Below are 144,179 nucleotides of genomic sequence, written 5' to 3'. Positions count from 1 at the left end.
CACTCTGGTCCTGGGGATAGACTGGGGAGAACTGTCAGAGAGAGTCTCCCATTGACTCAGATACACACTGGTACTGGGGATAGACTGGGGAGAAAGGTCAGAGAGAGTCCCATTGAATCAGATAAACACTGGTTCTGGGGATAGACTGGGGAGAAAGGTCAGAGAGAGTCCCATTGACTCAGATACACACTGGTCCTGGGGGACTGGGGAGAAATGTCAGAGAGAGTCCCATTGACTCAGATACACACTGGTCCTGGGGATAGACTGGGGAGAACTGTCAGAGAGAGTCCCATTGACTCAGATACACTCTGGTCCTGGGGATAGACTGGGGAGAAAGGTCAGAGAGAGTCCCATTGACTCAGATACACACTGGTACTGGGGATAGACTGGGGAGAAAGTGCAGAGAGTGTCCCATTGACTCAGATACACACTGGTCCTGGGGATAGACTGGGGAGAAAGGTCAGAGAGAGTCCCATTGACTCAGATACACACTGGTCCTGGGGGACTGGGGAGAAAGGTCAGAGAGAGTCCCATTGTCTCAGATACACACTGGTCCTGGATATAATCTGGGGAGAAAGGTCAGAGAGAGTCCCATTTACTCAGATACACACTGGTCCTGGGGATAGACTGGGGAGATATGTCAGAGAGTCCTGTTGACTCAGATACACACTGGTCCTGGGGATAGACTGAGGAAAAAGATCAGAGAGAGTCCCATTGACTCAGATACACAATGGTCCTGGGGATAGACTGGGGAGAAAGGTCAGAGAGAGTCCCATTGACTCAGATACACACTGGTCCTGGGGATGGACTGCGAAGAAAGGTCAGAGAGAGTCCCATTGACTCAGATACACACTGGTCCTGGGGATAGACTAGGGAGAAAGGTCAGAGAGAGTCCTGTTGACTCAGATACACACTGGTCCTGGGGATAGACTGCGAAGAAAGTTCAGAGAGAGTCCCATTGACTCAGGTACCCACTGGTCCTGGGGGATTGGGGGAAAAGATCAGAGAGTCCTGTTGACTCAGATAAACACTGGTCCTGGGGATAGACTGGGGGGAAAGGTCAGAGAGAGTCCCATTGACTCAGATACACACTGGTCATGGGGATAGACTGGGGGGAATGGTCAGAGAGAGTCCCATTGTCTCAGATACACACTGGTCCTGGTAATGGACTGGGGAAAAAGGTCATCGGGAGTCCCAATCCAAGTCACTTTATCAATATTTATGTAATTTTCTGCCTCGCATAATTAGATCTCGGGTAAATGATGGAGTGATAGAAAAAGGTCTGCAGCTCGAAGTGAACAAGGGTTGCAGACAGAGGAACAACAGCAGGTGAACCATCCATTGCTGAAAAGCTTATCTCTGCCTTTGCTACCTCTAGACTTGAATATCCCATCATTCTCCTGGCCGGCCTCCCTTCTTACACCCTCCGTAAACTTGCACTCATCCAAAACCCTGTTGCTCATTTCCTAACTCCTCACAAATTAATGCCAGAGAATAACTTCAACAACTGTTTGGAGAAATTCCTGATCCGAGACTGAATCGCTTGCATTTCCACAGTGGGGAAAGGAAAGGATGCTGAGAGTTAACGTGCATGAGCGTGTGTCTGCACACGCACAAGTGGAGAATTGTGATTGTAAAACATCAGCCAACTCTACCAATGATATATTTATGGTGTTTTGAGATTATAAAACACCTAAAGATAATGAGACAAATCAATGTTATATATCCCCTGACTGTGAAGGTACACAATTCATTCTACATTATGTTATCAGTGGGACAGTGGGAAATGTCCTCACCTCCTAAAGTGCTCATTCTTCATCATCGCAGGCAGTCCGTCAGAATCGAGGAAAACTTGCTTCCACTCTAAAAGTGAGTCCAATACGAGAAACACAATCTCTGTCACAGGTGGGACAGACAGTGGTTGATGGAAGGGGTGGGTGAGACTGGTTTGCCGCAGGCTCATTCCGCTACCTGAGCTGGATTTCTGCATGCTCTTAGCAACGAGACTCGAGGTGCTCAACGCCCTCCCAGATGCACTTCCTCCACTTAGGGAGGTCTTTGGCCAGGGACCTCCCAGGTGTCGGTGGTGATGTTGCATTTCATCAAGGACACTTTGAGGGTGTCCTTGAAACGTTTCCTCCGTCCACCTTGGGCTCGTTTGCCGTGAAGGAGTTACGAGCAGAGCGCTTGCTTTGGGAGTCTTGTGTCAGGCATGTGAACAATGTGGCCTGCCCAGTGGAGTTCATTAGTCAGGTGCTGACACCATGAGATATGGTCAATATATTCAAATAGAAGCAGCAACCAGTTCACATCTCCCTGAACACACGGACAATATCACTGCCCATAGAGACCAGAGGAATTACACCCAGCTATATGTTGAGTATGTGGATAGATATAATAGTCATAAAATGCCATAAATTAATATCCCAACTCAAAAATATTAAACACACATCTGTGAATAAAAATAATACAATACCGCCATTAAATGGCGGAGCAGGCTTGAGGGGCCAGATGGCCTACTCCTCCCATTTCTTATGTTCTTATGCCAGACTATGTAAAACTGAGTGAAGGATCATTTAATTCATCAATGATCACCCGCTCCACATTTCCCTGCTGAATATTCCCTACCTCGGCAATAATGGTTTGGGCCTGCACCGTGAGTAAATCTCACCAATGGTCGCTCCCAGTGCGGAGTCTCGGCCAACGGGAGCCCGTCTGGAACTGGGTTGTGGAGATCAGTGGGACTCGCTGGATTTACTGGGCAGCTGTCTGTGTCACACCTGATGTGGAGAGATCATCGTAACACTTGGGAAATGCTCGATCCCAGAGCAAACCGCTGTTGTACTGGTGGGGGAGGAGGGACTGAGTATCATGTTTAACAAGGCAATGTCCTCCTTCCCATTTTAATATTTCCCTCTAACCCTCCTATTAATATTATATTTATTACAGAGCATCACAACCTGGGAACGCCTGTCATCGCCATGGCTGAAGGTCCAAACAGGGGAGAAGGTCCAACATCTTCAACAAGAATGAGAATGGACACAGCTCGGTTCACATCACCACTCCCAGAGCAGGTACATCACAGGTTATATATGGAGTAAAGCTCCCTCTGCACTGTCTCATCAAACACTCCCAGAGCAGGTACAGCACGGGTTATATACGGAGTAAAGCTCACTCTACGCTGTCCCATCAAACATTCCCAGAGCAGGTACAGCACGGGTTAGCTACGGAGACTAGCTCCCTCTGCACTGTCCCATCAAACACTACCAGAGCAGGTACAGCACGGGTTAGATACAGAGAAAAGCTCCCTCTACACTGTCCCATCAAACACTACCAGAGCAGGTACAGCACGCGTAAGATACAGAGTAAAGCTCCCTCTACACTGTCCCATCAAACACTCCCAGGGCAGGTACAGCACGGTTTACATACAGATTAAAGCTCCCTCTACACTGTCCCATCAAACACTCCCAGGGCAGATACGGCACGAGTCATATACAGATAGCTCTGTCGACAGTAGGCCATTAGATACGCTCAGCACAGGAACAGCACGGGTTAGATATAGAGTAAAGCACCTTCTACGCTGTCCCATCAAACATTCCGAGGACAGGTGCAACATTGGTTAAATGCGGAGTAAAGCTCCCTCTGCACTGTTGCATCAAACAACCCCAGGGCAGGTACAGCACGGGTTAGATATAGGGTAAAGCTCACTCAATGCTGTCAAACCAACCAACCACAGGGTAGTTGCAGCCTGGGTTAGATACAGAGTAAAGCTCCTTCTGCACAGTTTCATCAATCACTCCCAGGGGCAAATATAGCACGGGGTTAGATACAGAGTGAAGCTCCCTCTACACAGTCCAATTCCAGGTACAGGTACAGTCAGGGGTAGATACAGAGTAAAGTTCCCTCTACACTGTCTCATCAAACACCCCCAGGCATGTACAGCACAGGTTACATACATGGTAAAGCTCGCTCTATACTGTCCCATCAAACACTCCCAGGGCAGGTACAGCAGGGGTTAGATATAGAGTAAAGCTCCCTCTGCACTGTCCCATCAAACACTCACATGGCAGGAAGTGCTCGGGTTTGGTACAGAGCTCTGTCTACACTTTACGATGAATCACTCCCAGACCAGGTATAGCACTGGTTAAATACAGAGTAAAGCTCCCTCGTCGCTGGCCCATCAAACAATCCTAGGGCACCTACCGCAAGGGTTCCGTGCATAGTTAGGCTCCCTTGACACTGTCCCAGCGAATACTCCCAGTACAGGTACAACATGGGTTAGATACAGAGTATAGTTCCCTCTACATTATCGCAACAATCACCCCCAGGGCAGATACAGCACGGGTTAGATGCAGAGCAAAGCTTCCACTGCACTGCCCATCAATCACTCCCAGGGTAGGTACAGCACGTTTCACATACAGAGTAAAGCTCGCTCTAAACTGTCCTGTCAAACATTCCCAGGACAGGAACACACGGATTAGATACACAGTTAAGCTCCCTCTGAACTGTACCATCCAACAGTCCCACGGCCGGTACAGCACGGGTTAGATACAGAGTAAAGCTCCTCTACACTGTCCCATCAAACACTCCCAGGGCAGGTACAGCATGGGTTAGATACAGAGTAAAGTTCCCTCTAAACTTTCCCATCAAACATTCCCAGGACAGCTACAGCACGGGTTAGGTAGAGAATAAAGCTCCCTCTACACTGTCCCATCAAACAGTCTCAGGGCAGGTGCAGCACCTGTTGGATACGGAGTAAAGTTCCCTCTACAGTGTCCCATTAAACACACCCAGGGCAAGTACAGCACGTGTTCGATACAGAGTAAAGCTCTCTCTACAGTGTCCCATCAAACACTCCCAGGCAGGTACAGCACGGGTTAGATATAGGGTAAAGCTCATTCAATGCTGTCAAACCAAACAACCCCAGGATAGTTGCAGCCTGGGTTAGATACAGAGTAAAGCTCCCTCTATACCGCCCCATCAAACACTCAGGCAGGTACATCACACGTTGGATATAGAGCAAAGCTACTTCTGCACTGTCCCACTAAACACACTCAGGGGCAAATACAGCTCGGGTTGGATACAGAGTCAAGCTCCCTCTACACTGTCCCATCAAACACTCCCAGGGCAGGTACAGCACGGGTTAGGTGCAGAGTAAAGCTCCCGTTATACTGTCCCATCAAACATTCCCAAACACATACAGCAGAGGTTACATGCTGAGTGAAGCTCCCTCTACAATGCCCCATTAAACAATCTCGGGACACCTACCACATGGGTTACATAAATAGTAAGGCTCCCTCTTCAATAACCCATCAAACACTCCCAGTACAGGTACAACATGGGTTAGATACAGAATAAAGCTCCCTCTACACTGTCCCATCAAACACTCCCAGTACAGGGACAACATGGGTTAAATACAGAATAATGCTCCCTGAAAAGTAGTAATCTCAGGTTTGCTACCAGTGCCACTTGCTAGTCAGAGTAGGAATCTCAGGATAGCTCAGATGAATACGTGGCTTGAGGAGTGGTACAAAAGGGAGGGAATCAAATTCCTGGGACATTGGAACCGGTTCTGGAGGAGGTGGGACCAGTACAAACTGGACGGTTTGCACCTGGGCAGGGCTGAAACCAATGTTATAGGAGAAGTGTTTGCTCGTGCTGTTGGGAAGGAGTTCAACTAATATGGCAGGGGGATGGGAACCTATGCAGGGAGACAGAGAGAAGTAGAATGGGGGCAGAAGCAAAAGATAGATAGAAAGAAGAAAAGTAAAAGTGGAGGGCAGAGAAACTGAAGGCAAAAAGGGTCACATTACAGCAAAATTCTAAAGGGGCAAAGTGTGTTAGAAAGACAAGCCTGAAAGCTCTGTGCCTCAATGCGCGGAGTATTCGGAATAAGTTGGACGAATTAACTGCGCAGATAGCAATTAACTGGTATGATGTAATTGGCATCACGGAGACATGGCTCCAGGGTGACCAAGGCTGGGAACTCAACACCCAGGGGCGTTCAACATTTAGGAAGGGTAGACAGAAAGGAAAAGGAGGCAGGGCGGCATTGTTAGATAAAGAGGAAATTAAAGCAACAGTAAGAAAGGACATTTGCTTCGATGATGTGGAATCGGTATGGTTGGAGCTACGGAATACCAAAAGGCAGAAAACACTAGAGGTAGTTGTGTACAGACCGCCAAACAATAGTAGTGAGGTTGGGGACAGCATCAAACAAGAAATTAGGGATGCATGCAATAAAGGTACAGCAGTTATCATGGGCGACATTAATCTAAATATAGACTGGGCTAACCAAACTGGTAGCAATGCGATGGAGGAGGATTTCCTGGAGTATATTAGGAATGGTTTTCGAGACCAATATGTTGAAGAACCAACTAGGGAGCTGGCCATCCTAGACTGGGTGATATGTAATGAGAAGGGACTAATTAACAATCTTGTTGTGCGAGGCCCCTTGGGGAAGAGTGACCATAATATGGTAGAATTCTTTATTATGATGGAGAGTGACACACTTAATTCAGAAACTAAGGTCCCGAACTTAAGGAAAGGTAACTTCGATGGTTTGATCCGTGAATTGGTTCAAATAGACTACTGAAAGGGTTGACGGTGGATAAGCAATGGTAAACATTTAAAGATCACATGGATGAACTCCAGCAATTGTACATCCCTGTCTGGAGTAAAAATAAAACGGGGAAGGTGGCTCAACCGTGGCTAACAAAGGAAATTAACGATAGTGTTAAATCCAAGGAAGCGGCATATAAATTGGCCAGAAAAAGCAGCAAACCTGAGGACTGGGAGAACATTAGAATTCAGCAGAGGAGGAAAAAGGGTATAATTAAGGGGGGGGGAAATTGAGCTTGCCGGGAACATTAAAAACTGACTGCAAAAGCTTAGAGAGATATGTGAAGATAAAAAGATTAGTGAAGACAAACGTAGGTCCCTTGCAGTCGGATTCAGGTGAATTTATGATGGGGAACAAAGAAATGGCAAACCAATTGAACAAATACTTCAGTTCTGTCTTCACGAAGGAAGACACAAATACCCTTCTGGAAGTACTAGTGGACAGAGTGCCTCGTGAGAAGGAGGAACTGAAGGATATCCATATTGGGTTGGACATTGTGTTAGGGAAATTGATGGGATTGAAGTCCGATAAATCCCTAGGGCCTGATAGTCTATATCACAGAGTATTTAAGGAAGTGTCCCTAGAAATAGTAGATGCATTGGTGATCATTTTCCAACAGTCTATCGACTCTGGATCAGTTCCTATGGACTGGAGGGCAGCTAATGTAACACCACTTTTTAAAAAGGGAGGGAGAGGGAAAGTGGGTAATTATAGACGGGTTAGCCTGACATCAGTAGTGGGGAAATTGTTGGAATCAATTATTAAAGATTAAATAGCAGCGCATTTGGAACGCAGTGACAGGATCAGTCCAAGTCAGCATGGATTTATGAAAGGGAAATCATGCTTGACAAATCTTCTGCAATTTTTTGAGGATGTAACTAGTAGAGTGGACAAGGAGAACCAGTGGAAGTCATGTATTTGGATTTTAAAAAGGCTTTTGACAAGGCCCCAGACAAGAGATTGGTGTGCAAAATCAAAGCACATGGTATTGGGGGTAATATACTGACGTGGATAGAGAACTGGTTGGCAGACCGGAAGCAGAGAGTCGGGATAAACGGGTCCTTTTCTAAATGGCAGGCAGTGACCAGTGGAGTGCCGCAGGGCTCAGTGCTGGGACACCAGCTCTTTACAATATACATTAATGATTTAGATTCAGGAATTGAGTGTAATATCTCCAAGTTTGCAGATGACATAAAGTGGGTGGCAGCGTGAGCGGTAAGAGGGACGCTAAAAGACTGCAGGTTGACTTGGACAGGTTAGGTGAGTGGGCAAATGCATGGCAGATGCAGTATAATGGTATATGAGGTTATCCATTTTGGGGGCAAAATCGCGAAGACAGAATATTATCTGAATGATGGCAGATTAGGAAAAGTGGAGGTGCAACGAGACCTGGGTGTCATGATTCATCAGTCATTGAAAGTTGGCATGCAGGTTCAGCAGGCGATGAAGAAGGCAAATGATATGTTGGCCTCCATAGCTAGGGGATTTGAGTATAGGAGCAGGGATGTCTTACTGCAGTTATACAGGCCCTTGGTGAGGTCTCACCTGGAATATTGTGTTCAGATTTGGTCTCCTAATCTGAGGAAGGGTGTTCTTGCTATTGCGGGAGTGCAGCGAAGATTCACCAGACTGATTGCCGGGATGGCAGGACTGACATATGAGGAGACATTGGATCACCTGGGCCTTTATACATTGGAATTTAGAAAGATGAGAGGGGATCTCATAGAAACATATAATATTCTGACGTGACAGGATAGATGCGGATAGAATGTTCACAATGTTGGGGAAGTCCAGAACCAGGGGACACAGTCTTAGGATAAGGGGTAGGCCATTTAGGACTGAGATGAGGAGAAACTTTTTCACTCAGTGAGTTGTTAACCTGTGGAATTCCCTGCCGCAGAGAGTTGTTGATGCCAGTTCATTGGATATATTCAAGAGGGAGTTAAATATGGCCCTTACGACTAAAGAGACCAAGGCGTATGGAGAGAAAGCAGGAAAGGGGTACTGAGGGAGTGATCAGCCATGATCTGATTGAAGGGTGGTGCAGGCTCGAAGGGCCGAATGGCCTACTCGTGCACCGATTTTCTATGTTTCTATGAATGAGAGGTGATCTTACAGAAACATATAAGATTATGACAGGGCTTGACAAGGTGGTTGCAGAGAGGATGTTTCCACTGATGGGGGAGACTATAACTAGATGGCTTGATCTTAGAATAAGGGGCCGCCAATTTAGAACTGAGAAGACGAGAAATTTCTGCTCTCAAAGGGTTGTGAATCTGTGGAATTCATTGCCTCAGAGAGCTGTGGAAGTTGGGACATTAAGAAACTGTCTATTTCTGTCTTAAATGTATTTAAACGTTAAGGGGATAAGCGGTTATGGGGAGCGGGCAGGGAAGTGGAGCTGAGCCCATGATCGGATCAGCCATGATCTTATTGATCGGCGGAGCAGGATCAAGGGGCCTTATGGCCTACTCCTGCTCCTATTTTTTATGTTCTTATTTATTGAAAATATACAGGAATGTTTCCTGACTCAACATGTTAATGAAGGAACTTGGAAAATTATATATTGGATGTGCTGTTTAGCAGTGAGCCTGACCTCCTATCAGGCCTCCATTTGGGGGAACATCTGGGCAACAGTGATCACATTGTCGGGTCCCAATTGGCCAGAAGAACCAAAGTGACTGAGAACCTGCAACTCGCACTGCATTTCAGAAGGGCAAACGTCTCCAAAATGGCAGAGGACTTGCAACAGGTAAATTGGCCAACCCGACTTGGTGGTGATGTGACCGATGTTGAATATAAATGGAACGTATTCCAGAATTGAAATGTGGAAAACTAACGTAGCCAAAATCTAAAGATGGAAATGTGGTAAGAAAAAGCCAAGGTGGCTGACTGGCTCTGTACAAAGACAAATAACAAGTAAACAGAAATGTCTCTATAAATTAAAGAAATGTAACACTGAAATAAATAGTGTTGAATACAAAGAACTAAAGAAAACGGAAGCTGCTATTCGATCAGCAAAAAGGTTGTTTTGAAAAAAAAATTGTCGGCAACTGTGGCAGTCATGGGAAGAGACTTTTTTATTTATGTAAAGTGTCAGAGAACTATTAAAGACTGTATTGGGCCACTGAAGTGTGTTCAAGGACAGGTTACAAAGTACTCACTGAGTATGGCGGGAATATTAGTGAGTATCTTGCATCAATCTTCACCCTTGAAGATCATGGTCAAATATTAGATTTAATAATACTAGTTTTTCTCAGTAACATTAACATAGATATGAATATTGTTTAAGAAAAAATTAAAAACTTCAAAATATATAGAGCAGCCACCCGAGGATCCTCCGGGAGATGGGACATGTGCTGTGTGAGCCCCTCCGGGAGATGGGACATGTGCTTTGTGAGCCCCTCCGGGTAATGGGACATGTGCTGTGTGAGGGTCCTTCAGGAGATGGGACATGTGCAGTGTGAGCCCCTCTGGGAGATGGGACATGTGCTGTGTGAGGGTCCTTCAGGAGATGGGACATGTGCTGTGTGAGGATCCTCCGGGAGATGGGACATGTGCTGTGTGAGGGTCCTCCGGGAAATGGGACATGTGCTGTGTGAGGGTCCTCCGGGAAATGGGACATGTGCTGTGTGAGGGTCCTCCGGGAAATGGGACATGTGCTGTGTGAGCCCCTCCGGGAGATGGGGCATGTGCTGTGTGAGGGTCCTCCGGGAGATGGGACATGTGCTGTGTGAGCCCCTCCGGGAGATGGGACATGTGCTGTGTGAGCCCCTCTGGGAGATGGGACATGTGCTGTGTGAGCCCCTCCGGGAGATGGGACATGTGCTGTGTGAGCCCCTCCGGGAGATGGGACATGTGCTGTGTGAGGGTCCTCCGGGAGATGGGACATGTGCAGTGTGAGCCCCTCCGGGAGATGGGACATGTGCTGTGTGAGGGTCCTTCAGGAGATGGGACATGTGAAGTGTGAGCCCCTCCGGGAGATGGGACATGTGCTGTGTGAGGGTCCTTCAGGAGATGGGACATGTGCTGTGTGAGGATCCTCCGGGAGATGGGACATGTGCTGTCTGAGGGTCCTCCGGGAAATGGGACATGTGCTGTGTGAGGGTCCTCCGGGAAATGGGACATGTGCTGTGTGAGGGTCCTCCGGGAAATGGGACATGTGCTGTGTGAGCCCCTCCGGGAGATGGGGCATGTGCTGTGTGAGGGTCCTCCGGGAAATGGGACATGTGCTGTGTGAGGGTCCTCCGGGAAATGGGACATGTGCTGTGTGAGGGTCCTCCGGGAAATGGGACATGTGCTGTGTGAGCCCCTCCGGGAGATGGGGCATGTGCTGTGTGAGCCCCTCCGGGAGATGGGGCATGTGCTGTGTGAGGGTCCTCCGGGAGATGGGACATGTGCTGTGTGAGCCCCTCCGGGAGATGGGACATGTGCTGTATGAGCCCCTCTGGGAGATGGGACATGTGCTGTGTGAGCCCCTCCGGGAGATGGGACATGTGCTGTGTGAGCCCCTCCGGGAGATGGGACATCTGCTATGTGAGCCCCTCTGGGAGATGGGACATGTGCTGTGTGAGGGTCCTCCGGGAGATGGGACATGTGCTGTGTGAGGGTCCTCCGGGAGTTCGGACATGTGCTGTGTGAGGGTCCTCCGGGAGATGGGACATGTGCTGTGTGAGGGTCCTCCGGGAGATGTGACATGTGCTGTGCGAGCCCCTGTCCTGTATGTTTAATAGCTCACTGCACTCTGGCATGGTTCCTACAGATGGGAAGGAGGCTAAAGTAGTCCCCATTTTAAAACAATGTGAAAAGGCAGACCTGGGTAACTATAGGCCCATCAGTTTAATATTAGTAATAGGTAAGATGCTGGAAAGAATCATAAGGGATGCAATATATGAATACTTGGAAGGGGAAGGACCTATTAGGGAAATCCAACATGGCTTCATAAAAAAGAGTTCTTGTCTCACAACTCGAATTGTATTTTTTGAAGAAGTTACAAAGTTGGTGGATGAGGGAAGCCCAGTAGACATTGTCTACTTAGATTTCTAAAAACATTTTGATAAGTTACCGCACAAGAGCCTTCTCTATGAGATCGGAGCCTCCAGTATTAGTGAAATATATTGAGCTGGATACAGAACTGTCTGGCAGGATGTAGGTAAAGAGCAGTTATAGATGGATTTGGATCTGTTTGGAGACCGGTCACCAGTGGTGTCCCGCAGCGATCAGTGTTGGGACTGTTGCTTTTTACTATTTTTATTAATGATCTGGATTTTGGTGTTAGGGGCACAAATTTGAAATGATACCAAGATCTGTGTGAGTGCTCGAACTGTAGAAGTGGCTCGTCTGATTCAGGCAGATCTTGAAGTATTGGGAGACTGGCCTCATGACTGGAAAATGATGTATAACTTCGATAAGTTCAGTGTTATGTATGTGGGCAGGGCAAATGCTCAACATTCATACACACACCAGGGAAAGGCATTAAAGATAGTGGAGATAGAAAGAGATTTAGACATTCTAGTGAATACATCCTTGAAGGTACACGAGCAACGCAGTGAAGCGACAGTTAGAGCAAGTAGGGTGTTGGGGTGTATCCATAGGACAATTGAGAATAAGACGAGGAGTAGTGTTTTGTCCTTCTGCAAGACCTTAGTCAGGCCACACTTGGAATGTTGTGTCCAGTTTGGGTCTCCTCACATGGTGGGTGATATTGAGGTTCTGGAAAGGGCCACTCGATTAATTCCAAGTCTAAAGCATCTTAATTATCAAGATAGGTTTAAAGAGTTGGGACTCTTTATCTGAGAGCAGCGTAGACTTAGGGCGATATGATTGAGGTTTATAAGATAATGAAAGTGAAAGAGTGTGTTCCAGCTGACCGTTTATTTCAATTAAGTAGGTTAGACAGGACCAGGGACAAAATTACAGTTGTATAAGGATAGATCTAGGTTAGACATCAGGAGGTGGTTCTTTTCCCAGAGAACAGTAGACCTCTGGAACAAGCTGCCCTCTCATGTGGTGGATGCAGACTCACTGAATTCCTTCAAGTAAAAGCTTGATTTGTTTCTGCCTGCGGCGGAGATTAACACTTAGAGAAGATAGGTACTGCAGGGAGTAGAATGGCCAGAGTGATCTCCTGGACTAGTTTCCATCGCTTAGATGGGTTGGTGAGGAATTTCCCAGATTTTATTTCCCCAAATTGTCTAGGTTTTTTAAAAATCTGTATTTTTGCCTCTCCCAGTTGATCACATGGACTCGGGTGGAGTGGAATGTATATGCTGTGATATATCGCAATTGTGTGGGACAGGCTTGATGGACCAGATGGTCTTTACCTGTCCGTCATTTTTCGTATGTATTAAAACGCTTCATCTACACTGTCCTGTCGAACACTACCAGAGAAGGTACAGCAATAATTAGATTCAGAGTAAAGCTCCCTCTAAACTATCTCATCAAACAATCCCAGGGCATGTACAGCATGGCTTCGATGTAGAATAAATCTCAGGCCCCGAATTAGATCCCACAGGCCCCGTGGTGACAGGCCTGGGGGAGCAGGGTCACGGGCCGCCATCTTGCACATGGCGTGATCAGGGCACATGCGCGGCCATCTTGGTTCAGGAATAGAGAGTGGGCGGGGCTTCAAAATTTCAGTTCCCAACTGGGTCCCAGTGCCCGGGAGATGGAGCATCCTGGGCAACACATTTTTCATCATCACAGAATCAGAGACTGGTTACAATATGGAAGGAGGCCATTTGGCCCGTCGAGCCCATGCCGGCTATCTGCAAGAGATTCAGCTAATCTCTCTATATCTACTCTGACCTGACCCCCTCATGATTTTGAACACCTCTGTCAAATCTCCTCTCAATCTTCTCTGTTCTGAGAACAACCCCAACTTCTCCAGACTATCCACGTAACTGAATTCCCTCATCCCCGGAATCATTCTCGTAAATCTTTTCTGCACGCTCTCAGAAGGCCATCGCATACTTACTGAAATGCGGAAGCTAGAATTGCTCCAGTTCAGTCAACAAGCTTCCCGCTGGAATGGAACTAAACTACAGAACCAGTGGGAACCTATTCATCCTTCGTCGTCTGCAGGCCAGGTCAAAAAACTCCCCAATCTCTGTCGTTGAGCTACCATACACGGACAATACTTGCGTCTGCGAACATATGAGGCTGACCTCCAAGTCATAGTCGATGTATTTACTGAGGCGTACGAAAGCATGGACTTTACACTAAACATCTGTAAGACCGAGGTCCTCCACCAGCCTGTCCTCGCCAAATAGCACTCCCCACTCCACCCACACCCTGCCTCGCAGTCATCAAGATCCATGGCGCGGCCCTGGACAACGTGGACCATTTTCCATACCTGGGGAACCTCTTATCAACAAGAGCAGACATTGATGACAAGATTCAACACCGGCTCCATTGCTGCCTTCGGCCTCGTGAGGAAAAGAGTGTTTGAAGACCACGCCGCCAAATCTACCAGAAAGCTCATGGTCTACAGGGCTGCAGTAATACCCACCCTCAGAGACATGGACTATGTAAAGTAGACACCTCAAGTTGCTGGAGAAAGACCACCAACGATGTCTCTGCAAGATCCTACAAATTCCCTGGAAGGACAGACACACCAACGTCGTCGGCCACGCCAACATCCCCAGCATTGAAGCACGGAACACATTTGATCAGCTCTGCTGTGCAGGCCACATTTTTCACATGCTAGGCATGAGACTCCCAAAGCAAACACTCTACTCAGAACTCCTTCACAGCAAACGAGCCAAAGGTGTGGCAGAGGAGACGTTACAAGGACACCCGCAAAGCCTCCCTGATAAAGTGCAACATCTTCCCACTGACACCTGGGAGTCACTGGCTAAAGACCGCCCTAAGTGGAGGAAGAGCATCCACCTCGATGCAGAAATCAACCGCAGGCATCAGAAAGAACGTGCGGCAAACCTGTCCCATCCACCCCTTCCCTAAACGACTATCTGTCCCACCTGTGATGGGGACTGTGGCTTCTGTATTGGACTGTTCAGCCACCTAAGGACTCATTTTTAGAGTGGAAACATGTCTTCCTCGATCCGAGGGACTGCCTATGATGACGATGACTCAGAATTGGACACAATACTCCAGTTGAGGCCGAACCAGAGTTTTATGCAGGTTCATCATAATATCCACACTTCTGTACTCTATACCTCTATTCATGAAGCCGAGGATCCCATAAGTCTTTGTAACCACTTTCTCAACCTGTGCTGCCACCTTCAGTGATTGGTGTACATATACTCCTGGGTCTCTCTGTTCATGCACCCCTTTTGCAATTTTACCCTTTAGTTTATATTTCCTCTCCTCTTTCTTCCTCCCAAAATGTATCACTTTTAAACTTTTCTACGTTAGGTTTCATCTGCCACATGTCTGCCCATTCCACCAGCCTGTCTATGTCTTTCTGAAGTCTATCACTATCGTCCTCACTGTTCACTGTACTTCCAAGTTTTGTGTGAGCTGTCGATTTGGAAATTGTGCCCTGTACACCCAAGTCTAGGTCATTAATATAGATTAAAAAAAAGCAGTGGCCCCAATACCGACCCCTGGGGAACACCACTTCCTCCAGTCTGAAAAACAACCGTTCACCACTACTGTGTGTGTGTCACTTAGCCACTTTCATATCCATGCTGCTACTGTCCCTGTTATTCCATGGGCTTCGATTTTGCTGGTATTGGTAACACGCCTGGGATCAGTAAACACAAAACCCAGTCTGTTAATCACTTTCAGCTACTGGACTTAGCATGGACCCCACAGCATCTCTTCTACCTTCAATATGTGAATAGAGCATCACGCCTGTAAACCTGGTTTAAGTTTATATCCACTCAGCAAATCTATTGAGGAAAAGCCTGTAGGGCAATGAGACACTGTTAAGGTGTCAGTGTACTGCTGGTTTGCTCGGCATTTTGCCTGTAATGGACTCCGTATTTTGGTCTCCGTATTTAAGAAAGGATATACCTGCATTGGAGGCAGTTCAGAGAAGGTTAACTCGGTTGATTCGGAGATGAGGGGATTTACTTAAGAACACAGCTTGAGTAAGTTGGGCCTAAACACATTGGAGTTCAGAAGAATGAGAGATGATTTTATCGAAACATAAGATAATGAGGTGGCTTGACAAGGTGGATGCAGAGAGGATATTTCCACTTATACGGGAAACTTAAACTAGGGGACATAGTCTTAGAATAAGGGGCCACCCAATTAAAACTGAGATGAGGAATTTCTTCTCTGAGGGTTGTAAATCCATGGAATTCTCTGCCCAGGAGAGCTGTGGAGGCTGGGTCTTTGAATATATTTAAGGCGGAAATAGACAGATTTTTGAGCGATAAGGGAGTAAAGGGTTATGCGAGTGGGCAGGGATGTGGAACTGAGTACATGATCACATCAGCCATGATCTTATTGTAAGGTGGAGCAAGCACGAGGGGCCAAATGGCCTACTCCAGCTCCTATTTAGTATATTCTCATGTTCTAACTGAACATTTCACTCAGTGTAACCTTGTCTGTAATGAAATATGTGTATTTTAATAAGCCTCATGTCCTTGTTCATATCTGCTGCAGATTCCAGAGTTGATTCCGGAGATGAGGGGGTTAACTTATGACGATAGGTTGAGTAGGTTGGGCCTATACACATTGGAGTTCAGAATAATGAGGTAATCTCAGTGTGGCCCTGAAGGACTGAGTCCAGGCTAAATTTCCCCGTGTAAGATCCTCCCCACAGATTGTCCTTTCTCAGCTCCAGTCAGGTGATGCTAAATTCTCAGGTCGGAAAGACAAAAATCCACAGCAATGTGTTGGAAGCAACACTAATTTATGTGTCTGTATTCCAAATATTAAACTTCAGTCCAGTTACAGGAGTTATTAACATCAGCATTACAGGAGTTATAAACCCCAACTATCAAAATGAAGACAATGCAGTCCAGGATGCGATTAACAACAGAATCCAACCCTTGCAGTCACTTGTGAACTCGCTGGTGTCTCAGCAGGTTGCCTGACAGAGAGAATCCCTTCGCACACTCAGAGCAGGTAAATGGCCTCTCCCCAGTGTGAACTCCCTGGTGTCTCAGCAGATTGGATGATGCAGTGAATCCCTTCCCACAGTCGGAGCAGGTGAACGGCCTCTCCCCAGTGTGAACTCGCTGGTGTGTCAGCAGGTCGGATGATGCAGTGAATCCCTTCCCACACTCAGAGCAGGTGAACGGTCTCTCCCCAGTGTGAACTCGCTGGTGTCTCAGCAGGTCGGATGATGCAGTGAATCCCTTCCCACACTCAGAGCAGGTGAACGGTCTCTCCCCAGTGTGAACTCGCTGGTGTCTCAGCAGGTCGGATGATGCAGTGAATCCCTTCCCACACTCCGAGCAGGTGAACGGTCTCTCCCCAGTGTGAACTCGCCGATGTGTTTCCAGCTGGGACGGGTAGTTGAAACGTTTCCCACAATCCCCACATTTACACAGTTTCTCCCCAGTGTGACTGTACTTGTATCTCTCCAGTTTGGACGATTGACTGAAGCCTTGTCCACATACAGAGCACGTGTACCGTTTCTCCCCACTGTGAACGGTGCCTTCTGCTTCCATGGTCAAAAGCTGATGATATTCCAGTCCCGATATATCGAGTGACTGTCAGATCTTGAGGTGATGTTTGGTTTGAGCTTCCAGTCTACAAATCCTCCCCTTTTAACAGCCTGTAAAGTGAATTTCAAACAGGAAATAGGGAGTGTGGGAGAGAACCCACAAAAACACAAAGGCAGGTTGTGAAATTGAGTTCAATGAATCTGGTCATTTGTTGGGCCAGCACTAGAAAAATGTGACCATGAAAGCTGCGGGATTGTTGTAAAAACACATCTGGGTCAGTACAGTCCTTCAGGGAAGTGAACCCACCTCTCACGACAGGCCCACATGGGAAATTGTTGGTCCCACTGGGCCCAGAAGTACTGGGGGTGAAACCCAGCAGCTTCTCCCCTCTCTCCATCCAGCTCAAACTGATGCAAGAAACAGATCCACACAGGAGGCCAGGGAGTAACTTACACATCCAGCGCCCACATTGAGACAGAGCGGCTGGGAATTGCTGGGCCTGCAAGTTGTTGTTTTCCTGGTGTGGGGGAGGTGCTAACCCCGGGGGTTGCTGGTGCTGGGCCCAGTGGCTCTGACTCATGGCCCGAGAGCCGCACTTGGTGTTGCCCAGGGACTGAGAGCCACACTCGGTGTTGCCCGGGGACTGAGAGCCACACTCGGTGTTGCCCGGGGACTGAGAGCCACACTCGGTGTTGCCCGGGGACTGAGAGCCACACTCGGTGTTGCCCGGGGACTGAGAGCCACACTCGGTGTTGCCCGGGGACTGAGAGCCACACTTGGTGTTGCCCGGGGACTGAGAGCCACACTCGGTGTTGCCCGGGGAATGAGAGCCACACTCGGTTAAAAAGGAGGCAGACAAAAAGCAGGAAACTATAGACCAGTTAACCTAACATCTGTGGTTATGAAAATGTTGAAGAGCTCATTCTCAAAGAAGCATTAGCACGACATTTGGAAAAGCATAATTCGGTCAGGCAGAGTCAGCATGGATTTATGAAGGGGAAGTCATGTTTGACAAATTTGCTGGAATTCTTTGAGCATGTAATGAACAGGGTGGATAAAGTGGGTGTGGTGTATTTGGACACCCAGAAGGCATTTGACAAAGTGCCACATAAAAGGTTACTGCACAAGATAAAATTTCACGGGGCTGGGGGTAATATATTAGAATGGATAGAGGATTGGCTAACTAACAGAAAACAGAGAGTTGGGGTAAATGGTTCATTCTCGGGTTGGCAATCAGTAACTAGTGGGTTGCCGCAGGGATCAGTGCTGGGACCCCAACTATTTACAATCAATATTAACGACTTGGAAGAAGGGACAGACTGTAACGTAGTCAAGTTTGCTGGCAATACAAAGATGGGAGGAAAAGCAATGTGTGAGGAGGACACACATAATCTGCAAGAGGAAACAGATGGGCTAAGTGAGTGGGCAAAAATTTGGCAGATGCAGTATAATGTTGGAAAGTGAGAGATCATGCACTCTGGTAGAAAAAAAATCAAAGAGCAAGTTATTATTTAAATGGAGAAAGATTGAAAAGTGCTGCAGTGGAGCGGGACCTGGGGGTACTTGTGCATGAAACACAAGGGGTTAGTATGCAGGTGTAGCAAGTGATCAGGAAGGCCAATGCAATCTTGGCCTTTATTGCAAAGGGGTTGGAGTATAAAAGCAGGGAGGTCTTGCTACAGTTACAGCCGTTATTGGTGAGGCCACACCTGGAATACTGCGTGCAGTTTTGGTTTCCATATTTATGAAAGGATATACTTGCTTTGGAGGAAGATGAGAGAAGGTTCGGTCAGTTGATTCCAGATATGAGGGGTTGACTTATGAGAAAAGGTTGAGGGGGTTGGGCCTCTACTCATTGAATTCAGAAGAATGAATGAGACATGATTTTTGAAATGTATAAGATTATGGGGGGCTTGACAAGGTGGTAGCAGAGAGGATGTTTTCACTGATAGTGGAGACTAGAAATGGGGGCATAATCTTAGAATAAGGGCCCCCCATTTAAAATTAAGATGAGGAGGAATTTCTTCTCTGAGGGTTGTAAATCTGTGGAATTCGCTGCCTCAGAGAGCTGTGGAAGCTGGGACATTGAATATATTTAAGACAGAGATAGGCAGTGTCTTAACCGATAAGGGAATCAGGGGTTATGGGGAGCGGGCAGGGAAGTGGAATTGAGTCCATGATCACATCAGCCATGATCGTATTAAATGGTGGAACAGGCTCGAGGGGCCGTATGGCCTACTCCTGCTCCTATTTCTTAAGTTTTTATTTTCTTATATAGTGGGTGTCTGGTATGGGAGTGTGGATTTTACTCTAATCTGTCCATCTCGGAGATGTGGCTGAGCGTTTTACTCTGTGTTAGTTTCTGACACGAAAGCATAGATTTTATCCTGTACCTGTCAATTTCTGGTAATTGCCTGTGGGTTTCATTCTGCATCAAAAAGGGCCACATTACAACATAATTCTAAAAGGACAGAGTGTTAAAAAAACAAGTCTGAAAGCTCTGAGTCTCAAAGCGAGAAGCATTCGTAATAAAGTGGACGAATTAACTGCACATATAGCTGTTAACGGATATGATGTAATTAGGATTACTGAGACATGGCTCCAGAGTAACCAAAGCTGGGAACATAACATCCAGGGGTATTCAATATTCGGGAAGGATAGCCAGAAAGGAAAAAGAGGTGGCGTAGTGTTAATGGTTAAAGAGAAGGTTAATGCAATAGTAAGGAAGGACATTAGCTGGGATGATGTGGAATCTATATGTGTAGAGCTGCGAAACACCAAAGGGCAGAAAACGTTAGTTGGGGTTGTGTACAGACCACCAAACAGTAGTAGAGAGGTTGGGGATGGCACCAAACAGGAAATTAGGGATGCATGCAATAAGGGTACAGCAGTTAACATGGGTAACTTTTACCTCGATATTGATTGGGCTAACCAAACTGGAAGCAATATTGTGGAGGAGGATTTCCTGGAGTGTATAAGCGATGGTTTTCGAGACCAATATGTCGAGGAACCAACTAGAGAGCAGGCCATCCGACTGGGTCTTGTGTAACGAGAGAGGATTAATTAGCAATCTGGTCGTGCGTGGCCCCTTGGGGAAGAGTGACCAAAATATGGTAGAATTCTTCATTAAGCTGGAGAGCGACACAGTTAACTCAGAGACTAGGGTCCTGAACTTAAAGTAAATTTCGATGGTATGAGACGTGGTTTGGCTGGGATAAACTGGCGAATGTTACTTAAAGGGTTGACGGTGGATAGGCAATGGCAGACATTTAAAGATCTCATGGAGGAATTACAACTATTGTACATCCCAGTCTGACGGAAAAATAAAACAGGAAAGGTGGCTCAACCGTAGCTAACAAGGGAAGTTAGGGACAGTGTTAAATCCAAGGAAGAGGCATATAAATTGGCCAGAAAAAGCAGCAAACTTGAGGACTGGGAGAAATTTAAAATTCAGCAGAGGAGGACTAAGGGTGTAATTAGGAGGAGGAAAATAGAATATGAGAGTAAGCTTGCAGGGAACATAAAAATCTGACTGCAAAAGCTTCTATCGATATGTGAAGAGAAAAAGATATCTGAAGTCTAATGTAGGCCCCTTGCAGTCAGAATCAGGTGAACTCGTCATGGAGAACAAAGAAATGGCAGACCAATTGAACAAATACTTTGGTTCTGTCTTCACTAAGGAATATACAAATAACCTCCCGAAAATACTAGGGGACTGAGGGTCTAGCGGGAAGGAGGAACTGAGGGAAATACTTATTAGTCAGGAAATGGTGTTTGGGAAATTGAAGGGACTGTAGTCCAATAAATCCCCAGGGCCTGATAATTTGCATCCCAGAGTAGTTAAAGAAGTGGCCCGAGAAATAGTGGACGCATTGGTGGTCATTTCAGATTTGTGAAGTTTGACGAAGGTTTTGTTTAAAAGTGGAGCAAAATTTGTTTCAAAATAATCTTTCTAAACCTCCCTCACCCCCACCCCAAATTTTAGAAGACTCTGCAATACTGACTGGGAAGGTGCCAATTTCCGTCCTTGATCAGGGCTGTGAGTTGATCTCAGCCAAGGCAGCAGTTCAGGGGTTATAATTGTCCTCAGTACCACTGGGCTAAATATGAGTAAAAATTAGCCACTGCAATTGCTCTTGATACTGATCCACTGACATCAATTGTGAAGTGTATGGATGTCTTTGAGGGTAGGATTGGACTCTTCTCTGATGCCGACCACGGTTAAAATCCTGCTGACACTCACTGAGTCGACTGATGATGAGGCACCAGAGGTTAACAAGTTTCTGTGGAATTGCACCCAGCCATATTTAGCACTTCCTGGAGAAAGTAACTCGCAGTTGATTTTAGAGAGTAAGCATGGATGGAGAGTGTCTAGAAAAAGGAATTTACAGCTTTGGAGGGACAGGAGGGGAAATAATCTCCGATAGAATCAAGACTTGTCTGTTCTGAATTTCTATCCTGTACTTAAAGTAACAACGTTTGTAACTTACATTTGCAGGGTATTAGAATGGGACGATCTGCAGCTTGGAAACTCAAACCAAACATCACGTCAAGATTTGAAAGATTGTGTGCCCAGCTGACTGAACACTGTAAATGTTGGGACAGTGGGAATCGATGCAGATGTGCGTTTGGTGGATACACATCAGGGAGAGACCGTTTACCAGCTGAGTGTGGAAAGAGATTCAGTCTCTTATCTCACCAACTGACATTCGAGGAATTAGATAACAGACTTTCTCCTGTGAATATGGAGTTGCGTTATTGGGCCATGATGTTTTTACTTGTTCATCTAGTTGACTGTAAACCTTTGCCAATTAGCTGATGTGATCGGTTTACTTGTAGATATATTTTTTAAATACTTTTACTGAAATGATTCAAATTTAAATTGAAACCAGCTTTGCAGGTGTGATACTCTATTCACACATTGAAGGTGAGAGAGATGCTGTGGACACACGAAAATTCCAGTATGTGTAAGTGATTAACAGACTGGATTTTGTGTTTAGTGATCCCGGGCGTGTTAGCTATCCCTACCCTGGACATCAAGGCACTCTGGACGGTATGGGGAACTGGGACTTGTCCTGAGAGTAACCAAAGGTCTGAGAACTGAAACAATCTAGAGTTAGAAAGAAGTAAAGGCGCAAAATGAAGCAGTCAGTAACAGGACATCAATTTGTCGCCTCTTATCATGGAGACATCAAGTATAGACACACTGTGTTATTTGAAATATCAAAATATTAAACTCCAGCCCAGTTTTATGGGTGATTAACATCAGCAGAAACAATTCCCAACTCACAGAATGAACACGATTCAGTCAGGATGTGATTAACAGCAGTACTAACAGTAGAACCCAAACTCTGCAGTAACTTGCGAACTCGCAATTCAAATGACTGTGTAAATCCCTTCCCACACTTCCCCAGTGTGAACTCGCTGGAGTTTCAGCAGATCAGATGACTGAGTGAAACCTTGGCCACACAAAGAGCAGGTGAATGGTCTCTCCCCAGTGTGACTGTGATGATGGATTTCTAGATCTGACTGGGAACTGAATCCCTTCCCACAGTCTCCACATTTCCATGATTTCTCCATGGAGCAGGTGTCCTTGTGTCTCTCCAGGTTGGACGATCAGTTGAAGTTTGGTCCACACACAGAACACGTGTAGTTTCACCCACTGTGAATGGTGCGATGTTTTTCAGGCTGTGTAACTGGTTGAAGCTCTTTCCACAGTCAGTACACTGGAACATTCTCACTCGGATAGGGTATGTGTGTGTCGCTGCTTTTCCAGTCACACTGATGTTTGAAATATTTTCCCACAGACAGAACTGAAAAATGTTTCTCCTTCCACATTCAAAGGCAGATGGTATTCATCATTTCCAGTTTACATGGTTGGGTAAGTACGCAAAGTGAGAATAAAATAAATGAACTGCTGATTTTCTCTGCTGATCACTGGGCCTTTTGTGCTGGCCCTATCGGGTAAACCCGGGCTGGCCCTATAGGATGTGCCTGGGTGACTCAATAGGGTGAGCCCGGTCTTCACTATAGTGTGAGCCCGGGCTGACCCAAGGAGGTGAGACTGTGTTGGCCCATTAGGGTGAGCCTGGACTGGCCCAATAGGGTTAGCTTGGACTGGTCTGACCCAATAGGGTGAGGCGTGCTGCCCAGGGTCACCAGACAACTATCAGAACAACAAGGCTCCCTTTCAGGGACCACTGAGCTGGACATAAACATGTGACCAATCTGAAGCCCCGCCCACCTTTTCTCCCTGCACAAAGGACCGTGCATGCGCCGTGAGACCGCCCTGACCAATATGTCGGCCGCTGAGCACGCTCCCACCACCGGGGGAAACAGCTTTACTCGTTGGAGTTCAGAAGGATGAGAGGTGATCTTATATAAACATTTAAAATAATGAAAGGGATAGAAAAGTTAGTAGCAGGGAGGTTGTTTCCACTGGTCGGGGAGACAAGAACTAGGGCGCACAGCCTCAAAATACGGGGGAGCCAATTTAAAACCGAGTTGAGAAGGAATTTCTTCTCCCAGAGGGTTGTGAATCTATGGAATTCTCTGCCCAAGGAAGCAGTTGAGGCTAGCTCATTGAATGTATTCAAGTCACAGGTAGAAAGATTTTTAACCAATTAGGAAATTAAGGGTTACGAGGAGCGGGGGGTAAGTGGAGCTGAGTCCACGGCCAGATCAGCCATGATATTGTTCAATGGTGGAGCAGGCTCGAGTGGATAGATGGCCTATTCTTGTTCCTAAATCTTATGTTCTTATGTTCATGTTAGTTACTGCCAAGAAAGGCGCCAAGAAAACAGTCACTAAAACAGCACCAAAGAGCGGCAAGACGCGCAGAAAGTCGAGCACAGAGAGTTACCACATTTACAGCTACAAAGTGATGAATCAGGTTCACCCTGACACTGGCATCTCCTCCAAGGCCATGGGCATCATGAACTCGGTTGTGAACGATATTTTGGAGCGCATCACTGGTGAGGCTTCCCGCCTGGCCCATTACAACAAGCGCCGCACCAATAGCTCCCGGGAGATCCAGACCGCCGTGCGCCTGCTGCTGCCCGGGGAACTGGCCAAGCACGCCGTGTCGGAAGGGACAAAGGCGGTGCCCAAGTACACCAGCTCCAAGTAAAACTGCACACTGTCCTGAGAGATCAAACCCAAACACAATGGCTCTTTTAAGAGCCACCCACAACCTCTCTGAAAGAGCTGCACAAACCCATCTCCCTTTAAACTTAAATCAGTAATTAATTCCTGAACAAATGTGTGAACCTTTGGAGTTCCAGCTGTAAATTTAGTTTTGAATTCTCAGATAAGCAGCTTCACTCTCAGACCTGTTCATTTACACCGCCTGCCGAATTAAAAGCATGTTTAGAGGCTGAGACTCAGATTTCAGTCACACATTCTCTCCCGCAAGTAATTATCAAATTTATTTTTCAATTCCTGTTGCGATAGTCCGTTTATTAACCCGACACTCCCCGCAGTATAACAATCCAGAATGGGAGTTCTTGCAGAGACCAGAACCGGGGCAGTTTGATCACTCTGTCTAATATGTCCTTACTACAGATTATAAATGCACACGAGGCCCATACTTGAGAGAAGGTCACTCTATGACCAGTAACAATTATTAGCCAGCACTGAAGTGATGAAGGTGGGTGGAGCTTCCCATTTTATACCTCAAAGTCCAGGTTAGGAGTGTCTCCCACAAGTTCACCCCCTTGTGGTCAATGTTCTCACGGTGTACAACTTAGGTCAGTTTTACATGGGTTACAATGACAGTTGAATACATGACATCACCTCTCCCCAAAGTCTTATTTGGATCACAGGTTGAGTCTCTCTGGTGGTTTACGCTCCCTTGTAGAGCGCCTGAGTTGGGGCTCCAGTTGTTGGGCGCTGGTCTGAGTGTCTGCTGTTTACGGTGCTTCAGGCCTGTCCGGACTGCCCACAGTGACTGGGCTCTCCTCCGCTTGATTCCGAAGTTCGGTCACATATGGAGGAGTGAATTCTATATCGTGTTCTTCCTCTGCTTCTTCAATGTGGTTGCTGAACCCCCTTTTTGTTTAATCCAAGTGTTTGCGGCAGATTTGTCCATTGGTAAGTTTAACTATCAGAATCCTATTCCCCACTTTGGGCAATCACAGTGCCTGTGAGTTATTTAAACCCTGCAGCGTAGTTGAGGACAAAGGCAGAGTCATTGACATCAATACATCGCGCCCTCGCATTCCCGTCATGGTAGTTACATTGTGACTGGCGCCTGCTCTCAACAATTTATTTCATGGTGGGGTGTATAATGGATAACCTGGTTTTGAGTGTCCTTTTCATTAGCAACTCTGCGGGTGGAACCCCTGTGAGCGAGTGTGGTCGGGATCTATTGGCCAACAGGAGGCATGATCAGCGGCTTTGTAGGGAACCCCCTTCGATTCTGAGCATTCCCTGTTTGATTATCTGCACTGCTCGTTCCACCTCACCATTTGAGACCGGCTTGAATGGTGCCGTTCTGAGATGGTTGATACTATTTCCTGCCATGAAGTCCTGGAATTCAATGCTTGTAAAGCACGTGCCATGGTCGCTGACCAAGCCGTCCGGTCGACCATGGGTAGCGAACATTGCACGTTGACTTTCTACCTTGGCGGAGGATGTGCTTGAATTGAGAATGTCACACTCGATCCATTTGAAGTAGGCGTCTACTACAACCAAAAACATTTTTCTCATGAAAGGACCTGCGTCGTCCACATGGATACATGACCATGGTTTGGCGGGCCAGGATCAGGGGCTAAGGGGGGACTTCCCTGGGCGCATTGCCCAGCTGGGCACACGTGTTGCATCTGTGAACACAAAATTCCAGGTCTGCATCTATCTCTGGGCAACATACGTGTGACCTGGCAATTGCCTTCATCGTGACAATGCCCGGGTGCTCATTGTGGAGTTCTCTGTTGAACATCTCTCTGCCCATCTGGGGCATGACTGCACGGTTTCCCCATAGTAGGCAATCTGCCTGAATCGAGAGTTCATCCTTGCGTCTGTGAAATGGTTTGAATTCCTCAGGGAATGCCCCGTACGTGGCTGCCCAGTCCCCATTTAGGACACATTTCTTGACTAAAGACAGTAGTGGGTCTCTATGTGTCCAGATTTTGATCTGACGGGCTGTCACAGGTGAGCCTTCGCTTTCGAAAACTTCAACAGCCATGACCATCTCAGCAGCATGCTCGGTTGGCCTCTTGGTGGTGGCTAGTGGGAGCCTGCTGAGTGCATCGGTGCAGTTTTCAGAGTCCGGTCTGTGCTGAATTCTATAGTCATAGGCGGCCAACGTGAGTGCCCCCTCTGTATGGGGGTCAATGCATTTGCATTTATGGCCTTGTTGTCGACAAAAGGGACGTTCGGGGTTTGTGATTTGTCTCCAGCTCAAACTTGCTGCCAAACAGGTACTGGTGCATTTGTTTTACATCATATATCCATGCAAGCACTTACTTTTCTACCATCCCGTAGCCCCGTTCTGCCTGGGACAGACATCTGGAGGCATAAGCTACCGGCTGTAACTGACCATTGGCATTCACATGCTGCAACACACACCTGACCCCATAGGACGACGCATCGCATGTTCAAGCAAGTTTCTTACATGGGTCTTATAGCGTTAACATATTGTTGGATCATAACAAATTTTGTGCTCAATCAGAAGCCCTTTCCTGGCTGTCCACCCCAGAACCATTCACGACCTTTGTGCAGGAGCACGTGTAGCGGCTCTAACAGCGTGCTCAACTTGGGAAGAAAGTGACCAAAATAATTCAGGAGCCCCAGGAATAAATGCAACTCCGTCGTGTTACGGGGTCTGGATGCTCTCTGGATCGCTTCCGTTTTGGACACAGTCGGTTGATCCCGTCTGCTGCTACCCTCAGCCCCAGGAATTCTACCTCAGGAGCTTGGAAGATGCACTGCACCTTTTTCAGTCGCAGACCTACCCGGCCATCGCAATCGGGGTAAGTTTACCGCCTCGCAGGCCAGAAATGATTTATGGTACCTTACAGCAGGATTTTATAACAGCAAACCTGTTGCACTGTCTGTCGGCGGTGACCAGTTTATAACCAACAATGTCTGAGCGTCATTTCTGATCAGGAAACTAACCGCTTAATTGCAGAGATTCAATGTTAATTTACATCTGGAACAATTGTGATCGATAGAGCATTAACCTGCCCTTACATTGATACTGTGGGTAGCTCGGAAAAGAGTCTTTGGTTTATTAGATTAAATCCTGTCCGCTTTACTTGCTCTTGGACACACTGTTGGTTTTCTTGGGCAGCAGCACAGCCTGGATATCAGGCAGCACCCCACCCTGAGCGATGGCCACCTTTCCCAGCAGCTTGTTGAGCTCCTGGTCGTTGCGGATGGCCAGCTGCAGGTGTCTGGGGATGGTGCGGGTCTTCTTGTAGTCGCGGGCCGGTTTGCCGGCCAGCTCCAGGATTTCAGCCGGTCAGATACTCGAGCACAGCAGCCATGTAGACCGGGGCTCCGGCACCCACACGCTCAGCGTAGTTCCCCTTCCGCAGGAGCCTGTGAACACGGCCCACAGGGAACTGCAGTCCGGCCCGGGAGGAGCGGGACTTGGCCTTGGCCCGAGCTTTACCGCCGGGTTTTCATCTTCGAGACAGTTCCACAATCTACACTATCATGGAAAGAATGAGAAACTCCTCCCAAATCTGCCTTTTACCTTCTGGAGGAATGCAGGGAGAGAACTTGTGATTGGTCGCTCTGTGGTGAATTTCATTGGTCCTTTCCGATGACCAATCGCAGCCTGTTTAGCCCACCAAAGAAACCTGGGCGGAAATGACTGTTCTCAACAGTCAGTCTTCGAAGGATTTAGAAATACAAAAATCCCGACAATAATTGTTAGTAACTTCCCCATTAGCCAAATATTTCCAAACACTTCTTGTTTCCCTTTGTCTTAATCCACATTTCACTTGCAAATTCCAGGCTGTTACAATCAGGATTAAATTCGGGTTCAGTTTCAAATTATCTGTAATGTGAGGGAATCACTTCCCACTTATTCTGTAACGGGACACAATCCAGCTCAATCTTTGTCAAAGTTGGATTACATAGATTATCGATCGATCCGCCGCACAGGCAGCAGTGAGACCAGAACTGGGAGTCCTTCTGAGAAAAGGGAAGAGGGTCAGAGTGTTCAAACTGCCCCGGTTCTGTTCAAAAGGGAAAGGGCGACCAGGGACCGTGTTTGTAGTTTAAGGCGGGAAAAGGAAGAACCGGACAGTAAAATCAGTTATCTGAGAAATTAAAACTAAATCTACAGCTGGAACTGCAAAGGTCCCCACACACTTGTTCAGGAAATAATGACAGTAAATTGAGTCTAAAGGGAGATGGGTTTGTGCAGCTCTTTCAGAGAGGTTGTGGGTGGCGCTTAAAAGAGCCGTTGTGTTTGGGTTTGATCTCTCAGGACAGCGTGCAGTTTTACTTGGAGCTGGTGTACTTGGTCACCACCTTTGTTCCTTCCGACACGGCGTGCTTGGCCAGTTCCCCGGGCAGCAGCAGGCGCACGGCGGTCTGGATCTCCCGGGAGCTGATGGTGCGGCGCTTGTTGTAATGGACCAGGCGGGAAGCCTCACCAGCGATACGCTCCAAAATATCCTTCACAACCGAGTTCATGATGTCCATGGTCTTGGAGGAGATGCAGGTGTCGGGGTGAACTTTGTAGATGTAGATGGAGTAACTCTCCTTCCTCCACCTTCTGCGCTCCTTGCCGCCCTTCGGTGATGATTTCTTGATTACTTTCTTGGTGGTAACTGTTTTCCGGGCGGGGAGCGGGCTCAGCGGCCGCCATCTTGGTCAGGGCGGGTCTCACGGCGCATGTGTGGTCCTTTGTGCAGGGACAACGTGTTGGCGGTGCTTCAGGGTGTATGTCAGTTTGATTGATCACATGTTTGTGCCCAGGTCAATGGCCCCAGAAAGAGAGCCTTGCTGTCTGATTGTTGTCTGGTGACCCTGGGCCTGGGCTCATCCTATTGGTCCAACCCTGGCTCACCCTATTGAGCCAGCACAGACTCAACCAATTGGGCCATCCAAAGCTCACCATATTCATCATCATCATAGTCAGTCGCTCGAAATCTTAATCCAAGTTTAAAAGTGAGTTCTCAGGTGACTGACCAGTCCAATACGAGAATTACAGTCTCTGTCCCAGTTGAGATGGACGGTGGTTGAAGGAAAGGGTGTGTGGGACTGGTTTGCTGCACGCTCCTTCCGTTGCCTGTGCTATATTTCGGTATGCTCTCGGCGATGAGACTCGAGGTGCTCAATGCCCTCCCGGATGCACTTCCTCCACTTAGAGTGGTCTTTTGCCAGGAGCTCCCAGGTACCGGTGGGGATGTTACACTTTATCAGGCAGGCTTTGAGGGTGTCCTTGAAACGCATCCTCTGCCCACCTTAAGATCGCATGCCATGTAGGAGTTCCGACGTGAGCATTTGCTTTGGGAGTTTTGTGTCAGGCTTGTGAACAATGCGGCCCGCCCTGCGGAGCTGGTCGAGTGTGGTCAGTGCTTCAATACTGGGGATGTTGGCCTGGTCAAGGACGCTAACGTTGGTGCATCTGTCCACCCAGGGAATTTGCAGGATCTTGTGAAGACATCGTTTATGGTATTTCTCCAGCAATTTGAGTTCAAAGCTTTCAGCAAGCACATTGTCTGCAGGGCTGTGTAATGAAACCCCTCTGTATGGCTCAGAGGTGTGGACGCTATACAGCAGACATCGCACCCTATTGGGCCAACACTGATACACCCTATTGGGGCAACCCGGCCTCAGCCTCTCAGGCAAGCCCAGGCTCACCCCATTGAGCCAGCACAGGCTCACCCTATTAGGCTAGCCTGGCCTCGCACTATCGGGCCAGCACAGATTCACAGTATCGGGCCAGCACAGTCTCGCAATATTGGACCAGCACAGGCTCATCCTGTCGGGCCATCACAGTCTCACCCTATCGGGCGAGCACAGGTTCACACTATCGGGCAGCACAGGCTCACACTATCGGGCAGCACAGTCTCACTATCGGGCCAGCACAGTCTCACCCTATTGGCCCAGCCCCCAGGCTCACCCTATCGGGCCAGCACAGTCTCACCCTATTGGCCCAGCACAGGCTCACCCTATTGGCCCAGCACAGGCTCACCTGATCGGCCCAGCACAGCTTTACACTATTGGGCCAGCACAGTCTCACCCTCGCGGGCAACACAGGCTCACCCTATCGAGCCAATCCAGGCTCGCACTATCGGGCCAGCACTGTCTCACCCTATCGGGCAGCACAGGCTCATCCTATTGGGCCAGCCCAGGCTCAGCCTATCGGGCAACACAGTCTCATCCTATTGGGCCAGCACAAAAGACCCAGTGGCCAGCAGAGAAAATCAGCATCTCATTGAATTTATTCTCACTTTGCACACAGCTGGTGCAGGTCTGAACCCAACCATGAAAGGTGGAAATGCTCCAGATCCTCGGCCTTTGAATGTGGAAGCAGGAATGTTTGTCTCTTCTCTCTGTGGGAAAATATTTCAAACATCTGGGAAAGCACCACGACACACAAACATCCGCGTGAGATTGTTCCAGTGCACTAGAAAGAGCGTCAACCAGTTACACAGCCTGATAAAACTTCGCACCATTCACAGCAGAGAGAAGTTACACGTGTTGTGTGTGTGGACGAATCTTCAACTGATCGTCCAACCTGGAGGGACACAAGGACACTCACACCATGGAGAAACCGTGGGAATGTGGAGACTGTGGGGAGGGATTCAGTTGCCCGTCTGATCTAGAAATTCATTGTCACAGTCACACCGGGAAGAGGCCGTTCATCTGCTCCGTGTGTGGGTAGGGTTTCACTCCATCATCTGCTGAAACTCCAGCGAGTTCACACGGGGGAAGTTGGGGAAGAGATTAATTCAATCATCTGAATTGCGAGTTCTCAAGTGCCTGCAGGGGTCGGGTTTTTCTGTTATTACTGCTGTTAATCACATTCTGATTGAATCATGTTTGTTCTGTCAGTTGGGATTTGTTTCTGCTGATGTTAATCATTCTGAAAACTGGGCTGGAGTTTAATATTTTGATATTTCAAATTACACAATGTGTCAATATTTGATATCTCTATGATTAAGAGGCGACTATTGATGTCCTGTTACCGACTGCTCCATTTGGGGCCTTTGCTTCTTCCTAACTCTCGATTGTTTTTGTTCCCATGCCTTTGGTAACTCTCAGGGACAAATCCCAGTTCCCCACTCCTTCCAGAATGCCTCTCTTTGCTTGGTGTCCAGGTTGGTTAGGGATAGCTAACACGCCCGGGATCACTGAACACAAAATCCAGTCTGTTAATCATTTTCAGTGACAGGACTTAGCATGTGCCTACAGCAGTTGTTGAGATAATCAACTGCATCTCTTTCCACACTCAGCTGGTAAACGGCCTCTCCCTGATGTGTTTTCACCCGACGCGCAACTGCATCCATTCCCACTGTCCCCACATTCACAGTGTTGATTCAGCTGGGCACACGAGTCTCACAGGCTAGACGATTGGTTGAAGATGCATCCTCACACAGAATATGTGTCCTGTTTCTCTCCACTGTGATTGGTGTTTTCCCAAAGGCTGATGATAAGGTGATCCTGATGAAGCTGATGATTCCCTCAAATCTTGACGTGATGGTTGATTTGAGTTTCCAAGCAGCAGATCCTCCCCTTCTAATACCCTGCAAATGGAGGTTACAAAAGTTGTTACTTTAAGTACAGGATAGAAATTTCCACTGTGATAGGCATCAGAGCCGAGTCCAATCCTGCCCTCAAGTGACATCCACACACTTCCCAGTTGATGTCACTGGATCGGTATCAAGAGCAAGGGCACTGGATAATTTTTGCTTATATTTAGCCCAGTGGTAGTGAGGACAATTAGAACCACTGAACTGCTGACTTGACTGAGAACAACGAACAGCCCAGATCAAGGACCGAACTTGGGACCTTCCCAGACAGTATTGCAGAGTGTTCTAATATTTGGGGGTTGGGGGAGGGTTAGAAAGAATATTTTCAAACAAATTTAAATCCACCTTTAAACAAAACCGTCGTCGCAATGCACAATTCTGAAATCCTTTCAAATTAGAAAAGCAAATCAAATGGATCATTAAAAACAATTGAGACATTATAGAAATGCTCAAGTCGCTGAAAATAAACAGCTTTACAATCACTGCACAATACAGAAGGGAGCGACTGTAAATGGGAGCAGGGCTTGTGAAGTCATCCGACACTCCGAGGTAAACTGGACTGTTCTTTTAAATATAACTAGGCAGAGAAAAGGGAGTCCCTGTCCCTTTAAATATCTGCTCCATTCCTCCAGGCAGCGGGAGGAGCAATAGCGTGCGGTATCTTTATATCCTGACGCAGCAAGACCTAATAAAACATATTGCATCAGCTTAAGTACAACAACTGAAAAGTGTGCACACAAAGTCTTTGCTACATATATATGTGTAAGTGTGTATGTGTGTGTAAACTAAACACATCATTCTTATTGTTTGCTAGTGAATTCCACAGAGATAAGCTATTATCTTCGCCAGTTATTTTTCAGCATTTATTTCCTATTATTTACAATGTAATTGCAGAGTGTTTAATCCCTTTACCATTTATTGATGACCCATTGTCCTGTGTGCCCTTGTTTAGAAAGTGATGTCACAATGACCATTCCGGTACCGAGGTGACCATCTGTCCACAGTATTCAGTGGTAAGGGGATTAAATCTCACCGAGGGTAATGAGCAGCCTCCCATCAGTCTCTGCACTTTATTGTCCAGTGATCACCTCACCAACACACAGACGCTCCTAGATTTACCTCCAGTGTGGATGACTTGTGTAAGTGATGTTGAAAATGAAATTGTCGGGGTGAAAGAGGAGTTGGGGGAGGGGTTTGGAGAGAAGGGTGAAAGAGGAGTTGGGGGAGGGGTTTGGATAGAAGGGTGAAAGAGGAGTTGGGGGAGGGGTTTGGATAGAAGGGTGAAAGAGGAGTTGGGGTGAGGGTTTGGAGAGAAGGGTGAAAGAGGAGTTGGGGTGAGGGTTTGGAGAGAAGGGTGAAAGAGGAGTTGGGGGAGGGGTTTGGAGAGAAGGGTGAAAGAGGAGTTGGGGGAGCTAGGTTTGGAGAGAAGGGTGAAAGAGGAGTTGGGTGAGGGTTTGGAGAGAAGGGTGAAAGAGGAGTTGGGGTGAGGGTTTGGAGAGAAGGGTGAAAGAGGAGTTGGGGTGAGGGTTTGGAGAGAAGGGTGAAAGAGGAGTTGGGGTGAGGGTTTGGAGAGAAGGGTGAAAGAGGAGTTGGGTGAGGGGTTTGGAGAGAAGGGTGAAAGAGGAGTTGGGGGAGCTAGGTTTGGAGAGAAGGGTGAAAGAGGAGTTGGGGTGAGGGTTTGGAGAGAAGGGTGAAAGAGGAGTTGGGGTGAGGGTTTGGAGAGAAGGGTGAAAGAGGAGTTGGGGGAGGGGTTTGGAGAGAAGGGTGAAAGAGGAGTTGGGTGAGGGTTTGGAGAGAAGGGTGAAAGAGGAGTTGGGGTGAGGGTTTGGAGAGAAGGGTGAAAGAGGAGTTGGGGGAGGGGTTTGGAGAGAAGGGTGAAAGAGGAGTTGGGGTGAGGGTTTGGAGAGAAGGGTGAAAGAGGAGTTGGGGGAGGGGTTTGGAGAGAAGGGTGAAAGAGGAGTTGGGGGAGGGGTTTGGAGAGAAGGGTGAAAGAGGAGTTGGGGGAGGGGTTTGGAGAGAAGGGTGAAAGAGGAGTTGGGTGAGGGTTTGGAGAGAAGGGTGAAAGAGGAGTTGGGGGAGGGTTTGGAGAGAAGGATGAAAGAGGAGTTGGGGTGAGGGGTTTGGAGAGAAGGGTGAAAGAGGAGTTGGGGGAGGGGTTTGGAGAGAAGGGTGAAAGAGGAGTTGGGGGAGGGGTTTGGAGAGAAGGGTGAAAGAGGAGTTGGGGGAGCTAGGTTTGGAGAGAAGGGTGAAAGAGGAGTTGGGGGAGCTAGGTTTGGAGAGAAGGGTGAAAGAGGATTGGGGGAGCTAGGTTTGGAGAGAAGGGTGAAAGAGGAGTTGGGAGAGGGGTTTGGAGAGAAGGGTGAAAGAGGAGTTGGGGGAGCTAGGTTTGGAGAGAAGGGTGAAAGAGGAGTTGGGGGAGGGGTTTGGAGAGAAGGGTGAAAGAGGAGTTGGGGGAGCTAGGTTTGGAGAGAAGGGTGAAAGAGGAGTTGGGGGAGCTAGGTTTGGAGAGAAGGGTGAAAGAGGAGTTGGGGGAGGGGTTTGGAAGAAATGGGGTGAAAGAGGAGTTGGGGGAGGGTTTGGAGAGAAGGGTGAAAGAGGAGTTGGGGGAGGGGTTTGGAAGAAATGGGGTGAAAGAGGAGTTGGGGGAGGGTTTGGAGAGAAGGGTGAAAGAGGAGTTGGGGGAGGGGTTTGGAAGAAATGGGGTGAAAGAGGAGTTGGGGGAGCTAGGTTTGGAGAGAAGGGTGAAGAGGAGTTGGGGTGAGGGGTTTGGAGAGAAGGGTGAAGAGGAGTTGGGGGAGGGGTTTGGAGAGAAGGGTGAAGAGGAGTTGGGGTGAGGGGTTTGGAGAGAAGGGTGAAGAGGAGTTGGGGTGAGGGGTTTGGAGAGAAGGGTGAAGAGGAGTTGGGGGAGGGGTTTGGAGAGAAGGGTGAAGAGGAGTTGGGGGAGGGGTTTGGAGAGAAGGGTGAAGAGGAGTTGGGGGAGGGGTTTGGAGAGAAGGGTGAAGAGGAGTTGGGGTGAGGGGTTTGGAGAGAAGGGTGAAGAGGAGTTGGGGTGAGGGGTTTGGAGAGAAGGGTGAAGAGGAGTTGGGGGAGGGGTTTGAAAGAAATGTGGTGATAGAGGAGTGGGGGGTGGATGGAGAATGAGGCAAAGAGCTGATTTAGGCGAGATAGGCAGAGCTTGGGGTGGAGAGAGAGAAGTGGGCTGAGTGAAGCAGGGAAACCAACGCAGATAAAAGAAAGGCTGAGAGTCAGTGAGGCAGAGAAATGAGAGGCGGAGAGAGATTCAGAGTAAAGGGAGTAGAGCAAGCACTGAGAAAGATAGAGGTGCTCCCTCTAGACTGTCCATCAAACATTCCGGGGCAGGTACAGGGGGTTAGATACAGAGTAAAGCTCCCACAGTCCGGCCCCGGCCCCGGCCCCGGCCCCCTCCCCCTCTCCCTCTCCCTCTATCCCTCCCTCTCCCCCCGGGACATTTACCCTTAGCCGCCCATCAACTTCCGCCATTTTGTACTTCCTTCACCAACCGTCATCATCCGGGGATGCAGTACATGCGCAGATCGCGGTAAGGGAGTTGATGTCATTGGTCGCTGCTATTGGGTGAAAGCAGCTAATTGACAGCTCCCTGGACCAATCGTGGCCGGGCACAGCTCCAGAATCGCCCCGCCCACTCCTACAGCCGGAGGCGGGGCCGCTCCCAGTCACGTGGCTCCTGATTTGAAACCTGCCGGTAACCGCCCCAGCGCGTGTGACGTCAGTAACCTGGCAACCCAGTCTGTGTGACGTCATGTAAACTGGGATCAGGAGCCGGCTGTGTATGTGATATATGTCTGTGTACAGACTGTGTGTGTGATATATGTCTGTGTACAGTCTGTGTGTGTGATATATGTCTGTGTACAGTCTGTGTGTGTGATATATGTCTGTGTACAGTCTGTGTGTGTGATATATGTCTGTGTACAGACTGTGTGTGTGATATATGTCTGTGTACAGTCTGTGTGTGTGATATATGTCTGTGTACAGTCTGTGTGTGTGATATATGTCTGTGTACAGTCTGTGTGTGTGATATATGTCTGTGTACAGGCTGTGTGTGTGATATATGTCTGTGTACAGGCTGTGTGTGTGATATATGTCTGTGTACATACTGTGTGTGTGATATATGTCTGTGTACTGACTGGGTGTGTGATATATGTCTGTGTACAGTCTGTGTGTGTGATATATGTCTGTGTACAGGCTGTGTGTGTGATATATGTATGTGTACAGGCTGTGTGTGTGATATATGTCTGTGTACAGGCTGTGTGTGTGATATATGTCTGTGTACAGACTGTGTGTGTGATATATGTCTGTGTACAGTCTGTGTGTGTGATATATGTCTGTGTACAGACTGTGTGTGTGATATATGTCTGTGTACAGTCTGTGTGTGTGATATATGTCTGTGTACAGTCTGTGTGTGTGATATATGTCTGTGTACAGGCTGTGTGTGTGATATATGTCTGTGTACAGTCTGTGTGTGTGATATATGTCTGTGTACAGTCTGTGTGTGTGATATATGTCTGTGTACAGTCTGTGTGTGTGATATATGTCTGTGTACAGGCTGTGTGTGTGATATATGTCTGTGTACAGTCTGTGTGTGTGATATATGTCTGTGTACAGGCTGTGTGTGTGATATATGTATGTGTACAGGCTGTGTGTGTGATATATGTCTGTGTACAGGCTGTGTGTGTGATATATGTCTGTGTACAGTCTGTGTGTGTGATATATGTCTGTGTACAGTCTGTGTGTGTGATATATGTCTGTGTACAGGCTGTGTGTGTGATATATGTCTGTGTACAGGCTGTGTGTGTGATATATGTCTGTGTACATACTGTGTGTGTGATATATGTCTGTGTACTGACTGGGTGTGTGATATATGTCTGTGTACAGTCTGTGTGTGTGATATATGTCTGTGTACAGGCTGTGTGTGTGATATATGTATGTGTACAGGCTGTGTGTGTGATATATGTCTGTGTACAGGCTGTGTGTGTGATATATGTCTGTGTACAGACTGTGTGTGTGATATATGTCTGTGTACAGTCTGTGTGTGTGATATATGTCTGTGTACAGACTGTGTGTGTGATATATGTCTGTGTACAGTCTGTGTGTGTGATATATGTCTGTGTACAGTCTGTGTGTGTGATATATGTCTGTGTACAGGCTGTGTGTGTGATATATGTCTGTGTACAGTCTGTGTGTGTGATATATGTCTGTGTACAGTCTGTGTGTGTGATATATGTCTGTGTACAGTCTGTGTGTGTGATATATGTCTGTGTACAGTCTGTGTGTGTGATATATGTCTGTGTACAGGCTGTGTGTGTGATATATGTCTGTGTACAGTCTGTGTGTGTGATATATGTCTGTGTACAGGCTGTGTGTGTGATATATGTATGTGTACAGGCTGTGTGTGTGATATATGTCTGTGTACAGGCTGTGTGTGTGATATATGTCTGTGTACAGTCTGTGTGTGTGATATATGTCTGTGTACAGGCTGTGTGTGTGATATATGTATGTGTACAGACTGTGTGTGTGTGATATATGTCTGTGTACAGACTGTGTGTGTGATATATGCCTGTGTACAGACTGTGTGTGTAATATATGTCTGTGTACAGACTGTGTGTGATATATGTCTGTTTACAGACTGTGTGTGTGATATATGTCTGTGTACTGACTGTGTGTGTGATATATGTCTGTGTACAGACTGTGTGTGTGATATATGTCTGTGTACAGACTGTGTGTGATATATGTCTGTGTACAGACTGCGTGTGTGATTTATGTCTGTGTACAGACTGTGTGTGTGATATATGTCTGTGTACAGACTGTGTGTGTGATATATGTCTGTGTACAGGCTGTGTGTGTGATATATGTCTATGTACTGACTGTGTGTGATATATGTCTGTGTACAGACTGTGTGTGTGATATATGTATGTGTACAGGCTGTGTGTGTGATATATGTCTGTGTACAGACTGTGTGTGTGATATATGTATGTGTACAGACGGTGTGTGTGATATATGTCTTTGTACAGACTGTGTGTGTGATATATGTCTGTGTACAGACTGTGTGTGTGATATATGTCTGTGTACAGACTGTGTGTGTGATATATGTCTGTGTACAGAATGTGTGTGTGATATATGTCTGTGTACAGACTGTGTGTGTGATATATGTCTGTGTACAGACTGTGTGTGTGATATATGTCTGTGTACAGACTGTGTGTGTGTGATATATGTCTGTGTACAGGCTGTGTGTGTGATATATGTCTGTGTACAGACTGTGTGTGTGATATATGTCTGTGTACAGACTGTGTGTATGATATATGTCTGTGTACAGACTGTGTGTGTGATATATGTCTGTGTACAGACTGTGTGTGATATATGTCTGTGTACAGACTGTGTGTGTGATATATGTCTGTGAACAGACTGTGTGTGTGATATATGTCTGTGTACAGACTGTGTGTGTGATATATGTCTCTGTACAGACTGTGTGTGATATATGTCTGTGTACAGACTGTGTGTGATATATGTCTGTGTACAGACTGTGTGTGTGATATATGTCTGTGTACAGACTGTGTGTGTGATATATGTCTGTGTACAGACTGTGTGTGTGATATATGTCTGTGTACAGACTGTGTGTGTGATATATGTCTGTGTACAGACTGTGTGTGTGATATATGTCTGTGTACAGACTGTGTGTGTGATATATGTCTGTGTACAGACTGTGTGTGTGATATGTGTCTGTGCACAGACTGTGTGTGTGGAGTATGTCTGTGTACGGACTGTGTGTGTGATATATGTCTGTGTACGGACTGTGTGTGTGATATATGTCTGTGTACAGACTGTGTGTGTGATATATGTCTGTGTACAGACTGTGTGTGTGATATATGTCTGTGTACAGACTGTGTGTGTGATATATGTCTGTGTACAGATTGTGTGTGTGGTATATGTCTGTGTACAGACTGTGTCTGTGATATATGTCTGTGTACAGACTGTGTGTGTGGTATATGTCTGTGTACAGACTGTGTGTGTGATATATGTCTGTGTACAGACTGTGTGTGTGATATATGTCTGTGTACAGACTGTGTGTGATATATGTCTGTACAGAATGTGTGTGTGATATATGTCTGTGTACAGACTGTGTGTGTGAGATATGTCGGTGTACAGACAGTGTGTGTGATATATGTCGGTGTACAGACTGTGTGTGTGTGATATATGTCTGTGTACAGACTGTGTCTGTGATATATGTCTGTGTACAGACTGTGTGTGTGTGATATATGTCTGTGTACAGACTGTGTGTGTGATATATGCGTGTACAGACTGTGTGTGTGATATATGTCTGTGTACAGACTGTGATATATGTCTGTGTACAGACTGTGTCTGTGATATATATCTGTGTACAGACTGTGTCTGTGATATATGTCTGTGTACAGACTGTGTGTGTGTGATATATGTCTGTGTACAGGCTGTGTGTGTGTGAAAGATGTATGTGTACAGACTGTGTGTTTGATATATGTCTGTGTACAGACTGTGTCTGTGATATATGTCTGTGTACAGACTGTGTCTGTGATATATGTATGTGTACAGACTGTGTCTGTGATATATGTCTGTGTACAGATTGTGTCTGTGATATATGTCTGTGTACAGACTGTGTATGTGATATATGTCTGTGTACAGACTGTGTGTGTGATATATGTCGGTGTACAGACTGTGTGTGTGTGATATATGTCGGTGTACAGACTGTGTGTGTGTGAATTCTGTCTGTGTACGGGCTGTGTGTGTGATATATGTCTGTGTACAGACTGTGTGTGTGATATATGTCTGTGTACAGACTGTGTCTGTGATATATGTCTGTGTACAGACTGTGTGTGTGTGATATATGTCTGTGTACAGACTGTGTGTGTGATATATGTCTGTGTACAGACTGTGTGTGTGATATATGTCTGTGTACAGACTGTGAAATATGTCTGTGTACAGACTGTGTCTGTGATATATGTCTGTGTACAGACTGTGTCTGTGATATATGTCTGTGTACAGACTGTGTCTGTGATATATGTCTGTGTACAGACTGTGTGTGTGTGATATATGTCTGTGTACAGGCTGTGTGTGTGTGAAAGATGTATGTGCACAGACTGTGTGTTTGATATATGTCTGTGTACAGACTGTGTGTGATATATGTCTGTGTACAGGCTGTGTGTGTGATATATGTCTGTGTACAGACTGTGTGTGATATATATATCTGTGTACAGACACTGTATGTGATATATGACTGTGTACAGACTCTGTGTGTGATATATATCTGTGTACAGGCTGTGTGTGTGTGAAAGATGTATGTGTACAGACTGTGTGTTTGATATATGTCTGTGTACATGCTGTGGCTGTGTTAAAGATGTATGTGTACAACTGTGTGTGTGATATATGTCTGTGTACAGGCTGTGTCTGTGTGAAAGATGTATGTGTACAGGCTGTGTGCGATCTATATGTCAGTGTACAGGCTCTATCTGTGATATATGTCTGTGTACAGACTGTGTGTGTGATATATGCCTGTGTACAGACTGTGTCTGTGATATATGTCTGTGTACAGACACTGTGTGTGATATATGTCTGTGAACAGACTCTGTGTGTGATATATGTCTGTGTACAGACTGTGTGTGTGAATTCTGTCTGTGTACGGGCTGTGTGTGTGATATATGTCTGTGTACAGGCTGTGTGTGTGATATATGTATGTGTACAGGCTGTGTGTGTGATATATGTCTGTGTACATACTGTGTGTGTGATATATGTCTGTGTACTGACTGGGTGTGTGATATATGTCTGTGTACAGTCTGTGTGTGAGATATATGTCTGTGTACAGGCTGTGTGTGTGATATATGTATGTGTACAGGCTGTGTGTGTGATATATGTCTGTGTACAGGCTGTGTGTGTGATATATGTCTGTGTACAGACTGTGTGTGTGATATATGTCTGTGTACAGTCTGTGTGTGTGATATATGTCTGTGTACAGACTGTGTGTGTGATATATGTCTGTGTACAGTCTGTGTGTGTGATATATGTCTGTGTACAGGCTGTGTGTGTGATATATGTCTGTGTACAGGCTGTGTGTGTGATATATGTCTGTGTACAGTCTGTGTGTGTGATATATGTCTGTGTACAGTCTGTGTGTGTGATATATGTCTGTGTACAGGCTGTGTGTGTGATATATGTCTGTGTACAGGCTGTGTGTGTGATATATGTCTGTGTACATACTGTGTGTGTGATATATGTCTGTGTACTGACTGGGTGTGTGATATATGTCTGTGTACAGTCTGTGTGTGTGATATATGTCTGTGTACAGGCTGTGTGTGTGATATATGTATGTGTACAGGCTGTGTGTGTGATATATGTCTGTGTACAGGCTGTGTGTGTGATATATGTCTGTGTACAGACTGTGTGTGTGATATATGTCTGTGTACAGTCTGTGTGTGTGATATATGTCTGTGTACAGACTGTGTGTGTGATATATGTCTGTGTACAGTCTGTGTGTGTGATATATGTCTGTGTACAGGCTGTGAGTGTGATATATGTCTGTGTACAGTCTGTGTGTGTGATATATGTCTGTGTACAGTCTGTGTGTGTGATATATGTCTGTGTACAGTCTGTGTGTGTGATATATGTCTGTGTACAGTCTGTGTGTGTGATATATGTCTGTGTACAGGCTGTGTGTGTGATATATGTCTGTGTACAGTCTGTGTGTGTGATATATGTCTGTGTACAGGCTGTGTGTGTGATATATGTATGTGTACAGGCTGTGTGTGTGATATATGTCTGTGTACAGGCTGTGTGTGTGATATATGTCTGTGTACAGTCTGTGTGTGTGATATATGTCTGTGTACAGGCTGTGTGTGTGATATATGTATGTGTACAGACTGTGTGTGTGTGATATATGTCTGTGTACAGACTGTGTGTGTGATATATGCCTGTGTACAGACTGTGTGTGTAATATATGTCTGTGTACAGACTGTGTGTGATATATGTCTGTTTACAGACTGTGTGTGTGATATATGTCTGTGTACTGACTGTGTGTGTGATATATGTCTGTGTACAGACTGTGTGTGTGATATATGTCTGTGTACAGACTGTGTGTGATATATGTCTGTGTACAGACTGCGTGTGTGATATATGTCTGTGTACAGACTGTGTGTGTGATTTATGTCTGTGTACAGACTGTGTGTGTGATATATGTCTGTGTACAGACTGTGTGTGTGATATATGTCTGTGTACAGGCTGTGTGTGTGATATATGTCTATGTACTGACTGTGTGTGATATATGTCTGTGTACAGACTGTGTGTGTGATATATGTATGTGTACAGGCTGTGTGTGTGATATATGTCTGTGTACAGACTGTGTGTGTGATATATGTATGTGTACAGACGGTGTGTGTGATATATGTCTTTGTACAGACTGTGTGTGTGATATATGTCTGTGTACAGACTGTGTGTGTGATATATGTCTGTGTACAGACTGTGTGTGTGATATATGTCTGTGTACAGAATGTGTGTGTGATATATGTCTGTGTACAGACTGTGTGTGTGATATATGTCTGTGTACAGACTGTGTGTGTGATATATGTCTGTGTACAGACTGTGTGTGTGTGATATATGTCTGTGTACAGGCTGTGTGTGTGATATATGTCTGTGTACAGACTGTGTGTGTGATATATGTCTGTGTACAGACTGTGTGTATGATATATGTCTGTGTACAGACTGTGTGTGTGATATATGTCTGTGTACAGACTGTGTGTGATATATGTCTGTGTACAGACTGTGTGTGTGATATATGTCTGTGAACAGACTGTGTGTGTGATATATGTCTGTGTACAGACTGTGTGTGTGATATATGTCTCTGTACAGACTGTGTGTGATATATGTCTGTGTACAGACTGTGTGTGATATATGTCTGTGTACAGACTGTGTGTGTGATATATGTCTGTGTACAGACTGTGTGTGTGATATATGTCTGTGTACAGACTGTGTGTGTGATATATGTCTGTGTACAGACTGTGTGTGTGATATATGTCTGTGTACAGACTGTGTGTGTGATATATGTCTGTGTACAGACTGTGTGTGTGATATATGTCTGTGTACAGACTGTGTGTGTGATATGTGTCTGTGCACAGACTGTGTGTGTGGAGTATGTCTGTGTACGGACTGTGTGTGTGATATATGTCTGTGTACGGACTGTGTGTGTGATATATGTCTGTGTACAGACTGTGTGTGTGATATATGTCTGTGTACAGACTGTGTGTGTGATATATGTCTGTGTACAGACTGTGTGTGTGATATATGTCTGTGTACAGATTGTGTGTGTGGTATATGTCTGTGTACAGACTGTGTCTGTGATATATGTCTGTGTACAGACTGTGTGTGTGGTATATGTCTGTGTACAGACTGTGTGTGTGATATATGTCTGTGTACAGACTGTGTGTGTGATATATGTCTGTGTACAGACTGTGTGTGATATATGTCTGTACAGAATGTGTGTGTGATATATGTCTGTGTACAGACTGTGTGTGTGAGATATGTCGGTGTACAGACAGTGTGTGTGATATATGTCGGTGTACAGACTGTGTGTGTGTGATATATGTCTGTGTACAGACTGTGTCTGTGATATATGTCTGTGTACAGACTGTGTGTGTGTGATATATGTCTGTGTACAGACTGTGTGTGTGATATATGCGTGTACAGACTGTGTGTGTGATATATGTCTGTGTACAGACTGTGATATATGTCTGTGTACAGACTGTGTCTGTGATATATATCTGTGTACAGACTGTGTCTGTGATATATGTCTGTGTACAGACTGTGTGTGTGTGATATATGTCTGTGTACAGGCTGTGTGTGTGTGAAAGATGTATGTGTACAGACTGTGTGTTTGATATATGTCTGTGTACAGACTGTGTCTGTGATATATGTCTGTGTACAGACTGTGTCTGTGATATATGTCTGTGTACAGACTGTGTCTGTGATATATGTCTGTGTACAGATTGTGTCTGTGATATATGTCTGTGTACAGACTGTGTATGTGATATATGTCTGTGTACAGACTGTGTGTGTGATATATGTCGGTGTACAGACTGTGTGTGTGTGATATATGTCGGTGTACAGACTGTGTGTGTGTGAATTCTGTCTGTGTACGGGCTGTGTGTGTGATATATGTCTGTGTACAGACTGTGTGTGTGATATATGTCTGTGTACAGACTGTGTCTGTGATATATGTCTGTGTACAGACTGTGTGTGTGTGATATATGTCTGTGTACAGACTGTGTGTGTGATATATGTCTGTGTACAGACTGTGTGTGTGATATATGTCTGTGTACAGACTGTGAAATATGTCTGTGTACAGACTGTGTCTGTGATATATGTCTGTGTACAGACTGTGTCTGTGATATATGTCTGTGTACAGACTGTGTGTGTGTGATATATGTCTGTGTACAGGCTGTGTGTGTGTGAAAGATGTATGTGCACAGACTGTGTGTTTGATATATGTCTGTGTACAGACTGTGTGTGATATATGTCTGTGTACAGGCTGTGTGTGTGATATATGTCTGTGTACAGACTGTGTGTGATATATATATCTGTGTACAGACACTGTATGTGATATATGACTGTGTACAGACTCTGTGTGTGATATATATCTGTGTACAGGCTGTGTGTGTGTGAAAGATGTATGTGTACAGACTGTGTGTTTGATATATGTCTGTGTACATGCTGTGGCTGTGTTAAAGATGTATGTGTACAACTGTGTGTGTGATATATGTCTGTGTACAGGCTGTGTCTGTGTGAAAGATGTATGTGTACAGGCTGTGTGCGATCTATATGTCAGTGTACAGGCTCTATCTGTGATATATGTCTGTGTACAGACTGTGTGTGTGATATATGCCTGTGTACAGACTGTGTCTGTGATATATGTCTGTGTACAGACACTGTGTGTGATATATGTCTGTGAACAGACTCTGTGTGTGATATATGTCTGTGTACAGACTGTGTGTGTGAATTCTGTCTGTGTACGGGCTGTGTGTGTGATATATGTCTGTGTACAGACTGTGTATGTGATATATGTCTGTGTACAGACTGTGTGTGTGATATATGTCTGTGTACAGACTGTGTGTGTGAATTCTGTCTGTGTACGGGCTGTGTGTGTGATATATGTCTGTGTACAGATTGTGTGTGTGATATATGTCTGTGTACAGACTGTGTATGTGATATATGTCTGTGTACAAACTGTGTGTGTGTGATATATATCTGTGTACAGGCTGTGTGTGTGTGAAAGATGTATGTGTACCCACTGTGTGTGTGTTATATGTCTGTGTACAGACTGTATGTGTGTGATATATGCCTGTGTGCAGGCTTTGTGTGTGATATATGTCTGTGTACAGGCTGTGTGTGTGATATATGACTGTTTACAGACTGTATGTGTGTGATATATGTCTGTGTACAGGCTGTGTGTGTGATATATGTCTGTGTACAGGCTGTGTGTGTGATATATGTCTGTGTACAGACTGTGTGTGTGATATATGTCTGTGTACAGACTGTGTGTGTGATATATGTCTGTGTACAGACTGTGTGTGTGGTATATGTCTGTGTACAGACTGTGTCTGTGATATATGTCTGTGTACAGACTGTGTGTGTGGTATATGTCTGTGTACAGACTGCGTGTGTGATAATTGTCTGTGTACAGACTGTGTGTGTGATATATGTCTGTGTACAGACTGTGTGTGATATATGTCTGTGTACAGACTGTGTGTGTGATATATGTATGTGTACAGGCTGTGTGTGTGATATATGTCTGTGTACAGACTGTGTGTGTGATATATATCTGTGTACAGACTGTGTGTGTGGTATATGTCTTTGTACAGACTGTGTGTGTGATATATGTCTGTGTACAGACTGTGTGTGTGATATATGTCGGTGTACAGACTGTGTGTGTGTGATATATGTCGGTGTACAGACTGTGTGTGTGTGATATATGTCTGTGTACAGACTGTGTCTGTGATATATGTCTGTGTACAGACTGTGTGTGTGATATATGTCTGTGTACAGACTGTGTGTGTGATATATGTCTATGTACAGACTGTGCGTGTGAAATATGTCTGTGTACAGACTGTGTGTGTGATATATGTCTGTGTACTGACTGTGTGTGTGATATATGTCTGTGTACAGACTGTGTCTGTGATATATGTCTGTGTACAGACTGTGTGTGTGTGATATATGTCTGTGTACAGACTGTGTGTGATATATGTCTGTGTACAGACTGTGTGTGTGATATATGTCTGTGTACAGACTGTGATATATGTCTGTGTACAGACTGTGATATATGTCTGTTTACAGACTGTGTGTTATATATGTCTGTGTACAGACTGTGTGTGTGATATATGTCTGTGTACAGACTGTGTGTGTGATATATGTCTGTGTACAGACTGTGTGTGATATATGTCTGTGTACAGACTGTGTGTGTGATATATGTCTGTGTACAGACTGTGTGTGATATATGTCTGTGTACAGATTGTGTGTGTGATATATGTCTGTGTACAGACTGTGTGTTTGATATATGTCTGTGTACAGACTGTGTGTGTGATATATGTCTGTGTACAGACTGTGTCTGTGATATATGTCTGTGTACAGACTGTGTCTGTGATATATGTCTGTGTACAGACTGTGTGTGTGATATATGTCTGTGTACAGACTGTGTGTGTGATATATGTCTGTGTACAGACTGTGTGTGTGATATATGTCTGTGTACAGTCTGTGTGTGTGATAAATGTATGTGTACAGACTGTGTGTGTGATATATGTCTGTGTACAGACACTGTATGTGATATATGACTGTGTACAGACACTGTGTGTGATATATATCTGTGTACAGGCTGTGTGTGTGTGAAAGATGTATGTGTACAGACTGTGTGTTTGATATATGTCTGTGTACAGGCTGTGTCTGTGTGAAAGATGTATGTGTACAACTGTGTGTGTGATATATGTCTGTGTACAGGCTGTGTCTGTGTGAAAGATGTATGTGTACAGGCTGTGTGCGAGATATATGTCAGTGTACAGGCTGTGTCTGTGATATATGTTTGTGTACAGACTGTGTGCGTGATATATGCCTGTGTACAGACAATGTCTGTGATATATGTCTGTGTACAGACACTGTGTGTGATATATGTCTGTGTACAGACTCTGTGTGTGATATATATCTGTGTACAGGCTGTGTGTGTGAAATATGTCTGTGTACAGGCTGTGTGTGTGATATATGTCTGTGTACAGACTGTGTGTGTGAATGCTGTCTGTGTACGGGCTGTGTGTGTGATATATGTCTGTGTACTGACTGGGTGTGTGATATATGTCTGTGTACAGTCTGTGTGTGTGATATATGTCTGTGTACAGGCTGTGTGTGTGATATATGTATGTGTACAGACTGTGTGTGTGTGATATATGTCTGTGTACAGGCTGTGTGTGTGATATATGTCTGTGTACAGACTGTGTGTGTGATATATGTCTGTGTACAGACTGTGTGTATGATATATGTCTGTGTACAGACTGTGTGTGTGATATATGTCTGTGTACAGACTGTGTGTGATATATGTCTGTGTACAGACTGTGTGTGTGATATATGTCTGTGAACAGACTGTGTGTGTGATATATGTCTGTGTACAGACTGTGTGTGTGATATATGTCTCTGTACAGACTGTGTGTGATATATGTCTGTGTACAGACTGTGTGTGTGATATATGTCTGTGTACAGACTGTGTGTGTGATATATGTCTGTGTACAGACTGTGTGTGTGATATATGTCTGTGTACAGACTGTGTGTGTGATATATGTCTGTGTACAGACTGTGTGTGTGATATATGTCTGTGTACAGACTGTGTGTGTGATATATGTCTGTGTACAGACTGTGTGTGTGATATATGTCTGTGTACAGACTGTGTGTGTGATATGTGTCTGTGCACAGACTGTGTGTGTGGAGTATGTCTGTGTACGGACTGTGTGTGTGATATATGTCTGTGTACGGACTGTGTGTGTGATATATGTCTGTGTACAGACTGTGTGTGTGATATATGTCTGTGTACAGACTGTGTGTGTGATATATGTCTGTGTACAGACTGTGTGTGTGATATATGTCTGTGTACAGATTGTGTGTGTGGTATATGTCTGTGTACAGACTGTGTCTGTGATATATGTCTGTGTACAGACTGTGTGTGTGGTATATGTCTGTGTACAGACTGTGTGTGTGATATATGTCTGTGTACAGACTGTGTGTGTGATATATGTTTGTGTACAGACTGTGTGTGATATATGTCTGTACAGAATGTGTGTGTGATATATGTCTGTGTACAGACTGTGTGTGTGAGATATGTCGGTGTACAGACAGTGTGTGTGATATATGTCGGTGTACAGACTGTGTGTGTGTGATATATGTCTGTGTACAGACTGTGTATGTGATATATGTCTGTGTACAGACTGTGTGTGTGATATATGTCTGTGTACAGACAGTGTGTGTGATATATGTCTGTGTACAGACTGTGCGTGTGAAATATGTCTGTGTACAGACTGTGTGTGTGATATATGTCTGTGTACAGACTGTGTGTGTGATATATGTCTGTGTACAGACTGTGTCTGTGATATATGTCTGTGTACAGACTGTGTGTGTGTGATATATGTCTGTGTACAGACTGTGTGTGTGATATATGCGTGTACAAACTGTGTGTGTGATATATGTCTGTGTACAGACTGTGATATATGTCTGTGTACAGACTGTGTCTGTGATATATGTCTGTGTACAGACTGTGTCTGTGATATATGTCTGTGTACAGACTGTGTGTGTGTGATATATGTCTGTGTACAGGCTGTGTGTGTGTGAAAGATGTATGTGTACAGACTGTGTGTTTGTTATATGTCTGTGTACAGACTGTGTCTGTGATATATGTCTGTGTACAGACTGTGTCTGTGATATATGTCTGTGTACAGACTGTGTCTGTGATATATGTCTGTGTACAGATTGTGTCTGTGATATATGTCTGTGTACAGACTGTGTCTGTGATATATGTCTGTGTACAGACTGTGTGTGTGATATATGTCGGTGTACAGGCTGTGTGTGTGATATATGTATGTGTACAGACTGTGTGTGTGTGATATATGTCTGTGTACAGGCTGTGTGTGTGATATATGTCTGTGTACAGACTGTGTGTGTGATATATGTCTGTGTACAGACTGTGTGTGTGATATATGTCTGTGTACTGACTGGGTGTGTGATATATGTCTGTGTACAGTCTGTGTGTGTGATATATGTCTGTGTACAGGCTGTGTGTGTGATATATGTATGTGTACAGACTGTGTGTGTGTGATATATGTCTGTGTACAGGCTGTGTGTGTGATATATGTCTGTGTACAGACTGTGTGTGTGATATATGTCTGTGTACAGACTGTGTGTATGATATATGTCTGTGTACAGACTGTGTGTGTGATATATGTCTGTCTACAGACTGTGTGTGATATATGTCTGTGTACAGACTGTGTGTGTGATATATGTCTGTGAACAGACTGTGTGTGTGATATATGTCTGTGTACAGACTGTGTGTGTGATATATGTCTCTGTACAGACTGTGTGTGATATATGTCTGTGTACAGACTGTGTGTGATATATGTCTGTGTACAGACTGTGTGTGTGATATATGTCTGTGTACAGACTGTGTGTGTGATATATGTCTGTGTACAGACTGTGTGTGTGATATATGTCTGTGTACAGACTGTGTGTGTGATATATGTCTGTGTACAGACTGTGTGTGTGATATATGTCTGTGTACAGACTGTGTGTGTGATATATGTCTGTGTACAGACTGTGTGTGTGATATGTGTCTGTGCACAGACTGTGTGTGTGGAGTATGTCTGTGTACGGACTGTGTGTGTGATATATGTCTGTGTACGGACTGTGTGTGTGATATATGTCTGTGTACAGACTGTGTGTGTGATATATGTCTGTGTACAGACTGTGTGTGTGATATATGTCTGTGTACAGACTGTGTGTGTGATATATGTCTGTGTACAGACTGTGTGTGTGATATATGTCTGTGTACAGACTGTGTGTGTGATATGTGTCTGTGCACAGACTGTGTGTGTGGAGTATGTCTGTGTACGGACTGTGTGTGTGATATATGTCTGTGTACGGACTGTGTGTGTGATATATGTCTGTGTACAGACTGTGTGTGTGATATATGTCTGTGTACAGACTGTGTGTGTGGTATATGTCTGTGTACAGACTGCGTGTGTGATATATGTCTGTGTACAGACTGTGTGTGTGATATATGTTTGTGTACAGACTGTGTGTGATATATGTCTGTACAGAATGTGTGTGTGATATATGTCTGTGTACAGACTGTGTGTGTGAGATATGTCGGTGTACAGACAGTGTGTGTGATATATGTCGGTGTACAGACTGTGTGTGTGTGATATATGTCTGTGTACAGACTGTGTATGTGATATATGTCTGTGTACAGACTGTGTGTGTGATATATGTCTGTGTACAGACAGTGTGTGTGATATATGTCTGTGTACAGACTGTGCGTGTGAAATATGTCTGTGTACAGACTGTGTGTGTGATATGTCTGTGTACAGACTGTGTGTGTGATATATGTCTGTGTACAGACTGTGTCTGTGATATATGTCTGTGTACAGACTGTGTGTGTGTGATATATGTCTGTGTACAGACTGTGTGTGTGATATATGCGTGTACAAACTGTGTGTGTGATATATGTCTGTGTACAGACTGTGATATATGTCTGTGTACAGACTGTGTCTGTGATATATGTCTGTGTACAGACTGTGTCTGTGATATATGTCTGTGTACAGACTGTGTGTGTGTGATATATGTCTGTGTACAGGCTGTGTGTGTGTGAAAGATGTATGTGTACAGACTGTGTGTTTGTTATATGTCTGTGTACAGACTGTGTCTGTGATATATGTCTGTGTACAGACTGTGTCTGTGATATATGTCTGTGTACAGACTGTGTCTGTGATATATGTCTGTGTACAGATTGTGTCTGTGATATATGTCTGTGTACAGACTGTGTCTGTGATATATGTCTGTGTACAGACTGTGTGTGTGATATATGTCGGTGTACAGACTGTGTGTGTGTGATATATGTCGGTGTACAGACTGTGTGTGTGTGAATTCTGTCTGTGTACGGGCTGTGTGTGTGATATATGTCTGTGTACAGACTGTGTGTGTGATATATGTCTGTGTACAGACTGTGTCTGTGATATATGTCTGTGTACAGACTGTGTGTGTGTGATATATGTCTGTGTACAGACTGTGTGTGTGATATATGTCTGTGTACAGACTGTGTGTATGATATATGTCTGTGTACAGACTGTGAAATATGTCTGTGTACAGACTGTGTCTGTGATATATGTCTGTGTACAGACTGTGTGTGTGATATATGTCTGTGTACAGACTGTGTCTGTGATATATGTCTGTGTACAGACTGTGTGTGTGTGATATATGTCTGTGTACAGGCTGTGTGTGTGTGAAAGATGTATGTGCACAGACTGTGTGTTTGATATATGTCTGTGTACAGACTGTGTGTGATATATGTCTGTGTACAGGCTGTGTGTGTGATATATGTCTGTGTACAGACTGTGTGTGTGATATATGCCTGTGTACAGACACTGTATGTGATATATGACTGTGTACAGACTCTGTGTGTGATATATATCTGTGTACAGGCTGTGTGTGTGTGAAAGATGTATGTGTACAGACTGTGTGTTTGATATATGTCTGTGTACATGCTGTGGCTGTGTTAAAGATGTATGTGTACAACTGTGTGTGTGATATATGTCTGTGTACAGGCTGTGTCTGTGTGAAAGATGTATGTGTACAGGCTGTGTGCGATCTATATGTCAGTGTACAGGCTCTATCTGTGATATATGTCTGTGTACAGACTGTGTGTGTGATATATGCCTGTGTACAGACTGTGTCTGTGATATATGTCTGTGTACAGACACTGTGTGTGATATATGTCTGTGAACAGACTCTGTTTGTGATATATGTCTGTGTACAGACTGTGTGTGTGAATTCTGTCTGTGTACGGGCTGTGTGTGTGATATATGTCTGTGTACAGACTGTGTATGTGATATATGTCTGTGTACAGACTGTGTGTGTGATATATGTCTGTGTACAGACTGTGTGTGTGAATTCTGTCTGTGTACGGGCTGTGTGTGTGATATATGTCTGTGTACAGATTGTGTGTGTGATATATGTCTGTGTACAGACTGTGTATGTGATATATGTCTGTGTACAAACTGTGTGTGTGTGATATATATCTGTGTACAGGCTGTGTGTGTGTGAAAGATGTATGTGTACCCACTGTGTGTGTGTTATATGTCTGTGTACAGACTGTATGTGTGTGATATATGCCTGTGTGCAGGCTTTGTGTGTGATATATGTCTGTGTACAGGCTGTGTGTGTGATATATGACTGTGTACAGACTGTATGTGTGTGATATATGTCTGTGTACAGGCTGTGTGTGTGATATATGTCTGTGTACAGGCTGTGTGTGTGATATATGTCTGTGTACAGACTGTGTGTGTGATATATGTCTGTGTACAGACTGTGTGTGTGATATATGTCTGTGTACAGACTGTGTGTGTGGTATATGTCTGTGTACAGACTGTGTCTGTGATATATGTCTGTGTACAGACTGTGTGTGTGGTATATGTCTGTGTACAGACTGCGTGTGTGATAATTGTCTGTGTACAGACTGTGTGTGTGATATATGTCTGTGTACAGACTGTGTGTGATATATGTCTGTGTACAGACTGTGTGTGTGATATATGTATGTGTACAGGCTGTGTGTGTGATATATGTCTGTGTACAGACTGTGTGTGTGATATATATCTGTGTACAGACTGTGTGTGTGGTATATGTCTTTGTACAGACTGTGTGTATGATATATGTCTGTGTACAGACTGTGTGTGTGATATATGTCGGTGTACAGACTGTGTGTGTGTGATATATGTCGGTGTACAGACTGTGTGTGTGTGATATATGTCTGTGTACAGACTGTGTCTGTGATATATGTCGGTGTACAGACTGTGTGTGTGATATATGTCTGTGTACAGACTGTGTGTGTGATATATGTCTGTGTACAGACTGTGCGTGCGAAATATGTCTGTGTACAGACTGTGTGTGTGATATATGTCTGTGTACTGACTGTGTGTGTGATATATGTCTGTGTACAGACTGTGTCTGTGATATATGTCTGTGTACAGACTGTGTGTGTGTGATATATGTCTGTGTACAGACTGTGTGTGATATATGTCTGTGTACAGACTGTGTGTGATATATGTCTGTGTACAGACTGTGATATATGTCTGTGTACAGACTGTGATATATGTCTGTGTACAGACTGTGTGTTATATATGTCTGTGTACAGACTGTGTGTGTGATATATGTCTGTGTACAGACTGTGTGTGTGATATATGTCTGTGTACAGACTGTGTGTGATATATGTCTGTGTACAGACTGTGTGTGTGATATATGTCTGTGTACAGACTGTGTGTGATATATGTCTGTGTACAGACTGTGTGTGTGATATATGTCTGTGTACAGACTGTGTGTTTGATATATGTCTGTGTACAGACTGTGTGTGTGATATATGTCTGTGTACAGACTGTGTCTGTGATATATGTCTGTGTACAGACTGTGTCTGTGATATATGTCTGTGTACAGACTGTGTGTGTGATATATGTCTGTGTACAGACTGTGTGTGTGATATATGTCTGTGTACAGACTGTGTGTGTGATATATGTCTGTGTACAGTCTGTGTGTGTGATATATGTATGTGTACAGACTGTGTGTGTGATATATATATCTGTGTACAGACACTGTATGTGATATATGACTGTGTACAGACACTGTGTGTGATATATATCTGTGTACAGGCTGTGTGTGTGTGAAAGATGTATGTGTACAGACTGTGTGTTTGATATATGTCTGTGTACAGGCTGTGTCTGTGTGAAAGATGTATGTGTACAACTGTGTGTGTGATATATGTCTGTGTACAGGCTGTGTCTGTGTGAAAGATGTATGTGTACAGGCTGTGTGCGAGATATATGTCAGTATACAGGCTGTGTCTGTGATATATGTTTGTGTACAGACTGTGTGCGTGATATATGCCTGTGTACAGACAATGTCTGTGATATATGTCTGTGTACAGACACTGTGTGTGATATATATCTGTGTACAGGCTGTGTGTGTGAAATATGTCTGTGTACAGGCTGTGTGTGTGATATATGTCTGTGTACAGACTGTGTGTGTGAATGCTGTCTGTGTACGGGCTGTGTGTGTGATATATGTCTGTGTACAGACTGTGTGTGTGATATATGTCTGTGTACAGACTGTGTGTGTGATATATGTCTGTGTACAGACTGTGTGTGTGAATTCTGTCTGTGTACGGGCTGTGTGTGTGATATATGTCTGTGTACAGATTGTGTGTGTGATATATGTCTGTGTACAGAATGTGTATGTGATATATGTCTGTGTACAAATGTGTGTGTGTGATATATATCTGTGTACATGCTGTGTGTGTGTGAAAGATGTATGTGTAAAGACTGTGTGTGTGTTATATGTCTGTGTACAGACTGTATGTGTGTGATATGTGTCTGTGTACAGGCTGTGTGTGTGATATATGTCTGTGTACAGGCTGTGTGTGTGATATATATCTGTGTACAGACTGTGTGTGTGATATATGTCTGTGTACAGGCTGTGTGTATGTGATATATGACTGTGTACAGACTGTATGTGTTTGATATATATCTGTGTACAGACTGTGTGTGTGATATATGTCTGTGTACAGGCTGTGTGTGTGATATATGACTGTGTACAGGCTGTATGTGTGTGATATATGTCTGTACAGACTGTGTGTGTGATATATGTCTGTCTACGGGTTGCGTGTGTGTGATATATGTCTGTGTACAGACAGTGTGTGTGTATGATATATGTCTGTGTACGGGCTGTGAGTGTGATATAAGCCTGTGTACAGGATGTGTGTGTGTGATATATGTCTCTGAACGGGCTGTGTGTGTGATATATGTCTGTGTACAGGCTGTGTGTGTGATATATGTCAGTGTGCAGGTTGTGTGTGTGATATATGTCTGCGTACGGGCTGTGTATGTGATATATGTCAGTGTACTGGCTCTGTGTTTGATATATGTCTGTGTACAGACTGTGTGTGTGATATATGTCTGTGTGCAGACTGTGTTTGTGATATATGTCAGTGTACAGGCTGTGTGTGATATATATGTCTGTGTACGGGCTGTGTATGTGATATATGTCAGTGTACTGGCTGTGTGTGTGATATATGTCTGTGTACAGACTGTGTGTGTGATATATGTCTGTGTACAGGCTGTGTTTGTGATATGTGTCTGTGTACAGGCTGTGTGTGTGATATATGTATGTGTACAGACTGTGTGTGTGATATATGTCTGTGTACGGGCTGTTTGTGTGATATATGTCTGTGTACGGACTGTGTGTGCAATATATATCTGTGTACGGGCTTTGTGTGTGTTTGAGGGGATGACTACTTGTGTGTACATGATATGTCTGTGCTTATGTCTATGTGTCTATATTTGTGTCTCTGTTTGTATCTTTGTTTCCCCTGCCCCTTTCTCCGGACCTTTCTAAATACTATTCACTACTAATGTGTCTGGGCCAATCACCTCCCTAGAAAGTGCTGAATTGTCACTTTAATCTGATGCATTCTGATAAATTAGATTCCTTTCTTTATTCGTTCTTCAAATATGGGTGGCACTCTCCAGGTCAGTATATATTGCCCATCCCTAATCGGACCCGAGAATTGAGGGCGAGCTGTGTTCTTGAACCGCTGCAGTCCATGTGCTGAAGGTGCTCCCGCAGTGCTGATAGGGAGGGAGTACCAGGAGTTTGACCCAGCGACTATGAAGCAACATCCGATATATTTCCAAGTCAGGATCGTGAGTAACTTGGAGGGGAACTTGCAGATGATGCTGTTTCCATGCGCTTGCTGCCCTTGTGTTTCTAGGTGGGAGGGCTCACGGGTTTGGGAGTTGCTGACAACGAAGCCTTGGTGAGTTGCTGCAGTGCATCTTGTAGATGTTACACACTGCAGCCATGTTCCGCCGGTGGAGGAGGGAGTGAATGTTTAATGTGGTGGATGCAGGGCCAATCAAGTGGGCTGCTTTGCCCTTAAAAACAGAGGCAGACAAAAAGCAGGAAACTATAGATAAATTATCCTAACATCTGTCGTTGGGAAAATGCTGGAGTCCGTTATTAAGGAAGCAGTAGCAGGACATTTGGAAAAGCATAATACAATCAAGCAGAGTCAGCATGGTTTTATGAAAGGGAACTCTCACTTCACAAATTTGCCGGAGTACTTTGAGGATGTAACGAGCAGGGTGGATAAGGGCAAACCAGTAGATGTGGTGTATTTGGACATCCAGAAGGCATTTGACAAGATAAAAGTTCACTGGGTTGGGGGTATATATTAACATGGATAGAGGATTTGTTAACTAACAGCAAACAGAGAGTTGGCATAAATGGGTCATTTTTGGGTTGGCAATCAGTAACTCGTGAGGTGCCGCAGGGATCGGTGCTGGGGCCTCACCTATTTACAATCTATATTAATGACTCGGATGAGGGGATCAAGTGTAATGTAGCCATGATTGCTGATGATACAAAGATGGGTGGGAAACCAAATTGTGAGGAGGACACAAACAATCTACAAAGGAATATAGACAGATTAAGTGAGTGGGCCAAAATTTGGCACATGGAGTATAATGTGGGAATGTGTGAGGTTATACACCTTGGTAGAAAAAATAGAAAAGCAAATTACAATTTAAATGGAGAAAAATTGCAAAGTGCTGCAGTACAGAGAGACCTGGGGGTACTTGTGCATGAAACACAAAAAGTCAGTATGCAGGTACAGCAAGTGATCAGCAAGGCAAATGGAATATTGGCCTTTATTGCAAGGGGGATAGAGTATAAAAGCAGAGAAGTCCTGCTACAACTGTACAGGGTATTGGTGAGACCACACCTAGCGTACTGTATACAGTTTTGATCACCTTAGATAAGGCGCGATATACTTACATTGGACACAGTTCAGAGAAGCTTCACTAGTTTGATTCCTGAGATGAAGGGATTGACTTATGAAGAAATGTTGAGCAGGTTGGGTCTATACTCATTGGAGTTTGGAAGAATGAGAAATGATCTTATTGAAACATATAAGATACTGAGGGGGTTCGACAAGGTAGATGCAGAGAGAGTGCTTCCTCTCGTGGGGAAATCTAGAACTGGGGGCATAGTTTGAGAATAAGGGGTCACCGATTTACAACGGAGATGTGGAGACATTTCTTTTTTCAGAGGATCATAAATGTTTGGAATTCAATACCCCAGAGAGCTGTGGAGGCTGGGTCATTGAATATATTTAAGTTGGAGACAGACAGATTTTTGAGCGATAATGGAGTGAAGGGTTATGGGGAGCGGGCAGGGAAGTGGAGCTGTGCCCAAGATCAGATCAGCCATGATCTTATTAAATGGCAGAGCATGCTCAAGTGGACGATGGCCAACTCCTTCTCCTATTCCTTATGTTTTTTAAAGAATGAAGTATGGATGCAAACACAATAACGTTATTTTTTTTATCTGACCCTATTCCCGTTGATTAATTGGTGAAATATCTCGAATAGTAAACTCGAACATAATTATACGGGTCATCATATAAGCAGAAAGCAGGCCCAACTGTCAGAATGGGCACGATTCAGTCTGGGACAACAGCAGAATCCAAATCCCGAGATCACTTGTGAACTCGCTGGTGTCTCAGCAGGTGGGATAACTGAGTGTATCCCTTCCCACACTCGAAGCAGCAGAACAGCCTCTCTCCAGTGTGAACTCGCTGGTGTGTCCGCAGGTCGGATGATGTAGGGAATCCCCTCCCACAGTCAGGGCAGGTGAACGGCCTCTCCCCAGTGTGAACTCGCTGGTGTTTTTGCAGGTCGGATGATGTAGTGAATGCCCTCCAATTCTCGGAGCAGTTGAACGGCCTCTCCCCAGTGTGAACTCGCTGGTGTGTCCGCAGGTCGGATGATGTAGTGAATCCCCTCCAATTCTCGGAGCAGTTGAACGGCCTCTCCCCAGTGTGAACTCGCTGGTGTGGCAGCACGTCGAATGATCGAGTAAATCCCTTCCCACACGCGGCGCAGGTGTATGGCCTTTCTCCAGTGTGACCTCGCTGGTGTGTCAGCAGCTGGGATGATGTAGTGAATCCCTTCCCACATTTGGAGCTGGTGAACGGCCTCTCCCCAGTGTTAACTCGCTTGTGTGTCAGCAGGTTGGATGATGCAGTGAATCCCTTCCCACACTCAGAGCAGGTGAACGGCCTCACCCCAGTGTGACTGTGTCGAAGAACTTCCAGCTCAGACGGGTAATTGAATCCCTTCCCACAGTCCCCACATTCCCACGGTTTCTCCATGCTGTGGGAGTCCTTGTGTCTCTCCAGGTTGGACGATCACTTGAAGCCTTGTCCACACACAGAACACGTGTACAGGTTCTCCCTGCTGTCAATGCTGCGATGTTTTTTCAGGCTGTGTAACTGGTTAAAGCTCTTTCCACAGTCAGTGCAATGAAATACTCTCACTCGGGTATGTGTGTCTTGTTGCTTTTCCAGTCACACTGATGTTTGAAATCTGTTCCCAGACAGAACAGACAACCATTTCTCCTTCCACATTCAAAGGCCGATGATATTCAGGTCCTGAGGAATCGAGTGGTTCTGTTAGACCTTGACGTGATGTTTGGTTTCTGTTTCCCGTCTACTAATCCTCCCCTTCTGATACCCTGCAAAAGGAGTTTACAAAAATCATCACTGCAAGTACAGGACAGAAATTCAGAACAGGCAATTCTAGATTCTATGGAACGTTCTTTTCTCTCTTGTTCCTACAAAGCTGCAAATCCCCTCCCCATACTCTCTTCACAATCCCTGTCCTGAAATTCCAACACATCACACGTCTGAAGGCAGCTTGTCCTATGTTCCGAATTATCATCACCATCACTGGCTGGGTTCAGTTCTACACTCACTGGCTCCCCACCCTCTCCTGCACTGAAGGTTCTGACTCTGGCTGGTATTGTTTCTGTCACTCGTTGGTCCAATTGGATAGCTTTACATTGCTTCATGAGAAAAGATGAGACACTTTATCAGTCACTTTGTGGAACAGTGTGTCAGTGTGTGATTGACAGGTGTGTATAGGACAGACACTGTCACTCACTCTCTGGTACAGTGTGTCAGTGTGTGATTGACAAGGGTGTATAGGACAGACATTGTCACTCACTCTCTGGTACAGTATGTCAGTCTAGGATTGACAGGTGTGGAAACGACAGATCCTGACACTCACTCTCTGGTACAGTGTGTCAGTGTGGGATTGACAGGTGTGTATAGGACAGACACTGACACTCACTCTCTGGTACAGTGTGTCAGTGTGGGATTGACAGGTGTGTATAGGACAGACACTGACACTCACTCTCTGGTACAGTGTGTCAGTGTGGGATTGACAGGTGTGTATAGGACAGACACTGACACTCACTCTCTGGTTCCGTATGTCAGTCTAGGATTGACAGGTGTGTATAGGACAGACACTGTCACTCACTCTCTGGTACTGTGTGTCAGTGTAGGATTGACAGGTGTGTATAGGACAGACACTGACACTCACTCTCTGGTACTGTGTGTCAGTGTAGGATTGACAGGTGTGTATAGGACAGACATTGTCACTCACTCTCTGGTACTGTGTGTCAGTGTGTGATTGACAGGTGTGTATAGGACAGACACTGCCACTCACTCTCTGGTACTGTGTGTCAGTGTGTGATTGACAGGTGTGTATACGACAGACACTGCCACTCACTCTCTGGTACAGTGTGTCAGTGTGGGATTGACAGGTGTGTATAGGACAGACACTGACACTCACTCTCTGGTACTGTGTGTCAGTGTGGGATTGACAGGTGTGTATAGGACAGACATTGTCACTCACTCTCTGGTACAGTGTGTCAGTGTGTGATTGACAGGTGTGTATAGGACAGACATTGTCACTCACTCTCTGGTACTGTGTGTCAGTGTGTGATTGACAGGTGTGTATAGGACAGACACTGACACTCACTCTCTGGTACAGTGTGTCAGTGTGTGATTGACAGGTGTGTATAGGACAGACACTGCCACTCACTCTCTGGTACAGTGTGTCAGTGTGGGATTGACAGGTGTGTATAGAACAGACACTGCCACTCACTCTCTGGTACAGTGTGTCAGTGTGGGATTGACAGGTGTGTATAGGAAAGACACTGGCACTCACTCTCTGGTACTGTGTGTCAGTGTGGGATTGACAGGTGTGTATAGGACAGACATTGTCACTCACTCTCTGGTACAGTGTGTCAGTGTGTGATTGACAGGTGTGTATAGGACAGACACTGACACTCACTCTCTGGTACAGTGTGTCAGTGTGTGATTGACAGGTGTGTATAGGACAGACACTGACACTCACTCTCTGGTACAGTATGTCAGTGTGTGATTGACAGGTGTGTATAGGACAGACACTGCCACTCACTCTCTGGTACAGTATGTCAGTGTGGGATTGACAGGTGTGTATAGGACAGACACTGCCACTCACCCTCTGGTACTGTGTGTCAGTCTAGGATTGACAGGTGTGTATAGGACAGACATTGTCACTCACTCTCTGGTACTGTGTGTCAGTGTAGGATTGACAAGTGTGTATAGGACAGACACTGACACTTACTCTCTGGTACTGTGTGTCAGTCTAGGATTGACAGGGGTGGAAAGGACAGATCCTGCCACTCACTCTCTGGTACTGTGTGTCAGTGTAGGATTGACAGGTGTGTATAGGACAGACACTGACACTCACTCTCTGGTACTGTGTTTCAGTGTAGGATTGACAGGAGTGTATAGGACAGACATTGTCACTCACTCTCTGGTACTGTGTGTCAGTGTAGGATTGACAGGTGTGTATAGGACAGACATTGTCACTCACTCTCTGGTACAGTATGTCAGTGTGTGATCGACAGGTGTGTGTAGGACAGACACTGACACTCACTCACTGGTACTGTGTGTCAGTGTAGGATTGACAGGTGTGTATAGGACAGACATTGTCACTCACTCTCTGGTACAGTATGTCAGTGTGTGATCGACAGGTGTGTATAGGACAGACACTGCCACTCACTCTCTGGTACAGTATGTCAGTGTGTGATCGACAGGTGTGTATAGGACAGACACTGCCACTCACTCTCTGGTACTGTGTGTCAGTGTAGGATTGACAGGTGTGTATAGGACAGACACTGTCACTCACTCTCTGGTACTGTGTGTCAGTGTAGGATTGACAGGTGTGTATAGGACAGACACTGCCACTCACTCTCTGGTACTGTGTGTCAGTGTAGGATTGACAGGTGTGTATAGGACAGACACTGCCACTCACTCTCTGGTACTGTGTGTCAGTGTGTGATTGACAGGTGTGTATAGGACAGACACTGCCACTCACTCTCTGGTACTGTGTGTCAGTGTGTGATTGACAGGTGTGTATAGGACAGACACTGACACTCACTCTCTGGTACAGTGTGTCAGTGTGGGATTGACAAGTGTGTATAGGACAGACACTGACACTCACTCTCTGGTTCAGTATGTCAGTCTAGGATTGACAGGTGTGGAAAGGACAGACCTTGCCACTCACTCTCTGGTACTGTGTGTCAGTGTAGGATTGACAGGTGTGTATAGCACAGACATTGTCATTCACTCTCTGATAAAGTGTTTCAGTGTGGGATTGAGAGAGAATACAGGCAAGACACTGCCACTGTCACTTTCTGGTATTGTGTGTCATTGCAGCATTGACTTCCAAAAGTGGGATAGACAATGTACCTCTCATTCTCTGATATTGTTATCAGAGCCGGATATATTTGTTCACATAGGATAGATACTGCCTCTCTGATTCTCTGACACTATGTGAAAGGTGAGTGTTGGAAAGGTGCTGCCTCTCTCAATCTCTGATACGATGTGACAGGTGAGTGTTAGAAAGATACTACCTCTCCCATTCTCTAATACTATGTGACAATTGAGTGTAGGATATATACTACCTCTCTCATTCTCTGACACTATATGACACGTCATTGCTGGATAGATACTGCCTCTCTCTTTCTGTGACAGTTTGTGACAGATAAGTGTCGGATAGATACTGCCTCTGTCATTCTCTGAAATTATGTGACCTGTGAGTGTTGGATAGATACTTTATCTCTCATTCTCTGACACTATGTGACATGTGAGTGTTGGATAGATACTGCTTCTCTCATTCTCTGAAACTAAGTGACAGGTGAGTGTTGAATAGATTTTGCCTCGCTCATTTTCTGACACTATTTGACAGGTGAATGTTGGATAAATGCTGCCTCTCTTATTCTCTGCCACTATGTGACATGTGAGTGTTGGATAGATACTGCTTCTCTCATTCTCTGACACTAAGTGACAGGTGAGTGTTGAATACATGCTGCCTCGCTCATTTTCTGCCACGATGTGACAGGTGAGTGTCGGATAGATTCAGCCTCTCTCATTTTCTGACACTTTTTGACAGGTGAGTGTTGGATCGATACTGCCTCTCATTCTCTGACACTATGTGACTGGTGAGTGTTGGATAGATGCTGCCTCTCTCATTCTCTGACACTATGTGAGAGGTGAGTGTTGAATCGATACTGCCTCTCTCATTCTCTGATATTATGTGACAGGTGAGTGTTGGATAGATACTGCCTCTCTCATTCTCTGACACAGTGCGACAGGTGAGTTTTGGATAGATACTGCCTCTCTCATTCTCTGATACTATGTTACAGGTGAGTATTGGATATATACTGCCTCTCTCACTCTCCGACACTATGTGGCAAGTGAGGGTTGAAATGATACAGCATCACTCATTCTTTGACACTATTTGAATGGTGAGTGTTGGAATATACTGCCTGAAACTTTGTGACAGGTGAGTTTTGGATATATACTGCCTCTCTCATTCTCTGACATTAGGATGGAGAATGAAACAGTTAATTCAGAGACCATGGTCCAGAACTTAAAGAAGGGCAACTTTGAAGGTATGAGGCGTGAATTGGCTAGGATAGATTGGCGAATGAGACTTAAGGGGTTGACTGTGGATGGGCAATGGCAGACATTTAGAGACCGCATGGATGAAGTACAACAATGGCGTAAAAATAAAAAAGGGAAGGTGGCTCAACCGTGGCTATCTAGGGAAATCAGGGACAGTATTAAAGCCAAGGAAGTGGCATACAAATTGGCCAGAAATAGCAGCGAACCCGGGGACTGGGAGAAATTTAGAACTCAGCAGAGGAGGACAAAGGGTTTGATTAAGGCAGGGAAAATGGATACGAGAAGAAGCTTGCAGGGAACATTAAGGCGGATTGCAAAAGTTTCTATAGGTATATAAAGAGAAAAAGGTTAGTAAAGACAAACGTAGGTCCCCTGCAGACAGAATCAGGGGAAGTCATAACGGGGAACAAAGAAATGGCAAACCAATTGAACAAGTACTTTGGTTCGGTATTCAATAAGGAGGAAACAAACAACCTTCCGGATATAAAAGGGGTCAGAGGGTCTCGTAAGGATGAGGAACTGAGGGAAATCTTTATTAGTCGGGAAATTGTGTTGGGGAAATTGATGGGATTGAAGGTCGATAACTCCCCAGGGCCTGATGGACTGCATCCCAGAGTACTTAAGGAGGTGGCCTTGGAAATAGCGGATGCATTGACAGTCATTTTCCAACATTCCATTGACTCTGGATCAGTTCCTATCGAGTGGAGGGTAGCCAATATAACACCACTTTTTTAAAAAAGGAGGGAGAGAGAAAACAGGGAATTATAGACCATTCAGCCTGACATCAGTAGTGGGTAAAATGATGGAATCAATTATTAAGGATGTCATAGCAGCGCATTTGGAAAATGGTGACGTGATATGTCCAAGTCAGCATGGATTTGTGAAAGGGAAATCATGCTTGACAAATCTTCTGGAATTTTTTGAGGATGTTTCCAGTAAAATGGACAAAGGAGAACCAGTTGATGTGGTATATTTGGACTTTCAGAAGGCTTTCGACAAGGCCCCACACAAGAGATTAATGTGCAAAGTAAAAGCACATTGGATTGGGAGTAGTGTGCTGATGTGGATTGAGAACTGGTTGACACACAGGAAGCAAAGAGTTGGAGTAAATGGGTACTTTTCTGAATGGCAGGCAGTGACTAGTGGGGTACCGCAAGGTTCTATGCTGGGGACCCAGCTGTTTACATTGTACATTAATGATTTAGACGAGGGGATTAAATGTAGTATCTCCAAATTTGCGGATGATACTAAGTTGGGTGGCAGTGTGAGCTGCGAGCAGGATGCTATGAGGCTGCAGAGTGACTTGGATAGGTTAGGTGAGTGGGCAAATGCATGGCAGATGAAGTATAATGTGGATAAATGTGAGGTTATCCACTTCGGTGGTAAAAACAGAGAGACAGACCTGAATGGTGACAGATTAGGAAAAGGGAACGTGCAACGAGACCTGGGTGTCATGGTACATCAGTCATTGAAGGTTGGCATGCAGGTACAGCAGGCGGTTAAGAAAGCAAATGGCGTGTTGGCCTTCATAGCGAGGGGATTTGAGTACAGGGGCAGCAAAGTGTTGCTACAGTTGTACAGGGCCTTGGTGAGGCCACACCTGGAGTATTGTGTACAGTTTTGATCTCCTAACTTGAGGAAGGACATTCTTGCTATTGAGGGAGTGCAACGAAGATTCACCAGACTGATTCCCGGGATGGTGGGACTGAATTATCAAGAACGACTGGATCAACTGGGCTTGTATTCACTGGAGATCAGAAGAATGAGAGGGGATCTCATAGAAACGTTTAAAATTCTGACGGGTTTAGACAGGTTAGATGCAGGAATAATGTTCCCAATGTTGGGGAAGTCCAGAACCAGGGGTCACAGTCTGAGGATAAGGGGTAAGCCATTTAGGACCGAAATGAGGAGAAACTTCTTCACCCAGAGAGTAGTGAACCTGTGGAATTCTCTACCACAGAAAGTAGTTGAGGCCAATTCACTAAATATATTCGGGGAATCAAGGGGTATGGCGAGAAAGCAGGAAGGGGGTACTGAAGTTTCATGTTCAGCCATGAACTCGGTGAATGGTGGTGCGGGCTGGAAGGGCTGAATGGCATGCTCCTGCACCTATTTTTTTATGTTTCTATGTTTCTATTATGTGACAGGTGAGTGTTGGATAGATACTGCATCTGTCGTTGTCTCACAGTATGTGACAGGTAAGTTTTGGATAGATACTGCCTCTCTCATTCTCTGACACAATGTGACAGGTGAGTGTTGTGTAGATACTGCCTCTCTCATTCTCTGACACTATGTGACAGGTGAGTATTGGATAGATACTGCCTCTCTCGATCTCTGATATTATGTGACAGGTCAGTGTTGTATAGATACAGCCTCTCTCATTTTCTGACACTTTCTTAGAAGTGAGTTTTGGATAGATACTGCCTCTCACATTCTCTGACACTGTGACAGTTGAGTGTTCGATAGATACTGCCTCTCTCATTCTCTGACACTAGGTGATTGGTGAGTGTTGGATAGATGCTGCCTCTCTCATTCTCTGATACTGTGTGACAGGTGAGTGTTGAATAGATACTGCCTCTCTCATTCTCTGATATTATGTGACAGGTGAGTGTTGGATAGATACTGCCTCTCTCATTCTCTGATATTATGTGACAGGTGAGTGTTGGATAGATACTGCGTCTCACATTCTCTGACACTATGTGAAAGGTGAGTGTCGGATAGATACAGCCTCTCTCATTTTCTGACACTTTTTGACAGGTGAGTGTTGGATCGATACTGCCTCTCTCATTCTCTGACACTATGTGACTGATGAGTGTTGGATAGATGCTGCTTCTCTCATTCTCTGACACTATGTGAGAGGTGAGTGTTGAATCGATACTACCTCTCTCATTCTCTGATATTATGTGACAGGTGAGTGTTGGATAGATACTGCCTCTCTCATTCTCTGACACTATGTGACTGGTGAGTGTTGAATAGATACTGCCTCTCACATTCTCTGACACTATGTGACAGGTCAGTGCTGGATAGATACTGCCTCTGTCATTCTCTGACACAGTGCGACTGGTGAGTTTTGGATAGATACTGCCTCTCATTCTCTGATACTATGTTACAGGTGAGTATTGGATATATACTGCCTCTCTCACTCTCTGACACTATGTTACAAGTGAGGGTTGAAATGATACAGCATCACTCATTCTTTGACACTATTTGACAGGTGAGTGTTGGAATATACTGCCTGAAACTGTGTGACAGGTGAGTTTTGGATAGATACTGCCTCTCTCATTCTCTGACACTATGTGACAGGTGAGTTTTGGATAGATACTACCTCTCTCATTCTTTGACAGCATGTGACAGGTGAGTATTGGATAGATACTGCCTCTCTCGATCTCTGATATTATGTGACAGGTCAGTGTTGTATAGATACAGCCTCTCTCATTTTCTGACACTTTCTTAGAAGTGCGTTTTGGATAGATACTGCCTCTCACATTCTCTGACACTGTGACAGTTGAGTGTTCGATAGATACTGCCTCTCTCATTCTCTGACACTAGGTGATTGGTGAGTGTTGGATAGATGCTGCCTCTCTCATTCTCTGATATTGTGTGACAGGTGAGTGTTGAATAGATACTGCCTCTCTCATTCTCTGATATTATGTGACAGGTCAGTGTTGGGTAGATACTGCCTCTCTCATTCTCTGACACTATGTGACAGGTCAGTGCTGGATAGATACTGCCTCTCACATTCTCTGACACTATGTGACATATAAGTGTTGGATAGATACTGCCTCTCTCATTCTCTGACACTAGGTGACAGGTGAGTGTTGGATAGATACTGCATCTCTCATTCTCTGACACTATGCGACAGGTGAGTGTTGGATCGATACTGCCTCTCTCATTCTCTGACACCATGTGACAGGTGAGTGTTGGATAGATACTGCCTCTCTCATTCTCTGAAACCATGTGACAGGTGAGTGTTGGATAGATACTGCATCTCTCTTTCTCTGACATTATGTGACAGGTGAGTTTTGGATAGATACTGCCTCTCTCATTCTCTGACACTATGTGACTGATGAGTATTTGATAGGTACTTCCTCTCTCATTCTCTGAAACTATGTGACAGGTGAGTGTTGGATAGATACTGCCTCTCTCATTTTCTGACAATATGTGACAGGTGCATTTTGGATAGATAATGCCTTTCTCATTCTCTGACACTATGTGACAGGTGAGTGTCGGATAGATACTGCCTCTCTCATTCTCTGACAATATATGACAGTTCAGTGTTGGATAGACACTGCCTCTCTCATTCTCTGACACTTTGTGACAGGTGAGTGTTGGATAGATACGGCCTCTCTCATTCTCTGACATTATGTAACAGATGAGTGTTGGATAGATACTCCCTCTGTCATTCTCTGATACTATGTGACAGGTCAGTTTGGGATAGATACTGCCTCTCTCATTCTCTGACACTATGTGACAGGTGAATGTTGGATAGATATGCCTCTCTCATTCTCTGACACTATGTGACAGCTAAGTGTTGGATAGATCCTGCCTCTCTCATTCTCTGAAATTATGTGACAGGTGAGTGTTGGATAGATACTGCCTCGCTCATTCTCTGACATTTTGTGACAGGTGAGTGTTGGATAGATACTGCCTCTCTCATTTTCTGATACTGTGACAGGTGAGTGTTGGATCGATACTGCCTCTCTCATTCTCTGATGCTATGTGACAGGTGAGTGTTGGATAGATACTGCCTCTCTCATTCTCTGACACTATGTGACAGGTGAGTGTTGGATGATACTGCCTCTCTCATTCTCTGACACTATGTGACAGGTGAGTTTTGGATAGATACTGCCTCTCTCATTCTCTGACACTATGTGACAGGTGAGTGTTGGATCGATGCTGCCACTCTCATTCTCTGAAACTATGTGACAGGTGAGTGTTGGATCGATACTACCTCTCTCATTCTCTGACACTGTGTGACAGGTGAGTATTGGATAGATACTGCCTCTGTCATTCTTTGAGATATTGTAACAGGTGAGTGTTGGATAGATACTGACTCTGACATTCTCTGACACTATGTGACAGGTGAGTGTTGGTTAGATACTGACTCTGACATTCTCTGACACTATGTGACAGATTCTGATTGACAGGTGAGTGTTGGATGGACACTGACACGTTCACTCTCTGATCCACTGACAGGCAAATATAGAATTAATATGTGTGTGTGTGGTATGGGAGTGTGGATCTCTGGTATGTGAATGATGGTTTTACTCTGTGTCACTTTTTCATCTGAGAGTGTGGGTTTTATCCTGCACCTGTCAATTTCTGGTAATTGCCTGTGGGTTTCTCTCTGTACTTTCCATTCCTGGGATGTGTGAGTGTGTGCTTTGTGCTGTATCTGTCCATCTCTGTTACGTGAATGTGAGCTCTACTCCATATCCGTCATTCTCCAGTATGTTAGTATTGTTTTACTGTGTACCACCAATTCCTGATCGCGTATTTGTTTCACTTTCTAACTGTCAATTTGTGTTATGGAGGTGAGTTTTATGCTGAATCTGTCGGTCTTTGGTAAATGAGTCTGAGTTTTACTCTGTATCTATCTATCTCTGGTATGTGAGTATGGGCTTTTCTCTGTATCTCCATTTCTGTTATGGGAGCTTGGGTTTTATTTTGTACCCATCAAGTTCTGATATGTGATTGTGGGCCTTACTCTATACCTGCCAGTTTCTGCTTGAGTGAGAGTGGGCTTTCCTTTGTACCTGTCAATTTCTGGTATGGAAGAGAGGTCTTTACCCTGTACCTGTCAATTACTGGGAAGTGAGTCTTGCATTTCATTGTATCTGTCAATTTATGTTATGGGAATATGGATTTTAATATGTCAGTCTCTGATGTGTGAGTGTGCGTTTTATACTGTATCTCTCAGCCTCTGATATGCGAGTGTGTGTATTATTCTGTACCGGACAGGTTTTGTTATGTGTGTGGGTGTTTAAGCTGTGTGTCTAAGTTTCTGGTATGTTAGTCTGCCTTTAATTTGTATCTATAGTCTACGTGGTTTTATGTTTAACACTGTACCTGCCAGTTTCTGGCAAGTGAGTGTGTGTGTTTAATGTACCTGTCAGTGTGATCTGTTTCAATGGTGAAACAGCATGTGATTCTACTGCTCCATGTGGCTGTAAGATTCACAATGTAACTCTGCCACCTCGGTTCACTGTGGGACTGACAGCTTCTGCTGCCTGTGACAATAGGATTGAGGCCAGTTCTGTGTGTCTGTGCTCTGTGAGTGATAATCTACTTACTGAGTGTGAGAAGGAGCTGCCTGCACTGTTCCTTGTATTCTGGGTGGAGGAAAGCTCACATTTGTTCAGGCTGGTTGAAGAATTTTGTTCTGAGAATAATAATACGAGAACATTATTAGTTCTAAGATATGGATGCGGGGAGAATATGATGTATCTGAGGGAGTGACAATGTATCTCTCGATCATCAGCAACACGGTTCTGGAGAACTCAGCTCACCGAAACAATGTAACCCGTCTTTAAAATATCTTCTCCCACACTCCTCTCCTGGTGCCTGCAATAGATGCACTTTGTGAAACTCCCCACATCCTCACTGTCAGGCTGTGTTTCCACTGCTCACTGTCCAAGAACAACAGACACAGTGAGATTGGAACTGAATCAGGAACATTCACTACTGATTTGGGGAAAGAATGCAGCAATGATTTGAAAGAGCGAGGTAGTTTACTTTCTCTGTTACATTACACTGTCCACACACAGCCCGAGAATGGCCTCTCCCTTCCCCCACTCACACCACGCACTGACACTGGTTCTTGGTCCACTCTGCCTCTTACACACAGCCCCCGACTCCCCCCCGGACTCAATGCCGATCTCTGAACCCATCTGCGGACACGCTCCCAAAGCGCTGTGCTGCTGTAAGGAGGCTGCTGCTCGCTGCCTTACACCGGGGTCGCGGTGTTACCATTCCTGGCTGTTTTAAACCATCTTCTTCCACTCACTGAGTGAATGGCTATCACAGGCAGGGCTGGGGGAGGGGAGGGTGCATGTGCTATGCTGCTCACTGGGAATGACACAGGGGGCAGGGCTGAATCGCGCATGCGCAGCTCTCTGCAATATTTCAGCCTATAAAAATCAAAGTGCACTTTTCCCAATTTACTTTTATCAGAATCTGAGCAAAGGAACTGGGTCTGGGGGGAAAGGACAGAGACTGATTAAAGCTGGGAGCCTTGTCCATTGGAGATGCTCAATTTTGGATCATTCCGTGCAGGATGTTTCTCTCCCTGAGCCCGTCTTCACAAAGCAATCATGCAGAAACATCGAAGGGACAAGGGAGTGGGACTGCTTGCTAGGACCGTGCAGGAGTTAATATCTGACAGAAACGTCCGAGATCAGTTTAGTTAGAGTAAAACACTCGGTCACTGAGAGTAATACCGAAGTGGATAATCAAGCGGCTATCGAGAGGGAAGGAGGAACTTAATAAAATCACTATCACAAATGAAGTATTACTCGGTAAAATAATGGGACTATAGGTGTACAAGTCATCTGGATCAGATCGCTTACTTCCTAGGGTCTTAAGAGAAATGGCTGGAGAGAACGTGGATACTTTGTGTGCAATCTACCAACATTCCCTGGATTCTGGGGCGGTCCCAGCAGATTGGAAAACTGCAAATGTAATGCCTCTATTTAAAAAAGGAGGCAGACAAAAAGCAGGAAAGTATAGACCAGTTAGCCTAACATCTGTCTTTGGGAAAATGCTGGAATTCATTGTTAAGGAAGCAGTCGTGGGACATTTAGCAAAGCATGATTCAATCAAGCAGAGTCAATATGGCTTTATGAAAGGGAAATCATTTTTGATAATTTGCTGGAGTTCTTTGAGGATGTAATGAGCAGGATGGATAAGGGGGACCCAGTGGATGTGGTGTATTTAGATTCCCAGAAGGCATTTGATAAGGTGCCACATAAGAGGGTACTGCACAAGATAAAAGCTCATTGAGTTGGGGGCAGTATATTAGCGTGGATAGAGGATTGGTTAACTAAGAGAAACAAAAATTCGGGATAAATGGGTCAATTTACGGTTGGCAAATGGTGACTCGTGGGGTGCCACAGGGATCGGTGATGGGTCCTCAACTATTTACAATCTATATTAATGACTTGGAAGAAGGGACCGAGTGTAATGTAGCCAAGTTTTCTGATGATACAAAGATGGGTGGGAAAGCAAATTGTGAGGACACAAAAAATCTGCAAAGAGAAATAGACAGTCTAAATGAGTGAGCAAAAATTTGGCAGAGTAGTATAATGTGAGAAAATATGAGGCAGAAATAATACAAAATCAAATTTTAATTTAAATGGAGAAAAATTGCAAACTGCTACAGTACAGATAGACCTGGGGGTCTTTGTGCATAAAACACAAAAAGTTAGTATGCAGGTACAGCAAATAATCAGGAAGGCAAATGGAATGTTGGCCTTTATTGCAAGGGGGATAAAGCAGAGAAGTCCTGCTACAACTGTACAGCGTATTGGTGAGGCCAAACCTGGAGCACTGCGTGCAGTTTTGGTCTCTGCATTTAAGGAAGGATATTCTTGCATTGGAGGCTGTTCAGAGTTTGATTCTATGAATGATTGAAAATGTAACGAGACATTGAAGTTGAGAACGTGGGAATTATATATGGACAGTGTAAGCTAACAAAGAATTCATGGTGGAATAGTCATGACATCTCAGACTCGAGACTGCAAAATGTTACAACACTAACACATATTGAAACAAAACCCACAGCTTGCAGAAAAACCTCAAGGTCTTAGTAACTCATAATGGGCCTTTGTGTAAAATCATACCATTCTTAGATTGGCTTATGAGTGGACAATGGTAAAGAGGGATCAAAGAGGATAGGCTGAAATAGGATGTCACTCTAATTGTATCTCGTTATCTTTTACCGAAAATGTATAACCGTCGTCCCTTTACAATGTAACGTCACTTTGTCCATAGGAACTGAGTGCGATCTATCAGAGTTGCATTCCTTCTGTCTGATAAGGTCCCCGATCGGGATTTTCTTTTTAAATAAAAGCTTGCTTTGTTTAAAGCACAATCGGTATTCGACTCATTGATTTCACTGAGCCAGATTGAGGGAAAAGAATCCAGAAATCAACATTTGGTGTCAGAAGAGGACTCTCAACGGACGACTGCCGAAAACTTGCGAATTAAGAGCCAGACTAGCCTTGGACGAGACGAGGGAAAAGTGGCCACTGGAGTGAGTATACTTTCAATACTGCTCCAGTTTCCCCCGGTTTCAAAATTCTGAGGAAAGTTTAGCCACTCGCTGAACGAGATCCAAAACAATCTGGTGAATACCTTTCAAACTTAGAATAGGCATATAGATAGGGAAATTGCGCGGTGACGCAAACCAAGCGGCGACTCGGAAAGATAGGTTAGAATAGGTAAGCCTGCCTGGGTTCGAGGCCCAGAGCCTGCCTGAGTTCGAGGCCCAGTGTCTGTGTGGGTTCGAGGCCAAAGTAAAACCGCGCGGCAACGCGGAGAGAGAGAGAGAATCATGCGAACCCCGTAGGGAAACGCAGAGGTTAGGGAATTACATAAAATTAAGCCGCGGGACTGTGTAAATTTTAAATTGTACTTACGCTAGGTACTTTGTCGATCTTGTATATCACTTGTTCCGCCTAGGCTCTGGGTAAGATAACTGAAACCACCACGGGGCGACGTGGAGACAATCAGGACTAATTAGGACCCTGATCCAACGTGCGGCGATAAAGGATGGGTAATTAGATAAAACTATGAATTCCCTGAAAGTGAATGGATCCAAAAATAGAGCCGGCCAAAGCAAGTAGGGACAGTTAGAGCTAGATAGGGATAGATGATCAATCATGGATCCAAAAATTAATAGGAAAGAAGAGAGACTCTTGTGAACGTCTGTTTTAAATGAGAAATGCTTGTGTGATTTTTACTGTGGAAAAGAAAGCAGGGGAGTTGTGTTTGTTTTAGCTCCACCCACTTTTTCAAACAGAATGAAAGTTTTTTTTAACCCTTCGTAGTGTTGTCCTGTATGTGGGAAGTTTAAGAGTGTGAACCTTATCGAATTACGTATATTCGGATGATAAGTTAAGGAGCCAGGAAATGCACAAAGGATAGGTTTGTTGAATGAAAAAAGAAAACAAATACATGGTCCCGGTGGTTAAAAAAAGGATTTGACATGCTCACTTACTTGTCGAAAGAAACATGCAATGATTGATTACATTACAAAGTTTGAATCGGGATATTGAGATATTCAGAGAAGGCACAGCAAAACAACTGAGATGGATTCAAAAGGATTCAAAAAAAAATATTACATTAAATCTGCAGTTTAGAAGAGATAGTATAAAACGATCTTGAGGCTGGAACAATTGAGATAACGAAAAGCAGTCCACAGCCTCCGTGCCAGACTTCCATCTCGTTATGGAAAAGACGAAAAAAAATACGTAACGTGCTAATTAGGTGCTGAAAAAAAAAATGTGTTCTGAGATTTTAAATTATGAGAAAAATTCCACTGCAGTCAAAAAAAAAATCACTCCTCTCGAATTAGCAGAAAAACTCTTAATTAGGGCTTTTATTGACAGAAGGAGGACATATTAAAAACCGTAGACGTCTTAAAGAAAGAGTGCACGCACGAGAATCGTACTCAGAGTTCCACTGGGACCTCTGAGAAAGGTATCGATAGACTACGCAGTTCAAATGGTTGTCTTTGCATTGACAGAAGCTGATGACGTAATTGAATTTCAGTAAACAAATAGCTATTAAAAATGTGTGGTCTCGTTTTAAATCAATTAAAAAAATATCTTTGGCAAGTACTTGAATAAGAATTTAAAAAATATTGGAGTTTAATCAAATGCTGCCTTTCCTGATGAAAATAATTTTTTTCAGATGGTATCGTGAAGTCACGTAATGACATCAGGTCTTCTTACAAACCTGTAAAGGAGTTAACCCTTTCCATTGACAGCCGTTTCATACTGAACATTATTAATTCTGATTTCTTAATAGAAAAAAGACTCACCTAACAGAGGAAATGGTGCGATAGTAAGAATAAAAATAAAAACTAAACTAGCTTATGTAATAATACTTGCCTGATACAATAAAGAAATAGATACTCATACAAAACAAATTGAAGAGTTAAAAGGCTAAGATAAATAAGCTGAGAGAGATCCACAAACCCAACTTAACCCTGACCTCCGATTTCACGGAGTGACCTCGACATCCATGGATATAATGCAGACTCAAGGGACCTGTGGGCCCTGGTAAAGCAAACCCTGAGCCCAACTGAGCATGCCCGATTTCTAACTCACCTCGGACTTGCTACTCATGATGCATTGGTGGTTGCTCACCCTAACGATGTCCAGGATCGCCGAAATGCTATATTTAATGCTCTCACCACGACCCTTCAGAAGCCCATCAGTATGGCCGCAGTGTTAGAAACAATCCCAAACGAGAAGAAACTGCCGATAAATTCATGGAAAGATTTATTGAAATATACGGAAGTCAATCAGGAGATAATGCCTTCAGGACAGGAAAGGATTCTCCTCAATTCTGCGCTATCCTACTTCAGTGCCTGCCCTATTCGGTTGCTCACGCTATCCGGACAAATAATTGGTCAGATAACAGTAAAGCCCAGATGGAAAGGGTGGTTAAATATTATTGGCAGGAAAAGAAAGGAGAGGGGGGAGGTGCGCCCCCAACCCGGGTCAAGACTGAATACGTGACTAGAAAGGAAGAGCCGCCTCGGGTGGAAGGACCAAAACCCGACCCAAGGGGATACCAGATGGAACCGCAGTGTTGTGTGCAGGGTTGGGTGGATAAACAGGGATACGGTTATATCAAACACCCAAATGGCCCGGCCCTGCTAATTACGGACCGCCCTACTGTCCCCGGCCTGGTATGGGAAGAGGTCGGGACTGGGAAAGACTAGATGGATGCTTTAATTGTGGGCAAGAAGGACATTGTAATAGAAATTGTCCCTCCTGTCAGCACGAAAAAGTCAGAGGAGGGGTTTAAGGGGGGCGCGGACGGGGATCTTACACTAACTTCTCCCAGAACAACCCCTTTGGCCAACCGTCCCCCGATTCTTATTGACTACGCAGCTTGATTGTGCAGGGACCCTCCCCGGATGACAAACCGATGATATTGTTAAAAATTCGGAATGAGTGGCAACCCTTCTTGATAGAAACGGGAGCCTTCATGTCTTCTGTACAATCAAAGCTTAAACTCCCCGCCTTCACTGAAACACAGGGACTGTCAGGAGTCCTGGGACAAGTCTCTACATTCCCGGTGTCAGAACCGGTTAAAATGGGTTACCAGGAAGAATCGGTGGAACATCGATTTGTTATCACAATCAATCTGGACTGTAACTTGATGGCTAGAGACCTCCTCTGTAAATTCCAGTTGCATTTGGAGTGTGGAGATGATGGGATTATTGTAAAACAGGGAACCCTTAAGCGGCAGTATTATACCACTAGAAACCCTCAGTGGTGGTCTCTGGACCTGCCGCAGGCACCCTATCACGTGACCCAAGCATACGATCCCAGTGGAAAGAATCAGGACCTGCAGAACTTTTATCAGGATCACGAAGGGGAAGTGAAGGAAATTCTATTAAGGGCTAGAGTGACTGGACCGGAAGGGAAGGCAGATTTTGTGGAAATGGACAGCCCCCAACGGTGGCACCAAATATTACTCGTGAAGTATTAACTCCTCACCACGCTAAAGATTTGGGAGTTATGGTGCGCCAGGCTATAGACGAGGTTGACCCTACCAGCTGGGATGTACAAATTGTAAAACATGGCCGAACAGTCCAATTCCACGGGGACCCCGAGAAGGTCTTAACGACTCTGCAGCATCATACTGGCTCTGACATACCTGACTATGTGGATCCCCATGTGTGGGCAGAGGACCCCTCCCAAGTGGATTATATTCCCATTGATCCGATTGAGATCCCAGGGCAGGGCAATGTGGACAGTACCCACTGAAATCACAGGCAATACCGAGTATCCACCGAGCTTTGGAGGCTAGCCGAGTCGAACCAATTTGCCAGTTTCCAGTCCCTAGCACGGCTAAACAAATGCGACAGTGGTTGGGGATGATCAATTACTGCAGATCCTGGATCCCTAATGTTGCCCTGATGACTAAGCACCTCACCCCGCATACAAATCAGTAAGGCAGCTTTGAAATAGAAACCGCAGACGTCCAAGCCTTTAAGGAACTAAAGACAGCCCTGCTGCAAGCTCCGGCTTTGGGCCGGCCCCTCTATGACTGGCCCTTTCAACTGTATTGTAGAATTCTGAAAGATTGTGCTACCGTTGTCTTAACACCTCTCACTCCGTAGCTGCCCTTCTGGGCCAACTGCAGACTCAACACCTTACCATGGCCAGGCAAAGCAGATCTGAGATCTACTTACTGAACAATCCTAAGCTGATCTTTCGGCACTGTACAGCAATTAATCCGGCCTGTTTTCTTTATGAGCTGCCCCAAGATGAGGAAGAACCCAGTCATGATTGTTTATCTTTAATTCAAGAGGCCACATCAGTCAGGGAAGATTTAGTTGGTGTACCAATTGAAGATCCAGACTGTATTATGTATGTTGACGGAAGTTCTTCTATTAATCCAGAAGGTACACGAATCTCAGGATACGCCATTGTAAACCAGGAGAATCAGGTCTTGGAATCTGCCGCTTTTGAAACCGCCTATTCTGCCCAACAAGCTGAACTATTCGCCCTCACCCGAGCCTGTATCTTGGCCAAAGACCTCAAAATCAATATCTATACCGACTCTAGGTATGCCATTGGGGTGGCCCATGATTTCGGACAATTATGGAAAAATAGGGGATTCCTAACCTCACAGGGGAATGAGATATCCCATAAGCAACTAGTATCTGATTTGTTGCAAGCCCTCATGCTCCCCAAGTGTATTGCCGTTGTTAAATGTACCACCCACACCACCGGAAAATCCCCGGTTGATAAAGGGAACCACTGTGCTGACAAAGAGGCTAAACTGGCCTCTCGTGACCAACAGATGGTAGTGCCCAAAATGATGAGTCAGACTAAAAATCCTGCGAAGGATAAGTTAGCCTCGGAAAAACCAATGCCAACCATCCAAGATGTTATAAAAGTACAGGAGGACGCTCCTGAAAAAGAAAAACTGTTGTGGAAATATTATGGATGTACTTATGGCAATGTTTCTAAACTCTGGACCACTCCCGCGGAACAGACTTACATGTCTGACGAGTTGGCTCTATGGGTTATTGAATGTATGCATTTTGCTACTCATTGTGGAGCAAGGACCACGAGTGATACACTTTTGGCTACTTGGTGGCACCCTGGACTCCAGGCGCTCGCCCAGAACATCAGTAGTCCTTGCCTGGTTTGCCAGCAACATAATCCAGGGAAGGGACTCCCCTGTGATTGGGGTAAAACGCCCCTACCCGAAGGTCCATTTGAGACATTTCAGTTGGACTACATTGAGTTGCAAAAAGTTCAGTGTTACAAATATGTGTTAATAATAGTAGATTTGTTTAGCAGATGGATTGAAGCCTACCCTACCCTGGACAATAAGGCTCAAACTGTTGTTAAGCTGTTAATGAGGGAAATTGTTCCTAGATGTGGTATCTCAGCGCGACTGATGACCACCTATGTTCTTTCTCTGACTCAGGCTCTGCGATTAGCTCACAACCAGGTTTAAGATGCTCACCTCGACCTCTCAGTTTTACCCGAATTGTCCCTCGTCGCACCAGGGAAGTATGGATTCGGAAGGGATTAGAGCCACAATGGGAGGGGCCTTTTCAGGTGTTACTCACTACCCCTACTGCAGCCAAGGTTGAGGGGAAAAGTGCCTGGGTTCACCTGCACCACTGCAAGCTCACCACCCTCTAACGAACCTATTTTACTGGTTATTCTAACTCCTGTTTCTGTTCCAGACTTCCTCTTCTCCGTTGGCATCGTAATTGGAACGTGGACCAGTTTGAACTTTTACCCGTAGTGATAGACAACCAGCTACACCGACGGCGACCTGAGAAGAGAGACGGGAAAACTGAACTCTTTTAATCAGCAAAATAATTGGACTATTTATCTGAATCCTGAGCCATAAGATGAAACTGTCTGTATGCCACAGTCTGTATAATAGTGTTGATATATGACAGTTTCGGCGTATGGGAGGGGAGACAGAGATGAGAGCTCCATGTAAACACCTTTTTGTACGTGTCTTATGTTTAATCGCAAAATGGGAACTTTTCTAGATGTTGGGTGTGTTCACATATCCCGAACATTCCAAAGGGGGAATTCCTTTGCGCCCCGTTCCACTGACCCTAACTGAGACTGTCAGATGGATTCAGAGCCAAACTATCACGAGAGGAGGGGGGGCCAATACAATTAGTCAGACGTTCCAGGGATAGTACCTACCAACCTACGACCGTGGAAAGGAACCCCCATTCTTCGCCCTGACCAATACCTCGGGGATTGGGAGGCCAACCAGGGACATATGTCGAACCCGAAATGACACCAGTAACAAGGGACATATCATAGAGTACAGCAAATGCCCACACAGTCTCAACATCACCACAGGTGCACGAGTCACCATCCTCTCTCACCTTCCGAATAAAACAGGTGGGCCCAGTCCTGGGACCCGGAAGATGGACAGAGTCCTGTTATCTTGGATATGTGGTGCCATTTGTGCGGCAAGTACGTACCCTGGCGGAAGCACATGCCTCCAGCCGATACAAGTGAGCCATCACCCCCGCCGACAAGTTCTTTGGGGTCATGATGTTCCCAATCGCGATAGGACGTCTCATGGATGAAGTACAGAACCTAGAGACGATATTGGAACAGATAGCTAACAATACTGCTGAAGCTCTGGAGGACATCACAGCTGAAATGGTAGCAATAAGGACCGTAGCATTACAAAACCGAATGGCCCTCGATTACCTGTTAGCTGAGAAATGGGGAACGTGTGCCCTGATAGGATCTGAATGTAGCACTTACATTCCTGATAGTTCAGAAAACATAACCAATCTCGCTCATCACATTAGAAGGGAGGTGAAGAAGTTATCCACACCAGCAGAAGGATCTAGCTGGGTTGATGGGCTATCAGATGGATATTGGATATCCTATCTAATGCATGGGGCAATTATTCTCATCGTAGTAATAACTACCTGTTGTTTGATTGTTGGTTGCCTGAACCTTTATTGTAAAGTAATGATGGCAAGGTTAGTAAACTCTCGTGGTCAAGGGCTCCCGAGTTATGATCCAACGAACTAAAGAACTACTCGACACTAACAACAATATGATACAGGAAATAGAGTGTGAACGGATGAATGCGATACTCCTAGAATGATCCTAAGTGTTAACATGGAATGATAAAAGGGGGGAATGTGAATGTTTAAAAATGTATAGAGACATTGAAATTGAGAATGTGGGAATTGTATTGGGACAGTATAAGCTAACAAAGAATTCATGGTGGAATAGCCATGACATCTCAGACTCGAGACTGCGAAATGTTACAACACTAACACATATTGAAACAAAACCCACAGCTTGCAGAAAAACCTCAAGGTCTAATTAAATCATGTTATTAACCTGAAACATTAACATAAGGTCTTTGTTTAAAATCAGACCATAATTAGGTCGGCTTATGAGTGGACAAAGGGAAAGAGGGATCAAAAGGGATAGGCTGAAATAGGATGGCACTCTAGCCCTAACTTGTTATCTTTTGCCGAGAATGTATAACCGTCGTCCCTTTACAATGTAACGTCACTTTGTCCGTAGGAAGTGGGTGCGTTCTATCAGAGTTGCATTCCTTCTGTCTGATAAGGTCCCCGATCGGGATTTGCTTTTGAAATAAAAGCTTGCTTTGTTTAAAGCACAAACGGTTTTCGTTTCAGTAATTTTGCTGAACCAGATTGAGAGAAAAGAATCTACATTTACACCTTCACCGTAAGACTCTAATATAACCCACAACCCTCACTGTAACACTCTTATATACCCCATGCCCCTCACTGTAACACTGATACACCTCACGCCCCCCACTGTAACAAAGATATACCCTACACCACTCACTGTAACAATGATATAGCACACACCGCTCGCTGCAGCACCGATATACCCGACACCCTTCACTGCAACACTGACAGACCCACTCCCCTCACTTTAACACTGATATACCATACACCCCTCACTGTGACACTCTGATATACCCCACACCCCTCACTGTAACACTGATATATACCACACCCCTCAGTGTAACACTGACATAGTCCACACCCCTCACTGTAATATCCTGATATACCCACAACCCTCACTGTAACACTAATATACCTCACACGTCTCAAGGTAACTTATTGACATACAACACACAGCTCACTGTAAAACTGATACACCCCAAACCCCTCACTGTAACACTGATGTAACTCACATAGCTCACTGTAACACACAGATACACCCGAAACCCCTCACTGTAACACTGATATATCCCACCCCATCACTGCAACACTGATATACCCCACACCCCTCACTGTAACACTGATATACCCCACACCCCTCAATGTAACAATCATATACCCCACACCCATCACTGCAAAACACCGATATACCCTACACCCCTCACTGGAACACTCATATACCCCACACCACTTACTTTAACGCATCGATATATACCACACCCCTCACTTTAATGCACTTATACACCCCACACCCCTCACTCTAAAATTCAGGTAAAAACCATGCCCCTAACTGTACACTGATATACGCCACACTCCTCACTGTAACACTGATATACCTCAAACCCTTCACTGTAACACTGATATATCCCACGCCCCCACTTTAACACTGATATAACCCACACCTCTCACTGTGGTATTCTGATATACCCACTCCCCTCACTGTAACACTGATATACCCCACACCCCTCACTGTGATATCCTGAGATACCCACAACCCTCACTGTAACACTGATATTCCTCACACGCCTCAAGGTAACTTACTGATATACAACACACCGCTCACTGTAACACTGATATACCCCACATACCTCATTGTAACACACAGATACACCCCAAATCCTCACTGTAACACTGATATACCCCACACACCTCAGTATAAAGCGCTTATATACCACTCATTGTAACAGTGATATACCCCCCCCCCACTGTAACACTGATATACCCCCCCCACTGTAACACTGATCTACTCCACACCGCTCACTGCAACACTGATCTACCCCACACCGCTCACTGCAACACTGATATACCCCACACCCCTCACTGCAACACTGATATATCCTACACCCCTCAATGTAACAATCATATACCCTACACCCATCACTGCAAAACACCGATATACCCCACACCTCTCAGTGGAACACTCATATACCCCACACCCCTTTCTTCAACGCACCGATATATACCACACCCCTCACTGTAATGCACTTATATACCCGACACCCCTCACTCTAAAACTCAGGTAAAAACCATGCCCCTCACTATAACACTGATATACCCCACCCCCCCCCCATTGTAGCACTGATATACCCCACACCCCTCACTGTAACACTGATATACCCCACACACCTCACTGTAACAGATGTGCCCCACACCCCTCACTATAACACTGATATACCTCAGACCCTTCACTGTAATATTGATATACCCCACGCCCCTCACTATAACACTGATATATCCCACACCCCTCACTGTAACACCGATATACCCCACACTCCTCACTGTAACACTGATTTACCCCACACCTCTCACTGTAACACTGATAGACTCCACAACCCTCACTGTCGTATTCTGATATACCAACTCTCCTCACTGTAACACTGATGTACACCACGCGTCTCACTGTTACACTGACATAGTCCACACCCCTCACTCTGATATCCTGATATACCCACAACCGTCACTAATAACACCGATATTCCTCACACGCCTCAAGGGAAAGAACTGACATAAAACACACCGCTCACTGTAACACTGATATACCCCACACCCCTCACTATAACACTGACATAGCACACACCCCTTACTGTAACACTGATATACCACAAACGCCTCACTGTAACACTAATATACCCCACCACCCCTCACTGTAACGCTGATATGCCATTCACCCCGCAGTGTAACACTCAGATAAAACCCACACCCCTCACTGTAAAACTGATATATCCCACTCCCCTCACTGTAACACTGATATACCCCACACCCCTCACTGTAACACTGATATATCCCACACACTTCACTGTAACACTTATATACCCCACACCCCTCACTCTAACACCGATATACCCCACACCCCTCAATGTAACACTGACATACCCCACACCCCTCACTGTCACACTGAAATACTCCACACCCCGCACTGTAACACGGAAATACCCCCACACCCCTCACTGTAACACTGATACACTCCACACCCCTCACTGTAACACTGTTATACCTCACACCCCTCACTGTAACACTGATATACCCACCACCATTCACTGTAACACTGATATACCCCACACCCCTCACTGTAACACTGATATACCCCACACCCCACACTATAACACTGATATACCTCACACCATTCACTGTAACATTGATATACATCACACCCCTCACTCTAACACCAATATACCCCATACCCCTCACTGTAACACTGATATACCCCACCCCCCCATTGTTGCACTGATATACCCCGCACCCCTCACTGTAACACTGATATACCCCACACACCTCACTGTAACAGATGTACCCCACACCCCTCACTATAACACTGATATACCTCAGACCATTCACTGTAACATTGATATACCCCACGCCCCTCACTATAACACTGATATACCAAACACCCCTCACTGTAACACCGATATGCCCTGTACTCCTCACTGTAACACCGATATACCCCATATCCCTCACTGTAACACTGATACATCCCACACCCCTCACTGTAACACGGATATACCCCACACTCCTCACTGTAACACTGATTTACCCCGCGCCTCTCACTGTAACATTGATAGACCTCACAACCCTCACTGTCGTATTCTGATATACCCACTCTCCTCACTGTAACACTGATATACACCACGCCTCTCACTGTTACACTGACATAGTCCACACCCCTCACTCTGATATCCTGATATACCCACAACCCTCAGTGTAACACCGATATTCCTCACACGCCTCAAGGGAAATAACTGACATACAACACACCGCTCACTGTAAGACTGATATACCCCACACACCTCAGGTTGAAGCGCTCATATACAACTGATTGTAACACTGATTTACCCCCCCACTGTAGCACTGATATACTCTACACCGCTCACTGTAACACTGATATACCCCACATTCCTCACTTCAACACTGATATAACCCATACCCCTCACTGTAACACTGATATACCTCACACCCCTCATTGTAACACTGATATATCCCCACATTCCTCAATTTAACACTGGTATACCCCACAACCCTCACTGTAACATTGATATACCCCACACACCTCACTGTAACAGATGTACCCCACACCTCTCACTGTAACACTGATATACCTCAGACCCTTCACTGTAACATTGATATACCCCACACCCCTCAGTATAACACCGATACACCCCACACACCTCACTGTCACACTGATATACCCCACACATCTCACTGTAACAGATGTACCCCACACCCCACACTATAACACTGATATACCTCACACCCTTCACTGTAACATTGATATACCGCACACCCCTCACTGTAACACCGATATACCCCACCCACCTCACTGTAACACTGAAATACTCCACACCCCGCACTGTAACACTGATATACCCCACACCCCTCACTGTAACACTGATACACCCCACACCCCTCACGGTAACACTGTTATACTCCACACCCCTCACTGTACCACTTATATATCCACCACCCCTCACTGTAACACTGAAATGCCTCACACACTTCACTGTAACATTGATATACCCCACACCCCTCACTGTAACACCGATATACACCATACCCATAATTGTAACACCGATATACCCCACAACCCTCACTGAAACACTGAAATACTCTACACCCCGCACTGCAACACTGATATACCCCACACCCCTCAATGTAATAATGATTTACCACACATCACTCACTATAACACTGATATACCCCAAACCCCTCACAGTAACACTGATATACCACGCACCACTCACTGTAACACACTGATATGCACCCCCACGCCTCCCTGTAACACTGATATCCCAATCACCCCACAGTGAACCACTCAGCTAAGACCCACACGCTACGCTCTAACACACTGCTGTACCCAACACCGCTCACTGTAACACTGATATACCCCACACCCCTCACTGTAACACTGACATAGCACAGACCCCTCACTGTAACACTGATATACCACACACCCCTCACTGTAACATTAATATACACCACCACCCCTCACTGTAACGCTGATATCTCACTCACCCCGCAGTGTAACACTCAGATAAAACCCACACCCCTCACTGTAAAACTGATATATCCCACTCCCCTCACTGCAACACTGATATACCCCACACCCCTCACTGTAACACTGATATATCCCACACAGTTCACTGTAACACTTATATACCCCACACCCCTCACTCTAACATCGATATACCCCACACCCCTCAATGTAACACTGACATACGCCACACCCCTCACTGTAACACTGAAATACTCCACACCCCGCACTGTAACACTGAAATACACCCACACCCCTCACTGTAACACGGATACACTCCACACCGCTCACTGTAACACTGTTATACCCCACACCCCTCACTGTAACACTGATATACCCACCACCCCTCACTGTAACACCAATATACCCCATACCCCTCACTGTAACACCAATATAACCCACACCCCTCACTGTAACACTGACAACCCCACATCCCTCACTGTAACACTGATATACCCACCACCCCTCACTGTAACACTGATATACCCCACACCCCTCACTGTAACGCTGATACACCCCACATCCCTCACTGTAACGCTGATACACCCCACATCCCTCACTGTAACACTGATATACCCCACACCCCTCACTGTAACACTGTTATACCCCACACGCCTCAATGTAAAACTGATATACCACACATCACTCACTATAACACTGATATACCCCAAACCCCTCACAGTAACACTGATATACCGCGCACCACTCACTGTAACACGCTGATATACCCCCCACGCCTTCCTGTAACACTGATATCCCACTCACTCCACAGTGAACCACTCAGCTAAGACCCACACACCACACTCTAACACACTGATGTACCCGACACCGCTCACTGTAACACTGATATACCACACACCCTTCATTGTAAGACTGACATAGCACACACCCCTCACTGTAACACTGATATACCACACAACCCTCACTGTATTACTAATATACCCCACCACCCCTCACTGTAACGCTGATATCCCACTCACCCCGCAGTGTAACACTCAGATAAAACCCACACCCCTCACTGTAAAACTGACATCTCCCACGCCCTTCACTGTAACACTGATATACCCCACACCCCTCACTCTAACACCGATATATCCCACACCCCTCAATGTAGCACTGACATACCCGACACCCCTCACTGTAACACTGAAAGACTCCACACCCCGCACTGTAACACTGACATACCCCCACACCCCTCACTGTAACACTGATATACCCCACACCCCTCAATGTAATACTGATATACCACACATCACTCACTATAACACTGATATACCCCACACCTCTCACAGTAACACTGATATACCGCGCACCACTCACTGTAACACACTGATATACACCCCCACGCCACCCTGTAACACTGATATCCCACTCACTCCACAGTGAACCACTCAGCTAAGACCCACACGCTACACACTAACACACTGATGTACCGACACCGCTCACTGTAACACTGATATACCCCACACCCCTCACTGCAACACTGATGTACCACACACCCCTCACTGTAACACTAATATACCCCACCACCCCTCACTGTAACGCTGATATCTCACTCACCCCGCAGTGTAACACTCAGATAAAACCCACACCCATCACTGTAAAACTGATATATCCCACTCCCCTCACTGCAACACTGATATACCCCACACCCCTCACTGTAACACTGATATATCCCACACACTTCACTGTAACACTTATATACCCCACACCCTTCACTCTAACACCGTTATACCCCACACCCTTCAATGTAACACTGACATACCCCACACCCCTCACTGTAACACTGAAATACTCCACACCCCGCACTGTAACACTGAAATAACCCCACACCCCTCACTGTAACACTGATACAGTCCACACCCCTCACTGTAACACTGTTATACCCCACACACCTCACTGTAACACTGATATACCCACCACCCCTCACTGTAACACTGATATACCTCGCACCCTTCACTGTAACATTGATATACCTCACACTCCTCACTCTAACACCAATATACCCCATACCCCTCACTGTAACACTGATATATCCCACACCCCTCACTGTAACACCAATATAACCCACACCCCTCATTGTAACACTGAAATACTCCACACCGCGCACTGTAACACTGACATACACCACATCCCTCACTCTAACACTGATATACCCCACACCCCTCACTTTAACACGGATATACCCCACACCCCTCAAAGTAAAACTGATGTACCACACATCACTCACTATAACACTGATATACCCCACTCCCCTCACTGCAACACTGATATACCCCAAACCCCTCACTGTAACACTGATATACCCCAAACCCCTCAATGTAACACTGATGTATCCTACACCGCTCACTGTAACACTGATATACCCCACACCCCTCACTGTAACACTGATATACCCCACACCCCTCACTGTAACACTGATATCTCCCACACCGCTCAATGTAACACTTATATAACCCACACCCCTCACTCTAACACCGATATACCCCACACCCCTCACTGTAACACTAACATACCACATACCCCTCACTATAACACTGGTATATCCCACACCCCTCACTATAACACTGATATACCCCACACTCCTCACTGTAACACTGATATACATCACACCCATCACTGTAATCCTGGTATACACCGCACCCCGCACTGTAACACACTGATATACCCCACACCTCTCAATTTAACATTGATATACCCCACATCACTCACTGTAACACACTGATATACCCCACATCCCTCACTGTAAGACTGATATACCCCACACCCCTCGCTGTAACACCAATATAACCCACACCCCTCAGTGAAACACTGAAATACTCCACACCGCGCACTGTAACACTGACAAACCCCACACTCCTCACTGTAACGCTGATACACCCCACATCCCTCACTGTAACACTGATATACCGCGCACCACTCACTGTAACACGCTGATATACACCCCCACGCCTTCCTGTAACACTGATATCACACTCACTCCACAGTGAACCACACAGCTAAGACCCACACGCTACACTCTAACACACTGATGTACCCGACACCGCTCACTGTAACACTGATATACCCCACACCCCTCACTGTAAGACTGACATAGCACACACCCCTCACTGTAACACTGATATACCACACACCCCTCACTGTATGACTAATATACCCCACCACCCCTCACTGTAACGCTGATATACCACTCACCCCGCAGTGTAACACTCAGATAAAACCCACACCCCTCACTGTAAAACTGATATATCCCACACCCCTCACTGTAACAGTGATATACCCCACACTCTCACTGTAACACTGATATCTCCCACACTCTTCACTGCAACACTTATATACCCCACACCCCTCACTCTAACACCGATATATCCCACACCCATCACTGTAGCACTGAGATACCCCAAACCCCTCACTGTAACACTGAAATACTCCACACCCCGCACTGTAACACTGATATACCCCACAACCCCTCACTGTAACACTGATATAGCCCACACCCCTCACTGTAGCACTGATATCTCCCACACTGTTCACTGTAATACTTATATACCCCCACACCACTCACTCTAACACCGATACACCCCACACCCCTCACTGTAACACTAACATACCCCATACCCCTCACTGTAACACTGATATATCCCACAACCCTCACTACAACACTGATATACCCCACATCCCTCACTGTAACACTGATATACATCACACCCATCATTGTAATACTGGTATACACCGCACCCCGCAATGTAACAAACTGATATACACCCCCACCCCTCCCTGTAACACTGATGTCCCACTCACCCCACAGTGAACCACTCAGCTAAGACCCACACGCTACACTCTAACACACTGCTGTACCCGACACCGCTTACTGTAACACTGATATACCCCACAACCTTCACTGTAACACTGATATACCCCACACCCCTCACTGGAACACTGACATAGCATGCACCCCTCACTGTAACACTGATATACCCCACACCCCTCACTGAAACACTGATATATCCCACACACTTCACTGTAAAACTTATATACCCGACACCCCTCACTCTAACACCGATATACCCCACACCCTTCAATGTAACACTGACATACCCCACACCCCTCACTGTAACACTGAAATAGTCCACACCCCGCACTATAACACTGAAATACCCCCACACCCCTCACTGTAACACTGATACAGTCCACAACCCTCACTGTAACATTGTTATACCCCACACACCTCATTGTAACACTGATATACCCACCACCCCTCACTGTAACACTGATATACCCCACACCCCTCACTGTAACACTGATATACCCCACACACCACATTATAACACTGATATACCTCACACCCTTCACTGTCACAGTGATATACCTCACACCCCTCACTCTAACACCAATATACCCCATACCCCTCACTGTAACAGTGATAAATCCCACACCCCTCACTGTAACACTGATATACCCCACACCCCTCAAAGTAAAACTGATATACCACACATCACTCACTATAACACTGATATACGCCAAACCCCTCACTGTAACACTGATGTATCCTACACCGCTCACTGTAACACTGATATACCCCACACCACTCACTGTAACACTGATATATCCCACACCCCTCATTGCAACACTGATATACCCCACACCCCTCACTGTAACACTGATATACCCCACACCCCTCACTGTAACACGGATATACCCCACACCCCTCACTTCAGCACTGATATCCGCCACACCGCTCAATGTAACACTTATATAACCAACACCCCTCACTCTAACACCGATATAACCCACACCCCTCACTGTAACACAAACATACCACATACTCCTCACTTGAACACTGATATATCCCACACCCTCACTATAACACTGATATACCCCACACCCCTCTCTGTAACACTGATATACATCACACCCATCACTGTAATCCTGGTATACACCGCACCGCACACTGTAAAACACTGATATACCCCAATCCTCTGAATTTAACATTGATATACCCCACATCACTCACTGTAACACACTGATATACCCCACATCCCTCACTGTAAGACTGATATACCCCACACCCCTCACTGTAACACTGATATACCCCACATTCCTCACTTTAACACTGATATACCCCACACCCCTCACTGTAACACTGTTATACCCCACAGCTCTCACTTTAACACTGATATACCCACCACCCCTCACTGTAACACTGATATACCGCACACGCCACACTGTAACACTGATATACCCCACACCCCTCACTGTAACACTGTGATACCCCACAGCCCTCACTGTAAAACTGATATACCCACCACCCCTCACTGTAACACTGATATACCCCACATCCCTCACTGTAACGCTGATACACCTCACATCCATCACTATAACATTGATATACCCCACACCCCTCACTGTAACACTGATATACCCCACACGCCTCAATGTAACACTGATGTACCACACATCACTCACTAGAACACTGATATACCCCAAACCCCTCACTGTAAGACTGACATAGCACACACCCCTCACTGTAACACTGATATACCCCACACGCCTCAATGTAACACTGATGTACCACACATCACTCACTATAACACTGATATACCCCAAACCCCTCACTGTAACACTGACATAGCACACACCCCTCAATGTAACACTGATATACCACACACCCCTCACTGTAACGCTGATACACCCCACATCCCTCACTGTAACACTGATATACCCCAAACCCCTCACAGTAACACTGATATACCGCGCACCACTCACTGTAACACACTGATATACACCACCACGCCACCCTGTAACACTGATATCCCACTCACTCCACAGTGAACCACTCAGCTAAGACCCACACGCTACACACTAACACACTGATGTACCGACACCGCTCACTGTAACACTGATATACCCCACACCCCTCACTGCAACACTGATGTACCACACACCCCTCACTGTAACACTAATATACCCCACCACCCCTCACTGTAACGCTGATATCTCACTCACCCCGCAGTGTAACACTCAGATAAAACCCACACCCATCACTGTAAAACTGATATATCCCACTCCCCTCACTGCAACACTGATATACCCCACACCCCTCACTGTAACACTGATATATCCCACACACTTCACTGTAACACTTATATACCCCACACCCTTCACTCTAACACCGTTATACCCCACACCCTTCAATGTAACACTGACATACCCCACACCCCTCACTGTAACACTGAAATACTCCACACCCCGCACTGTAACACTGAAATAACCCCACACCCCTCACTGTAACACTGATACAGTCCACACCCCTCACTGTAACACTGTTATACCCCACACACCTCACTGTAACACTGATATACCCACCACCCCTCACTGTAACACTGATATACCTCGCACCCTTCACTGTAACATTGATATACCTCACACTCCTCACTCTAACACCAATATACCCCATACCCCTCACTGTAACACTGATATATCCCACACCCCTCACTGTAACACCAATATAACCCACACCCCTCATTGTAACACTGAAATACTCCACACCGCGCACTGTAACACTGACATACACCACATCCCTCACTCTAACACTGATATACCCCACACCCCTCACTTTAACACGGATATACCCCACACCCCTCAAAGTAAAACTGATGTACCACACATCACTCACTATAACACTGATATACCCCACTCCCCTCACTGCAACACTGATATACCCCAAACCCCTCACTGTAACACTGATATACCCCAAACCCCTCAATGTAACGTTGATGTATCCTACACCGCTCACTGTAACACTGATATACCCCACACCCCTCACTGTAACACTGATATACCCCACACCCCTCACTGTAACACTGATATCTCCCACACCGCTCAATGTAACACTTATATAACCCACACCCCTCACTCTAACACCGATATACCCCACACCCCTCACTGTAACACTAACATACCACATACCCCTCACTATAACACTGGTATATCCCACACCCCTCACTATAACACTGATATACCCCACACTCCTCACTGTAACACTGATATACATCACACCCATCACTGTAATCCTGGTATACACCGCACCCCGCACTGTAACACACTGATATACCCCACACCTCTCAATTTAACATTGATATACCCCACATCACTCACTGTAACACACTGATATACCCCACATCCCTCACTGTAAGACTGATATACCCCACACCCCTCGCTGTAACACCAATATAACCCACACCCCTCAGTGAAACACTGAAATACTCCACACCGCGCACTGTAACACTGACAAACCCCACACTCCTCACTGTAACGCTGATACACCCCACATCCCTCACTGTAACACTGATATACCGCGCACCACTCACTGTAACACGCTGATATACACCCCCACGCCTTCCTGTAACACTGATATCACACTCACTCCACAGTGAACCACACAGCTAAGACCCACACGCTACACTCTAACACACTGATGTACCCGACACCGCTCACTGTAACACTGATATACCCCACACCCCTCACTGTAAGACTGACATAGCACACACCCCTCACTGTAACACTGATATACCACACACCCCTCACTGTATGACTAATATACCCCACCACCCCTCACTGTAACGCTGATATACCACTCACCCCGCAGTGTAACACTCAGATAAAACCCACACCCCTCACTGTAAAACTGATATATCCCACACCCCTCACTGTAACAGTGATATACCCCACACTCTCACTGTAACACTGATATCTCCCACACTCTTCACTGCAACACTTATATACCCCACACCCCTCACTCTAACACCGATATATCCCACACCCATCACTGTAGCACTGAGATACCCCAAACCCCTCACTGTAACACTGAAATACTCCACACCCCGCACTGTAACACTGATATACCCCACAACCCCTCACTGTAACACTGATATAGCCCACACCCCTCACTGTAGCACTGATATCTCCCACACTGTTCACTGTAATACTTATATACCCCCACACCACTCACTCTAACACCGATACACCCCACACCCCTCACTGTAACACTAACATACCCCATACCCCTCACTGTAACACTGATATATCCCACAACCCTCACTACAACACTGATATACCCCACATCCCTCACTGTAACACTGATATACATCACACCCATCACTGTAATACTGGTATACACCGCACCCCGCAATGTAACAAACTGATATACACCCCCACCCCTCCCTGTAACACTGATGTCCCACTCACCCCACAGTGAACCACTCAGCTAAGACCCACACGCTACACTCTAACACACTGCTGTACCCGACACCGCTTACTGTAACACTGATATACCCCACAACCTTCACTGTAACACTGATATACCCCACACCCCTCACTGGAACACTGACATAGCATGCACCCCTCACTGTAACACTGATATACCCCACACCCCTCACTGAAACACTGATATATCCCACACACTTCACTGTAAAACTTATATACCCGACACCCCTCACTCTAACACCGATATACCCCACACCCTTCAATGTAACACTGACATACCCCACACCCCTCACTGTAACACTGAAATAGTCCACACCCCGCACTATAACACTGAAATACCCCCACACCCCTCACTGTAACACTGATACAGTCCACACCCCTCACTGTAACATTGTTATACCCCACACACCTCATTGTAACACTGATATACCCACCACCCCTCACTGTAACACTGATATACCCCACACCCCTCACTGTAACACTGATATACCCCACACACCACATTATAACACTGATATACCTCACACCCTTCACTGTCACAGTGATATACCTCACACCCCTCACTCTAACACCAATATACCCCATACCCCTCACTGTAACAGTGATAAATCCCACACCCCTCACTGTAACACTGATATACCCCACACCCCTCAAAGTAAAACTGATATACCACACATCACTCACTATAACACTGATATACGCCAAACCCCTCACTGTAACACTGATGTATCCTACACCGCTCACTGTAACACTGATATACCCCACACCACTCACTGTAACACTGATATACCCCACACCCCTCATTGCAACACTGATATACCCCACACCCCTCACTGTAACACTGATATACCCCACACCCCTCACTGTAACACGGATATACCCCACACCCCTCACTTCAGCACTGATATCCGCCACACCGCTCAATGTAACACTTATATAACCAACACCCCTCACTCTAACACCGATATAACCCACACCCCTCACTGTAACACAAACATACCACATACTCCTCACTTGAACACTGATATATCCCACACCCTCACTATAACACTGATATACCCCACACCCCTCTCTGTAACACTGATATACATCACACCCATCACTGTAATCCTGGTATACACCGCACCGCACACTGTAAAACACTGATATACCCCAATCCTCTGAATTTAACATTGATATACCCCACATCACTCACTGTAACACACTGATATACCCCACATCCCTCACTGTAAGACTGATATACCCCACACCCCTCACTGTAACACTGATATACCCCACATTCCTCACTTTAACACTGATATACCCCACACCCCTCAATGTAACACTGTTATACCCCACAGCTCTCACTTTAACACTGATATACCCACCACCCCTCACTGTAACACTGATATACCGCACACGCCACACTGTAACACTGATATACCCCACACCCCTCACTGTAACACTGTGATACCCCACAGCCCTCACTGTAAAACTGATATACCCACCACCCCTCACTGTAACACTGATATACCCCACATCCCTCACTGTAACGCTGATACACCTCACATCCATCACTATAACATTGATATACCCCACACCCCTCACTGTAACACTGATATACCCCACACGCCTCAATGTAACACTGATGTACCACACATCACTCACTAGAACACTGATATACCCCAAACCCCTCACTGTAAGACTGACATAGCACACACCCCTCACTGTAACACTGATATACCCCACACGCCTCAATGTAACACTGATGTACCACACATCACTCACTATAACACTGATATACCCCAAACCCCTCACTGTAACACTGACATAGCACACACCCCTCAATGTAACACTGATATACCACACACCCCTCACTGTAACGCTGATACACCCCACATCCCTCACTGTAACAGTGATATACCCCAAACCCCTCACAGTAACACTGATATACCGCGCACCACTCACTGTAACACACTGATATACACCACCACGCCTCACTGTAACACTGATATCCCACTCACCCCACAGTGAACCACTCAGCGAAGACCCACACGCTACACTCTAACACAATGATGTACCCCACACTGCTCACTGTAACACTGATATACCCCACACACCTCACTGTAACACTGATATACCCCACACCCCTCACTGTAACACTGATATACCCCACACCCCTCACTGTAACACTGATATCTCCCACACCGCTCAATGTAACACGGATATACCCCACACCCCTCACTGTAACACTGACATAGCACACACCCCTCACTGTAACACTGATATACCCCACACCCCTCACTGTAACACTGATATACCCCACACCCCTCACTGTAGCACTGATATCTCCCACACCGCTCAATGTAACACTTATATAACCCACACCCCTCACTCTAACACCGATATAACCCACACCCCTCACTGTAACACTAACATATCACATACTCCTCACTTAAACACTGATATATCCCACACTCTCACTATAACACTGATATAACCCACACCCCTCACTGTAACACTGATATACATCACACCCATCACTGTAATCCTTGTATAAACCGCACCGCACACTGTAAAACACTGATATACCCCAATCCTCTGAATTCAACATTAATATACCCCACATCACTCACTGTAACACACTGGTATATCCCACATCCCTCACTGTAAGACTGATATACCCCACACCCCTCACTGTAACACTGATATACCACACATTCCTCACTTTAACACTGATATACCCCACACCCCTCACTGTAACACTGTTATACCCCACAGCTCTCACTTTAACACTGATATACCGCACACGCTTCACTGTAACACTGATATACCCCACACCCCTCACTGTAACACTGACATAGCACAGACCCCTCACTGTAACACTGATATACCACACACCCCTCACTGTAACATTAATATACACCACCACCCCTCACTGTAACGCTGATATCTCACTCACCCCGCAGTGTAACACTCAGATAAAACCCACACCCCTCACTGTAAAACTGATATATCCCACTCCCCTCACTGCAACACTGATATACCCCACACCCCTCACTGTAACACTGATATATCCCACACAGTTCACTGTAACACTTATATACCCCACACCCCTCACTCTAACACCGATATACCCCACACCCCTCAATGTAACACTGACATACGCCACACCCCTCACTGTAACACTGAAATACTCCACACCCCGCACTGTAACACTGAAATACACCCACACCCCTCACTGTAACACGGATACACTCCACACCGCTCACTGTAACACTGTTATACCCCACACCCCTCACTGTAACACTGATATACCCACCACCCCTCACTGTAACACCAATATACCCCATACCCCTCACTGTAACACCAATATAACCCACACCCCTCACTGTAACACTGACAACCCCACATCCCTCACTGTAACACTGATATACCCACCACCCCTCACTGTAACACTGATATACCCCACACCCCTCACTGTAACGCTGATACACCCCACATCCCTCACTGTAACGCTGATACACCCCACATCCCTCACTGTAACACTGATATACCCCACACCCCTCACTGTAACACTGTTATACCCCACACGCCTCAATGTAAAACTGATATACCACACATCACTCACTATAACACTGATATACCCCAAACCCCTCACAGTAACACTGATATACCGCGCACCACTCACTGTAACACGCTGATATACCCCCCACGCCTTCCTGTAACACTGATATCCCACTCACTCCACAGTGAACCACTCAGCTAAGACCCACACACCACACTCTAACACACTGATGTACCCGACACCGCTCACTGTAACACTGATATACCACACACCCTTCATTGTAAGACTGACATAGCACACACCCCTCACTGTAACACTGATATACCACACAACCCTCACTGTATTACTAATATACCCCACCACCCCTCACTGTAACGCTGATATCCCACTCACCCCGCAGTGTAACACTCAGATAAAACCCACACCCCTCACTGTAAAACTGACATCTCCCACGCCCTTCACTGTAACACTGATATACCCCACACTCCTCACTCTAACACCGATATATCCCACACCCCTCAATGTAGCACTGACATACCCGACACCCCTCACTGTAACAATGAAAGACTCCACACCCCGCACTGTAACACTGACATACCCCCACACCCCTCACTGTAACACTGATATACCCCACACCCTCAATGTAATACTGATATACCACACATCACTCACTATAACACTGATATACCCCACACCTCTCACAGTAACACTGATATACCGCGCACCACTCACTGTAACACACTGATATACACCCCCACGCCACCCTGTAACACTGATATCCCACTCACTCCACAGTGAACCACTCAGCTAAGACCCACACGCTACACACTAACACACTGATGTACCGACACCGCTCACTGTAACACTGATATACCCCACACCCCTCACTGCAACACTGATGTACCACACACCCCTCACTGTAACACTAATATACCCCACCACCCCTCACTGTAACGCTGATATCTCACTCACCCCGCAGTGTAACACTCAGATAAAACCCACACCCATCACTGTAAAACTGATATATCCCACTCCCCTCACTGCAACACTGATATACCCCACACCCCTCACTGTAACACTGATATATCCCACACACTTCACTGTAACACTTATATACCCCACACCCTTCACTCTAACACCGTTATACCCCACACCCTTCAATGTAACACTGACATACCCCACACCCCTCACTGTAACACTGAAATACTCCACACCCCGCACTGTAACACTGAAATAACCCCACGCCCCTCACTGTAACACTGATACAGTCCACACCCCTCACTGTAACACTGTTATACCCCACACACCTCACTGTAACACTGATATACCCACCACCCCTCACTGTAACACTGATATACCTCGCACCCTTCACTGTAACATTGATATACCTCACACTCCTCACTCTAACACCAATATACCCCATACCCCTCACTGTAACACTGATATATCCCACACCCCTCACTGTAACACCAATATAACCCACACCCCTCACTGTAACACGCTGATATACCCCCCACGCCTTCCTGTAACACTGATATCCCACTCACTCCACAGTGAACCACTCAGCTAAGACCCACACACCACACTCTAACACACTGATGTACCCGACACCGCTCACTGTAACACTGATATACCACACACCCTTCATTGTAAGACTGACATAGCACACACCCCTCACTGTAACACTGATATACCACACAACCCTCACTGTATTACTAATATACCCCACCACCCCTCACTGTAACGCTGATATCCCACTCACCCCGCAGTGTAACACTCAGATAAAACCCACACCCCTCACTGTAAAACTGACATCTCCCACGCCCTTCACTGTAACACTGATATACCCCACACCCCTCACTCTAACACCGATATATCCCACACCCCTCAATGTAGCACTGACATACCCGACACCCCTCACTGTAACAATGAAAGACTCCACACCCCGCACTGTAACACTGACATACCCCCACACCCCTCACTGTAACACTGATATACCCCACACCCTCAATGTAATACTGATATACCACACATCACTCACTATAACACTGATATACCCCACACCTCTCACAGTAACACTGATATACCGCGCACCACTCACTGTAACACACTGATATACACCCCCACGCCACCCTGTAACACTGATATCCCACTCACTCCACAGTGAACCACTCAGCTAAGACCCACACGCTACACACTAACACACTGATGTACCGACACCGCTCACTGTAACACTGATATACCCCACACCCCTCACTGCAACACTGATGTACCACACACCCCTCACTGTAACACTAATATACCCCACCACCCCTCACTGTAACGCTGATATCTCACTCACCCCGCAGTGTAACACTCAGATAAAACCCACACCCATCACTGTAAAACTGATATATCCCACTCCCCTCACTGCAACACTGATATACCCCACACCCCTCACTGTAACACTGATATATCCCACACACTTCACTGTAACACTTATATACCCCACACCCTTCACTCTAACACCGTTATACCCCACACCCTTCAATGTAACACTGACATACCCCACACCCCTCACTGTAACACTGAAATACTCCACACCCCGCACTGTAACACTGAAATAACCCCACACCCCTCACTGTAACACTGATACAGTCCACACCCCTCACTGTAACACTGTTATACCCCACACACCTCACTGTAACACTGATATACCCACCACCCCTCACTGTAACACTGATATACCTCGCACCCTTCACTGTAACATTGATATACCTCACACTCCTCACTCTAACACCAATATACCCCATACCCCTCACTGTAACACTGATATATCCCACACCCCTCACTGTAACACCAATATAACCCACACCCCTCACTGTAACACTGAAATACTCCACACCGCGCACTGTAACACTGACATACACCACATCCCTCACTCTAACACTGATATACCCCACACCCCTCACTTTAACACGGATATACCCCACACCCCTCAAAGTAAAACTGATGTACCACACATCACTCACTATAACACTGATATACCCCACTCCCCTCACTGCACCACTGATATACCCCAAACCCCTCACTGTAACACTGATATACCCCAAACCCCTCAATGTAACACTGATGTATCCTACACCGCTCACTGTAACACTGATATACCCCACACCCCTCACTGTAACACTGATATACCCCACACCCCTCACTGTAACACTGATATCTCCCACACCGCTCAATGTAACACTTATATAACCCACACCCCTCACTCTAACACCGATATACCCCACACCCCTCACTGTAACACTAACATACCACATACCCCTCACTATAACACTGGTATATCCCACACCCCTCACTATAACACTGATATACCCCACACTCCTCACTGTAACACTGATATACATCACACCCATCACTGTAATCCTGGTATACACCGCACCCCGCACTGTAACACACTGATATACCCCACACCTCTCAATTTAACATTGATATACCCCACATCACTCACTGTAACACACTGATATACCCCACATCCCTCACTGTAAGACTGATATACCCCACACCCCTCGCTGTAACACCAATATAACCCACACCCCTCAGTGAAACACTGAAATACTCCACACCGCGCACTGTAACACTGACAAACCCCACACTCCTCACTGTAACGCTGATACACCCCACATCCCTCACTGTAACACTGATATACCGCGCACCACTCACTGTAACACGCTGATATACACCCCCACGCCTTCCTGTAACACTGATATCACACTCACTCCACAGTGAACCACACAGCTAAGACCCACACGCTATACTCTAACACACTGATGTACCCGACACCGCTCACTGTAACACTGATATACCCCACACCCCTCACTGTAAGACTGACATAGCACACACCCCTCACTGTAACACTGATATACCACACACCCCTCACTGTATGACTAATATACCCCACCACCCCTCACTGTAACGCTGATATACCACTCACCCCGCAGTGTAACACTCAGATAAAACCCACACCCCTCACTGTAAAACTGATATATCCCACACCCCTCACTGTAACAGTGATATACCCCACACTCTCACTGTAACACTGATATCTCCCACACTCTTCACTGCAACACTTATATACCCCACACCCCTCACTCTAACACCGATATATCCCACACCCCTCACTGTAGCACTGAGATACCCCAAACCCCTCACTGTAACACTGAAATACTCCACACCCCGCACTGTAACACTGATATACCCCACAACCCCTCACTGTAACACTGATATAGCCCACACCCCTCACTGTAGCACTGATATCTCCCACACTGTTCACTGTAATACTTATATACCCCCACACCACTCACTCTAACACCGATACACCCCACACCCCTCACTGTAACACTAACATACCCCATACCCCACACTGTAACACTGATATATCCCACAACCCTCACTACAACACTGATATACCCCACATCCCTCACTGTAACACTGATATACATCACACCCATCACTGTAATACTGGTATACACCGCACCCCGCAATGTAACAAACTGATATACACCCCCACCCCTCCCTGTAACACTGATGTCCCACTCACCCCACAGTGAACCACTCAGCTAAGACCCACACGCTACACTCTAACACACTGCTGTACCCGACACCGCTTACTGTAACACTGATATACCCCACAACCTTCACTGTAACACTGATATACCCCACACCCCTCACTGGAACACTGACATAGCATGCACCCCTCACTGTAACACTGATATACCCCACACCCCTCACTGTAACACTGATATATCCCACACACTTCACTGTAAAACTTATATACCCGACACCCCTCACTCTAACACCGATATACCCCACACCCTTCAATGTAACACTGACATACCACACACCCCTCACTGTAACACTGAAATAGTCCACACCCCGCACTATAACACTGAAATACCCCCACACCCCTCACTGTAACACTGATACAGTCCACACCCCTCACTGTAACATTGTTATACCCCACACACCTCATTGTAACACTGATATACCCACCACCCCTCACTGTAACACTGATATACCCCACACCCCTCACTGTAACACTGATATACCCCACACACCACATTATAACACTGATATACCTCACACCCTTCACTGTCACAGTGATATACCTCACACCCCTCACTCTAACACCAATATACCCCATACCCCTCACTGTAACACTGATAAATCCCACACCCCTCACTGTAACACTGATATACCCCACACCCCTCAAAGTAAAACTGATATACCACACATCACTCACTATAACACTGATATACGCCAAACCCCTCACTGTAACACTGATGTATCCTACACCGCTCACTGTAACACTGATGTATCCTACACCGCTCACTGTAACACTGATATACCCCACACCACTCACTGTAACACTGATATACCCCACACCCCTCACTGTAACACGGATATACCCCACACCCCTCACTTCAGCACTGATATCCGCCACACCGCTCAATGTAACACTTATATAACCAACACCCCTCACTCTAACACCGATATAACCCACACCCCTCACTGTAACACAAACATACCACATACTCCTCACTTGAACACTGATATATCCCACACCCTCACTATAACACTGATATACCCCACACCCCTCTCTGTAACACTGATATACATCACACCCATCACTGTAATACTGGTATACACCGCACCCCGCAATGTAACAAACTGATATACACCACCACGCCTCACTGTAACACTGATATCCCACTCACCCCACAGTGAACCACTCAGCGAAGACCCACACGCTACACTCTAACACAATGATGTACCCCACACTGCTCACTGTAACACTGATATACCCCACACACCTCACTGTAACACTGATATACCCCACACCCCTCACTGTAACACTGATATACCCCACACCCCTCACTGTAACACTGATATCTCCCACACCGCTCAATGTAACACGGATATACCCCACACCCCTCACTGTAACACTGACATAGCACACACCCCTCACTGTAACACTGATATACCCCACACCCCTCACTGTAACACTGATATACCCCACACCCCTCACTGTAGCACTGATATCTCCCACACCGCTCAATGTAACACTTATATAACCCACACCCCTCACTCTAACACCGATATAACCCACACCCCTCACTGTAACACTAACATATCACATACTCCTCACTTAAACACTGATATATCCCACACTCTCACTATAACACTGATATAACCCACACCCCTCACTGTAACACTGATATACATCACACCCATCACTGTAATCCTTGTATAAACCGCACCGCACACTGTAAAACACTGATATACCCCAATCCTCTGAATTCAACATTAATATACCCCACATCACTCACTGTAACACACTGGTATATCCCACATCCCTCACTGTAAGACTGATATACCCCACACCCCTCACTGTAACACTGATATACCACACATTCCTCACTTTAACACTGATATACCCCACACCCCTCACTGTAACACTGTTATACCCCACAGCTCTCACTTTAACACTGATATACCGCACACGCCTCACTGTAACGCTGATATACCTCACATCCCTCACTATAACATTGATATACCCCACACCCCTCACTGTAACACTGATATACCACACACCCATCACTGGAACACTGATATACATCACACCCATCACTGTAATCCTGGTATACACCGCACCGCGCACTGTAATACTGAAATACTCATCGCCCCGCACTTTAACACTGATATACATCACACCCATCACTGTAATACTGGTATACCCCGCACCCCGCACTGTAACACACTGATATACCCCACACCTCTCAATGTAACACTGATATACCCCACATCACTCACTGTAACACATTGACATACTTCACATCCCTCACTGTAAGACTGATATACCCCACAACCCTCAATGAAAAACTGACACACACCACATCACTCACTGTAACACACTGATATACCCCACATCCCTTACTGTAAGGCTGATATACCCCAGACCCCTCACTGTAACACTGATATACCCCACATTCCTCACTTAAACACTGAAATACCCCACACCCCTCAATGTAACACTGATATACCCCACACACCTCACTGTAACAGATGCACCCCACACCCCACACTATAACACTGACATACCTCACACACTTCACTGTAACATTGATATACCCCACACCACTCACTGTAACACCGATATACCCCATAACCCTCATGGTAACACCGATATACCCCACACCCCTCACTATAACAGTGCTATACCCACCACCCCTCACTGTAACACTGATATACCCCACACCCCTTACTGTAACACTGATATACAGCACACCCCTCACTGTAACACTGATATACCCCACACCCTTAATGTAACACTGATATACTACACATCACTCACTATAACACTGATATACCCCAAACCCCTCACAGTAACACTGATATACCACGCACCACTCACTGTAACACACTGATATACACCCCCACGCCTCCCTGTAACACTGATATCCCACTCACCCCACAGTGAACCACCCAGCTAAGACCCACACGCTGCACTCTTACACACTGATGTACCCTACACCTCTCACTGTAACACTGATATACCCCACATTCCTCACTGTAGCACTGATATCTCCCACACCGCTCAATGTAACACTTATATAACCCACACCCCTCACTCTAACACCGATATACCCCACACCCATCACTGTAATACTGATATCTCCCACACCGCTCACTGTAACACTTATATAACCCACACCCCTCACTCTAACACCGATATACCCCACACCCCTCACTGTAACACTAACATACCACATACCCCTCACTGTAACACTGATATCTCCCACACCACTCACTGTAACACTTATATACCCCACATCACTCACACTAACACCGATATACCCCATACCCCTCACTGTTACACTGACCTAGTCCATACCCCTCAATGTAACACTGATATATCCCACACCCCTCACTATAACACTGATATACCCCACACCCCTCACTGTAACACTGATATACATCACACACATCACTGTAATACTGGTATACCCCGCACCCCGCACTGTAACACAATGATATACCCCACAGCTCTCAATGTAACACTGATATACCCCACATCACTCACTGTAACACACTGAAATACCCCACATCCCTCACTGTAAGACTGATATATCCCACACCCCTCACTGTAACACTGATATACCCCACACACCTCACTGTAACAGATATACCCCACACTCCACACTATAACACTGATATACCTCACACCCTTCACTGTAACATTGATATACCCCACACCCCTCACTGTAACACCGATATACCTCATACCCCTAACTGTAACACCGATATACCCCACACCCCTCATTGTAACACTGAAATACTCATCACCCCGCACTGTAACACTGATATACCTCACACCACTCACTCTAACACTGATACATCCCACACCCCTCACTGTAACACTGTTATACCCCACACCCCTCACTGTAACACTCATATACACCACACCCCTCACTGTAACACTGATATACCCCACATTCCTCACTGTAACACTGATATACCTCACACCCCTTACTGTAACACTGATATACACCACATTCCTAACTTTAACACTGATATACCCCACACCCCTCTCTGTAACACTGATATACCCCACACCCCTCACTGTAACACTGATATTCCCCACATTTACTCATGGTAACACTGATATACATCATAACCCTCACTGTAACACTGATATACCCCACACCTCTCACTGTAACACTGATATACCCCACACTCCTCACTGTAACACTGATATACCCCTAATTCCTCACTGTAACACTGATATACCTCACACCCCTCACTGTAAAACTGATATACCCCACGTTCCTCACTTTAACACTGATATATACCACACCCCTCATTGTAACACTGATATACCCCACAACCCTCACTGTAACACTGACATAGCCAACACCCCTCACTGTAACACTGATAGACCACACACCACTCACTGTAATACTAATATACCCCACCACCCCTCACTGTAACGCTGATATCCCACTCACCCCGCAGTGTAACAATCAGATAAAGCTCACACCCCTCACTGTAAAATTGATAGACCCCTCACCCATCACTGTAAACTGATATACCCCACACCTCTCACTGTAAAACTGATATCTCCCACACCGCTCACTTTAACACTTATATAACCCACACCCCTCACTGTAACACTGATATACCCCACATTCCTCACGGTAACACTGATATACATCATAAACTTCACTGTAACACTGATATACCCCACACCTCCCACGGTAACACTGATATACCCCACACCCCTCACTGTAACACTGATATAACCCTAATTCCTCACTGTAACACTGATATACCTCACACCCCTCACTGTAACACTGATATACCCCACACACCTCACTTCAACACTGATATAGCACACAGACCACACTGTAACACTGATATACCTCACACCCCTCAATGTAACACTGATATACCAAACATCACTCACTATAACACAGATATACCCCAAACCCCTCACTTTAACACTGATATACACCGCACCACTTACTGTAACACAGTGATATCACCCCCACGCCTCCCTGTAACACTGATATCCCATTCACCCCACAGTGAACCACCGAGCTAAGACCCACACGCTACACTCTAACACACTGATGTAACCTACCCCACACCGCTCACTGTAACACTGATGCACCCCACACCGCTCACTGTAACACTGATATACCCCACAACCCTCACTGTAACACTAATATACCCCACCACCCCTCACTGTAACGCTGATATCCCACTCACCCCGCAGTGTAACACTCAGATAAAGCTCACACCCCTCACTGTAAAATTGATATACCCCTCACCCATTACTGTAACACTGATATACCCCACACCCCTCACTGTAAAACTGATATCTCCCACACCGCTCACTTTAACACTTATATACTCCACACCCCTCAATCTAACACCGATATAATAAACACCCCTCACTGTAACACTGACATACCATACACCCCTCACTGTACAATTGATATACCTCACACACCTCACTGTAACACTGATATACCCCACACCTCTCACTGTAACAAACCCCTCACTGTAACACTGTTATACCCCACACACCTCAGGCTGAAGAGCTCATATACCACTCATTGTAACACTGATATACCCCCCCACTGTAGCTCTGATATTCACGACACCGCTCACTTTAACACTGATAAACCCCACGTTCCTCACTTTAACACATATACCCCACACCCATCACTGTAACACTCAAATACGCCACACCCCTCACTGTAACACTGATATACCCCACACCCCTCACTGTAACACTGATATACCTCACATTCCTCACTTTAACACTGATATACCTCACACCCCTCAATGTAACACTGATACACCCCACACTCCTCACTGTAACACTGATATACCCCACACCCCTCACTGTAACACTGATATACCCTACATTCCTCACGGTAACACTGATATACATCATAATCCTCACTGCAACACTGATATACCCCACATTCCTCACTTTAACACTGATATACCCCACACCCCTCACTGTAACACTGATATACCCCACACCCCTCACAGTAACACTGATATACCCCACACCCCTCACTGTAACACTGATATACCCACCAACCCTCACTGTAACACTGATATATTCCAGACCCCTCACTGTAACACTGATATACCCCGCATCCCTTACTGTAACACTGATATACCGCACACCCCTCACTGTAACACTGATATACCTCACACCCCTCAATGTAACACTGATATACCACACATCACACACTATAACACTGATATACCCCAAACCCCTCACTTTAACACTGATATACACCGCACCACTCACTGTAACACACTGATATCACCCCCACGCCTACCTGTAACACTGATATCCCACTCACCCCAAAGTGAACCACTCAGCTAAAACCCACACGCTACACACTAACACACTGATGCACTCCACACCGCTCACTGTAACACTGATATACCCCAACACCCTCACTGTAACACTAATAAAACCCACCACCCCTCACTGTAACGCTGATATCCCACTCACCCCGCAGTGGAACACTCAGATAAAGCTCACACCCTTTACTGTAAAATTGATATACCCCTCACCCATCACTGTAACACTGATATACCCCACACCCCTCACTGTAAAACTGATATCTCCCACACCGCTCATTTTAACACTTATATACCCCACACCCCTCACTGTAACACTGATATACCCCACATTCCTCACGGTAACACTGATATACATCATAACCCTCACTGTAACACTTATATACCCCACACCTCTCACTGTAACACTGATATACCCCACACCCCTCACTGTAAGACTGATATACCCCTAATTCCTCACTGTAACACTCATATACCTCACACCCCTCACTGTAACACTGATATACCCCACATTCCTCACTTTAACACTGATATATCCCACACCCCTCACTGCAACACTGATATACCCCACACACCTCACTTCAACACTGATATACCCCACATCCCTTACTGTAACACTGATATACGCCAAACCCCTCAATGTAACACGGATATACCTCACATCCCTCAATGTAACACTGATATACCACACATCACTCACTATAACACTGATATACCCCAAAATCCCTCACTTTAACACTGATATACACCGAACCACTCACTGTAACACACTGATATCACCCCCACGCCAACCTGTAACACTGATATCCCACTCACCCCAAAGTGAACCACTCAGCTAAGACCCACACGCTACACTCTAACACACTGATGCACCCCACACTGCTCAGTGTAACACTGATATACACCACAACCCTCACTGTAACACTGACATAGCCCACACCCCTCACTGTAACACTGATATACCACAGACCCCTCACTGTAACATTAATATACCCCACCACCCCTCACTGTAACGCTGATATACCACTCACCCCGCAGTGTAACACTCAGATAAAGCTCACACCCCTCACTGTAAAATTGATATACCCCACACCCCTCACTCTAACACCGATATACCCCACACCCTTCACTGTAACACTGACATACCATACACCCCTCACAGGACAATTGATATATCTCACACACCTCACTGTAACACTGATATACCCCACACCTCTCACTGCAACAAACCCCTCACTGTAACACTGATCTACCCCACACACCTCAGGCTGAAGCGCTCATATACCACTCATTGTAACACTGATATACTCCCCCACTGTAGCTCTGATAGTCCCCACACCGCTCACTGTAACACTGATAAACCCCACGTTCCTCACTTTAACACATATACCTCACACCCCTCACTGTAACACCGCTATACCCAACATTCCTAACTTTGACACTGATATACCCCACACTCCTCACTGTAACACTGATTTACCTCACACCCCTCACTGTAACACTGATATACCCCACATTCCTACTTTGACAATGATATACCCCACACCCCTCTCTATAACACTGATATACCCCACACCCCTCACTGTAACACTGGTATACCACACATTCCTCACTGTAACACTGATATACCTCACACCCCTCACTGTAACACTGATATACCCCACACCCCTCACTGTAACACTGATATACCCCACACCCCTCACTGTAACACTGATATACCCTACATTCCTCACGGTAACACTGATATACATCATAAGCCTCAATGTAACACTGATATAACCCACCACCCCTCACTGTAACGCTGATATCCCACTCACCCCGCAGTGTAACACTCAGATAAAGCTCACATCCTTCACTGTAAAATTGATATACCCCTCACCCATCACTCTAACTCTGATATACCCCACACTCCTCACTGTAAAACTGATATCTCCCACACCGCTCACTTTAACACTTATATACCCCACACCCCTCACTGTAACACTGATATACCCCACATTCCTCACGGTAACACTGATATACATCATAACCCTCACTGTAACACTGATAAAACCCACACCTCTCACTGTAACACTGATATATCCCACACCCCTCACTGTAACACTGATATACCCCACACACCTCACTTTAACACTGATATACCCACCAACGCTCACTGCAACACTGATATACTCCACACCCCTCACTGTAGCACTGATACATCCCACATCCCTTACTGTAACACTGATATACGCCAAACCCCTCACTGTAACACTGATATACCTCACACCCCTCAATGTAACACTGATATAACACACATCACTCACTATAACACTGATATACCCCAAACCACTCACTTTAACACTGATATACACCGCACCACTCACTGTAACACACTGATATCACCCCCACGCCTCCCTGTAACACTGATATCCCACTCACCCCAAAGTGAACCACTCAGCTAAGACCCACACGCTACACACTAACACACTGATGCACTCCACACGGCTCACTGTAACACTGATATACCCCACAACCCTGACTGTAACACTGACATAGCCCACACCCCTCACTGTAACACTGATATACCACACACCCCTCACTGTAACACTAATATACCCCACACCTCTCATTGTAACACTGATATACCCCACACCCCTCAATGTAACACTGATATACCCCACACCACTCAATGTAACACTGATATACCCCTAATTCCTCACTGTAACACTGATATACCTCACACCCCTCACTGTAACACTGATATACCCCACATACCTCACTTTAACACTGATATATCCCACACCCCTCACTGTAACACTGATATACCCGACACACCTCACTTCAACACTGATATACCTCACACACCTCACTGTAACACTGACATATCCCACACCCCTCACTGTAACACTGATATACCCCTCACCCTTCACTGGAGCACTGATATACCCCACTCCCCTCATTTAACACAGATATACCCCACACCCCTCACTGAAACACTGATATACCCCACACCCCTCACTGTAACACTGATATACCCCACACCCCTCACTGTAACACTGATATACCCCAAAACCCTCACTGTAACACTGATATATCCCACACCCCTCACTGTAATACTGATATACCTCACACCCCTCAATTTAACACTGATATACCCCACATCGCTTACTATAACACTGATATACCCCACATACCTCACTTTGACACTGATATATCCCACACCCCTCACTATAACACTGATATACCCGTCACACCTCACTTCAACACTGATATACCTCACACACCTCACTGTAACACTGACATATCCCACACCACTCACTGTAACACTGATATACCCCTCACCCTTCACTGGAGCACTGATATACCCCACTCCCCTCATTTAACACAGATATACCCCACACCCCTCACTGAAACACTGATATACCCCACACCCCTCACTGTAACACTGATATACCCCACACCCCTCACTGTAACACTGATATACCCCAAACCCCTCACTGTAACACTGATATATCCCACACCCCTCACTGTAATACTGATATACCTCACACCCCTCAATTTAACACTGATATACCCCACATCGCTTACTGTAACACTGATATACCCCACACCCCTCACTGTAACACTGATATACCTCACACTCCTCAATGTAACACTGATATACCACACATCACTCACTATTACACTGACATAACCCAAACCCCTCACTTTAACACTGATATACACCACACCACTCACTGTAACACACTGATATCACCCCCACGCCTCCCTGTAACACTGATATCCCACTCACCCCAAAGTGAACCACTCAGCTAAGACCCACACGCTACACACTAACACACTGATGCACTCCACACGGCTCACTGTAACACTGATATACCCCACAACCCTCACTGTAACACTGACATAGCCCACACCCCTCACTGTAACACTGATATACCACACACCCCTCACTGTAACACTAATATACCCCACCACCCCTCACTGTAACGCTGATATCCCACTCACCCCGCAGTGTAACACTCAGATAAAGCTCACACCCCTCACTGTAAAATTGATATACCCCTCACCCATCCCTGTAACACTGATATACCCCATACCCCTCACTGTAAAACTGATATCTCCCACATCGCTCACTTTAACACTTATATACCCCACACCCCTCACTCTAACACAGATAAACCCCACACCCCTCACTGTAACACTGACATACCATACACCCCTCATAGGACAATTGATATACCTCACACACCTCACTGTAACACTGATATACCCCACACTTCTCACTGCAACAAACCCCTCACTTTAACACTGATCTACCCCACACACCTCAGGCTGAAGCGCTCATATACCACTCATTGTAACACTAATATACCCCCCCACTGTAGCTCTGATATTCCCCACTCCGCTCACTGTAACACTGATAAACCCCACGTTCCTCACTTTAACACATATACCCCACACCCATCACTGTAACACTCAAATACGCCACACCCCTCACTGTAACACTGATATACCCCACATTCCTCACTGTAACACTGATATACCCCACACCCCTCACTGTAACACTGGTATACCACACATTCCTCACTGTAACACTGATATACCTCACACCCCTCACTGTAACACTGATATACCCCACACCCCTCACTGTAACACTGATATACCCCACACCCCTCTCTGTAACACTGATACACCCTACATTCCTCACGGTAACACTGATATACCCCACATTCCTCAATGTAACACTGATATACCCCACACCCCTCACTGTAAAACTGATATCTCCCACACCGGTCACTTTAACACTTATATACCCCACACCCCTCACTCGAACACCGATATACCCCACACCCCTCACTGTAACACTGACATACATAAACCCCTCACTATACAATTGATATACCTCACACACCTTACTGTAACACTGATATACCCCACACCTCTCACTGTAAAAAACCCCTCACTGTAACACTGATATACCCCACACACCTCAGGCTGAAGCGCTCATACACCACTCATTGTAACACTGATATACCCCCACACTGTAGCTCTGATATTCCCCACACCGCTCACTGTAACATTAATAAACCCCACGTTCCTCACTTTAACACATATACCCCACACCCATCACTGTAACACTCAAATACGCCACACCCCTCACTGTAACACTGATATACCCCACATTCCTCAATGTAACACTGATATACCCCACACCCCTCACTGTAACACTGATATACCCCACATTCCTCACTTTAACACTGATATACCTCACACCCCTCAATGTAACACTGATACACCCCACACTCCTCACTGTAACACTGATATACACAACACCTCTCACTATAACACAGATATACCCCACATTCCTCACGGTAACACTGATATACATCATAATATTCACTGTAACACTGATATACCCCACATTCCTCACTTTAACACTGATATACCCCACACCCCTCACTGTAACACTGATATACCCCACACCACTCAATGTAACACTGATATAGCCCTAATTCCTCACTGTAACACTGATATACCTCACACCCCTCACTGTAACACTGATATACCCCACATACCTCACTTTAACACTGATATATCCCACACCCCTCACTGTAACACTGATATACCCGACACACCTCACTTCAACACTGATATACCTCACACACCTCACTGTAACACTGACATATCCCACACCCCTCACTGTAACACTGATATACCCCTCACCCTTCACTGGAGCACTGATATACCCCACTCCCCTCATTTAACACAGATATACCCCACACCCCTCACTGAAACACTGATATACCCCACACCCCTCACTGTAACACTGATATACCCCACACCCCTCACTGTAACACTGATATACCCCAAACCCCTCACTGTAACACTGATATATCCCACACCCCTCACTGTAATACTGATATACCTCACACCCCTCAATTTAACACTGATATACCCCACATCGCTTAATGTAACACTGATATACCCCACACCCCTCACTGTAACACTGATATACCTCACACCCCTCAATGTAACACTGATATACCACACATCACTCACTATAACACTGACATACCCCACACCCCTCACTTTAACACTGATATACACCACACCACTCACTGTAACACACTGATATCACCCCTACGCATCCCTGTAACACTGATATACCACTCACCCCAAAGTGAACCACTCAGCTAAGACCCACACGCTACACTCTAACACACTGATGCACCCCACACTGCTCACTGTAACACTGATATACCCCACACCCCTCACTGTAACACTGACATAGCACACACCCCTCACTGTAACACTGATATACCCCACACCCCTCACTGTAACACTGACATAGCACACACACCTCACTGTAACACTGATATACCCCACACCTCTCACTGTAACAAACCCCTCACTGTAACACTGATATACCCCACAAACCTCACTGTAATACTGACATAGCCCACACACCTCACTGTAACACTGATATACCCCACACCTCTCACTGTAACAAACCCCTCACTGTAACACTGATATACCCTACACACCTCAGGCTGAAGCGCTCATACACCACTCATTGTAACACTGATATACCCCCCCACTGCAGCTCTGATATTCCCCACACCGCTCACTGTAACACTGATAAACCCCACGTTCCTCACTTTAACACATATACCCCACACCCATCACTGTAACACTCAAATACGCCACACCCCTCACTGTAACACTGATATACCCCACATTCCTCACTGTAACACTGATATACCTCACACCCCTCACTGTAACACTGATATACCCCACATTCCTAACCTTAAAAATGATATACCCCACACCCCTCTCTGTAACACTGATATACCCCACACCCCTCACTGTAACACTGATATACCACACATTTCTCACTATAACACTGATATACCTCACACCCCTCACTGTAACACTGATATACCCCACACCCCTCACTGTAACACTGATATACCCCACACCCCTCTCTGTAACACTGATATACCCTACATTCCTCACGGTAACACTGATATACATCATAACCCTCACTGTAACACTGAACTACCCCACATTCCTCACTTTAACACTGATATACCTCACACCCCTCAATGTAACACTGATATACCCCACATACCTCAATGTAACACTGATATACCCCACATTCCTCACTGTAACACTGATATACCCCACATTCCTCACTGTAACACTGATATACCTCACACCCCTCACTGTAACACTGATATACCCCACATACCTCACTTTAACACTGATATATCCCACACCCCACACTGTAACACTGATATACCCCACAGACCTCACTTCAGCACTGATATGGCACACACACCTCACTGTAGCACTGACATATCCCACACCCCTCACTGTAACACTGATATACCCCTCACCCTTCACTGGAGCACTGATATTCCCCACACCCCTCACTGTAACACTGATATATCCCACACCCCTCACTGTAATACTGATATACCTCACACCCCTCAATTTAACACTGATATACCGCACACCCCTCACTGTAACACTGATACACCCAACACCTCTCACTGTAACACTGATATACCCGACATACCTCACAGTAACACTGATATACCCCACATCCCTCACTGTAACACTGATATATCCCACACCCCTCACTGTAATAATGATATACCCCATACCCCTCACTGTAACACTGATATACCACTCACCCCTCACTGTAACACTGATATACCCCATAACTCTCACTGTAACACTGATATACCCCTCACCCCTCACTGTAACACTGATATACTCCACACCCCTCAATGTAACACTGATATACCCCACACCTCTCATTGTAACACTGATATACGCCACACCCTCACTGTAACACTGATGCACGCCACACCCCTCGGTAACACTGATGCACCCCACACCCCTCACTGTAACACTGATATACCACACACCCCTCACTGTAAAACTGATATACCTCACACCCCTCACTGTAACATTGATATACCCCACACACCTCACAGTAGCACTGATATACCACACACCCCTCACTTTAACACTGATATACCTCGCACCCCTCACTGTAACATTGATATACCCCACACACCTCACAGTAACACTGATATACACCACACTTCTCATTGTAAAACTGATATACGCAATACCCCTCACTGTAACACCGATATACCTCACACCCCTCACTGCAACACCGATACACCTCACACCCTCTCATAGTAACACAGATTTTTCCCATACACCTCACAATAACACTGAAATAACTCACACCCTTCACTGCAACACTGATATATTCCACACCCTTCACTGCAACACTGATATACCCAACACCCCTCACTGTAACAGTAATACACCCTACACCCCTCATTATAACACTGCTATACCCCACACCCCTCACTGTAATACTGATATACCTCACACCCCTCACTGAAATACGGATATACCCCACACCGCTCTCTGTAAAACTAATATAAACCACAGCCCTCACTGTAACATTGATATACCCACACCCCTCACTGTAATACTGATATACCCCACACCCCGCACTGTAACACACTGATATACCCCACACCCCTCACTGTACAACTGATATACCTCACACACCTCACTGTAACACTGATATACCCCAGCATTTGTTGGCCATCGCCTAATTACCCTGGTGAAGGTGCTGGTGAACCGCCTTCTTGAACTGCTGCTGTCCTTGTGGTAAAAGTACTGTTGGGGAGGGAGTTCCAGAATTTTGACTCCACGACGATGGAGGAACAGCAAAATATTACCATGTAACGATGCTGTGTAGCTCGGAAGGGGACTTCCTAGTGATGATGTTCCGATGCGCCTGCTGCCCTTGTCCTTCCAGATGGTAGAGGTTGCTGGTTTGGGAGTTGTTTTCATAGAATCTTTGGCGAGTTGCTGCAGTGCATCTTGTGGATGGCACACACTGCTGCCACGGTGCACTGGTGTTGGACGGAGTGAATCTTTAAGTTGGTGGATGCTTTGCCAATCAAGCGGACTGCTTTTTCTTGAATTCTGTCGAGCTTCTTGAGTGTTGTTGTAGCTGCACTCATCCTGGCAAATGGAGAGTATACCATTACACTTCTGTCATGTGCCTTGTAGATGGTAGAACATCTGAGTGAGGAGGTGTGACACTCGCCAAGAATACCCAGCCTCCTACGTGCACTTGCTGCCACATTATTTATGTAGCTGGCCAAGTTAAGTTTCTCATCAATGGTAACGCCCAGGATTTGATAGTCATGGAATCGGCGATGTTAATGCTGTTGAATTTCAAGGGAAGGTGGTTAGACTCTCGATTGTTGGAGGTTGACATTGCCCACCACATATGTGTTGTGAAAGGCCAATCTGGCAGCAATGATCTTCAAGACTCTTCCATCACTATCAATAGTGGTGCTACTGAGCCACTCTTGATGATGGTCATTGAAGTCCCGCACCCAAATTATATTCTGTACACATGCTATGTTCAGTGCTTCTTCCAAATGGTGTTCAACATGAACATAAATGATTCGTCAGCTGAGGCAGGGCGGTAATTGGAAATCAGCAGAAGGTTTTCTTGCCATTATTTGATGTGATGTAGTTGATTTTGTATCTATGGACATTGCGTACGTATTTGACAAAGTGACACACCAGAAATCATTAAGAATTTGGAATACAATGGAATTAAATGGAAAGTGGCGGTATGCATGCAAAATTGGCTCATTATCACCACCAAGGTATGGTGGTGCGTGGATGTTTTTCAGACTGTGAGGTGGTTTACGTGGTGCTCCCCAGATGCCAATTTTGGATCCATTACTTTTCAATTTTTAAAATGACCTCGAATTGGGTGTAGGGAGTGGAATGCTAAACTTTACAGGTAATACAAAACTTGGCGTAGTCGGTAGTGATGTGGCTAGTTTTTGGCTATAGGATGATTGAAACATGATGTTGAAATAGTCAGATGCATGGCAGATGGAGTTCAACATGGAGAAGTATGAAGTGATACCCTTAGCGAGCACTAATATGGAAAGTCAGTATAGTATAAATGGCGCGGCTTAGAAAATTCTAGATGAGCAGAGAAACCTTGGTGTTCATATCCACAAATCCTTAAAGATGGCAGAGAAAGTTGAGAATTTGCTTAAAATGTATATCGGTTACTTGGGTTTATAAATAGACGAATAGACTATAAAGGCAAACAGATCATGTTTTCAAGTATATATCCAATATCCTTTTGAAAGTTACTATTTGAATATGATTCCTTCCCTTCTCAGGTATTGTGTTCCAGATCAGCACTAGTCGATGCAAAAAAGCAATCCTCCTCATATCCTTCCTGGATTTATTGGGGAATTGTTATCTGCTGTACCATCTTGCTGCCGACCCTCCTTCTAGTGGAAGCACTTTCTCCCTATCTAATCTATCAACACTCTTCATGATAGTGACCGTCTTTGATAATTCACTGCTTAAACTTCTCTGTTGAGAGAGAACATTCCCAGTTCCACTAATCTCTCCACATAACTGACGTCCCTGGTAACAATTCAGTGTTTAGGTCTGATGAGGATCCCCTATAATGTGTGTTTTTTTACTCTGTCGCTGGAAGTAGAAACATAACTGCAACATACTCCTGGGAGTGAGTTATTTGTAGTGGTTCTGTGGAACAGTTTGTATTTACGGATGGTTTCTCAGGAATTGTACCATAACTCCATTAAGTCTACTGAAATTGTAAATCTTTATTCAGTTTACAATGATTACATCACCATTTACAGGGATGGGGCTCTTGGACACTAATCGGACAGGCCCCTGGATGTGCACCAACATTGGTGGGGAGCTCTCAGGGATGTTTCAATATTTAGAGCAGATACTTGGTCATATCTGACATTGTATAGGGTCAATGGTTGTGCATTTCTGGGAACGATTCATCGGCAAAACTACACTTTCGTTGTCGTCTCTCGGAGGGTGTCAGCATTTTAAGGGCTGAGGAAAGGTTATAAATATATTACCGGGGGTTCACCCACTTAATTTGGTTTCAGTGGCTGAATTTAAAGTGCACACTGTGAATTGGAGAGAAACTTTCTTAAATAACGGAACCAGAGAATTAATCATAAACCTGAACCAAACCTGTTCTCGATCACGCAGTGCTGTCGGGCTGAAGATTTCACATAGTCTGTTCTTCCCTGACCTTTGCGGAGATTCACTTTCTATCTGTTCAATATCTGACTTATGTAAATGTGATATTGCAAAATGTTATTTAAAAATTGATGAAAGGATTCTGTTTGTTTATCGCTGTAACTAATATCATTCTCCGTATTCCCTAATTATATCAGTGGAGATTTCCCCCACCTTACTTAAGGGCATTCGCTCAATGTGTTAACCCAAATTGTCTCTCGGAGTTTGGTCTGCTGAACAAACCGAAGCAGCGTTCTGCAAATGTAGAACGAATGGATCGGAGTCAGTCAGTTGAATATACGGTATGGAGGATAATTAAACGTACACAGAAAATGTATTTTTCTGACCTCGATTTTACTGGTGTTCCTGGTAAGTCACATTTCCAAATATTAATCTTGTAACCATTTCATTTGTATTGCGGATTCTAACGTTTAAATCCCAGTTTCTGTCACTGTTCCTTGTAAATGACCATATCCCTATTTTATTATGTAAACGATATTTAACTGTAAACATTGTGCTCATTACACAGCAATCGGTTATATTCAGTTTATTCCTCTTGTTATGTGAATGAAAGAAGATTGTTTCCTCGACATTGTCACTGGCAGATTTATTTAATGAATAGTTTATAGTCTGCTGTCTGCTCTGAGCCCCGGAAGCACATTTGAATCGTTATCATCTTGGCGTTAAACAATAACTAATGAGGCCAGTGGAATCATAAGTGAGTGGAGAATAATGAATATAACCAGCCATAGTCCTTGCATTGAATTTAAGGGAAGGTGAATGGACGGGTTCTATTATTGCTGAGCAGTCTGTTCCACGCCCGATTATCATTGTGTGATCCGGACAGTGGGTGCTAATTGTTAGACAGTGAAAACCATATCACATCAAGTCAGACAGATATTCTTTGCTTTAAGGATATTATTTTTAGATATACTGGGTAAACTGAATGATACAGATCTGCAATTGTCCAAAAATCATTCCAATTGTTTTTACTTCCAATTGATTGTAAATGGAATAATGTTTAGAGTAATTTCCATTATGGTTTAATCGCTTTATATTCCCTCGATCAAATTGTAAGCTACTTAGTTCTCAATCACAAGTGGAAAACAACAGAATAGTAGTGATCGGCTTCCATTCAGATACCTACTCAATTTCAAGGTGGAAGATCACATTGTTAGTTAGACCACCAGCCCATTCATAGTGACGAGAGTGAATAGCTTTGCGATGTAAGTGGACATTCTCACATGTCAGGCCTTATTAGAGAGAGATATATAGAGATAAAGAGATGGATAAAGAGACAGATAAACAGACAGAGAGACAGACAGTCAGACAGATATAGTTATATGGACAGATTGACAGAGAGACAGACAGTGAGATAAAGAGGGAGAGGCAGAGATAGATATAGATGGATACATATATATATATATATTTATGGATAGACAGATATATATTTTTAGAGAGATAGTGACATGGAGAGATAGAGACAGATGGATAGATAGACAAACATTTAGACATACAGACAGACAGATTGTGCACAGCTCAGTAATTTCCTTTTCATTGATTTAAATGATAAAACCGAGTAGCATTTTAGAAACATCAGCCCATGCGACAGCATTCGGTTTACCTCTTCACTGAAAGTTGAAAGGTTGCCCAGTGATCAATGACTGAAATCGGGAGAGTTGAAAACCCTAAGTCAATACGTTGCTGCCTTTACATATCCGGGAGCAAAAGGGAAAAATCCGCTATTATTGCCAATACACATTTTTTTAAATGTCTCCCTCTTCCTGCCCCAAAGGCGTTGAGTCATTTTTGAGTTTTCACAATCGAGGTAGCTCATGTGCGACAAGTGATTTCATAATATTCTCCTTTGGTGCATTTTGCTGCTGTTGTTTCACACCCAAGATGTTTCTTGCTCAGATAGGGACGATTCAGCCTTACTCCGTCTCTGCTGCTTGCTGGAGTTTGACCAGTCAAACAGACAACTCTCTCCTCATGGTCAATTGTCCTCATCTGCTACTTGTGCTGATCTCTTTAATTAGAAGTATATCCTCTGAGAGTGATTATCGCTCTCCCCTGTTCCGACACATCTCATGGCTGATGTTTATTTTCAACTGTCGAATTTATGCTTTTAATTCATCATGTTCTCTGTCCCTGCTTCTAATCTCAGGTAAAACTTGAACCACATCCGCCAGGCGGAAACATAAGGCTAATTCTGGATGGACAAGTTTTAGAGGCCGGCCGGTTTAATCCACATTGAATTCAATGTTGCGTGCAATTGGACGAGGAATAAAGCCAAAGTCAGACATGAACCCGCCCCTTACCCCTGGCCGGTTAAGTTTACATCGTGATTTAAACAGGTCCTTGCATAGTTTCGGTTCCGACGCCCACTCTGAAATTATCATTCTTAAAGTTTGAGGCGAGGCACTCGCTGTAACAGGTCCTTCTGCCACCGCACTTATCCTGGCAGACCAAACATTTATCACCTCGAACGTTCGAACACTTTCCAGCAGAATACTTTGCATACTGATCAGCATCAGCCCCCAGGTGATTATCGCAATATATCACAGCATCTCTGATAAGGACCAGGACACAGGAGATTAGTCGCAACATATCCCCGTATAACTGTTCTGGGCAGGGCCCAGGGGATTGTCCCAATATATACCAGCACCTATGATCAGGAGCAGGACACAGGAGATTGCCCCAATATCTACCAGCATCACTTATCAGAAGCAGGACCCAGTGGATTGCCCCAATATATCCCAGCATCATTGATCAGGAGCAGGACACAGGGCGTTGCCCCGATATATCCCAGCATCGCTGATCAGGAGCAGGACACAGGGGGTTGCCACAATATATCCCAGCATCATTGATCAGGAGCAGGACACAGGAGGTTGCCCCAATATATCCCAGCATCATTGATCAGGAGCAGGACAAAAGGGGTTGCCCCGATATATCCCAGCATCATTGATCAGGAGCAGGACATAAGGGGTTGCCCCAATATATCCCAGCATCACTGATCAGGAGCAGGACACAGGGGGTTGCCCCAATATATCCCAGCATCATTGATCAGGAGCAGGACACAGGGGGTTGCCCCAATATATCCCAGCATCATTGATCAGGAGCAGGACACAGGGGGTTGCCCCAATATATCCCAGCATCATTGATCAGGAGCAGGACACAGGGGGTTGCCCCGATATATCCCAGCATCATTGATCAGGAGCAGGACACAAGGGTTTGCCCCAATATATCCCAGCATCACTGATCAGGAGCAGGACACAGTGGATTGCCCCAATATATCCCAGCATCACTGATCAGGAGCAGGACACAGGGGGTTGCCCCGATATATCCCAGCATCATTGATCAGGAGCAGGACACAAGGGGTTGCCCCAATATATCCCAGCATCACTGATCAGGAGCAGGACACAAGGGGTTGCCCCAATATATACCACTTTCACTGGTGTAGAGCAGTACCCAGGGGATTACCCCAATATGTTCCAGCGTCCCTGATCAGGAGCAGGACCCAGGGGATTGTCCCAATATATACCAGCTTCACTTATAAGAAACAGGACCCAGTGGATTGCCCCAATATATCCCAGCATCATTGATCAGCAGCAGGACACAGGGGATTGCCCCGATATCTATTAGCATCACTGATTAGGAGCAGAACCCAGGGGGTTATCCCAATATATACGAGTATCACTGATCAGGAGCAGGCCACAAGGGATTGCCCCAATATATTCCAGCATCACTGATCAGGAGCAGGACCCAGAGGATTGCCCCAGTATATACCAGCATCACTGATCAGGAGCAGGACACAGGGGGTTGATACGATATATACCAACATCACTGATCAGGAGCAGGACCCATTGGATGGCCCCAATTTAAGCCAGCAACGCTGATCAGGACCAGGACCCAGGGGATTGTCTAGTTTGATGACAAACACCCTGCTCCCTTCTTTAGCTATCACCGTGCCCGCGATCCACTTGGGACCATGTCCATAGTTCAGCACATAAACAGGGTCATTCAGATCAATTTCCCGTGACACAGTGGCGCGACCATCATTTACATTTTGTTGCTGATGCCTGCTCTCTACCTGATCATGCAGGTTGGGGTGGACCAGCGAAAGTCTGCTTTTAAGTGTCCTTTTCATGAGTAGCTCAGCCGGGGGCACCCCTGTGAGCGAGTGGGATCTCGTGCTATAGCTGAGCAGTACTCGGGACAGGCGGGTTAGGAGTGAGCCTTCTGTGACTCGTTTGAGGCTCTGTTTGATTGTTTGTGCTGCCCGCTCTGCCTGCCCATTGGAGGCTGGTTTAAACGGGGTCGAGGTGGTATGTTTCATCCCATTGTGGGTCATGAATTCTTTAAATTTGGCACTGGTGAAACATGGCCCGTTGTCACTGACCAGTATGTCAGGCAGGCCGTGGGTGGCAAACATGGCCCTCAGGCTTTCAATGGTGGCGGTGGCGGTGCTTCCCGACATTATTTCACGTTCAATCCATTTTGAAAAAGCATCCACCACCACCAGGAATATTTTACCAAGAAATGGGCTCGCTTAGTTGACATGGATCCTCGACCATGGTCTGGAGGGCCAGGACCACAAACTTAGTGGTGCCTCTCTGGGCGCGTTGGTCAACTGAGCACATACACTGCATTGCCATACACAGGTTCGAAGTTAGAGTCGATACCGGGCCAGCACATGTGATATCTGGCTATCGCTTTCATCATTACTATACCCGGGCGTGTGCTGTGGAGATCCGAGATGAACGTCTCCCTGCCCTTTTTTGGTAGCACTACGCGGTTACCCCACAACAGGCAGTCTGCCTGACTGGACAGCTCGTCCTTTCGCCGCTGGAACGGCTTGATTGGCTCTTGTATTTCAACGGTGATGCTGGCCCAGCTCCCATGCAGTACATAGTTTTTTACTAGGGACAGCAGAGGATCTTGGCTGGTCCAAGTCCTAATCTGGCGGGCCGTAACAGGTGATTTATCATTTTCAAACGCTTGCATGACCATCAACAAGTCTGCGGGCTGCGCCACCATCAACTATTTTGCAGGCTGCGCCATTTCCACCCCCGTGGTGGGCAATGGTAGCCGACTGAGAGCATTCGCACAGTTCTCGGTGCCTGGCCTGTGACGGATGGTCTCGTTATACGCTGAGAACGTGAGTGCCCACCTTTGTATGCGGGCTGAGGCATTAGTATTTATACCCTCGTTTTCAGCGAACAGGGATGTGAGGGGCATATGTTCGGTTTCCAGCTCAAATTTGAGGCCAAACAGGAACTGATGCATTTTCTTTACCTCGAACACACACGTTGATGCCTCTTTCTTAATCATGCTGTAGGCCCTCTCGGCCTTAGACAAGCTCCTGGAAGCATAGGCGACAGGTTGCAACTTCCCCGCAATATTAGCTTGTTGTAATACACACCCGACTCTGTACGACGACGCGTCACATGCTAGCACAAGTCTTTTACATGGGTTATACAACACAAGCAGCTTGTTGGAGCATAAAAGGTTGCTGGCTTTGTCAAACGCAATTACTTGTTTTTTTTCCCCATACCCAGTTCTTACCTTTGTGCAATAACACATGTAGGGGCTCTAGAAGGTGCTTAACCCCGTAGGAAGTTACCAAAATAGTTGAGGAGTCCCAGGAACGACCGCAGCTCCGTGACGTTCTGTGGCCTGGGTGCGTTCATGATAGCCTCTGTCTTGGCGTCTGTGGGCCGAATGCCGTCCGCCGTGATCTTTCTCCCCAAAATCTCCATTTCTGTTGCCATGCAGACGCATTTCGACCTCTTCAGCCGCAGCCCTACGCGATCCAGTCGCTGGAGGACATCCTCCAGGTTTTATATGTGTTCGGCGGTGTCCAGACCCATAAACAATATATCATCCTGAAAGACCACTGTGTGTGGTACCGACTTGAGTCGGCTCTCCATGTTTCTCTGGAAGATCGCTGCAGCCGACCGAATTCCAAACGGGCATCTGTTGTCGCTGAACAGTCCCTTTTGCGTGTTGATGCAGGTGAGGCCCTTCAAAGACTCCTCCATCTCCTGCGTCATGTAGGCCAAAGTCAGGTAAAGCTTGGTGAACGCCTTGCCTCCTGCCAGCGCGCCAAATAGGTCGTCTGTCTTAGGTAGTGGGTATTGGTCTTGTAGCGAGAAACGATTAATAGTTACTTTATAATCGCCGCAAACCCTGACCGTGCCATCACTTTTGAGTACTTGAACAAGTGGGCTAGCCCACTCGCTGAATTCCACTGGGGAGGTGATGCCCTCGCGTTGCAGCCTGTCCAGCTCGATTTCCACTCTCTCCTCATCATGTGAGGTACCGCTCGCGCCTAGTGGTGAATGGGTCGTGCCTCTGGGACCAAGTGGATGCGCCCCTTCGCCCCGGAAAAATTTCCAATGCCTGGCTCAGAAAGTGAAGGAAATTTTTTCAGAACCTGGGGACATAAGGCTTCATCAACATGCGATAGCGTTCGGATGGTATCCCAGTTCCAGCGGATTTTGCCCAGCCAGCTCCTTCCAAGCAGTGTGGGGCCATCGCCCGGGACAATCCAGAGTGGTAGTTCGTGCACCGTGCCCTCGTAGGTGACCTTGACCATGGTGCTGCCCAGGACAGTGATAAGCTCTTTGGTGTACATTCTCAGTTTCGTGTGGATGGGGCTTCGGGCTGGTCTGAATGCCTTGTTGCACCACAGTCTCTCAAACATCTTTTTACTCACGATGGATTGGCTAGCGCCAGTGTCCAGTTCCATGGTTACGGGTAAGACATTCAATTTTACATTTAGCGTTATAGGTGGACATTTCGTCGAAAATGTGTGCACCCCGTGTACTTCAGCATCTGCCTCCTCTCTCTGAGGCTCGAAATTGCTTTGATCCACCATGGATTGATCTTCCTCTGCCACATGGTGGTTAGCAGGTTTTGCAGAGCTTGCAGCTCATTCGCAAGCTCGTTGGAGATGCCCCATTGTTCCACAGCTCTTGCAAACATACCCTTTGAAGCGGCATGTATAGGCTGAATGGAAGCGTGCACAACACCAACACGGTGTGAATTGCCTTGCACTCATCCTTTGTTGGGGACTCTGAGTCATCTGGCTCACCTGAGGCCTGCTGGCAGATGCACACTCGTGGGTTCTGCCCTGTACATTTCTGCTCACAAACACAGTTCCAGTTAATTTATGAACATTGCTAGCACTTGTGTGCTGAGAGATTTGTTTGGTGTTATCACTGGTGGACATAAACGCCTGTGCTATCGCAATGGCCTTACTGAGGGTCGGTGTCTCTACAGCCAAAAGTTTTCGGAGGATGGTCTCGTGGCCAATGCCCAGTACAAAAAAAGTCTCTGAGCATTTGCTCCAGGTAGCCATCAAAGTCACATTATCCTGCAAGTCGCCTTAGCTCGGCGATGTAGCTCGCCACTTCCTGATCTTCAGATCGCTGGCACGTGTAGAACCGATACCTAGCCATAGCATCTCTCCCTCGGGTTAAGATGCTCCCGAACCAGTGTACACAGCTTCTCATACGACTTATCCATGGGTTTCACCGGAGCCAGAAGATTCTTCATGAGGCTGTAGGTCGGTGCCCCACAGACTGTGAGGAGGACCGCTCTCCTTTTTCCAGCACTTCCTTCTCCGTCCAGCTCATTGGCTACAAAGTACTGGTCTAGCTGTTCGACATAGGCTTCCCAGTCCTCACCCTCTGAGAACTTCTCCAGGATGCGCACAATTTGCTGCAAGTTTGTGTTGGATTCGTATTCTCGTCGCCAGTTATTGTGGTCCCAACACAGATGATGCTGCATACAGGGAGTTTAAAGTAACAGTGACCTGAGTCTTTCATAAGACACTCCAGAGTGAGAAACTGGCCTTAGGGGCCGGCTTAAATACAGTGCTCCCAAGGGGTGCTGGGATTCCTTGGGACTTCAGGGGATGAGCTCCCTGGTGGGGGAACATGGGAGTGCATGCTTTACAGATACACAACACCATACATTGCCTCAACTTTGATTTCTGCCAACATCCCTTGTGTTTAACCTTCGCTGCACCTCCGCCACGATCTCTCACCGTTCCTCCACCACGACCTCTCACCGTTCCACCACCACGACCTCTCTCCGCTCCTCCACCACGACCTCTCACCGTTCCTCCACCACGATCTCTCGTCACTCCTCCACCACGACCTCTCACCGCTCCTCCACCACGACCTCTCACCGCTCCTGCACCACGACCTCTCACCGCTCCTCCACCACGACCTCTCACCGCTCCTGCACCACGACCTCTCACCGTTCCACCACCACGATCTTTCACCGTTCCTCCACACTGACCTTCCCACTCCTCCGCTGTACCTGAGTCCCGCCGATATTCCAGCCCATGCACCAAATGGCGACCTGGGTTTTGATGACGTGCAGCAGAGCAGGTCTCCAGCCGTCCTGTTTCGCCCTTGCCACTGGACCAAGACCTCACTCTGTCAAGCCCGTGTGGTGGCTGGTGAGCAATGGTCACACCACGTTAAAACAATCCACCCACAGGCATTTTCCACCCTTTGATTGGAGTTCAGGACTGGAACATCGGGTCCTTCATTGAAACACCTGTGAACCCATGTGGAAGTAAGCCTTCCTCGTTCGAGGACCCACCTATGATGATGATGATGATGATGTGTGGGACCTTACCAAATGCCTGCTGGAAACCATCAGATTAAATCTAGTAAGACCCGTCCCTTGATTCAGTTTTCACTGACCATGCCTCAGGAAGGCTATATTGGCTTTGGAGGGAGCACTGTGTCGGTTTCCCAGAATGATACCTGGATTCCAAGGTTTAAATTAAGATATGAGATTACACCCACTGGAAATTAGAGGGTCGAGCAGTGATTTTATCAAAATTTTCAAGATAATAAGAGAACAGATAGAGTAGGTAGAGATAAATTATTCCCGCTGGTTCGGGAGTCCCAGACTAGGGGCCAAAATCTAAACATTAGAGCCAGAAGTTTCAGGAGTGAAATCCGGAAACATTCCTACACACACAGGGTGGGAGAGGTTTGGAACTCCCTTCTGCAAAGGGCAGTTGGTGCCGGGTCAGTTGTTCATTTTACATTGCATTTTGACCAAAATTATTAAGGAATATGGGCCAAAGGTGTGTATATGGAGTTTCGTCACAGATCAGCCATGATCACATTGAATGGCGGAACCGGCTCGATGTGCTGAATGGCCTCCTCCTCTTCCTGTGTAACAGGCTCGAGGGGCTGAATGGCCTCCTCCTGTTCCTGTGTCACAGGCACGAGGAGCTGAATGTCCTCCTCCTGTTCCTGTGTAACAGGCTCGAGTGCCTGAATGGGCCTCCTCCTGTTCCTGTGTAACAGGCTCGAGGGGCTGAATGCGCCTCCTCCTGTTCCTGTGTAACAGGCTCGAGGGGCTGAATGGGCCACCTCCTGTTGCTGTGTAACAGACTCGAGGAGTTGAATGGGCCTCCTCCTGTTCCTGTGTAACAGGCTCGATGGGCTGAATGGGCCTCCTCCTGTTCCTGTGTAACAGGCTGAAGGGGCTGAATGGGTCTCCTCCTGTTCCTGTGTAACAGGCTCGAGGGGCTGAATGGTCTCATCCTGTTCCTGTGTAACAGGCTCGAGGGGCTGAATGGGCCTACTCCTGTTCCTGTGTAATAGGCTTGAGGGGCTGAATGGCCTCCTCATGTTCCTGTGTAACAGGCTCGAGGGGCTGAATGGGCCTCCTCCTGTTCCTGTGCAACAGGCTCGAGGGGCTGAATGGGTCTCCTCCTGTACCTGTGTGTAAGGTCTGGGAAACAAAGGGAGGTGATATGAGAAAACATAAACTAAATGGTATTGTGTTAAAAGGGAAGCAGAAGGATTGAGTGATTTACACACAGAAATCTTTGAAGCTGGGTAGATAAGTTGCTAAGTTGTTTAAACAGAATACAGGGCCCTTGGCTTTATATGTAGTGAAATAGAGGACACCAGTGAGGAAGTTGTACCATACCTTTTCAATCCCGGTTTAGGCCTCAGTTGGAGAACTGTTTACAGTTCTGAGCACCACAATTTAGCAAGGATATCAAGGCATTGGAGAGAATGTAAGAAATATATAAGAAACATTTTCTGCTGTTGTTGAAGACACAAACACAGGCATTCATCGAGAATCAACCTGCAGGTGACCACACATAGATTAAAGAGAGCCAGAGAGACTGACAGAATCGGGAAACACCGGCAAATAGACAAGAGATATTGACAAGGACTGAAAGCAGTTTGCGATCAGAAAATTGACGGCCCAGCTGTGGTTAATGACACGGCTTTTGATGATTGATCTCCTTCCAAGCCTTGAACTCTTTGAATGGCGGTGCAGGCTAGAAGGGCCGAATGGCCTACTCCTGCACATATTTTCTATGTTTTCTATGTTTCTACTCAGCATGATTCAGGCATTGATTGGAATTATAACTTCTTAACGATAACAATTATGTGATGTATGTAACTCTGTCATACTTGCCACCAGAGGACGCGACTGTTGGAGTCCTGATGGTCACCTGCCCACACGTGCAGGGCCAGTATAAAACGTTGGCTGCCATGTTGTTCAGGCACTCTGGAGTTGTAATAAAGAAGACTAAGGTCACACTAAGTTTAACTCACAGTACTCAGCCTCGGGGAGTTGTTCTATACCTCAACAATTGGCGACGAGTAACAGAATACGAACCTTCACACAACCATGGCTGCCGTTAGAATATTCGAGAGATCCGTAGAGGGTGATGTTTGGGAAGCCTTCGTCGAGCAGCTCGACCAGTACTTTGTGACCAACGAGCTGGAAGGAGACACTAACGTGGCCAAGCACAGGGTGGTTCTCCTCACCGTCTGTGGGCCTAAAATATACAGCCTCATCAAGAATCTGCTCACACCGACAAAACCAACGGAGAAGGAATATTCAGAGTTGTGCACACTGGTTTGGGACTACCTCAAGCCGAAGGAGAGTATCTTCATGGCCAGAAATCGTTTTTACACGCACCATCGCTCCGGGGACCAGGACCTGGTGGATTATGTCAACGACCTGAGACACCTCGCGGGACTTTGCTATTTTGGAGCTGCATTGGGGCAAATGCTGTGGGACATTTACATGCTGGGCATCAGCCACGAGGTCATTCTTCGAAAGCTGCTGGCTGCTGAAACCCGAGACCAGAGCAGGGCCATCGCGATCGCCCAGGCATGCATGGCCACGGACGGTAACACGAAACAGATATCTTCTCAACATCAAAGCTCATCGGCAAGTACTGTGCATATAATGATGTCGCTAGCAGGCCGAACTGCATATGGCAGGTTCTATACGTCTGTGGCTGCAAGACCTGTGATGACTCAGAGTCCGCCATCGGGGATGAATGTGAATCTATTAGCACCGTGTTGGTGCTAATAGATTCACATTCATCGGGCCCATCAATGTGGATTCAAGCACTACGTGTGCAAAGGCTGCACAACGATGAGGTACCTCCAGTGAATGTGCAAACGTGCTGTGACATACCACGTGGCAGAGGATGATCGATCCGGCACGGATCATGCAGCACAGGCAACTCAACCCGAGGAACAAGGACACCCAGGTGCCGGTGGGGATGTTGCATTTTATCAGGGAGGCTTTGAGGGTGTGCCCGAAACGTTTCCTCTGCCCACCTGGGGCTCGCTTACCGTGTCGGAGTTCTGAGTAGAGCGTTTGCTTAGGGAGTATCGTGTTGGGCATGTGGACAATGTGGCCCGCCCAACGGAGCTGGTCGAGTGTGGTCAGTGCTTCAATGCTGGGGATGTTGGCCTGAGCAAGAACACTGATGTTGGTGCGTCTGGCCTCCCAGGGAATTTGCAGGATCTTGCGGAGACAGCCCTGGTGGTATTTCTCCAGTGATTTGAGATGCCTGCTGAATATAGTCCATGTCTCGGAGCTATACCACGGGGCAGGTATCACCATCATAAGCTTGGTGCCAGATTTGAGGTCCGGGTCTTTAAACACTCTCCTCCTCAGGTGATCGAAGGCTGTGCTGGCACACTGGAGGTGGTGTTGGACCTCGTCATCGATGTCTTCCCTTGCTGATAGTAGGTTCCCGAGGCGTGAAAAATGGTCCACGCTGTCGAAGGCCACACTTACAGCCTTCCTAAATATAGCACCCTCATTCTATTCTCTTAAAATAAGTTCCTGAATTCTCGGCTAGCTGTGTCGGTTAGAGCTGTGGTTTTATCCTAAGGTAGATTCTATCATACTTTTTCCATAGTGTAGTAGTTATCACATTCGCCTCACACACGAAAGGTCTCCGGTCCGAAACCGGGCGGAAAGATCTTGAAAACTTGAAAATGGGCCGAATGGCTGACTCCTGTTCCTAACTCTTACGTTCTTATGATCTCTTGACCTTTCACAGGAGAACAAACTCTCCACTGAACATGCATGAGAAAGCTCCAGAAAATATTTCTGTCCGAGGTGCTTTCGCATGTGAGGCGAACGTGTTAACCATTACACTGCGGAAACATCTCCACTTTCAGCACCAGATTACCAAAATTAAACCCAATGAGATCGGGATAAAAGTTCCTCACATGCTCAGGGCAAAATATCTGATTGACGGTCTACAAAAGAATGAACAAACTTCAGCACCAGGTCAGACGGAAATGTTAACCGAGCAGGTGGACTGCTGAATTGCACTTTTAAGGAGTTGGTGATAACAAAACAAATGGGTTCCGCTTGAAGATAAGAAAAGTCACAAGTGGGATTCGAACCCACACCTTCAGAGAAAACTGCAATTTGAACACAGCACCTTAGAATGCTCGATCATCCTGACTATGCAGTGCTGTGTGTGGCCACCTGCAGGTTGATTTTGAACTTTTGTGTCCTGTCGCATGAAATAAATGAGGGCAGCAGGCGGATCTCTGCCTGACACCGGGGAAACAGTGAGACAGACATTGGAGCAAGGGTCTGGTTATTGTCAAACAGCAAATGAAATATTAATTCTGGAAGAAAAATATCCAAAAGAACAATGACCCCATCATGATTTAAACATGCAACTTTCGGATCTGCAGTCAGACACAATCTACCGTTGCACCATGAGACCTACAGAGTTAGCTGGAGATGTTCGTCTATATGAAGGTTGTGCAATACAAGGGGCTTTAAAATCCCCGCCCATTCCCACCAGGTATCACAAGCAGCGCTCACCTAACAGTCGCCGTTTGGTTTGTTCGAAAACGTTTATCTTGCTTTCACGGGATCCATCATTAATTAACCCCTCACCTTCTTTTGCACAATCAAACAAATGCTAACTCAGGGACACTCCATACTTCAATCATTTGTCCTGTGCTTTGCATCTTAACTCGAAAACCATATCCCATTTTACTCACTGTATTTTAGCTTTCTGGTTCAAAGTCTTCATTGCCAATGACACCAGGAATCTGGGGCAACTTTTCTCAAATTTAGCAGCACCAGTTATTCCTACCGTGCACACAAAATACAATCAGTAGTGAAGATAAAATCCCACCGTGCGTATTTTCAGATTCAATGCAGTCGGATTTCAAATAAAGTGAAAGAATTTTACACTGAAAAGATTTGCAAGTGTTACTTGTATTTGTGTCTTCAATTAAACTTTGTGGGGCGTCTGACTCCCGTTCATGCCACTGCTGAATAAGAAAGGAGGGTTTGACATTGACCAGACTGCACTGCCCCTGATATTTGTGAGCTCATCCTTTATATTCAGTGGATTCTCGCCCTTTGATGGGCTGCAGTGTAGCGGATATCACGTTGGCCTCACACGCAAAAGGTCCCCGGTGGATCCGTTATCTTTCACTCAAACTTATCTATTTATTGAAGTGAAATAAAGAGCAATTAAGGAATAAGGGAGCCCTTTTACCAGGAGAATAAATAGCAAATAAAACAGCAAATGCTGGAAATCTCAGCAGGTCAGGCAGCATTTGCCAGGAGACTAAACTCGGGACCTTTCCCATGTAACGCAAACGTGATAACCACTACACTACAGAAACCTCTGGTACAATAACCCCAACAGAGGGGAGGTGACCAGTGAGCTCCCTCTGTGCTGATCGGCATTGTGTGTTGGCTCACGTGAAACAACTTCTGTCCCACATTGAAAGTTCTCAATCCTTCTCCTCCGCTGCATTTTACAGAAATGTCACGGATCACCCGGCCACCGTGTTCACTTCCACATCCTCACAGTGGGGCCACAGAGGCTCCTACCGTCTCCCCGCGATCAGCGAACTCACCCAGTTTACAAAATTAAACCCGGACTACATGCCCGGCAAAGGGCAGGAGAAGCCAGATAGTCTGTAAGTTCGGTCTATCACAGAAAGTATTGGTGTTCATGGTGGTTACAGCAATTATTAATCGTCTCACAGACCTCAATTATTTTTATGCAATGAATTGATCGAGGATTGAAACCACGTTAGTGCGCTGGGTCTTAACCCCTTGACCACCAGGGAACAGTTCCGATACATGTCGATATATTTATATATATTTATATATGAACCTGAATATCAACGGCAACCTACCTAGACCTCGTGCTGCCCAAGGTAGTGTATCTAACTTTGAGTGAGAGAAATTGTTCCACAGTGACACCCATTTCATCTTTTGTTCCCTTTTAAACACTAGAAACTGAGACGGGGGAATGAATAGAGAAACCAAAGCCCAGGGATATAGACAAGAGGAGAGAGAAGGGGAAAGATACTGTCCCCACCCAGAACAAATGCAGAAACCCCTCTGCTGCGCTCGGGGTGACGACCCGCAGCCTGGATACACTAACGTCCCAACAACTCATTGACTGTCGGAGTGGGACCATGCGGTGCTTCAGAAGACAGGTCGAAAAAGCAAAGTCATTGATTCCGATCAAGAATAGCAACACACTAAAAATGTTTCAATAATGGTTACACCTTATCTCCACATTTATCAAGCAGTTAGCTCGTTGGTCTAGGGGTATGATTCTTGCTTCGGGGTTGTTACTTGAAATTTGCGAGAGATCCCGGACGAGCACTCAGTTTACCCATGAATTTTGAAATTGCATTGAACTTTTGCAAAGAAGGACTTGCATTTCTACAACACCTTTCAGGAACTCATGACGCCCCAAAGCGCTTTACAGCCGTTGAGTTATGTTTGAAGTGTTGTAGTGTGGGGAAAGATGTGCCCAAATCACCCCACATGAACCGCAACTCTTTGCGAAGGAGTTTGGTGCAAATAATCAGGTGCCTCAGGGACTTGGACTTTCTATGAATGAGTTCTGCTTGTACCTGCGTTCAAGCTTGTAACAGTAACTGGGCTTCCATTTCACGGGAGCAGCGTGTAGCGGTTAGTGAGTAGGTGACCAGGTTGATGTGCGCCGCTTTCAATCTTTGAAATTTCACCAAACAAAGATCCGGTGAATCCAACTGTCCCTGTAAGCGACGGATTGAAGGGATCGGTGCTCCAAACAGAGCTGGAACACGCGCATTGCAGGAATAGGGTCCGCAACATTAAATGTCAGGGTTATTAAGCAGACAATAATTAAACATACACTTAACAACAGTACTTACACCCAAACCTTGCGAATGTTAGCCGAAGAACTCAAACACGTTACAGTTCCCAGCTCGGTGTACAAATTGATCAAACATTAATTGGATTCTAAACTATCTGTTCCAAATTTCACATTTTATATCTTTTCCTTACCCCTGCTTCGTGACAATTGAAACTTTTAATAGTATTACCTAACACAACTGCCCAACTTCTGATGGAAGGTCATTAACCTGAAACGTTAACTCTGTTTCTCTCTCCACAGATGCTGCCTGGCCTGCTCAGTGATTCCAGCATTTACTCGTTTTATTCTCCAAACTTATAATCAGAGTATCTCTTCCCTTGTCATCTAACTACGCTCCTTCCTGATATGTAGCCTTGTCCTACAAACCAGGCTCCTTTCGCACGATTCAGACATTCATTGGAATTAAAACTTCTTAACGATAACAATTATGTGAAGTATGTAACTATGTCATACTTGCCACCAGAGGGCGTGACTTTTGGAGTCCTAATGGTCACCTGCCCACACGTACAGAGCCAGTATAAAAGGTTGGCTGCCATGTTGTTCAGGCACTCTGGAGTTGGAATAAAGAAAGACGAAGATCACACTAAGTTTAGCTCACAGTACTCAGCCTCCTGGTGTTCTACTTTTCTCAACAATTGGCGACGATTAACAGAATACAAACCTTCACACAACCATGGCTGCTGTTGGAATCTTAGAGAGATTCACAGAGAGTGAAATAAATGAGGGCAGCAGGCCGGACACCGGGGAAACAGGGAGACAGACCTTGGAGCAAAGGGATATGGATGGAGTCGGCAAAACTAGAGGCATCTGATTCAGGAGAGTCACAGGGCGTGGAAATTCGGGTGTTTAATGACTTTAAAAGGAACATTTTTGTTTTGTGCTGTTTTGTTCAGAGAAATGTTTGTGAAAGGAATGTTTTGCAGAAAGGGATGCCTTAACACTTGTTTCTGGGTGTCAGGATCACATTTCGTTTCAATGTTATTCTTCCAGAATTAATATTTCATTTGCTGTTTGACAATAACCAGACCCTTGCTCCAAGGTCTGTCTCACTCTTTCCCCGGTGTCAGGCACAGATCCGGCTGCTGCCCTCATTTATTTCAAGTTCAAAATCAACCTGCAGGTGGCCACACACAACACTGAATAGTAATAATGGCCGAGTGGTCTAAGGTGATGTTCTCAGATCACTATAGATAGTGTTCGAATCCTATTTCAGACATTTCTTATATTGAATCATTAGACAGAATCCATTTGTTTTGTCACCACCAACTCCTTAAAAGTGCGATTCAGCAGTCCACCTGCTCGCTTAACATTTCCGTCTGACCTGGTGCTGAAGTGTGTTCATTCTTTTGTAGAACGACAATTATTTATTTTGCCCTTAGCATGCGAGGAACTTTTCTCCCGATCTCATTGGGTTCAATTTTGATAATCTGGTGCTGAAAGTGGAGATGTTTCCGCAGTGTAAAGGTTAACACCTTCTAGTTTTTTGAGTTCTTGCTCAACTTTTTCCTTGAGTGCATATGGTACGGAACGGGGCTTGTAGTAAACCAATCTAGCGTCCTTCTGTACCCTGACACTCGCCTTGAAGCCTTGGATCGGACTGCCCGTTTCGCAGAACACCTTTGGATACTTCTTGATAACCTCATCCGTTGATGAAAATCTCGCTTCCACACAGAAAATCTTACTCCAATCCAGCTTCAGTGAGCTTAATCAATTTCTTCCTTGTAAGGCAGACTTGTCTCCTTTCACTGCTATTAGAGGCAAGTTCTGAAATTGATCTTTATATTTCACCGGTACAGTGATACGACCTACCACAGGAATTTACTCTCCCGAGTAGCCTCGCAGCTCTATCTTGGGTTTCTCCAGTTGGAAATCACGCAATTTGTCGCGGTACAGTGACTCCGGTATTACACTCACGGATGCACCCGTGTCAATTTACATTGGTATCTTGAATCCCGCAACATCTATTTGGATTTTGATGCTTTCCGAATCGCTGTCCGTTAACCTCGTGCTCCTGATGATGTGTAACTCTAAGATCTCCTCGTCCTGTTGTTGTTCTTCCATACTATGCAGTCTCTTGGGATTTCTACTCATAGCTTTGAACGCTGGACTCATAGCTTTAAAAATAGGTTTAACCTTCAGTCGGCATGCCTTCGCAAGATGTCCAGTCTTTCTGTAGAAGAAACACTTTGCCTTCACGTGTGGACAACTTTGAGCAATGTGTTGTCCCAGGCACCTACAGCATGACTTCGACGCTCTGGTAGAATTTCCAGTTTATGAGGCTTTGGGCTCCCTTGTTATACCTTCAAATGCTCTGATAATGACTCCACGAGACAATCTGTCGTGCTTGAACTGTAGTGACCCGAGTCCTTTGTTGATAACCACAGAGTGAGGATCACACCTGGTGGCCTGCCTTTTATACTAGGCCAGGCACACCTGTGCAGGTAAGCTACAAGTCTCCCACTGCAGTGCCCTCTTGTGGCACACCTTGTAATAGTACAAGCAGAAACCATGTAGAACACATGACAGGTGTCACTGTGGAACCGTTTCTCTCACTCAAAGTTAGACGCACTACCGTGGGCGCCACGAGGTCTCGGTAGATAGCCATTGACATTCAGGTTCATATATCAATATATATAAATATATCGACATGTATCGTAACTGTTCCCTGGTGGTCGAGGGGTTAAGACCCGGCACACTAACTTGGTTCGACATGTATCGTAACTGTTCCCTGGTGGTCGAGTGGTTAATACCCGGTGCACTAAGCTGGTTTCAATCCTCGATCAATTCATTGCATCAAAATAATTGAGGTCTGTAAGACGATTAATAATTGCTGTAATCACCATGAATACCAATACTTTCTGTGATAGACCGATCTTACAGAATATCTGGCTTCTCCTGCCCTTTGCTGGGCACGTGTTCGGGGTTTAATTTTGTAAACTGGGTGAGTTCGCTGATCGCGGGGAGACGGTAGGAGCCTCTGTGGCCCCACTGTGAGGATGTGGAAGTGAACACGGTGGCTGGGTGATCCGTGACATTTCTGTAAAGGGCAGAGGAGGAGAAGGATTGAGAACTTTGAGTGTGGGACAGAAGTTGTTTAAGGTGAGCCAACACATTCCTGATCAGCACAGAGGGAGCTCACTGGTCAGCTTCTCGCTGTGGGGGTTACTGTATCAGAGGTTTCTGTAGTGTAGTCGTTATCACGTTTGCTTTACACGCAAAAGGTCCCTGGTTCAATCCCAGGCAGAAACATTATGTTTAAACTTGCTGTGGATGTATAATCGGAGGCGAGTTTCGTCTCCCTGCATATGCTGCCTGACCTGCTGAGATTTCCAGCATTTGCTGTTTTTATTTGCTATTTTTCTCCTGGCAAAAGGGCTCCCTTATTCCTTAATTGCTCTTTATTTCACTTCAATGAATAGATAAGTTTGAGTGAAAGAAAACGGATCCACCGGGGACCTTTTGCGTGTGAAGCCAATGATAATAATTGTCAGAATTGGAATTCAAGCTGAACACACGTGCAGAGGAGACAGTGACCTGAACACAGCACCTTCGACCGCTCGGCCATCCTGACTATGCAGTGCTGTGTGTGGCCACCTGCAGTTTGATTTTGAACTTTTGTGTCCTGTCACATGAAATAAATGAGGGCAGCAGGCGTATCTCTGCATGACACCGGGGAAACAGTGAGACAGACCTTGGAGCAAGGGTTTGGTTATTTTCAAACAGCAAATGAAATATTAATTCTGGAAGAACAACATCCAAAAGAACAGTGACCCCGACGTGATTTGAACACGCAACCTCCTGATCTGGAGTCAGACGCGCTACCGTTGCGCCACGAGGCCTACACAGCGAGCTGGAGATGTTCGTCTATATGAAGGTTCTGCAATACAAGGGGCTGTAAAATTCCCGCCCATTCCCACCAGGTATCACAAGCAGCGCTCACCTGACAGCCATCGTATGCTTTTTTTCTTAACCTTTTGTCTTGCTTTCACGGGAAAGCATCATTAATTAACCCCTCACCTTCTTTTGCACAATCAAACAAATGCTAACTCAGGGACACTCCATACTTCAATCATTTGTCCTGTGTTTTGTCTAATGTATAGAATGACTCGACAGACTTGTTACTGTTCACTCACTCGGTTGGAAACCTGGTTCAACTTTATTTACTCCCAAAGTGCCCACGTGACATGGTACTCGCTCTTATATACCAGGGCCTGCGCACACGCGCGTACAGCCCGATGACCTCCGACAGTGGCGCCCCCTGGTGTCTAGTGACCCCAAGCATCAATACATCACATTTTGCATGTGACTGTTAAACCATATCCCATTTTACTCACTGTATTTTAATGGGCGGGGATTTTAAAGTCCCTTGTATTGCAGAACCTTCATATAGACGAACATCCCTTAACTACTGTGTAAACCTCGTGGTTCAACGGTAGTGCGTCTGATTCTAGATCAAAGGGCTGCTTGTTGAAATCAAGTCGGGGTCAGTGTTCTTCTAGAATTGTTGTTTCACAATAACCAGACCCTTGCTGCAATGTCTGTCTCACTGTTTAGTAGTGGTAAGGTTGGGGACAGCATCAAACAAGAATTAAGGGATGTGTGCAGTGGTGGTACAGCAGTTGTCATGGGTGACTTTAATCTACATATTGATTGGGCTAACCACATGGTAGTAATGTGGTGGAGGAGGATTTCCTGGAGTGTATTTGGGATGGGTTTCTCGACCAATAAGTTGAGGAACCAATACTAGACTGGGTGATGTGTAATGAGAAGGGACTAATTCGCAATCTTGTTGTGCGGGGCCCTTTGGGGAAGTGTAACATAATATGGTAGAATTCTTCATTAAGATGGAGAGTGTCACAGGTAATTCAGAAACTAGGGGCCTGAACTTAAGGAAAGGGAACTTTGACGGTCTGAGGTGTGAATTGGCTAGAACACACTGGCCAAGGATACTTGAAGAGTTGACAGTGGATAGGCAATGGTAAACATTTAAAGATCACACGGGTGAACTTCAGCAATTGCACATCCCTGTCTGGAGTAAAAATAGAACGGAGAACGTTGCTCAACCGTGGCTAACAAGGGAAATTAAGGATAGTGTTAAAACCCAGGAAGAGGCACATAACTTGGCCAGAAAAAGCAGCAAACCTGAGGACTGGGAGAAATTTAGAATTCAACAGAGGAGGACTAAGGGTTTCATTAGGAGGGGAAGCTTGCTTGGAACATAAAAGCTTCTGTAAATATGTGAAGAGAAAAAGATTAGTGAAGACAAGCGTAGGTCCCTTGCAGTCGGATTCAGGTGAATTTATAATGGGGAACAAAGAAATGGCAGACCAATAGAACAAATACTTCGGTTCTGTCTTCACGAAGGAAGACACGAATAACCTTCCGAATGTACGATGGGACCGAGGGTCTAGTGAGAAGGAGGAACTGATGGATATCCTTATTAGGCAGCAAATTGTGTTAGGCAAATTGATGGGATTGAAGGCTGATAAATCCCCAGGGCCTGATAGTCTGCTTCCCAGAGTACTTAAGGAAGTGGCCCGAGAAATAGTGGATGCATTGGTGGTCATTTTCCAATATTCTATCGACTCGGGATCAGTTCTTATGGACTGGAGTACGCTAAAGTAACACCACTTTTTTAAAAAGGAGGGAGAGAGAAAACAAATAATTATAGACCAGTTAGCCTGACATCAGTAGTGGGGAAAATGTTGGAATCAATTATTAAAGATGAAACAGCAGGGCATTTGGAAAGCAGTGACAGGATCGGTCCAAGTCAGCATGGATTTGTGAAAGGGAAATCATGGTTGACAAATCTTCTGGAATTTTTGTGGATGTAACTAGCAGAGTGGACAAGGGAGAACCAGTGGATGTGGTGTATTTGGACTTTCAGAAGGCTTTTGACAAGGTCCCACACAAGAAATTGGTGTGCAAAGTAAAAGCACATGGTATTGGGCGTAATGTACTGATGTGGATAGATAACTGGTTGGCAGACAGGAAGCAGAGAGTCGGGATAAACGGGTCCTTTTCAGAATGGCAGGCAGTGACAAGTGGAGTGCAGCAGAGCTCAGTGCTGGGACCCCAGCTCTTTACAATATACATCAATGATTTGGATGAAGGAATTGAGTGTAATATCTCCAAGTTTGCAGATGACACTAAACTGGGTGGCGGTGTGAGCTGTGAGGGGGACGCTAAGAGGCTACAGGGTGACTTGGACAGGTTAGGTGAGTGGGCAGATGCATAGCAGATGCAGTATAATGTGGATAAATGTGAGGTTATCCATTTTGGGGGCAAAAACACTGGGGCAGTATATTATCTGAATGGCGGCAGATTAGGAAAAGGGGAGGTGCAACGAGACCTGGGTGTCATGGTTCATCAGTCATTGAAGGTTGACATACAGGTGCAACAGGCAGTGAAGAAGGCAAATGGTATGTTGGCCTTCATAGCTCGGGTATTTGAGTATAGGAGCATGGAGTTCTTACTGCAGTTGTACAGGGTCTTAGTGAGGCCTCACCTGGAATATTGTGTTCCGTTTCGGTCTCCTAATCTGAGGAAGGACGTTCTTGCTATTGAGGGAGTGCAGCGAAGGTTCACCAGACTGATTCCCGGAATGGCTGGACTGTCATATGAGGAGAAACTGGATCAACTGGGCCTTTATTCAATGGAGTTTAGAAGGATGAGAGGGTATCTCATAGAAACGTTTAAGATTCTGACGGGACTGGACAGGTTAGATGCGGGTAGATCGTTCCCGATGTTGGGGAAGTCCAGAACCAGGGGAGATAGTCTTAGGATAAGCGGTAGGCCAATTAGGACTGAGATGAGGAGAAACCTCTTCACTCAGAGAGTTGTTAACCTGTGGAATTCCCTGCAGAGGTGTATGGGGAACTTTGGCTGATATTTGGCCGGACCCCAGCACACAAATATTAGCATTTGATGTTTTGTTGAATGTCTTGGTTCCTGCAACAAGGTGGCCGCACATGCACCATGAACCGTCCAAGATGGCGGCCAGTGACCCGGCTGACCCGGGCCTGTCACCACGGGGCCATCCCAGGGCCTGTGGCCTGTGATTGGGGCCTGGGACCTAAAGCAGGTGTTTATGAGGCTCACCAGCCCACTTACGGCTCCAATTCCTGCCCCGCACCGACAACCGACCGTCTCCTGTCCAATATCATCTGGGCTCCACCAATGTAACAAACAGGGTGGATAAAGGGCAACCAGTGGATGTGTTGTATTTGGACTTCCAGAAGGCATCGACAAGGTGCCACATAAAAGGTTACCACACAAGATAAAAAAAGCATTGGTTTGGGGGTAATATATTAGCATGGATAGAGGATTGGCTAACTAACAGAAAACATAGAGTCGGGATAAATGGTTCATTCTCGGGTTGGTAATCAGTAACTAGTGGGGTGCCACAGGGATCAGTGCTGGGACCCCAACTATTAACAATCTACATTAACGACTTGGAAGAAAGGACCGAGTGTAATGTAGCCAAATTGTTGGGGTGGAATTTATATTAAAGAATATGACTCAGACACCTTTCTGCTCAAGTGGAAAACACACAAGTTTATTATATGTATAGAGAGACTCGGCCGAGCTGGAGATCAGTCTAAAAGCTCCGCAGCCTGTTGCCCCCGAACTCGCCCGGCCGTTCCATATTTAATCTCACAACCCACAATCACGTGCGTCATTCTGGTTACAATGGAAGAAGAAAACCCTTTCACAATAAAGTACATGGGACCCTGAGGTCAGCATTTAGGGCATTCGGTTCCTCCTCATCAGAGAAAAAACATGCACACATCTGTTTGCACTGCAACCATACTTTGTCCAACTTCTTCTATCCCCATGACTCAGAATCAGCAGAGTATATTTGACCATTTTAACATCGCCAGAATGCATAAAGCGGTGTTTCTAAAAATTCCCACTACAGTGATGATACAAAGATGGGAGGAAAAGCAATGTGTGAGGAGGACACAAAAAATCTGCAAAAGACATAGGCAGGCTAAGAGAGTGGGCATAAATTTGGCAGATGGAGTAAAATGTAGGAAAGTGTTAGGTCATGCACTTTGGCAGAAAAAAAAAATCAAAGAGCAAGTTATTATTTAAATGGAGAAAAATTGCAAAGTGCAACAGTACTGTGGGACCTGGGGGTACTTGTGCACGAAACGAAAGCTTAGTATGCAGGTACAGCAAGTGAACAGGAAAGCCAATGGAATCTTGGCCTCTATTGCAAAGGGGATGGAGTATAAAAGCAGGGAAGTCTTGCCACTGTCATACAGGGTATTAGTGAGGCCACACTTAGAATACTGCGTGCAGTTTTGGTTTCCACATTTATGAAAGGATATACTTGCTTGGGAGGCAGTTCAGAGAAGGTTCCTAAGTTGATTCCGGAGATGAGGTGTTGACTTATGAGAAACGTTTGAGGAGCTTGGGCCTCTACTCATTGGAATTCAGAAGAATGAGAGGTGATCTTATCGAAACGTTTAAGGTTTTGAAGCAGCTTGACAAGGTCGATGCAGAGAGGATGTTTCCACTGATAGGGGAGACTAGAACTAGGGAGCATAATCTTAGAATAAGGGACCTCCCATTTAAAACTGAGATGAGGAACAATTTCTTCTCCAAGAGCATTGTAAATCTGTGGAATTCACTGCCTCAGAGAGCTGTGGAAGCAGGGACATTGAATAACTTTAAGAGATTGACAGTTTCTTGTCCGATAATGGATTAAAGGGTTATGGGGAGTGGGCAGGGAGGTGGACCCGAGTCCTATTAAGCCATGATTCTATTAAATGGCGGAGCAGGCTCGATGGGCCGTGTGGCCTACTCGAGCTCCTATTTCTTATGTTCTGATGTTACCCTCCCCTTAAGTGCTGACTCTGGCTGGATTCTGTTCCATTCACTGGTTCCCCTCTCCTCCCCTGAAGGTACTGACTCTGACTGGGTTCAGTTCTACACTCACTGGTTCCCCTCCCCTGAAGGTACTGACTCTGGCTGGGTTCAGTTCTACACTCACGGGTTACCCTCCTCTAAATGTGCTGACTCTGGCTGGGTTCAGTTCGACACTCACTGGTTCCCCTCCCCTGAAGGTACTGACTCTGTCTGGGTTCAGTTCTACACTCACTGGTTCCCCTCCCCTGAAGGTACTGACTCTGGCTGGGTTCAGTTCTACACTCACTGGTTCCCCTCCCCTGAAGGTAGTGACTCTGGCTGGGTTCAGTTCTACACTCACTGGTTCCCCTCCACTGAAAGTACTGACTCTGGCTGGGTTCAGTTCTACACTCACTGGTTCCCCTCCCCTGAAGGTACTGACTCTGGCTGGGTTCAGTTCTACACTCACTGGTTCCCCTCCCCTGAAGGTACTGACTCTGGCTGGGTTCAGTTCTACACTCACTGGTTCCCCTCCCCTGAAGGTACTGACTCTGGCTGGGTTCAGTTCTACATTCACTGGTTCCCCTCCCCTGAAGTTACTGACTCTGGCTGGGTTCAGTTCTACACTCACTGGTTCCCTTCCCCTGAAGGTGCTGACTCTGGCTGGGTTCAGTTCTACACTCACTGGTTTCCTTCCCCTGAAGGTACTGACTCTGGCTGGGTTCAGTTCTACACTCACTGGTTCCCCTCCCCTGAAGGTACTGACTCTGTCTGGGTTCAGTTCCACACTCACTGGTTCCCCTCCCCTGAAGGTACTGACTCTGGCTGGGTTCAGTTCTACACTCACTGGTTCCCCTCCCCTGAAGGTACTGACTCTGGCTGGGTACAGTTCTACACTCACTGGTTCCCCTCTCCTGAAGGTACTGACTCTGGCTGGGTTCAGTTCTACATTCACTGGTTCCCCTCCCCTGAAGGTACTGACTCTGGCTGGGTTCAGTTCTACACTCACTGGTTCCCCTCCCCTGAAGGTACTGACTCTTGCTCGGTTCAGTTCTACACTCACTGGTTCCCCTCTCCTGAAGGTACTGACTCTGGCTGGGTTCAGATCTACACTCACTGGTTCCCCTCCCCTGAAGGTACTGACTCTGGCTGGGTTCAGTTCTACATTCACTGGTTCCCCTCCCCTGAAGGTACTGACTCTGGCTGGGTTCAGATCTACACTCACTGGTTCCCCTCCCCTGAAGGTACTGACTCTGGCTGGGTTCAGTTCTACATTCACTGGTTCCCCTCCCCTGAAGGAACTGACTCTGGCTGGGTT

At 45.8% G+C, this 144,179-nt stretch overlaps 2 protein-coding genes and 2 non-coding genes across 4 annotated transcripts; 2 read left to right on the top strand and 2 right to left on the bottom strand.

Annotated features, from left to right (window-relative positions):
• Window positions 1-19,412: 19,412 nt before the first annotated feature.
• Window positions 19,413-24,337, top strand: LOC139241878 (histone H2B 1.2-like). Its single transcript, XM_070870119.1, has 2 exons — window positions 19,413-19,438; window positions 23,986-24,337. The coding sequence occupies exons 1-2, from the start codon at window positions 19,413-19,415 to the stop codon at window positions 24,335-24,337; spliced, it is 378 nt and encodes a 125-aa protein (XP_070726220.1).
• Window positions 24,338-57,795: 33,458 nt separating this feature from the next.
• LOC139241876 (zinc finger protein 239-like) lies at window positions 57,796-137,956 on the bottom strand. The gene is made up of 2 exons (XM_070870117.1): window positions 137,946-137,956; window positions 57,796-58,282 (listed from the first exon to the last, which is right to left on the bottom strand). The coding sequence occupies exons 1-2, from the start codon at window positions 137,954-137,956 to the stop codon at window positions 57,796-57,798; spliced, it is 498 nt and encodes a 165-aa protein (XP_070726218.1).
• trnav-uac (transfer RNA valine (anticodon UAC)) lies at window positions 137,182-137,254 on the top strand. Its single transcript has one exon. It is a non-coding gene; the product is annotated as a tRNA-Val (tRNA).
• trnaw-cca (transfer RNA tryptophan (anticodon CCA)) lies at window positions 137,773-137,844 on the bottom strand. The gene has a single exon. It is a non-coding gene; the product is annotated as a tRNA-Trp (tRNA).
• Window positions 137,957-144,179: the final 6,223 nt, after the last annotated feature.

This window comes from Pristiophorus japonicus, unplaced genomic scaffold (genome assembly GCF_044704955.1).
Source record: "Pristiophorus japonicus isolate sPriJap1 unplaced genomic scaffold, sPriJap1.hap1 HAP1_SCAFFOLD_115, whole genome shotgun sequence".
Classification (NCBI taxonomy): Eukaryota; Metazoa; Chordata; class Chondrichthyes; family Pristiophoridae; genus Pristiophorus; species Pristiophorus japonicus.
The sequence above is the reverse complement of the archived record's forward strand: the minus strand, read 5'-3'. Positions and strand labels throughout refer to the sequence as shown.

What these genes read in the sequence shown, in the direction of transcription:
- LOC139241878 (XM_070870119.1), top strand. Translation starts at nt 19,413, where the DNA reads ATGGTGGAACAGGCTCGAGGGGCCGT. An exon ending in GAACAGGCTCGAGGGGCCGT is followed by an intron (nt 19,439 to 23,985) that starts ATGGCCTACTCC and finishes CATGTTAGTTAC; the next exon opens with TGCCAAGAAAGGCGCCAAGA.